This window comes from Homo sapiens, chromosome 3 (genome assembly GCF_000001405.40).
Source record: "Homo sapiens chromosome 3, GRCh38.p14 Primary Assembly".
Classification (NCBI taxonomy): domain Eukaryota; kingdom Metazoa; phylum Chordata; class Mammalia; order Primates; family Hominidae; genus Homo; species Homo sapiens.
Genome location: NC_000003.12, coordinates 53,964,190 through 54,108,368, shown reverse-complemented (window position 1 = coordinate 54,108,368; position 144,179 = coordinate 53,964,190). Strand labels below are relative to the sequence as shown.

The 144,179-nt window shown below is 43.0% G+C and overlaps 2 long non-coding RNA genes and 1 pseudogene across 5 annotated transcripts in view, besides 3 other annotated features; all 3 read left to right on the top strand.

Moving 5' to 3' along the window:
* The window catches only part of LOC124909381 (uncharacterized), a 65,088-nt gene extending 15,074 nt beyond the window's left edge, over positions 1–50,014 (top strand). The window contains exon 2 of the long non-coding RNA XR_007095914.1: positions 49,813–50,014. This is a non-coding gene — a long non-coding RNA (uncharacterized LOC124909381). The remainder of the gene's footprint in view (positions 1–49,812) is intronic.
* Positions 19,971–20,493: an enhancer, noted in NCBI's record as "OCT4-NANOG-H3K27ac-H3K4me1 hESC enhancer chr3:54121903-54122425 (GRCh37/hg19 assembly coordinates)". NCBI's record gives its function as "activates a minimal SCP1, AML or CMV promoter by ChIP-STARR-seq in naive H9 embryonic stem cells {active_cell/tissue: H9 hESC(naive)}" and the evidence as "EXISTENCE:reporter gene assay evidence [ECO:0000049][PMID:30033119]".
* Positions 20,494–21,017: an enhancer, noted in NCBI's record as "OCT4-NANOG-H3K27ac-H3K4me1 hESC enhancer chr3:54121379-54121902 (GRCh37/hg19 assembly coordinates)". NCBI's record gives its function as "activates a minimal SCP1, AML or CMV promoter by ChIP-STARR-seq in naive H9 embryonic stem cells {active_cell/tissue: H9 hESC(naive)}" and the evidence as "EXISTENCE:reporter gene assay evidence [ECO:0000049][PMID:30033119]".
* CABYRP1 (calcium binding tyrosine phosphorylation regulated pseudogene 1) lies at positions 59,504–60,709 on the top strand (annotated as a pseudogene).
* Positions 73,149–122,104, top strand: LOC105377095 (uncharacterized). Of its 4 annotated transcripts, none has more exons than XR_940848.3 (6): positions 73,637–74,620; positions 76,899–76,985; positions 80,183–80,378; positions 99,114–99,186; positions 120,631–120,757; positions 121,995–122,104. It is a non-coding gene; the product is annotated as an uncharacterized LOC105377095 (long non-coding RNA). The 4 variants fall into 4 exon arrangements; XR_940849.3 differs by lacking the exons at positions 120,631–120,757; positions 121,995–122,104 and adding exons at positions 99,293–99,486; positions 99,901–100,230; XR_001740708.2 differs by lacking the exons at positions 76,899–76,985; positions 120,631–120,757; positions 121,995–122,104 and adding exons at positions 99,293–99,486; positions 99,901–100,230 and having other exon boundaries at positions 73,149–74,620.
* Positions 127,235–127,813: an enhancer, noted in NCBI's record as "NANOG hESC enhancer chr3:54014583-54015161 (GRCh37/hg19 assembly coordinates)". NCBI's record gives its function as "activates a minimal SCP1, AML or CMV promoter by ChIP-STARR-seq in naive H9 embryonic stem cells {active_cell/tissue: H9 hESC(naive)}" and the evidence as "EXISTENCE:reporter gene assay evidence [ECO:0000049][PMID:30033119]".

Below are 144,179 nucleotides of genomic sequence, written 5' to 3'. Positions count from 1 at the left end.
AAGAATATAGAAGTTCTAAATAACACTATTAATGAGGTAGATCTGATTGATATATTTTTAATACTCTGCCCCCAAAATAGAGAAAATTTATTCTTTTCAAATGCTTGTGTAACACTCACAGAAACTGACTATAAAGAAAACTTCAATAAAGTTCCAAAAATGAACACTATAGACAATATTTTCTGATCATAATGCAAAACAGAAATTGCAAGATTCCTAGGGAATAAAAATATTTTAAGTACTAAATAAAAGGTTATGGGGATGTAGCTAAGGCAGTACTCAGAGGAAAATTCATATCTTTAAATGTTTATAGCAATAAAAATGATAAAAGACAACCAATGAATAGACATTTGACCCTGAAATTTAGAAAAATGGCAATATAGGAAAGCTCAGTGAAGGAGTAGGTGAAGTTAAAGGCAGAAACTAATGATTAGAAACATTATAAAAAATTATAAAGGAAGCACACATACGCCTACACACAAAACAAAAAACTATAGACCCATCTCACTTATGGTGCTGCAAATCCCCAAATTATATATTAACAAATAGAATCTAGCAACATATTGAAAGAATAACTTATCATGACCAAGTAAGATTGATTCAAAAATTCAAGAATGGTTCAATAGTAGGAAATCTTTTAATATAATTTATCCTGAAATATTATTAATAATTAACTAAGAAAACTAATAAGATTATCTCCATAAATGCTGAAGAGACAGTTGTCAAAATTCAGCAACTATTCTTTTTAAATTTTTGTTATTGTTTGGTTTTTGCTTTTGCAAGTTTATATTTTTGCATATATATTTATAAATATATATACATACACTGAGTTATGTGATGATTACAACCTAGAATACACAACACGACCGAAATTATACATTGAAATTGCATATCTATAATTCATATGATGATGCACATTAATCTTAAATGGCACACTGAATGACAACATTTATCACATCTTCTTTATTAACCACCACGATTTTCTCGTTATATCTTAATAGACTATAATACATTTAAATTAAACAATGCGACTTATTATGTTATGAAAATAAACAGTATGATGTTTAAATTTTAAAATAATAATTATTATAATAAAACGGAAAGGTCTTACGAGCCTAAGTGGACGGGCAGTTAAAGATTAAATAAGCTTCAACAAATGTAAAATCATAGTTATAAGGAAAGTAATCTATATTACCTTCCCAAGGCATAACTCTCAATTATGATTTGTGACCCAGCAAGGAGATCTTGGATTCTCATTAGTCCCTTAAAGTGTGTCATATTCCCTTCAACCAGGGAGCAACTATTCTTGATTCAAAAAAATACATGATCATATAGGATTCAAAAAAATACTTCCTTAACATAATAGCATGAATGTATCTCAGCTTGAAATGCTTAATGAGGAAACCCCAGAAGCATTCTGATCAAAACTAGTGCAAGATAAGGATGCCAACTAGCTCTTCATCATTTAACATAAAATAACATGCTTACTTGATGTACCTACTTAATGTACTAGTCAATGTAATTTGATAGCAGGAAAAAATAAAGAAAACTAAAGTCATAAAATTGGAAAGAGGAGATAAAACTATCATTATTTGAAGATGGTCTAACTGTGTACCTAGAAAATCAAAATGAATCAACTGAAAAACCAGTGTGAGAATTTTAAAAAATACCGTGGTGCTAACTGAATATGTAGAAGTTAATAGCTTTCATGTATACATATATATACCACAACTAGTTAGAAGATGTAATGGAAAAAAATACCTTATATACTGTACTAGTAACAAGAAAGACAAAATGCCTAGAGGCAAACTTAAAAGAAATGTGTAAGAAAAATTTTAAACACCTTTAAAAGACAGAAAAGATGCCCTGAATGAAAGATATCATTATCTTAGATAATATATATATAATATCAGTGATCTCCAAATTAATTTAAACATTTAATATGGTTTAATAAAAATTATCAATAACTGTGCTTTAGAACACACGACTCTAAAGTTCACATGGAAAAAACAACTAACATACTTGGGGAAATCCTGAAAAAGAAATATAACAGTGGAAGACTAAGCCTACTATAGGTTCCCCAGTGAACCCCACGCAACTCCCCACAGCACACATTCACTTTCCTTCTGTGTCCTGATCTAGAAACAGAGTGCCTTGACCACTCTGTGACCTAGCCAGCTGCATGTTCCCTGCAGGCTTGAGCCCAACCAGGTGCCTTGAACATTCTCAGGCACTGATAAAGCTGCTTAGGTTGTTGCTCAAAAACATTGAGAATGTAACTCTTTTGCTAAACATGTAGAAATTAGCCTCAGTCCTGAACCAAATTCCTTAAACGCTCATATAAAACCCCAAACCTGACCCCCTCAAGGCATATGTACCTAGGTAGAACATCCCTTGTCTCACTGTCTGACTCGAGGATTTGCAGCAGACTCCTCTATATGGAAGCTCCCCTAATGAACGCTCTACACTGATCATCCTAGTATTCCGTCCTTCTTTCTTTGAAATCCCAACTGGCCCCATCTCAGGCAGTCCCTTGTAGAAATTCCCCTGCTACAGCTTTTAGGGTGACTACAGCTATGGATTTGACTTGACAGCACACCTAACAAATATTAAAATATAAAGCCTCAATAATTTAACCATGTGATACTGGATCATGAACAAATAATTGGACCAAAAAACAAAAACAAACAGACAACCAGAAGCAGCACAGAAAATCCTGAAATAAACCCAATAAATACTATACAGGCCTTTAATATATGATTAAAGGAGGATCTCAATGAAAATGGAAAAGAACTGTACTTGGTGTTGAGACAATTAGATATCTATTTGGAAAAGTTAAATTTGGGTTTATACCACACCCACATCAGGGTAAATTTCATTTGGATATAAGATTTAAATATAAAGAAACAATTCCCCTTCCCTAATACACATACCAAAAATACACTAAAAGAAAACATGAGAGAATTTCTTTTAAAACTTGGAATGAGAAACACCTACCTAACTGTGACCTCAAATCTAGAAGTCATAAAAAAGTTAAATGACATAGAGAAGTTTAAATCACATAGAGTACGGTTAATGAAAAATATTTTAAGCAAAGTCAAATGACAACAGACTTCCAGTTATTATTTCAAAAGACTATCACTGTCACTGTAAAAATGGAAACAGGCAGATGTGGTGGCTGACATCAGTAATCCCAGCACTTTTGGGAGGCTGAGACAGGAGGATCCCTTGAGCCCAGGAGTTCAAGGCCTGCCTGGGTAACATAGGGAGACCACATCTCTACAAAAAAATTAAAAATTAGCCATGTGTCGCAGCGCATCCGTGTGGTGGCACATGCTTGTGGTTCTGGCTACTTGGAAGGCTGACATGGGAGGATGGCTTGAGCCTGGGAGGTCAAAGCTGCAGTGAGCCGTGATCATACCACTGCACTCCAACCTGGGCAACAGCGAAGACTCTGTTTCAAAAAAAGAGAGAGAGAGAACAAGTTGGAAACCTACGAAACCTTTAGTGGAGAAGCAGGTACAAAAGAAATCCATTCATCATAGATAGAGATAAAAAGAAACTACCTGAACTTTTGATGGCTGCATGAGAACCGGCATGATAGATTAGAATTCTGAGTACACCCATTCATAGAGCAATAGAGCAAGTCTCCGCTCACCTGCTGACTGTCTCCCACAGTCTGCACTGAACACATGGCAGTGGTATGCTAAAGGCTGGGGATAAGGCAAAGTTGTTGACAAACATCCCTCTATTGCAAACAGGGTCTTCCTCTATGTGCAAAGCAGAGACTTTCCCCAACTACAAGGCAGCAGTCCACCAAAGGCTGGTGTCAGGGCAGATAACTCTGAGAAATACCTTTAAAGCAGCGGCCCCCAACATTTTTGGCACCAGGGACCGGTTTCACGGAAGACAATTTTTTCACGGACCTGTGGGTGGTGGAGTGGTTTTGGGATGAATCTTTTCCACCTCAGATCATCAGGCATTAGTTCGATTTTCATAAGGAGCACATAACCTAGATCCCTCGCATGTGCAGTTCACAATAGGCCTCACACTCCTACGAGAATCTAACGCCACCGCCGATCTGACAGGAGGTGGAGCTCAGGCGGTAATACTCTCTCGCCTGCCACTCACCTCCTGCTGTGTGGCCTGGTTCCTAACAGGCCATGGACTGGGACTAGTCCATGGCCTGGGGGTTGGAGACCCCTACTTTAAAGGACTCCAGGCCTTCATCATGAAAACTTTAGCTACTCTCCTAAGTCTAAAGGTAGGGTAGAAGTTCTGAGAGAGCTGAGAGAAATCCCTATGAAGCCTATAGACATTAAAAGAATGGTAATTGGGCTGAGCACAGTGGCTCACGCCTGTAATCACAGCACTTTGGGAGGCCAAGGCAGGCAGATCACTAGGTCAGGAGTTCGAGGCCAGCCTGGCCAACATAGTGAAACCCTGTCTCTACTAAAAATAAAAAAAAAAAAAGCCCGGCCTGGTGGCGGGTGCCTGTAATCCTAGCTACTTGGGAGGCTGAGGCAGGAGAATCACTTGAACCTGGGAGGTGGAGGTTGCAGTGATCTGAGATCATGCCACTGCACTCCAGCCTGGACGACAGTGTGAGACTCTGTCTCAAAAAAAACAAAAACAAAAAAAAAAAAAAACGGTAAGTGGATATTATGAAAAACTTTATGCCACCAAATTTGACAATGTAAATTAAATGGACAAATTCCTTGAAAAACACAACTTCGGCCAGGCGCGGTAGCTCACACCTGTAATCCCAGCACTTTGGTAGGCCAAGGCAGGCAGATCACAAGGTCAGGAGCTCGAGACCAGCCTGACCAACATGGTGAAACCCCGTCTCTACTAAAAATACAAAAATTAGCCGGCTGTGGTGGTGTGCGCCTGTAATCCCAGCTACTCAAGAGGCTGAGGCAGGATAATCGCTTGAACCCGGGAGGCAGAGGTTGCAGTGAGCCGAGATTGCGCCACTGCACTCCATCCTAGGCAACAGAGTGAGACTCTGTCTCAAAAAAAAAAAAAAAGAAAGAAAGAAAAACACAACTTCATACAAAATAGAAACAAGAAGAAAAAGAAAATATAAAAACCCTGTATCTATAAAATACATTAAATTTTAATAAAACAAATAAAAACCTCTAGGTTCATGTAGCTTCGCAGTAAATGCTATAAAGATTCAAGAAATAAATAATTATAGACACAAACACTTTAAGAAAATAGAGGAGGAAGAAACAATTCCAGCCTCATTTGATGAGACCAGCATAACTCTGATACAAAAACCTGACAAGATCATTAAAATAAAAAAAATTACAGATAAATATCCCTTATGAACACAAATGCAAAAACCCTGAACAAAATATTAGCAAGTTGAATCAGCAATATATAAAAAATGGTAATATGATCAAGAGTGATTTTATCTTTTGAAAAATAATAGAAACATAAATTGTTTCATCCTGTGAAAAATCAATGTAATTCACCACATTAACAGAATAAAGGAGAGAGGGAAAAAAAAGTGCACTCCTCTTAATATATGCAAAATAAAATCGAAAAATTCAATGCAAATTTAAGATTTTTAAAAATAGCTTAAAACTAGGAATAGAAGCGAACTTCCTCAGTTTGATAAAGATCATCTGCCAAAAGCACCTACAGATAGCATCATATTAATGGTGAAACACTGAATAATTTCCCCCTACAACTGGGAATAAGGCAATATGCCCACTTGTATTTAACTCTGGACTGGAAATCTTAACTAGTTCAATATGGCAAGGAAAAGATTGGAAAGGAAGAAATATAATTTTCATTATTTGCTGACATGATTATGTACATAGAAAATCATGATGACATGATTGTGTACATAGAAAAACTCTGCAGAATCTACAAAAAAAATGTATATTTTAAAAAATCTACTAGAACTAATAAGTGAACTTAGCGAGGTCACAGATACAAAGTCAATATATAAAAAGCAACTGAACTTCTATATATTTGTAACAAACAAAGTGTATTAGTCCGTTCTCACATTGCTATAAAAAGCTACCTGAGGCCGGGCCTGGTGGCTCATGCCTGTAATCCCAGCACTTTGGGCGGCCGAGGCGGGCGGATCACGAGGTCAGGAGATCGAGACCATCTTGGCTAACATGGTGAAACCCTGTCTCTACTAAAAATACAAAAAATTAGCCGGGCGTGGTGGCATGCGCATGTAGTCCCAGCTACTCGGGAGGCTGAGGCAGGAGAATGGCGTGAACCCGAGAAGTGGAGCTTTCAGTGAGCCGAGATGGCGCCACTGCACTCCAGCCTGGACGACAGAGCGAGATTCCGTCTCAAAAAAAAGAAAAGGTACCTGAAACTGGGTAATTTATAAAGAAAAGAGATTTAATTGACTCACAGTTCTGCAGGATACACAGGAAACATGGCTGGGAAGGCCTCAAGAAACTTAGAATCATGGCAGAGGGCAAAGGGCAAGCAGACATGTGTTATACGGCCAGAGAAGGCAGAGAATAGCAAAAGGAGAGGTGCTACACACTTTTAAATAACCAGATCTCATGAGAATTCACTCACTATCATGAGAACAGCATGGGGGAAATAGACCCCCACGATCCAATCACCTCCCGCCCAACCCATCCTCCAACACTGAGGATTACAATTCAACATGAGATTTGGACATAGATACAAATCCAAATCATATTAAAAAGTGAAATTTAAAAATAGCGTAATATTAGCAACAGACACCAAACAGGTAGGAATAAATCTAAGATGTACAAAACTTTTATACTGAAAACAACAAAACATTCTTGGGATAAATTAAGTAAGTCCTAATAAATAGAGATATATCATCAATATTGTTAAGATGTCCATTTTCCCAATTTAATTCAACATAAGCCCAAGCAAAATCCCAGGAGTCATTTTTGTGTAAGTTGACAAGGTGATTCTAAAATGCATAGGGAAATATAAAGAACCTAGAGTAGACAAAATGATCTTGAAAAAGAACAAAGTTGGAAGACACATGATTCAACTCTAAAACATATTATAATGCTACAATCATCAAGATAATGTATTGATTTAGGCATAGACATAAAGATAAATAAAATGAATGGAGATCCCAGAAACAGACCCATACTTACCTGGTCAATTGATTTTGAACAAAGAGTCCAAGGTAATTCAACGAAGAAAGAATAATCTTTGTACAATTGTATATCTGTATAAAAAAAAATGAACCTCAACCCTTGCATGAGACTGTCCACAGAAAGTAAATGAAATGGATTATAGATATTAGCTTAAAAGCTGAAGCTATAAAACTTTTAGAAGAAAACATGAGAGAAATATCTTCATCACCCTAGTATAGGCAAAGATTTCTCAGACTAGATATGATAAAAACTAACCAAAAAAAAGATACTGATAATTTGCACTTTATCAAAATTAAAAACATCTGTTCTTTGAAAAACACTGTAAGAAAATAAAAATAAAACAATATTTAATAAAAGACTTGTATCTAGAACATATTAAGAACTCCTACAACTCAATAGTAAGAAAATACACGATTTACAAATGGACAAAAGATTGAACAAACACTTCACAAATGAAAATCTATGGCAAAAAAACAAAAGTGCATGAAATGATTCTCATCATCATTACTTAAGAGGAAAATATGAATTTAAATCCACAATGAGTTATCACTACACACCCCTAGAATAGTTAAAATTAAAAAGCTGGACAATACCAAGTGTTGTGAGGATGTGGAGCAATTAGAACTCTCATGTACCACCAATGGGAGTGTAAAAGAGTACAACCATCTTGAGGAACACTAGAGCAATTTCTTATACTCATATACCTACCCTATAATCCAGAAATTCCTAGGTATTTACTCAGGAAAAATGAAAACACATGCCTACAAGTTATACACAAATGCTCCTAGTCCCTAACTGAAGACAATCCAACTGTCCATTAACAAGTCTTTGGATAAACATATAGTGGTATATTCATGTAATAGAATACTATTCAGCACTGAAAATGAACTGTTAACACATGAATGAATCCAACAAACAACATGAATGAATCTCAAAAACATTATGCTTGAATGAAAGAAGCAGGGTACAAAACAGTATATACTATAATGATTCTAAAATATGTGAAGTCCAGAAACAAACAAAAACTAATGGTGGCAAATTAGAAAATGCTTGCCCAGTTGAGAGGCATTGGGTAACTGACTAGAAAGGGCACTTTCTGGGGTTATACAAATGTTCCAAATTTTGGTTTAGGTGGTTTTTGCACAAGTGAATACCCCTGCCAAAATTGTAAAAACTGAATACTTTAGACATGTGCATTTTATTATGTGAAAATTATGCCTTGATTTTTTAAAGTTATGATTAGATTTATCTCTATATATTTGTGCCCAGCAATAATAATATCATTTTCAAGAGGTGCTGATCGATTCCTTTGCATTGTGATAATTGTCTTATTATAACTATCTGTAATTATATGAAGCCTTCATAAATGTGACCACGTGCAATAATAAAGTTGTAAAACACTTAAAATAGTAACTGGCAGACTGGGGAATATATTTGCAACTCAGCTCTCAAAGGGCTAATGACCCTCATATATAAGAGATCTTAAAAATATATATTTAAAATACCATAAATTCAACATCCCTTCATAATAAAAACTCTCAACAAATTAGGAAGAAAGCAGTATGGCAGTTCCTCAAAAAATTAAAAATAACAGCAGGGCACAGTGGCATGGGCCTGTAATTCTAGCTACTCAGCCGGCTGAGGCAGGAGGACAGCTTGAGCCTAGGACAGCTAGTGCCTGTGAATAGCCACTGCACTCCAGCCTGGGTGACAGAGTAGGACTATATCTCTAAGAAAAAAAAAAATTAAAAATAGAACTACCATATGATCCAGCAATCCCACTACAGGGTATACATCCAAAAGAAATGTAATCAGTATATTGAACAGGTATCTGAACTCCTTTGTTCATTGCAGCACTATTCACACTAGCTGATATATGGAATCTACTTAAATGTCCATCAACAGAAGCATAGATAAAGAAACTATGGTACGTTTATATACATATTATAGTTTACACACACACACACACACAATGGAATACTATTCAGCTATAATAACAAAATGAAATCCTGTCATTTGTGGCAACATGGATGAACCTGGAAAACATTTTTAAACTAAATAAGCTAGGCATAGAAAAATAAGTCCCACAAGGTCTCACTTATACGTGGAGTCTAAAAAGTTGTTCTTATAGAAGTGGAAAGCAGAATAGTGGTTAGCAGAGGATGGGGGGATGGGGAGAAGCCGGGGAAGGTGAGAGATTGGTCAGTGGGTACAAAGCTATAGCTACATAGGAGGAATAAGTTCTGGTGGTCTGTTGCATAGAAAGATCACTAGAGTTAACAACATTGTATTGTGCATTTCAAAATAGCTAGAAAAGAGGTTTTTGAATGTTCTTATCACAAAGAAATAATACATGTTTAAGACAACAGATGTTAAACTGTCATCATTACACAATTATACATGTATCAAAACATCACATTGTACCCCATAAATATGTACAATTATTATGTGTCAATCATAAATTAAAAAATAAAAATGAAAGTCATAGGACTGTTAAAAGAAAACATAAATTACCAAAGTAAAGACTGCTTTACTCTGGGAGTGGAGTGCTTTCATCACAAGTGGATTTCACTCTTAGGTGTAGCCACTTTTTCCTATTTCTGGTTTTATTTTCACATTTAATGGTGGTGTGAAAAAAGGGAACAAAGAAAGAAGGGAGAGAGGAGGAAAAAAGAGAGATGCACACCTATGCTCAAAGAAAGTACTGGACAGAACTATACAAACATATTAATAACAGGGTGGAATTATGGGCCTTTTTTTCTCCTAATGGATTATCTGTATTTTTTTTTACAATGGACACGTAACTTCTGCTCATTTATAGGAAATGCTATCATGCAAATGAGAACTATTTCTGGCGAAACTATTATATCTAGAAGTACTTTAAATAATTTTCATGAAGTTCAATTTATGAGTCAAAATTTTATTCCTTCAACAGGCAATGCTTTTATTATTCTTTTATACCCACCCACAGAACATGGGTGGGGATAAATGAATTAAGAAAGCTTCATGAACTTTTTACATATAAATGCTGCATCATTTTATATTCTAGTAGCTGATAATATTTTTTAAAGCTCATTTAAATCTACCTAACTTATATTTGGAGTTTTCTTCCACAGTTTTCATCAGACATTGTGCCCATATTGGTTCCTTAAAATAGATGTAGAAGCTGGGGAGGTGGTGCATGCCTGTAATCCCAGTTACTTCAGTGGCTAAGGCAGGAGGATTGCTTGAGCCCAGGAGTTCAAGTTCAGCCTGGACAACATAGCAAGGCTCTGCCTCTAAAAAATAAAAAATAAAAAAAAAACAAAAAGTAAACAGACGTAGTAAAGAAATCCACTGGCAATTTCTATGTCCTTCTCAAAAAGCCTTTGTATTATAAAATCTTCAAATGTGCATAGAAATAGAAGATTGTCTATTTAACTCTGTATAACCATCATGTAGACTTACATTTTGTCATATTTGCTTAGTCTTTAAAAAAAATACAGATTATAACATTTCATCCCTAAATACTTTAGCAAGCATTTCTAAAATATAAGGATATCTTATAGCCACAAAATCATTTTTACACCTAACAAAATTAACAACAATTTCTTAATATCACCTAATTCTTAGACCATATTCAAATTTCCCCCATTTCTGCCCAAAATGTATTTTATAGTTATTTGTTTGAACTAGGATCCATATAAAGTCCGACTGACCATTTCATTTCTAAAATCTAGTCTTTTTAAAATCTAGAATAGTTTCCATCATCACCACTACTTTTTTCTTTCTTCTTCTTCTTTTGCTTTTTAATGTTATTGACTTGTACTTGGTTAACTGTTTCATAAAGTGTTTCCTGGAAATTTAAAGAATGATTTGACAACACCGCCAGAGAACTCACTGTAAAAATAATCATCTCAAAAAAGAAAATCAGACTCATTTTTTAATATCAAAATCTTGCAAATCTCCATCTTGAACATCAATACTATAGTGTGGAGGGGCGGGGCAAGTAGGAATATTAGAAAAATTCCATAAAACTAGCATATTTTAAGAGCTAGGTACAGTGGCTCATGCCTGTAATCCCACCTCCTCTGGAGGCTGAGGCAAGAGAATCACTTGAACCCAGGAATTTGAGTCTGCAGCGAGCTATGATTATACCACTGCACTCCAGCCTGGGTGACAGAGGGTGACCCCGTTGAAAGAAACAAAAAACGAAAGAAAGAAAGAGAGAGAGAGAAAGAAAAAGAAAGAAAGAAAGAGAAAGAAAGAAAGAAAGAAGAGAAAGAAGGAAGGAAGGAAAGAGAGAGAGAAAGAAGGAAGGAAGAGAAAGAAGGAAGGAGAGAGAGAAAGAAGGAAGGAAGGAATGAAAGGGTAAAGGAAAGGAAGAAAAAAGAAAGAAAAAGGAAAGAAAGAAAGAGAGAGAAAGAAAGAAAGAAAGAAAGAAAGAAAGAAAGAAAGAAAGAAAGAAAGAAAGAAAGAAAGAAAGAAAGAAAGAAAGGAAGGCAGGCCCTGATTTTAGAAAGCCGCCTTCCCTTTGGAGCCTCTCAACCTGGAAGAGACATCACAATTTCCCTTCTGGCCTGGAGGAACAAAAGCTTAATGTAGCTTGCAGGAAGCCTGACTTCAGCTGGCTTTAACACCCCCAGGAGGAGTTAAAATGTGAAAGAACAGCACTTTGCCTTTTAGGAGGCTCATCTTATCACAGACAACAGAGGTAAGAGAAAACATTTTAAGCTAATGACATTTACTGCTAACCAGATCTGGTTGAAGCAATCCATTGGACTCCAGTTTGCAGGTCTCATTTGTTAGAAGATTCATTTAACTTAGAATGCTCAACCAAAAGCACCCCACCTTCACATTTCTCTGAGTATTATGCTAGACAATGAATTATTCTCCCAGCTGATTAACTATCTTTAACCCCCCAGGCTGCTACAATATTGTGTGTATGTTAATTCGACTGCATTGCAAATTATCTGACGTTGAACAACAATAATAAAAGAAAGAAATATTAAGCCTAATGGAAGGAATGTTGCTAGGGAGATTTTTATAAGATGGAACCAAGAAAGTCCTTCATGTATAGAAGGAAAATTTCTGAAATCATCCAACATGCAATAATTGAGCATCTGCCAACTGGGTCAGCTGCTGACCCATTTCTGTACTGGTCAGTGGGGTCTAGAAAGGGTGAGGCTTTCATTGGCAGGTTTGGGCCACATTCCCACTCCTAAGGTCAGAGGCGAAGTCAACTTCATCCAACTTAAATCTAAGAGTCATGAACAAAGCCTTCCCCATGGAAAAGCAAAAGCAGCTACCAGCAGAAGGGGGAATGAATCCTGGGCAGCAAAACCAATAGATAAATGGGTATCCATAGAGCCAGAGATAAGTGAAGTCAGAAATATCGAAAAGGGGCCATGAGTGTGTGTCCCCTCTGTCTATTAGAATGCTTGGGTCACTAATACTTTTTACTAGCTTTGGTCCTTCCCCAATGGTATCCCAGTCTCTCAGGTCTCTGGGTCCATTGGGTTTGTTGGCCTATTGGGGAAGCTTCCTAATATATTTCCTCTCTTGTGCGGGAAAGCCTTGTCTCCAACTAAATGCATTTTTCTAAAGCCCTTAATGGAATGACCTTAATGGAAAGAGTGTTTTAGTCCCAATCCCTGGAAACACATCATAGTTCAGCTATGTCAGCTGTTGAGTCCAGCCTTAGTGGGAGAAATCATGCATTTCTTGATTTTGTTCTTCTAGATGTCAAAAGGCAACATAAAAAACAGTCCTTTAATTTTTCAGTGAAAGATGAAATGAAGGCAGGGAGATTTCAAATCACTAAGCAGATTCACCTTTCTAGTAAAAAGAGATTCCTCTCAGGGCTTTCCTAGCCCAGCGAGGTTGCTTGGTCCTGCCTTGTGGTTCTTGCCTTCTCCTCCCCTCCTGCAAGCAGCTCAGAAACAGAGGGAAAACTTTGTAAATATGGGCACAAGACAACACCAATCTTCCTCTGGCCCTGCTAGAATCACTTATCAGAGCCTTCCGGAGAGGGACACGTGTGCTGAAAAAGATGCAAGGCAAATATTATGGATAATACTTAAAAAATAAAAGGGAAATGAGTCATGTTGGCAAGTGAATTTATGTTTATACAAAATATTTGTGGAAACATGCTTTCCACTTTGGAGATTCTCCTGATCCATCACCATGACACTAATGTTGCAAGAAGCAAATCCGTCAGACAGTGACCATTACTTTTTAATAGACCACTCCATTTTCAGCAATCATACTAACAAAATCAGGACATAGCCCAGTCTGCTTGCAGGAGATGAAAAATACTTGCAAACACTTCACAAATGCTCCCCTGCACAATGAGGAAGCTTGCTCACAGGTAGTCCAGATGCAGAACAGGACAGGAGTGTCCAGGGAACTCTGCTATGCGGATTCTTCTAGGGCCTGGCCAACATGTGTGTGGTGCCTACACACCCGGCGCCAAGTTTGTTTTTCAGAAAGCTGTTCTCATTTTGTACAGAAAGGCTCTGCTTGAGGGCTAGGTGTATGGCCTTTGCTTTCAGATTATATAAGATGTAAAAACACATGATCTGGATCACATAGGCCAAAGTATGATTTTTTTAAAGTGCTTACCAAAGACACGAAGAAAGAGCCTTAAAAATAAAAACCTATCTGATATATTTGTGACTACACCAGAACACAATTCATTCATTCACTCTTTTGACAATTACCTCCTAAATGGTGGGAACTGTGTGTGGTGTTATGAAATATGAATATTTATAAGTCACGGTCCCTGCTCTCAAATGAAAGGGAAAGACACAATTGGCCATGCTAAATATCAGAACTAATTAAGTACAAATAAGAAGCTATAGGAGCATAAAGGAATAAGTGATTTATGAAACTTCATGTGAATTGAGAAAAACTTCAGGGAGGAAATTTTTGGATGCTGACCTTGAAGGATAGCTAGCAATTATTCTTTTATGATGTTGATGATGATGACTTTCTTTTGTTGCCTTATTTAAAAAGCAATATATTCGTATCATAGAAAATATACATAAGCTCCCTACTTAAATATAACTACTATTGGTATTCCCAATTTTTTCTAGCAATATGCACTTTTTACAAAAATTCATTCATATTTCATGAGTAGGCTTGTAGCCTGCTTCACCCAGCATGCTTGTGTGTATGAGTGTGCAGGCACCTATCTAATGTTGTAACAGAAGCTCTCTTATCTGATAGAACTGGATGCACTAGGTCAGTAAAAAAAAATTCAGTCAATGCAAGGAATCATCAGATAGGATAAAAAAACAACACCTGAAATACCTTATTTTAATTTAAAGCCAAGTCCTATGCTTTCACTCTTCTGCTTTCGAGCCAGCACTTTTTCTCTGGGCACAGCACTGCTGGGAGGTTGTCCTGGCAGCAGTCTTGAGTAAGCCATCTTCCCCATGCACTATGTGTAAAGTTTAGTTTTTAAGTCTTTAACATAAAGGAAGAATTGAGAGTGGCTGGCAGAGTAATGTGACTCCAAAAACCTTCTAAACCTTTACAGTTCTTCTCTGCTCTTTAGTTGCCTCACTCACCTAATTCCATGGCATTTTTCAGTGATTACTGTTCAGTGTTTCCAAAGCATTCAGCTCTTGTAGAAAGATCAGCTCTCTTCATGTTCACTGTCTTATGTCCCCTGTTGACATAGTACCAAAATACATATAAATGGATAATTATAATAAGCAATAGAATTAGTGGCCGGGCACGGTGGCTCACGCCTGTAATCCCAGCACTTTGGGAAGCCGAGGCGGGCAGATCACGAGGTCAGGAGATGGAGACCATCCTGGCTAACACGGTGAAACCCCGTCTCTACTAAAAATACAAAAAATTAGCTGGGCGTGGTGGTGGGCGCCTCTAGTCCCAGCTACTCGGGGGGCTGAGGCAGGAGAATGGCATGAACCCGGGAGGCGGAGCTTGCAGTGAGCAGAGATTGTGCCGCTGCACTCTAGCCTGGGCGACAGAGCAAGACTCCGTCCCAAAAAAAAAAAAAAAAAGAATTAGCACCAGCAGGTTTGGGAGCATACAACTCAGCCCACCAAAGCAGAGAGGACAGGAGTATGAGTCCCTGGCAACCAAAGCATTCAGGCTGCCATGGGCTTCAGTCAGCAATGGTTACATGTCAACTCTCTCAAGTCCAGCAAGTTGGCTAAAATTAATGTTTATTATATAAGACAAAGCTCTATGTCATTGTATCTGTTTTCTGTTGTTACTCTAACAAATTACCACCAATTTAGCAGCTTAAAACAACATCCTCGTTTACTTCACAGTTGTGTGAGTCAGAAGTCCAGGTGGTCTCAGCTGGGTTCTCTGCATAAGATCTCACAAGGCCTAAAACAAGATGTTGGCCATCTCAGCTCTTACCTGAAAGCTCCAGGGAAGAATCTGCTTCCACGCTCATTCAGGTTGCTGACTGATTGCAGCTGCAGGTCTGAGGTCACTGTTTCCTTGCTGGCTGTCAGGTGGGGCTACTCGCAGCTCCTGAAGGATGCCCACACTCCTTGACATGTGGCTGCCTCCATCTTTGAGCCAGCAGTGGCATGCCAAATCCCTCCAAGGGCTTCAAATCTATGACTTCCCCTCTGCAATCAGAAAAGAAAACTCTCAGCTTTTAAAAGAACTCATATGATTAGGTCAAGCCCACCCAGATAAGCCTATCTTTTTTTTTCTTTTTTTGAGACAGTCTCGCTCTGTCGCCAGACTGGAGTGCAGTGGCACGATCTCAGCTCACTGCAACCTCCACCTCCCAGGTTCAAGTGATTCTCCTGCCTCAGCCGCGCACTACCACGCCCAGCTAATTTTTGTATTTTTAGTAGAGATGGGGTTTCACCATGTTGGCCAGGATGGTCTCAATCTCTTGACCTTGTGATCCCCCCGCCTCAGCCTCCCAAAGTGCTGGGATTACAGGTGTGAGTCATCGCACCTGGCCTAAGCCTATCTTGAAGTCAACTATGCCATATAACAAAACATAATCATGGGAGTGATAGCTTATCAATCAGTGAGTTCTGGGGAGTAGAGCTTGGAATCTTGGTTGTAGAATTCTGCCTACCACAGTCATTAAAATGGGGACAAAAGGAAAGGGTCTTCCAGGCTAAATGGAGGGCATAAGCAAAGACATAGGGAATGACAGGGCATTGGGTGAACAATTTGGGGAACAGTAGCACTGTATCCCCCTTTAATCCCTGCTGGGACCCCTTCTGCTTCTAACACCCCAACTAAAAACAGATAAAAGAAAGTGAGAAGATGAGAAAATAGAAATTAAATCATGCTAAGATTTCTAAATAATATTTCCCTTGGTTGTATCCTAATCATTAGTTTATGAAATGATGACTTAAGGATCTAAAGAAGTGCCATCACATTCTTTCCCAAGAGAGCAAGAGATAACATTCATTGGTCTACTGACAATGATATAATGATGTCAAAATATAGCCACTTTCTAGCTGTTCAAGTGGAAAAAAATTTAAATGGGAATTCCCAATGCTAACAGATAAAACTGATATTGTCAAAAATTGCAGCGTAAACAAGTACAACTCATTAAGAATATAATGTTGTAATATGCTAAAAAGAATAAAAATATTCATAGCCTTTGACCTCACTTTGAGGACATTATACCAAGGAGATAACCCAAAAGAATTTTTTGAATTATGCAATAAAAATACACTTTGCAGCAACATTTATATACCGTGGTTTTTTTGTTTGTTTGTTTTTTGTTTTGTTTGTTTGTTTGTTTGTTTTTTGAGACAGAGTCTTGCTCTGTTGCCCAGGCTGGAGTGCAGTGGTGCGATCTGGGCTCACTGCAAGCTCCGCCTCCCGGGTTCATGCCATTCTCCTGCCTCAGCCTCCCAAGTAGCTGGGACTACAGGTGCCCACCACCACGCCTGGCTAATTTTTTGTATTTTTTTTTGTAGTAGAGACGGGGTTTCACCGCGTTAGCCAGGATGGTCTCCATCTCCTGATCTTGTGATCCGCCCGCCTCGGCCTCCCAAAGTGCTGGAATTACAGGTGTGAGCCACTGCACCGGTCCTATATACTATGTTTTTAATCTAAATGTTCATAAATGAAAAATGGTTAAATTAGAGTCTCACCATTTAATGAAATAAGCATTTTAATTGTGAAGACTATAATGTAATACTGAAAAATGTGGATAATATTTTACATTTAAAAGTAAAATACAAAATCTTATCTATCCTACAATTACAACTGTGTAAAAAATTCTTCTGTCCATAAACAAGATTTGGGAGGAAACTTGAAAAATGAAAACAATTTGATTAAGATTGTGGATGAACTTTCCCTTTCACTTTGATTTATATTAATAGTGCCTTATGGTTGTTTGTGCAATAAGTAATAATGGTAGTAAGCTTTAGAAAAGTCATATATGAACTCCTAAAGACTCCGACTACTGTGAATGTCACTGCACTCTCACCAGTTTTAAAAGGACCAGGGACAGTTAATCAAACAAAATATAGATTACAAGTCAAGGCCGCTGTAAAATGAGCCCTCAATCTCTGAGCTCAGTTCTTGAAGCAGCCCTACAAAAGAGAATTACAAGTACATTTTCCTTCTATGCTGTTTTCATCTTATCTTAAGTAAATAAGCACCCGGTGGTATTGAAAATTGTATCCTCTGCCACCTGAAGCAATGAGGAATGTGAAAAGGTAAAGAGAATTGCAACAATTCACAATTCCTGCAAAGAGAAAAAAGTGGTTATTTGCAAGAGTGTGTCACAACGAAGAGAGTAAAACTCCTTAATCAAGCCTATTATCCAGAGAGTTATTAATTAAAAGGGGCTTTGTTTTTCGCTCATCGTTTGGTAATTCTGATTAAAAATATCTCTAAAAAGAATTCACATTCTAAACCTGAACTGGGCAGATATCATATTCAACTGCTGGAAAGTGACTTAAAAAGCAAACAAACCAAAAATCACAGCATTTAGCCAAAAGAGGAGATGAACTAAGCTGTCCCTCCTATTGTGTAGATTTCATTATTTGCAAATACACAACAGCATCTACCTCTTCTAAGATGAAAATTGTTTTAATTCTGTTTCACTGAGAATTGGCTCATTTTTATAATGAAACTTGCATTGCAGTGCCCTGAATCTCAAGTCCAGAAATCCACTAGAGGACCTGTTACGGTGGAGAGAAGATCAGTCTCCATTAAGGTTGGCGATTGATCAGGTAGCGTTGACCTGCCTCACCTCTGTGGGCTTCTAATTCCCTCTGGTTCCATTTTCATCAAAGAAGCAAACATTGTGAGGAAGTAGTTCTATTACCATACTTAAAATTCCTATACTAGTCAGCAGTACTCAGAAAAAAATCATGTCTCCTCCAGCTCTAGGGGATCTACTGCAAATCCTTTAAATTGTCATATTATCCTCTCATTTGCTTCTATTTTAGCAAAGCAAATGATTAAAAATTAAACTTTCATTTAGAAGCATAATTATTTTAAAGGGTGTCAGGGCTTCATGTTAAACAAATTTACCTCAGCAAATAGAATGAGGCTTTGGAATTTCGCTTGGAGAGTTAATGAAATAACCGTAATTTGGTTAGGTGAATCAACCTACATCATCTTATTTGAAGAGATTTCTCTCCTTATTTATTCAGTTGTCATGTATGTAGTTGTTACTTATTCTTTCAGTAAATATCTTAGCTGTGATTCTGACTGAATCAGAGAAACATTTTTGTTTCAAATCAGGAAGATAATTTTCTAGATACATGAAAACAAAAATTAATGTGATTTCCCTCAAAGAGAGTGGGAATTTATAAGTTTAAGAAGTAGTAATAGTACTAATCTGAATTTCTAAATCCTTAAAAATTCCCCATGGAACATAAAATTTTGTTCTGAATACTTGAGATAAATTAGTTTAGTGTTATGAGTTGGAAAAGGCCAATGCCTGGCCCAGTGCCTGAAAATCTTTAGGCTGAATGAATGAATGAATGAATGAACAAATGAACTGTCAACCTAAATAACAGAGAGAGGCTCTCTAAAAGAAAATGATATTTATTCAAGAACAAGTATTTGGGAATAGAGGGGCTTTTAGAGAATCTCTCTGTTTGTTACTTAGATTGACAATATGCTAATCTAGTCAACTGTCTAAGCAGTTGGGTACCACGGAGCTCATGGAGTCCAGGAGCTGGTGCAGAGGGAGGCCACTGGACATAGGTGTGATAAATACGCAATGGAAGTGCCACCTCTTTGTTTCTTCTACCTTAAGATTGTACCCCCACCACCAGCACAATAGGCCTACTCGATTTCATTGTGGGGAGGGAAAGATAAGGGAATGGTGGTGAGTAAGTCTACCCCTAAATGTATGGGTATGGACCAACAGTGTAGATGGAAGCCCATATATGTTATTTACAAGTGATAACCAAGCTACAGGAAGGTACGTGTTTTCACTGAGAGCTCTCCACTCACCCGCACAGCCCTCTTCCTACATGCCAAAGGAGTCCACTCTGTGCTCCAGCGCCAGCCCTTTGTCCTGTGAGCCCTGGCGGGAACAAGGGTACGCTGGGGCAGGGCAGGTGGGAGCCAGGCTGACTCCTCAGTTGTTCCTAGACTGGCCCAACAAGGGAACAATCTAGTCAACCTCTCCAGGCAGCTGGCAATAACTCTTATGCTGAAAGACCAGCCAACTGACGGCTGTCCCACCTTCCTCTCAGGGAGAGAACCATGCAACACCGCCAGCAGTCCTCGGCTGAGAAAGGCAGGTTAGAGAAGCTCAGCTCACCATGCAATCACCATGCAGCCACCATCAGAATGAGGTCCTCCCATCCAAACTGCATGGCTTGGAGTAAGGGAAGCAAAGTCCCGAGGGAAAAATCCAAGGGATGATCTCTGGGGAAGCGACAAGCACCCCACAACATTAGGTGTGCAACCGGGGCTACTCTTGACCTCCTGAGCCTCGGCCTCTTCACTCTGACCCCAGGGGCCGATGCCCTCACCTCTAAGAGGTTTGGGGAGGACTCCATGAGACGCCTTCAAGTCAGCACTCCAAGCCAGCACAGAGTGAGAGCTCCACAACCCTGAGCCTGGCGCGCTGTCGTGCTTGGGAAGAATGGGTTCTGTCCCAGAAGGCAAGAATAGTTAGTTTGAGGCTGGCTGAGGTCCCCTGGCGGAAGCCACCGACGTGGGGGTAGCCGTGGGGACGCTCAAAGGAAGGCTCCACGCTGCCGCCCAGGGGCCCGGGTGCGTCAGGGCTCCTCGGACCTCGGGCGAGCTCAGGCGGGCGGCGGCCTGGCCCGTGCCCGCTCCCCCACGCATCTGAACATGCCGGGCTCTGCTGGCTGGCCAGGATGGCAGAGAGAGCCGGCTGGTGCCCTCGGGGAGGGGCGGGACTCTCCCCGCAGGGTCCCAGATGGCTCGGGAAGAAAAGCCATCAACCAGGAAATGAAGAAAACAGCAGGTCAATTAGCGGCGGGCCTGTGATGCGAGGGGCCCCCGCGGCGGCGGGGACTGCGTGGGGCCACCCACCCTCAGCGTGCGGCCCGTAGGGTGTGCCGCTAGTCCTGCGATCCCAGGACCCCAGCCCCATGTCCCGGGGACTGGGAGCCGCCCGCGGACACACTGACTCTGGGCTGCTAAGACGCGCCTCTTCTCTGAGCTGCCTGCCAGGAGGTCACGGGCAGAGCGGCTGCGGATCTGGCTCCTTTTTATTTTTTAAGAACTCAGCGGTCTGGAGCTGGTCAGCCTGGTGCACGGCTCTTTTTCCCTTTCTTCTCAATGTTTTTCTCACTGTGGCCTCGTTTACCCCTGCCCCCACCGCTAAGTGCTTTTAGTCGGAGGAAAAATTGACCCGCAGAAATCACTGCATTTTGTACCCAAGACAGTATTTGAACTTCCTAATAGCCCTTCGAATCCCCTCAGGGCTCTGCTTCTAATAAACCAAACCTTCAAAGTGGAATAAAACAGTTTTCTCACCCTACCAACCTTCTTCATAATTAGCCTCAGCTAGAGGGTCCCACTTGGACTGTCTGGCTGACGGCTGTGCCGCCCAGGCCTGGAAACTGGGCCCTCAAGGACTGGTAGCAGAGAGAACAAAGGCGGAAACCGGCTGCCCCCACTGACCCTGGGCTGGGTGTTCTATAAAGCCATCCTGTGCCTATGGACTATTAAACCCATTTTACAGGAAGGGAAGTGAAGATCATGGGGACGGGTGATTCTCCCGAGGCCCTCTCCTTTGTAAGCTATAGAGTTAGGTCTGGAATCCTGGTCTATGGGTCTCTAAATGTTCTTATACCTCTTCCTGTGCCACATAAGATTCTCACTGGGTTATCAGCTATTTTAATCACTGCTGGATTTAGTGAAATCAGCTACAGAGCGTCTATGATTTTCACTCAGGGGCTATGTTAATCATTCACCCTTTATAGGCCACTTGTAGGCACTTACAGTTTCTGAAAGGCCACTGTAAGAATCATACTTCATTTAGTTGGCTCTCTGTGGTAGACTATGGCACTGGTAAATTTTCCTCAGACTAATACATCTGGGTGCTCTCTGGCATTCAAGGGGGTGCAACTTTCCATAGAAATGTATCTGTCCACCCTGACATCACACTGCTTTTAGCATCATAAAAGCATGTTTCCTTGCCTGTATTTTCTAGTGCAGATTTTCTCCTTTTCAGTGTCCTTGGGTTTAAAGCCTTCATAGAGCATAGTAATCTAAAGTCACAATGAAAATGTATATTTCCTTTTCAAATGTGAGAAATGAGAAAAGCCCTAATCATAGATTAATACTATAGAGTTTAAACTGGAGCGCTCTGTCCGAGTGAATTTACAGCAACATCTTTACCAATGCTCCAGTCTTCCCCCTGAAGAAAATGTTTTATTTTCCCAAGACCTGCTTATTATGTCAGACAAAAAATTCGCTTATTTCTTGAGCCACATTTCTCCTTTGTTTTGCCTTGATGGTGTGTGTAAAAACGAAATGTACTAATAAACAAATACCAAGAAATACCATAGAAGCAAGAAAAAAAAAAAGACTGACAATCCAAAGCTAAAAATTAAATTAAATTAAGACCCGTAACTTCTAGGCTGTAAGGAACAGGGCTTTCACCTCCCCAATGTTTAACAAGCATTTCTCACGTGCCAGGCCCTGTGCTAGGCACTGGTGAACAAACCACTGTCTGTGACGTCGCAAATCACAGAGTAGTGGGGAAGACATGCCTGAAGCCAATAGTTACAAGGTATTAATTAAGCCTTACAGAGAACTGTGAGGACATGTAACAGGAGGCTCTAAGCTAGCCTGGGGTGAAGGAAGTTTCCGGAAGGAAGACAGAGTCTTTGCTGAGTTGAAAAGGAGATTGCCAGTTAAGACAGGTGTTTTAGTCTGTTTTATGTTGCTTATAACAGAATGCCTGAAACTGAGTAATTTATAAAGAAAAGGAATTTATTTCTCACAGTTACAAAGCCTGAGAAGTCCTAGGTATAGGGGCTGCATCTGGTGAGGGTCTTCTTGCTGGCAGAGACTGCAGCGTCTCGAGGCAGTGCAGGGCATCACATGGTGAGGGGGCTAACTGTGCTAGCTGAAGTATCTTTTCCTTCTCTTATAAAGCCACTAGTCCTACTCCCAGGATAACTCATTAATCCACTAACCCATTAATCCATTCATTATGAGTGGATTAATTCATTTATGAGGGCACAGCCCTTATAAACCAATCACCTCTTAAAGTTCCCACCCCGAAATACTGCCATCTTGGGGATTAAATTTTAACATGAGTTTTGGAGGGGACAAACATTCAAACCAAACTGCTGGGCACAGTGGCTCGCACCTATAATCCCAGCACTTTGGGAGGCTGAGGTGGGAGGATCACTGGAGCCCAGGAGCTCGAGACCAGCCTGAGCAACATGGCAAAACACCGTCTCTACAAAAAATACAAAATTAGCTGGGCGTGGTGGTGCACACCTGTGGCCCCAGCTACTCAGGGGGCTAAGGTGGGAGGATCACCTGAATGCTAGGAGGTCAAAGCTACAGTGAGCCATGATCATGCCACTGCACTCCAGCCTGGGTGACAGAGCAAGATCCTATCTCAACCATAGCAGAGGGGCAAAGAGCTCTCAAGCAATGAAGAGTATGTGGGAGTATGTGGGCAGCAGGAGAGCCTGGCAGGCTGGAAGAACTGAAAAGATTCCAGAATGACCGATGAAAAAATATAGAGAACAGAGTGGTGCAAGGTGAGTTTGGAGAGGTCCCAGCCTATCAGTGGACATGACCTTTGCCTCAGAAACCTAGTCCAGTTGTGTAGACCACAGAGGCTAAGCTCCATGAGAACAAGGACCAAGCCTGCTTTTACTTGTTGTACTTGGCATACTTGCTAGCCCAGCACTAGTACATGGTAGGTTCTCATTAAACAGTGGCTATTTCTGCATTATTGTCACAAGTCTTTATTCATTTCTCCCACTTTCTCTCTATTTCTGTCCCTACCCTCTAACTAAATGTTGCACCTGTTTCTCTCACTGTCCTTTCCCTGGTTTAAAAGTCATGGATTAATCAGGTTTTTCTCTTCCTTCCATGTTCTTCCCTGTTCTTTCTTCCCATTTTGCCATATACTGTATTTAACAATTCCTTGCAATGCCACAGAGAAGGGAGAAATCATTAAGCCAGATCACTAAGGGGGAAAATAAACAAGGACACTCTTGCATCTTAAATCTTAATCCATTCACTCTAGGGTGGATCAAATCTGCACAGGGCTTTTGGGTATTTACACAACCAACTAACAAAGTGAGGAGGACTTTCTGCTTTAAATGGCAGGTAATTTATACCCAAAGAGTGTATTTTAATTCATCATTAAGCTCCTTTTCATTGATTATGATGCCAAAGCTTGAGGTGGCACATGGCAAATATGTGCCCTGAGTGCCAAATTGGTCCCTCTGGGACTGGAAAAGCATTTTAGAAACCATGCCTGAGGCTGATGTACGTATAATTTTGAGTCGTCAGAGCTTATCTCTCTACTGTGGCAGAATCACCAATAGTCTCGGCTTCTGAAAAAAAAAATTGGCATTCTTAACTCTCCAGACACTCATGCATATGTTGTATTTTGTTTTGTTTTGTTTCCAAGTAGTTTGGATACCGAGAGACCTTCCTAGAAACCTAATTAATAAGCAAATCATCCTGAGGGTTTATTTCAATTTGTTTATTTGCATTCCTCAGCCTTCTGGGACAGTCACCCTCTGCTTCAATACCCAACTAAAATGACTCACCTCATTGTCCCACAGTTGTTCCCAAGAGGTAAAGATGCAAGCTCCTGTTCCCTCTTGCTTTGAGTTTGTGCTCAGAGCTCGTCTCCAGCCCTTTCTCCTTAAGCATGAGCAAAGCCTCCCCCGTTTCCTTTCCCAAGCACCACCAATCCAAGGTTGTGTGTATAAAAGACCTTTACAAAATCTGGAGTAAACAGAGGGTAATTACAGCTCAGGGCTGTTGGGGGGAAACTTCAAGCTTAAAGCTTGACACGAATAGTTACTGAAAATTCATCACCTATCCTCTGACCAAGAGTGACTGTTGTAGTCTCCTTGGGCCCTTGGGTCACCAGCCCTATTTCTCTCCATTTCTAAGAGATTTTCTCCCTCTCTCTTGTTGTCCAGATCAGTTCTGCTATTCTCCTATAATTTACTAAGCAATGATAGACACTTTATATTCTCAAATATAAAGAAATAATTATTTCTTCCCTGTTGCACTTTTACTGGAGATGCTTCAAGAAGAAGAGCCTGTCGGCTGGGCACAGTGGCTTATGCCTATAATCCCAGAACTTTGGGAGGCCGAGGTGGGCAGATCACCTGAGGTCAGGAGTTCGAGACCAGCCTGGTCAAGACCAGCCTGGCCAACATGGTAAAACCCCATCTCTACTAAAAATACAAAGAAATTAGCCAGGCATGGTGGTGGGCGTCTGTAATCCCAGCTACTTGGGAGGCTGAGGCAGGAGAATCACTTAAACCAGGGACACTAGTTTGCAGTGAGCCGAGATTGTGCCTCTGCATTCCAGTCTGGGCAACAGAGCAAGGCTCTGTCTCAAAAAAAAAAAAAAAGAAGAAGAAGATGAGCCTGTCTCTAAAAGTCAAAACTACTATGTGTTCAGAAATTCATCTCCTCAGAGTCTTCCTGCCTCTCACCCAGACTGAAGTGCAATGGTGCGATCATAGCTCACTGCAATCTTGACCTCCTGGGCTCAAGTGATCCCCCCACCCTAGCCTCCCAAGTAGCTGGGACTACAGGTATGCACCACCTAAGTAATTTTTTTTGGTAGAGATGGGATCTCACTATGTTGCCCAGGCTGGTCTTGAACTCCTGGGCTCAAGCTATCCTCCTGCCTTGACCTCACAAAGTGCTGGGATGACAGGCATGAGCGACCACACCTGGCTGATACTTCTAACATAAAGAAATAGCCCTAAAACTACCATTTTATGAGCACTGTCTAGGTACCAGCTACGTAACAAGCCTTATTTCATTTAATCTTTATAACACCTGTATATGATTAGCATTATTCTCTTCATTTTACAGATTATCATCATCACAGAGCTAAAATTTATTGAGTGCTCACTATGCATCAAGCTCTATGTGAAGCACTTTTTATGGTCACCCTGCTGAATCCTCACAATTCTATGTAAAGTTACTGTTGCCATGCTGTTTCACAGAGGAAGAAACTGAGGCCGAGAGGAGAAATGATGGGTTAGCGTCATTCAGGCAATAATGGAGCCCAGGTCGCATGATTCCAAGGCCTGTGATTTTTCACACACCATAGAACTTCAACATGACTGAGCTCCTGGAATTTTAGGAACATCCCCTCAGAAGAAAGACCATGAGCAATGGTCTTTACGAACTATCTCTGAGCTAACCCAGGGCCTGTCTCAGAGAAGGACCTCGGTAATTAGGTGTTGAATGAACGAGGGATACTGGTTCTGGATTCTTCTGTAGAGACTTTCAGGAGCACCACTCCGGGTTGAGGTAGCTTGTTCCTCTCACTGGGTCTTCTCTTTGTTGTCATTCTGCATCCCCTGTGATGGTTCAGTTGAGGAAGTGCCCATCAATTAAGGAAAAGCATCCTTGCTGAGAGTGCAGCATTAAACTTTAATGGGGAGAAAGAGGGAAGAATAGTAATTGTGGCAAGAATAAAACTAGGCTTTTTTCTAACAAAACCCCTGCCAGTATCATCCATGATTGCCTAGGACTGTGGCTTGATGAAATGACCCTACTATCATTGAGAGACTTAGGAGCTCCCATTCCTTTCTCAAGTCAGCTGACAGGACCAGCAGTTTGATTCTCTCTCTGTTTCTCCACTATGTCAAGAACCTGGTGTCCTAAGCACTCAGAGGAACACTGGCCTGGGACTAAAGGGAAAAGGAGGTAATTCTCCTGAAACATGAGACTGGCAAAGTGATGTTCCTAGCCCCTCCAAACTTAGAGGCTAGGTTCATAGAGGGGGTACCTGCTATTCTGCTCTGATCCATGTCCAGGAGAAAGGTTTCTTTGTCAGGGAGTCTCTCTGGAAAGGGAACAGGAGAAATCAACATGACCCCTCACCTGACACTCCTATGCAAGTCTATATATCCCCATCCTTCAGATAGCAAAAAAAAAAAAAAAAAAAGGAAAAAGAAAAGAAAAATGATAACACCCAGTATTGGGGAGAGTAAATAGCAAAAGTCAGTCTGGCCACGTGTGCCACAGAGCTTTAGAAACGTGCATCTCATTTGACCCAGCAATTGCACTTCTAGGAATTTATCTGAAGGAAATGATTTCAAATGTGGACTATTTTAGCTATAAGGAGGTTCGTTCACAGCAGTGGTTTTATAATAGCATAAAACTGGAATAACCCTAAATGCCCAACAACAGAAAATTGGTTCCATTAATTTTACTTCATCACTACAATAACATATTCAGCACTCATTAAAACAATAATATACATCTCTATTTGTTGACATGGAAAGACATGGCATAATGTTAAAGTGGATTAACTTAAACATCAGAATTTTTCCATTTTTGTGTATGCGTGTGTGTGTGTGTGTGTGTGCATGCTCCTTAGAAGTGGTTATTTCTTGGTTATATGATTATGAGAGCTTGTTTCTTCTTTATACTTGAATGCATTCCATGAAAATTGTGTAAGCGTAGAAAACTTATAATCAGAAAAAAATTAACGATCATATTTCTGTTTCTTCAAAAAGGACTATTTATCAAGAAAATCAAAGACAAAGACAGATCCTAGGAGGTTCTCATTTAACCAAATGGATAGAAATCAGATCACTGTTGAACATCTAGTTGGAACTGACTTTGCCGCTCTACTCAAATGGTGAAGGCTTCCTTCTTCCAACAGACTGTGTGGCAGCATGAATTATGGGCAGGGATCTGTGACTGCTCAACTTTTCTCTGGAGGCCCTGCTCAGGGGTTCAGCTGTCCTGTTCCTCAGTGTCACATCTTCCACAAAGCCATTCACCCTTTAAGGATTCACTGAGCACTCATCCTGTGTCAGGTGCTGAGCTGAGCACCTGGGATTTGGAGGACAGGAAGACACAGTCCCACAATCAGAAGAGAAGCCTTTCCCTAGCCTTCTCTCAGAGCACTCCCCCAGAATCCCTTAGCCTATGATCTGCATCTCCTGGGCACCTTTCCTTTCCACCTTCTTTTACCTTTGTCTTCTACTTCCAGTCCTCTTACCACCAGGCCATCTGTCCCTTGAGGGCTGCCTCAGAATCTCCCACAGCATGTAACAGAATGAGTGGCACACAGCAGAAGCTCAATAAATATTTATGGAATGACTGGCTAAATGTAATTACTACCAGAGAAGCATATTTCCTTTATTTAGATTGACGTGAGTGTGATGTCTGATATCTTGCATCAGTTAGAACTCTTTTCAGATGTAAGTGACATAAAATGCAACCTTAACCATCTTAAGCAAAAAGGAGGATTTACTGTCTTCCATAACTGTGAAGTTTATAAGCAAGCTTCAATGGATCCAGGGGCTTAAACAATGCAGAACTTGGTCTCTCTCTATCTCTCAGCTTGACTTCTCTGTGCTGGCTCCATTCTCAGGCTCTTTCCTTGTGTAACCAAGATGGCTCATGACAGCTTGGGGCTTTCACAGACCCAAGTCTAGCAAGGGGAAGTGAGGGAGAGAAGGAGGAGTGGAGCGCATCTCTTTTGAAATCCAAGCGATGATCCCCAGATTGGCAAATTGGACCTGACTTCTTGGCGTGGGTTTTGTGAGCATCCTGAACCAATCACAGAGCCAGGAGCTACTGTGCCCTGACTGGCCAGGGTTGAGTTATGCGCCTAAGTCTGCAGCAGTTGGTGCACTCATAGTGAGGGAGGAGAGAAGGCTGGCTGCCCCAGACACAATCAGTGTGCTGTTACCAGAGAGACAGTGGGGATCCGGGGATATTGAGCTTCCCTGAACAGTCATTTCCCTGACAGAAAGCACATCTTGCCTAAGTTTCTTGGGCTAAAACTCAACCAATTTCCTTTAAGCATAAACATCTTGGTTTCTCCCCCTACCTAAGCCGCGGAACTGCACCCAAGCCCGCGTGGGGAAGATAGAACTGTCTCAGACTAAACCTCCCCAACTTTAGCCAAGTGTGGCCCGTGGATGTGTGTTTGCATCTCCCAGGGAAGTCATTCTCCACCAACCCCAGCTGCACACGGAGATCACTTGGAAGGAAGAGGGCATTTTAAAAGTAGATGCCTGGGTGTGCCTCCCCCATTCTTATTCAAATGTCAGTCTAGGTAGGACACCCCAGGTCACACAATCACCTCTGCTGTGAATTGTGGAGCAGCAAGGGGAACACAGCCTTGTTTTGCATTCAGAAAGAGCTGAGAGCAGAACCCTGATCTACCAGCTATTAACCCTACAACAGTGGGCAAGTTAGCTGTCTCGCTGAGACTAACTTTCCTGTCTATTAAATGGAAGTGATACGCTCTAGGTTGCAGGGATGCTATGATGATTAGAAATAAAGCAGGCAAAATTCTGGTCCCAGTAGGTGCTTAAAGATTCATAGATGCAGGTTCCAAACAAGACTGCCAAGGGGCTATCACTTCTCCCTGCAGAAGCAAAGCTTGCTTTGTTCTTGGCTAACTTGTTTTTCAAATGCCAGCCACTCATTCTACGCTTCACCAAGGAAGAACAGTTTGTCAGGATACTTAAATTAAGACATTCCTCTTAATATTTTCATAATGTGAAAGAATATTTTTTAAAATGTTAGTGTGTGCTATGCTCAGATAGCATGAAGTACAAAAGAGACATGCATATGCAAATTAACCTTATTAAAAAGGTTCTCTGAAGACACTTCCTGAATAATGAACATGAATAATGGCGAGAATGGTGGTTATCCAAGCACCAAAACCTGTCTCAGAAACTTCAAACATTTGTTTTCTATATTGTTGACATTATATGAAAGAAAAGGTCACAGGTGAAATGTAAAGAGATTTTACTATTTGAAACCGTATTGCAAGAACAGCCTCCCCCTAGGGTAGGAATATCTAGAAGGGGTTAAATGTCACTAACAGTCTCAAAATTATTGCAGTAGATTTGCAGAAAAAAGAGATATAAAGGGTCTTTTTCATTAAAAATGTTCTTTGATTTTCAGTTGTAGCTTTGGCGGCATTATTGGCAAGGGAGCGATTGTAGAGAACGTGGCTCAGATGGTGGCAGGGGCCAAGTTGAGAAGGCACTTGGGGCAGTTTACACATAAAAGGAGTTTCCCCTCAAAGAGAAAGTGCAGACCAGCCAGCTGAGCTCACAAGAAGTCATTTCATTAATTTCCAGAAAGAAAGGAGATTGAGAAGAATACACTGGAGCACTCTCCCGTGCAAGGAAACCAGCTTCAAAACCATCCACATCAGGACTGCAGACTCCAGTCTGCTCATTCATCCCACACACATTGAGGGATGCTTGTGTGGGTCACAGTCAGGCTGGGCTCAGGGATTACCAGCAGGGGATGAGCCAGAGCCCTGTGCGATCTCAAAGTCTGGAGGGGTCTATGAGGCCACAGGATAAGCCTCACAGACCCTCAACTACAGAAAGAGTAAAGGACTCAGGAAACCCATCCTGGCGTTTGCACTGAGTTCACTCCTTCTGCAGGCAGCACCAGCCAACTCAGTCCAGCAGGAGTATTGTTAATGCAGGCCCATTCCAAGGAAACCCTGGGAGTCTTCTGTTGCTATTGCTGCTGTTGTTTAAAAGGCACGGTCTCCCTGTGTTGCCCAGGCTGGCCTCAAGCGATCCTCCTGTGATGGCCTGTTTTGACTTGAAGTCTCTCCTACGGCATGGGGGTCTAAGGGCTTCCACTCAGCCTTCCTTCCCTCTCCTTCACTGGCATTGTGTTCTGACATGTCTCCTGGTCTACCCCACTTTACTGCCCATGTTTTCTCACTGGTGTTTCCCCTGATAAAATCCCATCTCAACATCTATTTCTTGGAAAACCTGGACCAGCACAGGGCCCCACAATCCAGAAACATGATAGAGAAAGTAAAGAAGAAAACACAAGTGTAAGGAAAGCTTTCAGTGTTCCAAGCACTGTTGAGTGCCCTGCGGCAACCCCCAGAGTTAACGTTCCCCATGCCCTCTAAAGTGGGTTCTGCTGCCATTTCTGTTTGATTCAGGAGAAACAACAAGGTACAGGGAGGGCAAGTTACTGCCCAGTTGGTAAGCAGTGGCACCAAAGTTTGCCTGTATGGTTAGCTAGTACACCTGGCAAAGCCTTCAGGAGCACTGCACAGCCACTGCCTCCTGCAGCTCTGCCATCTCCAATGTGTCCCTGAGGAAACAGGGCACAAGTCCTCACTGACACACAACAAAGAATAACAAGGACACTACTCTTGAGATGCCAGCAGGAGGGGGAGGTTCCCAGCTGCCTAGGCAGGGTGGACAAAGGTAGTGCTTATGCCTGGGGCCAACCCTGAAGCCAAAAGCCAAACCAAAGTCCCCTGATCAAAGAACAACAGATGGAAAGCCCAGGAGGCTCTGGGAATTGATGAGAGACAACAGGCACCATGCACTGTTACTCCTGACTTTCTGGGCTTGCCTGTGCAGTGGATGCTGCCGTGTTTTCACCTGTTTATCCTTCTACTGCTAGTAATTCCTCAGCTTCCCTCTGGCAACTCTCTCGTCTCCCACTGCAGCCCACATGATTTTGGGTGGAGTTCAGTCAACCACTGATCAGGCAAGCCTGGCATCAAATTCTCCTTGGAGGGATGATTGGTGCAGGAACGAGCTTGGGACCCGATCAAGAGATGTGGTGGGACTGGCCAGGCATGGTGGCTCACATCTGTAATCCCGGCACTTTGGGAGGCCAAAGCAGGCAGATCACTTGAGGTCAGGAGTTTGAGACCAGCCTGGCCAACATGGTGAAACCCCATCTCTACTAATAATACAAAAACTAGCCAGGTGTGGCGGCACACGCCTGTAATCGCAGCTACTCAGCAGGCTGATACAGGAGACTCGCTTGAACCCTGGAGGCAAAGGCTGCAGTAAGCCGAGATAGTGCCACTGCAATCCAGCCAGGGTGACAGAGCGAGACTCTGTCTCAAAAAAAAAAACAGAGAGAGGAAGGGAAGTGGGCCCTTCTTTCCCATTGGGCTTGAACCTACCAGGGTGTAGCCGTGGAGCCATGGGCCATCAGTCATCTTCCCTGAGAAGGAAACTAACCCACGTAACAGAACTGAGAATTGGTGACATTGATTGAACCCCTGCATTCAACTGAGCCTGAAATCAGCATGTGTCTGGATTTTTCAGTTACCTATGCATTAGAAACAAATTTTCGGTGTTGCAAAGTTAACCCAGCACTCAGGCAAAAGTTCTTTCAGCAAGGCAATTTACTTTTATAGAAGGGCACTTTCTGTATGCAAGGCAGAGGCAAGAGGGAGCACATAAAACAAAGGAGAGCAGGAGTTTTTTGTCCCTAATGCAGACCCTGTTCCTGTGTCCTCCCCCTGTGGGCTGGGGTAGGACCACACAATCTAGGCTAATTCTGATTGGTTACTATTGACATCGTCAAAGGAGGCGAGGGTGGGTGTTTGACAGGAAGGACAGGTATGGTACATCTTGGGGTGTTTGGGCACAGCAGAGAGAGGGAGGGCTGATAGATGAATGGGTATGATTACCTTTTAGCATAGAACAAAGAACCAGGAACCAAAACCCTTTGGAGAAGAACTGTTTGGTCTTAATAACAATTTCCCCCTCTTGAATTTATACATTTTCTTTTTCAAACTTATCGAACATGATTCGGCTTTGTTGTTCTTCTAGGACAAATAATTTATTAGTATAAGATTGGAAAGAACTGGGGAAGGTTTTGGTAACAGCTGTTTTTATAAGTTTTTGGACTAGTCCACAAATGTAGAGCATGATGCAGCATCTAACAAGAATAAGCACAGCTATTGTGATTGCAAGAGAAGTAACAATAGAGGCCATGAGTCCTTTCTAATTACCAAACCATTTCTCTAACCATCCTGTGAATGGGTTGCTTATCCCAGAATTTGTGGCTAATTCATTTGATAAGGAGGTAAGACCTTGTAAAGCTTTTGTAATTGTTTTATCAGGGGCTGTATTGTTGGGAATGAAGGTACAGCATTGGGTTCCTGTCATAACACAAACTTCACCTTTTTCTGCTAATATCATATCTAGGGCCATTCTGTTTTCCCAAGCCATTTGGCTAGTAGGCCCTAATTGTTCGGCTATTTCTTTAATAGCATCCCTAGTGTAATTAATAAATCACTGCTGGTTATAATAGATGCAATTTATCTAATCTACATTTTTATTAATAGTTACCCATGGAAATAATGATTCGAATCTTGCAGCTATTTGGTCTCGGGCTTTGAATCTATCAGGTACCCCCCTTGGGACTCCAGTTGCATCTATATTGACATGAGAGTTGAAGGATCCACGAGGGGCCTCTCTTGTTTTATGGCATTGTGGTTTCCCTTTTTTTGGTTGATGAAATGCCGTGGTGAAAGGGATGGCCAATTGAGTTAGAGCACAAGTGCCACTCCAGTTACTTGGCAGAGTGTCCAGTAGGGGTCCACCACAATACCACTATACATCAGCTGGGGGATGAACAAGGGCAGACTGATTGGTAAGCTCTTGGAAAGACTTAAGCTCACTGCATCCCTTTAGGTCTCCAAGAAATGCCAAATTTTCTCCCTGTCATGAGAGACACGAAGTAAAATTCACGTCTGGAGATGGAGGCTAGATGGCCCTCAGGGGCTGACCCGCAGAGTGTTGAACTTCAGGGAATAGCAGAGAGAGAATTCGACAGAATTCATTACCCCAAGCTGTGGGGTCTTGGAAAAGAGCCACCATACAGCTCAAGTCTGGTTGGTCAGAAGACCATCCAAGTGAAAAGGGGATGACCTGGGCCTCTGGCCTACTGTGCACACAAGCCTAAGAGTCACTTTTGTTTAGAGTCCATCTAGGCATTTGCAACTTGGTGTCCTGTTTTAATTGCCAGTGTTTGTTTTAAATTTTTAACCTCTACAATAGCTACTTTGGTTTTGTCATTAGGTGGAGAAGAGACAGTGGTCTGGTCAGCAGGTTTAGAAGAGGATAGAGGTGGAGATGTGAGGGATGAGGATGTGATGAAGTGCAACTCAAAAAATCCTACGAGGTCTTTTTCTGTTATATTTGCTCTCATATCATAGAAATGGTTTAGGGTAGGGGAGGAATCTTGAAGAGTCGGGATGGTGATGGAAATTTGCACCGGGTCATATTGGTTATATTGACAATTGAGAGGGGCACTTTTTTTAGTAAAATGGATATAGGGCTTTAGAACTGTTAGTGGGAAATCTTCTGAGGGGACCCAGTCTTGAGTGGTCCAAACGACATATTTTTAAGTATGACAAAACGGGTACCTAAACAATTTACAAGCATTTGCTGTGGAGGGGCAGAAATATTTTTCTGCTGCTGTAAACTGTCGCTGGCTTTGGAGATCTTCACAAGGCATAACTAAACAAGCATCGAAGGTAATGGTCTGGGGTGAGTCTGATCTAGTTACATTAATAACGAAGTGGCTAGTAACAGAACAAGGAAAGAAGAACGAGTAATAGAATAGATGACAGAGAGTTAAACTTCCCTTGGCTTTAGTTTGGTAGGATTTTCCCCTGGGACTATGGCCCATGACGCTGGAGGGCGCAGCACTTTTTTGACTCGGGTGTGATGGGTCCATCCTTTTTTAGTGGTTTGGACTGCAGTTTCAGTTGTTAGGAGCACCAGATGTGGTCCCTGCCAGGACGGTTCAACTTTCTCTTTTTTTTAGCTCTTAATGAGGACGTAGTCTCCAGGCCGGTGCTGATAGACTGGAAACTCAAGAGGCGGAGTTTGCGCTAAGAGACTTTTAGTCCTAAGGGAAGACAAGGTAGAAAACAGACCAGGTATATATAGTTCCTAAGGAATTGATCTTTGGTCTCAAAAGTGGGAATGTCACTAGTGGAACTTAAGTATGGTAACCCGTAGAGCATTTCTTAAGGAGATAGGCCAACGTCTTTTCGAGGGGCAGTTCGGATTCTGAGTAGAGCAATGGGGAGACACTTAGTCCAAGGTGATTGAGTTTTAAAGATTAACTTAGTTAGATGATTTTTTAAAGTCTGATTCATCCTTTCTATTCTTTCTGATGAGGATGGATGCCAGGGGGTATGATACTCCCATTTGATTCCTAAAGCTTGAGTAAGTCCTTTAATGATATTTATAGTAAAATGAGTCCCATTATCTCAGTCAATGTTTTCTACTAGCCCGAACCGAGGTATTATCTTCTCTAGTAATACTTTAACCACATTATTAGCTGTTGCACTGGGGAGAGGAATGGCTTCAACTCAATGAGTGAGGTGGTCTACTACTACTACTAGGTATTCAAGGTAACCTAGTGGGGGTATTTTAGTATAGTCAACTGGAATGCTTTGAAATGGCCTTAATCTTGGGTTTCTCCCCCCAGATTCTTAGGGCCTGTTTATTAGTTTTCTTACATATTAGGCAACTGTCCACAGCTTGTTTTGCTAAGGTATAAGTTCTTATACATCCATAGACTCTGAGAACTGCATCACATATAGCTTAAGGTCCCCAGTGAGTCCCTTGATGTAGTTGGGACAGGATTTCTCTCATAAGTGGTTTGGAAAGCATTTCCCTTTGGTCTGGTAACACCCACTTCCCTTCTGAGTTTTCCTTAGCCCCTAAGTTTCTCTAACTTTTCTTTTTCAGCAGGAGAGAAGATAGGGATTGTAACTGGGAGAGAGAGACAGGGAGTCAGGTGGAAAATAGATGCTTTTTGAGAGATGGCAGCTTGCTTTGCGATTTTATCAGCAAGGTTATTTCCTCGGCTTTCAAAGGTAGAACAGTTTCTTTTTTCTTCCCCCACTCAGGGCATTTTCTTTTGAAGTGGCCTGCTCTTTCACATTTGAAGCACCTATCCTGTGCTTTCTCTCCCTCAGTTCTAGGATTATTTGACCCTGCTCCCCTGTACTCTCTAGAGGGCCTGGTACCTGAGGGTCTGGGTCCCCAGGTCGGAGGCTTGGCTCCTCTAAGCAGGGGTTTGGACCCTTTATAATTCCTGGCCCCCTGAAGCCTCTGTGTAGAAGCCTATGGGCTGGAAGTCATCTGGTGGAAGGTGGATAGCATAAGTTTCGTTTTTTGTTTTTGCTTTTTTTCATCTCTCCTCACATAGAATTTTTGGGCTTCTCCTAGGAGTTTCTCTATGGACAGGTTTTTCCAGTTTTCTAGTTTTTGCAACTGCTTTGTTATGTCTGACCAGCTGTTTGTGACAACATGTAGCTTTAACATTTCTTGCCCGAGAGAGTCTTCTGGATCTAAATCTGCATATTTTTTTGTTTGTTCCCTTGGTCTTTTTAGAAATTTCATGGGGCCTTCATCTTTTTCCTGTTGTACGTCAAATGCTCGGGAAAGATTCTGAGTGTGGGGCACTGACTCCCGAATTCCTTTAATTATCATTTCCCTAAGATCTTTATCTTTGGGGTTTAGATTCCTAGTTAGGAAAGCAGTAGGGTTAAGGGCATTGTCAGTGGTGCATCTTTTTTTGTTTGTTTGTTTGTTTTTGAGACGGAGTCTCGCTTTGTCGCCCAGGCTGGAGTGCAGTGGCGCGATCTCGGCTCACTGCAACCTCCGCCTCCCAGGTTCACGCCATTCTCCTGCCTCAGTCTCCCAAGTAGCTGGGACTACAGGTGCCCGCCACCACACCTGACTAATTTTTTTTTTTTTTTTTTTTTTTTTTAGTAGAGACGGGGTTTCACCGTGTTAGCCAGGATGGTCTCGATCTCCCGACCTCGTGATCTGCCTGCCTTGGCCTCCCAAAGTGCTAGGATTACAGGCGTGAGCCACTGCGCCCAGCAACATCTTTTTTTTTAATAGAATGGTTTCATATCATGTTTTTCCGGTGGACTGCATTGTTATTATCCCATTGAGGATCTTGGACTGGGAATTTCTGGCCTGCTGCCGGAATGTTTTGGCCAGAAGGATGTTCACGTTCCCAAATTGTCATAGCAGCCCTATGATTCATCCCCCTTTCTTCCCCTGAGAAAAGGATACCCAGGAGGGACATTCTCTTCCTTCCTGGGGCACCTCTCTCAAAGGAAAGAGAGTTGGGGCTGATTCCTTAGAGGTAGAGGGGGAAGGAAGATTTTGAGTCCTTTTAGGGAAGGATACTTAGGCTGACCCATGGGGTGGTGGTAAGTGTGAAATCTGATCCTTCCCCTGCATTTTTTAGGGGAAAGAAGATAACAGGTCTTTTTTCTCCAGCAGAGAGCATAGTCTATTTCTTTCTGTGAGACCAGACTTTTGTCATTCACATGCTGAATTAAAAGATGACAGACCCAATCCTCATCTCATCCATATTTTGGCCAGAAGACATCAGGTTTGAGGATGGGTTTCTTGGCCCAAATAAAACTATATTCTATCATCTGTTGCTTTTTTTGGTGTCTGGTCGTCTCATTTTCCTTCTAATAATTTTAGCATGAGACCTAAAGGACTATCGGAGGGGATCTGACTATCCCTATCCTTACCTTTCCCTGTTGTACTAGGAGTGTTTCCCATCTTGGAGGTTTTGGATGCTCCCTTGAGTGTGTGTGTGTGTGGCCTAACCTCTCTTATTAAAGCCTTCCCTTTTATCTAGAGGCTCAAACCCCCTTACTGGAGTTTTCTTGCACTCCTTTCCATTTGCTTTGTCCTATCTGGCTGCTTCCCTCATGGGAAATTAGGTCCCTTTTAGCATTGGCATGCCAGTATAAGCCCCATGGCAGGATCCGTTCTAAGACATATGAGTTGACCACAGAACCACATAAAGGACCCACTCACTCCACACAGCAGTAGTGCTTATCACTATTCACACAAGCAGCACCGCAAGCAGTAGTGCTTGTGATTATTCACACACACTTTCAACATCCAAGATATCCTGACCACCAAGGAAATACTTCGCTGCCCCCATGGCTTTTCTTACTTTGGTCTGTGCACAAAGTTACCTGGTCGCCATTGTGTTTGTAGGCAAGCCTTTCCTTCCAACATTGCTGAGAGTCTGGGTTTATTTGTCATAGTCGGTGGGGTCTCGATCTCTAGCCCCTGAGGCCACCACAGTGACGCAGTGGGATGCATCTCCCCCTGGGAGATGACCAGAGACCCCTTCCCCGGAGGAGAATGGGACTCCTGGACGAGCCCCCAGATTGTTAGAAACCAATTTTCAGTGCCGCAAAGTGAACCCAGCACTCAGGCAAAAGTTCTTTCAGCAAGGCAATTTACTTCTACAGAAAGGCGCTTCCTGTATGCAAGACAGAGGCAAGGGAGACCGCGCAAAACAAAGGAGAGCAGGAGTTTTTTATCCCTGAAGCAGACCCTGTTCCTGTGCCCTCACCCTGAGTGTTGGGGTCGGACCACACAATCTAGGCTAATTCCGATTAGCTACTGTTGACATCATCAAAGGAGGCGAGGGTGGATGTTTGATGGGAAGGATAGGTAAGGTACATCTTGGGGCGTCTGAGCACAGCAGAGAGAGGGAGGGCTGATAGATGAATGGGTATGATTTCCTTTTAGAATAGAACAAAGAACCAGGAACTGAAACCCTTTGAAGAGGAACTATTTGTTCTTAATAACATAAGTAAGGCAGTAACAGCCCATTTATGCTTCAGGCAGGTTCAGAAGGGTTTGCTGTAACTTGCAATGGAAAGCCTTTTACCTGTCTAAGCCTGCCCTCTCACACTTTATCTCTGCTTCAAACTTTCCTGCTGCACAGAACTCCTACAGCTCCCTTTTTGTCCTCCTGTAGTCCTGCATGTTTGACTGCAGGTAACCAGAGTCAGGACCAGCTTCAGCTCTAGAACCTGCCTGCTGACCACCTTCCAGGAACTGGGAGCACTGGAGGCATTGGCCATCCCGCCAAAGGGCTCAGATTCAGCACCAAGCCCAGAGGTTCCTACCAGGACCACTTGCAGGGGTTCCCCTGCTGAGGAGTGGTCTCCTTCTGTAGAAATCCCCCTTAGTACTGGGTTTGAGAAATGCAAACCTAAGGCTAGAATAGCAGGCTGTATGCAGGGCCTCAAGATTGTGAGCTTGTCACCATTGAGGGGCACTTCAGAGCAATGACCATATGCCTGACACGGGGCTGAGCCCTTATCCTCACAAACACCTCAGGATGTTGGTGCCATTATTACCCCATTTTATAAAAGAAGACATGACACTTAGAAGGAAGATTTGTGGACTTTTCTTGTCCTTTTCCCAATCCATTAAAACTGTCTGTGAACACTGTTACTTTTCTCACCTTTAAAAAAATAGGTAGAAAGTTAAACATTGCATGTTCTCACTCATATAAGAAAGCAAAAAACTTGATCTCATAGAAGTAAAAAGTAGAAGCTCGGACATGATGGCTTATGCCTGTAATCCCAGCACTTTGGGAGACTGAGGCGAGTTTGAGACCAGCCTGGCCAACATAGCGAAACCCTGTCTCTACTAAAAATACAAAAAAAAAAAAAAAAATTAGGTGGGCAAGGTGGTGGGTGCCTGTAATCCCAGCTACTCAGGAGACTGAGGCAGGACAATTGCTTGACCCAGGAGGCAGAGGTCGCAAAAAAAAAGAAGTAAAAAGTAGAGCCAAGGGTACTAGAGGCTGGGAAGAGAGGAGACTTGGGGAGAGATTTGTTAAAGGATACAAAATGACAGCTAGATAGAAGGGTAAATTCTAGTGCTCTATACACTATAGGATGACTGGTTAACAATATTATATACTAATAGTTTCAAACAGCTAGAAGGAGGATATTGAATGTTCCCAACACAAAGGAAGATGCATGTTTGAGATGATGAATGTTTGAGATGATGCATGATGATGCATGTTTGAGATGATGAATGCTAATGACCCTGATCTGATCACCATACATTATATGTACGAAAACATCACTGTGTACCCCATGAATAGGTATAATTATTATTTGTCATTTAAAAAGGTACTGACTTTTTAAATTAAAATTTTTAAAACAGGTGATACAGACACTTTATCTAAAAATTTCAAGCTGGGTGTGGTGGCTCATGCCTGTAATCCCAGCACTTTGAGAGGCCAAGCTGGGAAGATCACTTGAGCCCAGGAGTCCGAGAGCAGCCCTGGCAACATAGAGAGACCTGTCCCTAAGAAAAAATTTTAAAAAATTATCTGGATATGGTGGTGCATGCCTGTAGTCTCAGCTACTCAGGAGGCTGAGGTGGGAGGATCACTTGTGCCAGGGAGGTCAAGCCTGCAGTGAGCTATGAATGTGCCATTGCATTCCATCCTGAGCTATAGAGTGAGATCCTGTCTGCAAAGAATAATAATAATAATAAAATAAATAAAATAAAATTTCAAGCAGTATAACAAAGCTTAGAGAGAAATGTCTCTCTCCCATTCCTGTCCTGGAGCTCCAGGATTTATTGAGTGTTTGCTAGATGCCAGGCCCTGTGCTAAACTTTTTACATTCTTCATGTAATTCTCAAAGGGACTCTATGTGACAAGTGTTATCGTTATTAGCCCCTGTTTAAGATGATGGAATTTAGGCAGAGTGAGACATTAAAGACAGAGCTGGGATGCCAGCTCCACTGTCAGGCCCCAAAGCCTATGCCCTTGATGTCACCTGCACACTGGAGCCCCTCCCATTTGGGCCAGGACTTTTGTATCACAGATCGTTTCCAAAAGGCACTCTCAAGCCTCAAGGTCACTTGAGGGTTTATTTCAGAAATAAAAGCAAATTGTTTCCCACTGCATCAGGAAGATCCCTGTGTATCTCATGTCATTCCCAGCTCTTTAGTCCAAGCCATGTCTGCCTCTTTCCCCGACCCAGCTCAGGGCCATGGACCAGCAGCAGCATTCTGAGGCTCCCCTTGTTCATTCCTCGTGAGATACAAGGGTCTGCAATGACAACCGGCATCTTATTTTAAGGCTGCTGGGCACTTTGCTCTCTCTACCCACTCTGCAGTACAGATATGCATCTGGGAGATTGGAATAGGCCAGCTCCTTAACATCCCCCATGACATGGGGTATAATTCCATCCCCTCCCTCTGGGCAGAGGGGGCCAGGAGGTGGAATCCTGCCACCCCTCCACTTCACAGTTGGTGGCGCAGAGAAGGGACCTGGGCACTGTCTTCTCAGTGAGGTGAAAAGAAGCATGGAATTGCTTCCCCACAAAGCCCAGTTTGGTCCATGTGCCACCTGCACTTAGCAGCAAGTGGCCCGGGCACTGAAGACTTCTCTAGGCTCTGCCTAGACAGTGCCACAGGCAAGTGAGAAGAGAGGGAGGAAGGAGTATCCTGGCTGTTCTGTATTCATTACATTGTAGAGTCAAATGAGAATCCAGTGATGATAATAGGCCTGTGGGTGGTGGATCAAGAGTATCTGCCTCCTTAAGGAACAGCCTGGGAAACCTTTGCTGTGAGGAAATTATATTAATAAATGGGTGACAAATACAGAACAGTTTCCAGCCTTTAGCCGTGCTGACTTGCTGGTGGAATTGAGCAAGGCATGCTGTTCTCCAAAACGCACATTCAGGAAGCTCGGCTTCCCCCAGTGCCTAAGGGCAGGGTTGTGCTGGTAAATGTGTAATCACCAGCTTTCAGAGGGAAGGGAAGGCCGTGGTTTGTAACATTCGCCGATTTCTGAGATGTAAATACTCCTACCATGCCTGATTCAGAGCTATCTACATGAAGTCACTAAAGCTTCTAGCACAGCATTATATACACAAAATAGATGTAAATAATCCCCAAAGCATAGAGAAGAGTAAAATGTAAAAAATAACTAGGAGGAGATGAGTTTCAAGTATTTACTCCCTTTGGATGTGAAGGTGATCTGGCTGTGACATGTGTCACCTCATTGATCACCAGGGTTGATTCAGCTGACCTTGCTTGCAAGGCGGGTGTCCCTTTCTTCCCTCACCACTCAATGTCCTTCCCGAAGCTGCTAGAACCTCCAAACAAGCTCTCAAGTATTCACTACCTTTGTTTTTAATATAATTTACTTAATTGCAGGCATATATATATATAATTTAATGTGTAGTAATGGCTGTTCTTAACAACCACCTCACAGAATTCTCCAGAATCTCACAATTAATACCTGTGAGCCAGTGTGAGCCAGTCTGGCTCATCACTAACTGGTCAGGAAAGGCTATTGTATTTGAGTTGTTACAATTTTTAAAAGAGTCAGACATGGATTATCCTGGTGATGGGAGTTGAGCATAATGATGTGCTAGGAAGTGAGGGTGCCCCAGACACTACCTCATCAGCTACAGGCTTGTTGGGGTTTCTAGCGCCATCAGGCCTGGTGTAGGATTGCAGCAATCAGCCTGGCATGGTTGTGCGGACAACCTGAGCTCTCATAGCCCAGCTCTGAACCTCTGACATCAAAGGTCACCCCTGTTGGAAAGCTGTGCACCAAGACACCTCAGGGATGAGCTGGCCTCCCGCAGGAGCAGCCTGCATCAGATGCTCACAGATCAGGCCCCAGTCACTGGTCCAATAGATCATGCCTGGAATCACAGTGGGGGGGTCCCCAAGTACACACACAGCCTGAGTGCTAACAATTGGAAGCAGAGAGAGCCTCTTGGGGCCCCTTTCCTCAGAACGTGCTGTGCGCATGGCAGGCCCTTGGAGCATCACAAATCCTTTCTGCAGTGAGGCTCCTTCATTTCATCTCCCTTGGGAAGAGCTATGGGGCCACTGAAGGATTCTGGTTTGTCTGCTTTCAGAACTAAGTCCTTCTTTATTGCTGAGTAAATTGCAAGCCAGTTGCTGCTAGACAGACTACACCTTGAAGCTCAAGATGCATGGAAGTGAATATGCTGTTTCGTCTCCATATTCATTATATGAATAGTAGTGACTGTTTCCAGTCACTATGCTGCTGTGTTTAGGAAAGAAATGTACCATCTTTCAAGTAGAAAGCTGAAGCTGCTACTTCTCATGCTGTCACTGCTGCTTGGAATGTTGCCCTCTCCGTCTCTCCTTTCCCTGCTTGCCTCCACAGACTCCTATTCTCTTTCAGGGTACTTTGCTAAAGTTGAAAAACAAGTGACAACATGCTATGCAAACCAAGATTTCGATATTGGACATGTACTCACACATACCAGGCATAGGACGAGAAGAACATACATGCACCAAAGTGGGATTTTTTTCTATGCACTTTTCTACATTTTGCATATTTCTTCCACTGAACATATATTAATTTTATGAACATGGAAGAGAGCACCCCTCATTTCCTCCATGAAGGCTTCTCCCACCCCCACAGCCAGCAAATCAGTCCATCTTCTGACCTCTAACTTGTGCATGCACCCCAGTAGGTTGTAATTGGCTTTGTATTTCTTCCTATTTTCTCACTAGACATGAGTCGTCGCTCAAAGGGGTTTGGCTTGTCCTCTCCCAGGCACACTCACCCTCAGCTTCTGACCCCACGCCTGGGACAAACAGGCCCTCAGTGAATGATTTATGAAACTAAACTAGGTCACTGCAAAGCCCAACCTGAAGACTGCTTCAACCTGAATGGAAGGAAATGGTAAACTCTCACCTTCCAGGAATATCCCTGCTGGAATATAAATTACACAATCCTGTCATGGACAGACCTCATTAATTTCAACCATTTCGTCTGTTCAACCATTGTAGAGATGAGAAAACTGAGGCCTAGAGAGGTCTAGGGATTTTCCCAAATCACACATCAAGTAAGCGGTGGAGCCAAAGAGGAATCCAGGTTCTTCAAGTCTTAATATTTTCCCTCTCACCAGGTAAGAGTACAACAGAGAAAGTATAAGGTGCCAAAGAATGATAGTAAGAGTTAGCATTTACTGAATTGAGAACTTTCAGTGTGCCAACCCCTTTTCTAGGCCTTTCTTGCATATTACCTCATTTAAGCTATTTAACATGTACTGTCATCATTCTCATTTTACTAGTGGCAAAACTGAGGTTCAGAGAGGTTGGGTAACTCTTTCAAGGTTGCAAGGCTAGTCCAGCCTCAATAATCCCTAGCCCAAGTCCCTGTGCTATTAGCGGCTAATGAAACCCAAGGGCCAGAGCTGAGCAACGTGGAAGTTCTGCCTGCAAGGACCGCACCGGGCCTCGAGGCTATGTTAGGATTAGGCTGATAACAATCAGATCCAGGGATAGTTGGAGAGCAAAAGGCTGTGGCACCAAAACAGATGGGTCAGAATCACATGTTTGTCTGACAGAAAAAAGGCTGAGGGGAGCCAATTAAAGCTCAGCCACATCTCACACGCCTTTCTTCTTGGTGTCTGTCTCTGTTTCGTTATTTTGCTTACCTTTCCTTACAGCTTCTTCGTTGGCTTCTCTCCTCCTCTCCCACTAATGCCACAGCAGGTCCTGAGATCTGCTGGACTCTTCTTGCTTCTGTGCTAGGACAGTGGCCTCTTGTATAGTGTACCTTCCTAGGGATGAGGCTCTTCTGCCCTTCCATCTCTCACTTCTTTGCTTAGCCACAATTCCTTTGTTCTTTTTCTGCTTCTGACTTAAATCCTCATCTGAGGATGCATTACATCACCCCTCGGTATATCCAAGCTCAACCTCTTTGATGGCACCTCCCAAGCCCTTCTCTCTTTTGCTAAAATGACCCTCTGTTTTTATCTGTATCACTGGGAGTTCAGGATTCCAACAGCCCTTCTCCTCTTGCCTTCAAATCCTTACCATTTAGGAATCTTTGTGATTTGATACGATGGTCAAAACAGAAGCATGTCTAATCTTCCATATACTAAAGTTACTCCAATTTTACTAAAGTTTTAAGAGGGAGAACTATCCCCAGAGATATTTCTTAGCGCACACACACACACACACACACACACACACACACACAAACACTTTTCTGTAATTAGGAACTTGTTCAGATCTTGTGTCCTGGATAGAGCAGTCCCTACCCAATGAGGCAGCATGGTGGACTGGCCATCTGACAGACCTGGTTCAAGACCTGGTTCTGCTGCTTTCCAGGTGTGTGACCTTAAAAAAAAGAAACAGCTTCTCTGTGCTGTAATTTCCTTGTCTATGCAGTGGGGACAATCATGGCTACTCTCTATTTGAGGACTTGAGACAATGCCTGGTACACACACAGTGGGTACTTAAGAAGAGCTGCTCTTGGAATATTCTTTTTTTTTTTTTTGAGATGGAGTCTCTCTCTGTCGCCAGGCTGGAGTGCAGTGGTGCGATCTTGGCTCACTGCAACCTCCATCTCCTGGGTTCAAGTGATTCTGCTACCTCAACCTCCCAAGTAGCTGGGACTACAGGCACGTGCCACCATGCCCAGCTAATTTTTGTATTTTTAGTAGAGACAGGGTTTCACCATGTTGGCCAGGATGGTCTCAGTCTCTTGACCTTGTGATCCGCCTGCCTTGGCCTCCCAAAGTGCTGGGATTACAGGCGTGAGCCACCACGCCTGGCCTAGTCAACCAGAGGCTTATGCTGAGGGTACTGTTTTGTGTTTATAGAGCATCTTCAATTCTACTATCTAAAGTAGGCCCGTAAGAGTTCAGTTGTAAAATATAGAATATACTCTAACAACTTTAAGCAGAAGGGGCTTATTTCAGAGTAATAGATAGGTAGCTTCCAGAATTATCAGAGACTTGAAGAAAATGACTCTACCTTAAGTTTTCTAGAATGGCAGAAATGGACCACCAAAGACTGCTGCTTCTCCTATGACAAGGAAGCACTGCCTGATCTGGAAACTTGCATTATAACTGTTGACCTCAAAGCCATGCAACCACTACCATGATCAGAGAGTCACCACGGTCAGAAAGTCTCCAGGACTGCTGCCAACTGTGAGACCTCACTGCCATTATTCTCTATTTAACGCATTCCAGTCAGAGTGAATTCCATTGAATCCACTCTTGTCAAAGTCACCAGTGATCTCCCCCTTAATAAATCCGAAGATCCATTAGCTCCACTCATCCGACCTGTTCTAGACATGGAATGCCTACCCCTACCCCATCCCAAACAGTAACTTTCCTGCGCTGGAGGATGCTGCCCTCACTGCCTAACCTCAGGAATGCCATTTTCTCCTAAAGACATTTCAGAATTAATGGACTATTCCAGCCCATTGAGTCACATACACTCACACTCACAAGCTCCAGTGGACTCCAGTCCCTTCAGGAATCCCCTGTAGTAGGGATGGAGAGAGAGGAGAAAAGTAAGTTCACACTCTCTGGGGGCCTTCCTACCAGAGGCACATTACCAAGACAAATGTCCCTTTTTTGGCACAGCCACAAAACTATGGATTTTAGAGAGTGGAAACTTCAGCAGCTTCCAGGACTAGAAGCCTAAGGACCATCCAATCTAGCTCTTTCATCTTGCAGAGAAGGCACATAAGGCTCTAAAGTGTATCCAGAGTCATAGAGACAAGGCAAGGCAACACTGCTTCAATGGGAAGGATTCCTTCAGCAAATCAGACAACATACCAGAAATTAACTTGGCATAGTGTTTATCTTCGGTCAGGCTCCCTAGAAGTAGAGCAGGAGAGGGGATTTGTCACTTACTAAGGGAGTGATCTCAGGGGAAATGGCATGGGGGGGGAAAGTAGGCTAGGGAAAAAGAAATTAGGCAAGGATGTAGTTTAGGTGACATGTGGCCACAGTGTGATCCTGCAGGGAGCTCTAGAACCACACTGTATCACAGAACTTGAGCCACCTTAAACAAGGGAGCTGGGCTTTTTTGCTTCTGCACCATCTGTTTATTAGCTTTGTGCTGCTCCAGGATAGAGGTTGACTGTTACCCCTAGGCACTTCCAGGTAAAGTTGCTCTAATCTCTGAAGGGCAACAGAAAAGGTTTCAGGTGTGAGCTATTAACAGCAACACCTCTAGCAGTTGGGGGATGGGCACACTGAATGGTAAAAGGGGTCCTTCCTAGATCTGCTATCTAGGTGGGGCACCAGCAGTGTCTGCTACAGTGGCTAAGAGAAATCTCTGGATCCTAACATAACAACTGGGAATCCATATCAGCTGTGTGACCTTGGACAAGTCACTTAATCTCTCTAAGCTTCAGTTCCCAAATCTGAAAATCATGAAAGTACAGCCGGGCACAGTGGTTCACGGCTGTAATCCCAGTACTTTGGGAGGCTGAAGTGGGCGGATCACTTGAGGTCAGGAGTTCAAGACCAGCCTGGCCAACATGGTGAAACCCCATCTCTACTAAAAATACAAAAATTAGCCGGGCATGGTGGCACAGACTCCTGTAATCCCAGCCACTCGGGAGGCTGAGGCAGGAGAATTGCTCGAACCCAGGAGGTGGAGGTTACAATGAGCCAAGATCGCGCCATTGCACTCCAACCTGGGTGACAGAGTGAGACTCCGTCTCAGAAAAAACCACAAAAAAACAAAAAGAAAATCATGAAAGTAATACTGCCTCTTAGGGTCATTGTGGGCATCCAGTGAGCTAATGCATGGGAGGTGCTTAGCCCAATGACTGCATTCAGTAAGTATTATTGTAATTATTAGTGGTTATTATGAATAATTATATTACTTTATTATTATAAGTAATTATAATGATGATAAAAATTGATGATCCAAAAACTGGAGCTATCTGAAATCATTATCCATCTCTTACTATCCAAAGGAACTGGATGCGCATTGTCCACATCTTGACAGCCGAAATTAGGATCATCCAAGAAGTGGCAGTATTTTTATCCACAATGTGGATGTAAGTGTTTGCCTTTGGTGCTCCCAGCTCACCACTGAGATAATTAACCAGAAGCAATTATAGTGCACTTGGCAAATTGCAGCTTTGCCCTCTTTGCAAGGCACATGTTTTAGTTATACTTGCTCCCTTGTGGCTTGCTGATTGATCACATTCCAAGTCTAATATTTAAAGGTGAGCTGCTGACATGGACTTCACCTGGGTTCCCCTCAGAGTTCTCACACTCTGGGGTCTAAGCAAGAAACTTGCCCACGAATGCAGCCATCTCTCTGACAATCTGCATGTCTGGGCAGATCACAATGCCCACATCCCTGGCACACCTGCAGAGTGCCCCTTATCGTGGGTGAGCCAGTGCAGTGCCCTGAGCTGAACACCTCATCTCCTCTGCCTAGTCTTCTCCAATTTCAGAATCGCGATAAGCCAACACATTTTTCAAATACTGAATGCACAGAAGGCTTTTGAGGCTGGACGTTAAAAGTGGACATCCCAGTAATTCTATTTCTGGAAATCTGTCCAGAGGACATAACCTGGAATGAGGATTTATGCTGAAATTTATGTGTGAGATGGTCACCTAAGCATTATTCATAGTAGCAAGAGGTGGGGAGAATGAAATGTCAATTTCAGGTTAGACAGAGCATGCTCAGACAATGAGATAGTAGGCAGACATTAACATAATATAAACAAAGACTGTTTTCTACATCCTTAGACTTAAGGGTATAGGAAAATGTATACCTATTGTAAATGACGAGTTAACGGGTGCAGCACACCAACATGGCACATGTATACATACGTAACAAACCTGCACATTGTGCACATGTACCCTAGAACTTAAAGTATAATAATAATAATAAAAAGAAATCCAAAAGAAAAAAAAATACTAACCAATGGTTTTTCTGTACAAAATTGATCTTCTCTATATTCCCCCTCCATGACCATTTGTATTAGTATCTTTTTTTTTTTTTTTTTTTGAGACGGAGTCTTATCACACAGGCTGGAGTGCAGTGGCACAATCAGCTCACTGCAACCTCTGCCTCCCGGGTTCAAGTGATTCTCCTGCCTCAGTCTCCCAAGTATCTGGGATTACAGGCACGTGCCACCACATCTGGCTAATTTTTGCATTTTTAGTAGAGATGAGGTTTCACCATGTTGGCCAGGCTGGTCTCGAACTCCTTACCTTAAGTGATCTGCCTACCTCGGCCTCCCAAAGTGCTGGGATTACAGGCGTGAGCCACTGTGCCTGGCCTGTATTAATATCTTTATAGGTAGAAGTTTAATATCAATTCTGCAAAGCCTCATGAGTTATTAGCATTTTAACAATATTCTTCAATAAATCTTCAAAATGTGGAAGGTTTAAAATATATAAACTATTTGATTTCTTAACAGAATGTCTATATTTTCTCATTAAATGAAACAAAAATATTACCCAGGAGAAACTTCACACCTTGACTATATTCTCATTTCTCTCATAATTCGCATCCAAAATTATCCCTTTCTCACTGAGAAAAAGGGGATTCACCTTCTTAAGGTGACAAAATAAGAAAAGGAGGGGGGCACCAGGCTATTATTTGCCCCTATAAACAAGCAATCAATCCCATGAGATCTGGCACAATAGGGTGGTAAGTTACCACCTAACCACATGGTATGGCAAACTTACAATTACCACATACTCGTCTCCCCTGGTCTCCACATTCTCAGGGCCTCCCTAATAGAGTCAGCTTTGAAATGCCATCCCTGTTCCCCTATAGGATAATACTCGAAATAAACAAGGGTAAATACTAAATTTAGATTTTGAACATTAAATTTCATCTTTTTATGCTGGCGGCTAACTTCTGCTTAAAATTAATTTCAGTCATATTTTATTCACAAGTTATGTGTTGTGCACCTTACATATTTCAGGCACTGTGTTAGGCACAGGAAATAAAATGGTGAGGTAATTTCCACCCTAAGGGAGGCTAGAATTAGCGGAAAACAAAGAAACCTTAGTCAAGAAAGACGCAATTAAGTAAGGACTGAACACTACCAAGTGCCAGAAAGGAAGAGGAATAAGAGATTTGACCTCATCAGGGGACAGGGGAGCTCAGCTAACATTTGAAGGATGGGTAGGAATTAACTAGGAAATGAGAGGAGAGGAGGCAAGAGCATCCCAGGAAGAGGGAGCAGCATGGACAAGAGGGCCTGAGGTTGAGAACATAACCTGTAGAAGCTGGAGCCAAAGAGGTGGGGGACCACAGTGCAAGGTGAGACTGGAGAAGTGGAGAGGGTAGGCAGGAGAGACATTGTAAGGGGCCCTTTTGCTGGATGATGTTGGATACCCATTCAGCATCACATCCATTCCCACCAAAAGAATTCCAACTTTGTGGAGGTAGTCAGCCCTTCCCCATACAGCTTTGTGATGCAGGAAAAGATGGCACCATCCTCAGCTCCAGGGAGGGTTCCAATAGATTGAGGCCAGTCCTTCTGGATCCCAGGTTTAAGCACTGCACAAGACAACTGCTAATGGTGCCCAGGCAGGAATGTAACCTAAACTGGACCAATGGGACCCCCAAGTGACAGGAGGACTTTCATGCTGTACTTTTCTGTTTCCCTCTAGGCATCCATAAGGAAGCCCATTGACCTAATTGCTGCCATCAACCCAGGGACAAAGCCAATCGGGTGGACAGCGGAGAGGCAATATGGGAAGGACCTTGGTCCTTGAAGATATTGTGCCACTATATCAAGCAACCGCTGAAGCCTGAATTACCTCTGGATGCCTAATAACGTGGAACAATAAATTTCCTTATTGTTTAATTTGAGTCAGGATTTATGATACTTGCTTCCAATAGCATCCCATAGGGCACGTCCTTGTGGGTAAGGGTTGTTGTTGCTTTTATTCCAAGAAGAACAGTCTTCTGAAATTTGGGAGGAAGTTGCATAATTCTAAGAAAAAGGTTATAAAACAGGGCCTGGTACATTCCTCATCACCACCACCACCCAAAAAATGTTAAATGAAAAATGTAGAAAATGAAATTCCCTGCATATGATCCCAACTGTACACACACACACACACACACACACACACACACACACATACACACACACACATTTTTAAAAAGACTGGTAAGAAAAACACTAAGTTAAGTGATTGCTCTTAGGTAGTAAGATTATTACTAGTTATTATTTTTTAACCTCTGCTTTATTTGGTTTGGTTCTTTATATTCTTCAGTACTTCCTGATTTTCCTACAGTGAACATGCTTTACTTTTTTAATAGATATCAAAGACAATAATTGTTTTCTATCTAAATTTATACTACCTATCACAAAGGAAGTCACTTTGACTTTTTAAAAACATAATGGCCAAATGAAAGCAAAAAAGTAGCATATTTGGTGCAATCTATTGGTGAAAGAAAAACATTTCCAGTTTTTATGTACTGTATCCAGAGACTTAAAGATTTATGATTGGTCATGTAGTAGAATAAAATATCTTGAGAGAATGAGTATGTCTAATTTTCATTTTAAATCCTCAATTTATAAAAGTTACTATGGCTCATTTTTTAAAGTTTTGTCATATAAAATAGAGGTACTTGCAAATATTGAGACCCTCAGGAGTTGTCATTTAGCATCTCTGGAAAACATAACATTTAATTATCATAGCATGAGGTACTTTTAATGCACATTTCAACATCGCGATTGAGGACTGATTTCTGAGAGGCAAATTCAGTGATATTTCCACTCACGTGCCTTATTTAAATACAAACTACATGCACAATTATCCTTGATCCCACTGCCACTTAAAATATAGAAGTGAAAATACAAGATACTCATAGGTTTTTTTCCTCAATAACTACAGTCACCAAAAGAGTAATAATTACCAAATACCCCTAAAAGGTTTGGAGGCCCTGTTTGCTAACCAATATCCACCATGGGATTCAAATTCCAAAGCTAACCTTTTTGCTATCAGAGCCGTTTCAGATGAGTTTTACTCCAGGAAGGAAGATAATATTATTTTTATTAATTACCTCTAAACACAAAATTTGTGATTTTTATTCAACCTTTGCTCAACTACATACTTCTTCCTTTTGTTTTCTAAAAGGAATAAATATAACTTCTTATTTTGTATTACCCATTTGCTCTCTAAGATGGCAGGAGTATTTTTAAAGAGGTAAGGCAGGCAGACAACCCAACAGAGACATCGGAGGCAGTACCTTTCCCTGAGAGTCCCGCTATTGTACCAAGTGAGGGAGGATTAAGGAAGGGCTGGTGGGCACTTGGGCTCTTCACAAATACTTACAGTTCTCCCCTCTGTGAGCACATGGTGGGATTGTACTTCTCTCTTTTGAAATTAGGGTGGCCATATAACTGATAACTGTCTGTGACCGATGGTTTGTGTATAGAAGGTTGAACTTTAGAGAGCCAAGCCATGAGTCATCACACCTTCTTCACTTGCCAGGGAGATGGTGGGAGCACATGTCAAGGCTTCCATCAGCTTGAGTCAGTCCTCAGGTGACCACAGGAGCAGAGGCCCTGTCCCAACCAACAGTGGAGAAATATACTTTTATTAGGTTAAGACACTAGGATTCGAGGGTTATTTGTTACTGCAGTGTAACTAAGGCCATACTGATTGTATAGAAAAAAAAAAAGGGAAAAGAGATTTTGAATTCCTTCAAAGCCTTTTATATTCCTGTTGAAACATCCATTCCATTTGGTAAATTATAACTAAGTTAAATGGACTCCTTAGAAAAAAGTACAAAATCATCCTTACAACATGTAAAGGTCACTGTGTTATAATCAAAACATTTTCATTATAAGCTTCAGTTCAATCGTTTAACTCTAAATCCATATTTACTATGTTACTGGGATGAGTTTACAGGTACCTGTGAGCTCTCTAAGGAGAATTTTTAATTTGACGTTTTCATGTTGATGATAAACTAAATTGATGTAAGCATATTCTGTACCACCTGGATGGCCAACCTACACAAGGCAAAGCCCAAGTTTGCATTTGTGTTTACTTTATGTTGGTGCCAATGGTACCACTTTGTCAAAGGCTAGTGAGTGAAGAACTGAGTTGGCCATAACTCTGACATACTGCATTTGTACCAAAGGAGTTCACAAAAAGCCAAGATGGCCAGCATCTTGTTTCAAGCAGTGATTTACTTCCAAAAAACAATATCTTTCACAAACCATGTCTTTCTAAAGTTAATGCAGTTAACTTTAATTGCATTTGTTTTATTGTTTGACTTTAACCTATAAATTAGTTTTCTGTTTTACGGTTTTATAAGAACTACAAACATAAGAAGTTTATATCCACTTTTCTGCAATATGCATTTAAGTAATATCATAATTCAAATAGCAGAAGTCCACATGGTGGTGGTGGTAGGGTGTGGTTCTGGGATGATTTTTCTTTTAAAAGGCCGGAAACATTGTTCATTTCAGGCAAGTCTCAAAGTAGCTCTGTCTCTTTAAATGAGTAAATTGTCAAGTTACATGAATTTATTCATTCAAGTTTATCTAAAAGAGTTACCTGAAAACCAAAGAACTGGCTCGAGGGCTCCACGAATCTCCACTTCATGCTTGTGATAGAGGATGCCAGAGAGAGAAAGAAGAGAGATCAAATGCTCTGAAAACCAAGAGTCAGAAATGATTAAAAAAAAAAAACAACAACAGGCATTTATGGCTCTTTTTGAAGCCAGGACCTGTTGCAGCAAAATATCTCTTTATTTGTATTGATATCAGTAAGATGAAAAGGCTTCTCTAACCATTCTCATATGCACAGTTCTTTGTTATTTTGTTAAGACTAATAAGGAAGTCATGTGATATTTAAGAACTGGCGCATTCTTCACTAAGAACACTGGCCAAAATAGGGTCAAAGCAGAGTACTTTACATTACTGAAAGCAATGCAACTTTGCTTTTAGTCCCTTTTTCTTTGTTTGAATTATTGATTTTTGCCTAATGATTTAACAAATTTCTCTTTTACTATAATAAATACTAGCTTATGTTTCCTCACTGCACCTAAAGCCGCCTATTCCTAAAGATGTGCCTGGAGAATCAGGAGAACAAGCAGAACCAGTAGCAGGTGCCCAAGAAGAGGGGCTGATGCTGATGCTGACTACAAGGAAAATCCTAACCCGGTCAGCCGGAGAGCACAAGTGTATACCGCCACAGAATCATACCCGTGAAAGCACTTAGAAATCAGCACAACACTATCCCGAGGGAAAATGAAATCAACAAAGGGGAAGAAAAAGATGATGAAGATAATGAAGGTTGATGATGAAGGAAAATGATAAAAATGATGACAAAGGTGAATATGATGGTGATAATGATGGTGATGAAGATGACAGTCTGGATTCTTTCATGGGTTCAGCATCATTTAGCATCTCATGCCATGCACAATGCCCTCTAAAAGAAGAAAAAGACCAAAAGAGTTAAAACAAGTAGCTGGGCGCAGTGTCTCATGCCTGTAATCCCAGCACTTTTTGAGGCCGAGGCGGGTGGATCACCTGAGGTCAAGAGTTCGAGAGCAGCCTGACCAACATGGTGAAACCTTGTCTCTACTAAAATACAAAAATTAGCTGGGCATGATGGCACATGTCTGTAATCCCAGCTGCATGGGAGGCTGAGGCAGGAGAATCGCTTCCACCTGGGAGGCAGAGATTGCAGTGAGCCGAGATTGCACCTCTGCACTCCAGCCTGGGCAACAGAGCAAGACTCTGTCTCAAAAAAAGGGAAGAGTTAAGATGAGGACTCTGCCCTCAGTGAGCTTCCAGGCCAGGACAGGAGGCAAAGCAAGAAAATACATACAACATAAGAAAAGACTGTCGAAAAGACAGGGTTTTCTCCTGCTCAAAACAAAGGTTCTTAGCCTTTGGTTTTCTGGTCTAGTTTGACAGATTTCATCCAGAGTCAAGCCCCTTGGTCACGCTTTGCCACTATGTGACAGGTTCATTCATTCATTCATTTATGGAACAACGATTTGTTGTTGTCTAGCCCCATGTGGGGCCATGGGCTCCAAGTGCTAGGAGAAAACCTGGGCTTCCACCTTTGTGGAGTTTCCAGCAGAGCTGCTGTATGGGCCTGCTTCCTACCTGGCCACACTCTCTTATGTGCTCATGAAGCAAAGTGTTTGCACATTTCCCAAATTATGAAATCTTTCTTTGGTGCCAGCTTACTATTAAATTATGCCTTTTACCTCCTTGTAGCAGACGGTGACAGTGCCGCTCAGCATCACATTCTGTCTGCTCAGTGCTATGTTGGGAGTGTCCTCAGTGTAAAACAAATTAACTTTATGCATTCATCAAAATGTGACAGGTCACCTCTGAAGGACTGAGGCCACACACACCAGTTGATAAATACTGTCCTGAAGTATAGGAAGGCAAATTCGGTCCATACTTTTAGTGTACTAACTACCTCCCAGTATTCTGGATTTGAAAAGCACTTTCACAAAAACACTTCCCCATCATCTTAAATTCATTAAACTTTGTATTTTAAAGAGGAAATATAATTCATTGTATCCTGATTTGTTTGCACTTATTACAGCATTGTTTTGAAAAAGCTGATATGCAAAAAGCCTTTTTCATCAGCTTATTCAAGAGCTTTTCTCTTCAAAGGGAAGAAAAGAATCGGACAGTGTTTATCAAGGGTAAACAAACCAAGGCCTAAAATAAAAATCCAAGTGCATTTCTAAAGCCTGAACTCACCAGGAGCCAAGGAGGTTTGAAACTTAAGGTCCCTCCTCCCTCTCTTGGAAAAGGAGTGAGACTCAGAATCAACTGCCCTGCCTTCCCTGGGGAAGCTAGTGAGGCTTGCTCTCATGCTGTCATTGAGCAAACCTTACCGCGTGCTCTGGAGCTGGGATGTGTGTTTGCAGCAGCCAATAAACACTCCTAATGATGCGCTCAACAAAAGCCCATATTTTGAGCCTTGTCTTCGCTTTTCATGTTGTTTTGCTCAGTGAAAGGATCAAAGCAATGAGGCTACTTTTCCTTCGCTCAATCAGACAGGAGTTCTTTGAAGTAAATGTGTTATTTTGCTTTTGCTTTTTTCCTTTTCTCCTTAAGGAAGAACCTTGATAATCAGAGGCTGACTTTGTAGATTTCCTTAATGCTACTCCCTTAGCAGGTGCACGTGTCTCAGGAAGACGAGTCTGTAATATCTTTTTGCTCGGATTTCCCCTTCTTCTTTTCCACTTGATGAGAGCCATCGGGTGGGTTTTCACGTGCCCAGGATGGTTGAGAACATCTAAAGACAACATTATCCATTCATCAAGAACATCTGAAAATAAAGATACAAGAGTTCAGATGAACAGAAAAATAAATCAGGGGATTTTGAAAAGGCATTTGTAGTTACAGCTCAAGGCTGTCTTGTTTTTAAAAAAAAAGTATCAAAATAACTCCATTAATGATTATCTCAAAAGCAAAATGACGCTGAAAGCTTGTTACTATGGTTCCTGCTTCCACAGGGAATTCAAAATATCTTATAAAAAAATAATGGGATGGTGAATAAAAAAAGATGAAGAAGTCAAGCTGAGCATGATGTCTTCAGGAGCCTTTCAGTGGCATATACTGTACAAAACCAGAGTTTCTCAAAGAATGGGTATTTTTCTAATGGGTGATAATAATAACAGCAGCTAATGTGTATTGAACACTTACTATGAGCTAGTCATTGTACTGTTTTCATGTACTATCTCTTTTAATCTTTATATGAACCCTGTCAAGTGCTAGCATGCTATCAGTCCCATTTTGCGGAAGAGAAAACTGAACCTCAGAATGCCCAAGTGACAAAGAAAGAACCCAACCCAGATCAATATGATGCCAAAGCCCAGACTCTTGAGCACTGCAAATGTGGTTTATCAGAAACCTGTTATGTATATTCATTCTATTCAAAGGCTGAAGTCACATCTGTCCTGGTTAAGCAAACTGAAGCAATAATCTGACTTGGACAAAATTCTTTTTTCACTGTTAATTAGCTCAAAGAAAGAGAAATTGTTTTAGAGACGTTTCCAGGCATTCCTTCAACAACCCCTTTTGTATAGTGGTAGTATAGACTTACTTCCCTGTACATTTTCCCTATCAAAGCTTGAGTAAGATTGTCAAAACCTATTAAACTATACACCTAAAATGCCAGGATTTTCTCATATGTAAATTAGACCTCAGAAAGTTTTTCCAAAATAAAGATCCCAGAAATTCAACAGGAGATGTTCCCAATATGTTTTCAGCTTCACCATTTCCTAGATTTTATGTCAAATTTTTATTAAGTCAAACTATGTGAAATTGCCATTTGTGTATGCCTATGTCAGTTCCATACAGATTTCTTTTAAGTATTTTGTTTGTTTGTTTTTGAGACAGAGTCTTACTCTGTCACCCAGGACAGAATGCAGTGGAGTAATCTCAGCTCACTGCAGCCCTGGGATTACAGGTTTGCGCCACCATGCCCGGCAAATTTTTGTTTTTTTGGTGGAGACGGGGTTTCACTATGTTGGCCAGGTTGGACTCGAACTCCTGGCCTCACGTGATCCACCTGCCTTGGCTTCCCAAAGTGCTGGTATTACAGGCATGAGCCACCGTACCTGGCCTTTTTTTAAGTTTTAAATAGTGTTAACACACTTGTGCAATGTAATCTGCAGCTATTCTCACCTATTGTCTTAGTAATACATTTTGATTTAGAAAAACATTTTCTTTGCCAGCAAATGCACCAGGGGAATGGAATTTCTTTAATTGTGTTCCTTTCTTTTTCTTTTTTTAAATTTAATTTTATTTATTTATTTTTTTGAGGTGGAGTCTCACTCTGTGAAGTTGCTCAATCCCTGCTCACTGCAACTTCAGCCTCCCAGGTTCAAGTGATTCTCCTGCCTCAGCCTCCTGAGTAGCTGGAATTATAGGCACATGCCACCACGCCCAACTAATTTTGTATTTTTAATAGAGACAGGGTTTGACCATGTTAGCCAGGCTGGTCTTGAACTTCCATCAGGTGATCTGCCCTCCTCAGCCTCCCAAGTGCTGAGATTACAGGCATGAGCCACCGCGCCTGGCTGATTGTGTTCCTTTCTCACAGATTTTGTTTCTGTTTTTGTTTTCCTGAACACTCAGCTGGACTGCATTTCCCAGCTTCCCTTGCAGTTAAGTCACAAGTAGCGCTGTGACTGGGTTCTGCCCGGTAGAAGGTAAGCAGAAGTGATGTGTATCACTTCTATGTGTGGCCTCCCAAAACCTCCTAAAGGTTATGTTCCCCTCTTTTTCCCCATCTATGGCCTGGAAAGTGAAATATTATGGAGCCTTTGGCTGAGACACAAGACAGAAGAAACCCGGGTCTCAGAATCAGAGTGTGAAAAACCTGACAGACCAGCACGTGAGAGAACAGAATTAAACTTCTGTTGTGTTAAGCCACTGAAATATGAGAACTTGCTAGTGAAACTAGTGTTACTTTTACCAACAGTCTTTCTTTCTTTACCTTCCTTCCTTTCAATAACATTTACTGCAGATTTTCTATGACCTTTAGAGACCATTCAATGTATCAAAATGAAGCAAATGGCTCTTCAAAGAGTTGCTATCGAAATACATTCAAGGTTACTGCAGCAAATACACTTCCTGTTTGTAGAAGACATCTTGTTATCTGCTGCCCATCATTGATTCACCCTCTTCCTGGGAACAATCTCCCCATATTTCCTTTGGGAAACCATCCCTCCTCCCTACCTAACCATGTGATTTAGGTGAGGTTGAAACCCCCAACAATGTGTAGGCCCTGATCAGCTTTAGCCAACCAGTATCTCCCGACCCTCTGGCTCTAGGGATTGGCCAGTGACACACGAGGGGATGAGGGGGCGTCACTGAATCCTTCCAGCAAGGAAAGATTTCTCATCCTCTGCAAAAACTAGTGCAAGAAGACCCTCTCTCTAAACCTGGAGAATGTGTTGCAATGATGTTACAGCCTGGAACTCTGCAGCCATCTTGTTGCTGCTAAAGATAAGCTGGTCTGCCAGGACTATGTGAAGCCTGCAGATGAAGACGCTGCTCCATGAAGAAAATCTGAGGGTCATGGAGGACCTCATCTCACTATCTGGGTCTGACTTCTGGTCTTCCGGACTTCTCAACTTCATGGGGCTATTACTCTCTTATTGTTCAACCAACTAGAATTGGGTTTTTGGTTGTAAATTATGTAACTTTGTTATTCATTCATTTATTCATTCAATCATTCATTCTGAATTTGGCTGAGTAAAGAAGGATGCCAATTTGTATGAACTAAGGAAAACTCAATATTGAAATGCACATACTATTTTCTGTTTTATGAAGGTTGTTTTTCTTCTCTTAACAATTACTAAAGCTTCCAAACTGAGCCTAACTATAATAGCACAATGATTCCTGCAATGATAATTGAGCCTCAGCATTCAGGAAGAATTCAAGCTAGACCACTGCTGATTGTCAAAGAAATCCATCAAGTACTTTATGAGTATTGCATTTATTTGTACATCCCATACTGTGATACATACTCATTATGTAAGTTAGAGTTGTAATAATTTGTTCTAATACATCATGTTTTCAAATATTATATAGAAAATAACATGTAACTGTAGATCAGGTGATGTTGTACCCCAAAGACCTTTCACCAGCTACTCTTGTATTTTGGCTGAAGCATAGCTCACTCTCCTCATGGCACTGGCCTTCATGGCCTTTATTCATTCACTCATTCTGAAATTTGGTGGATAAAAATTGATGACTTATAAAAAATAGAAAATTGACTCCAAAAGGAGCTCATGATACTGAGCATGCCATTGAACCTGCAGCTACTTTCGTTTTGTTTTTATTCAAACCTTCCTCATCTTTACTGCCTATGTAAGTTAATACCCTTTTGGCAACAAGTGACAAAAGGAAAAAAAAACAACCCAAAATGACTTAATCAAAAATAAGAGAGAATTTATTTGCTCTGGTGACTGAAATATCCGGGGTAGATCTGGCTTCCAGTGTGATTGAACCTAGGGGCTTACACAATGCCAGCAGATTATTCCAATCTCACTTTCTGTCTCTTGTCTGTTCTCTTCTGCGGCCACCCTTAGGCAGGCTCTCTTCATGTGGTGGTGCCCAGCAGCTGCATTCTTCATCATAGCTTCAAAGCCAGTAGAACAGAGCCTTCCCCAAAGGCCCTGCTTGGCTCAAATGCCCATTGCTAAGCCAATCTCTGTGGCTAAGGGTGGGGGACATGCAATGCTCTGATTGGCCAGGCTCATAGTACTCATACAGTCAGCCCTCCATATCCGCAGTTCTGCATAGATGGATTCAATCAACTGCAGATCTAAAATATTTGTTTAAAAAATATTCCAGCAAGGGGGCAACAAGGAAGCTCTTAAGAGCACAGCTGGAAAGAAGCTGAGTTACAGATATCCTGCCAAAATAATTTCTTCAAAGCCCAGACTTGCCGTACCCTATGGCCTCAAGACTCTGCTCAGGAAAATTAGCAAAGCCGTTCTCAAAACCAACCCACCGAACATGACCCAGTTTGCAGCAGTTTATTTTAAAGAACTTATTATGTATAGAGAAGGGACTACTTCTCTGGATGAAGTGGTCAGAGGGAACAGAATCTAAAGTGCCTACACAGATGGAAAAATCTACAAAGACAATGTAACCGGAACAGGATGTAGTGACAAAACCACCCAGTTTCCATCCATTTATGCTGAGCTAGGCACTGAGCAAACTGAAGCAGTTCGTGATCTTTCTTCCAAACCAGCCACCCCTAAGACTACTACCCCACCCTCATAACCATCTCCAACAGCTGTTTCACCAGAGTTTGCCTATGTCCCAGCTGACACAGCTCGGTTTGCTTCTCAGATATTAGCAATGGCAGCAAGTGAAGCAGGACAACCACGACGATATTCTAACATGTGGACCCCTTATTGTCTAACTGATAAGAATCAACAAAGTCACCCATCACTGCCACCTGCACCTGGGCCTTTTCCCCAAGCAACTCTGTCTATCTAATCCTAAGGATCCACAGTTTCTGCAGCATCCACCAACTTACAAGATGATCTCCAACTTACAAGATGATCGAAGATAGTAAGACCAGTGCCCCACCTTTTATCTTAGTAGGCTCAAATGCTCAGAAAGCAAAGGAATGGAAACCTCTTTCTGGACATGCTGTTGTTTCAAAGTCAGAAGTTTTGAAGAGATATGCTGCAGTATAAGTGCCCATTGCTGTTCCTGCAGATGAGAAATTCCAGAAACTTACCTTAAGCCCCCAGAATGCTCATCTTGCTACAAGTGGACAAGATGTCCCCAGGCCAGAAAGCCTTGTTTTTCTTTCTGTTGCTTTCTTAGTAGAAGGGGTAGCTTTAAAAAGTTCAGGATCTGGTGACAAATGTGCTCCCTTTGGAAGTTACAGTATTGCTTGGGAGATAACTGTGACTCATGCTCACAAAGTTCGCAAAGCAGAAACTTAAAACTGATCCAGAAATGACGCTGTTTGGGTCAACAAACGTTCAGGGAGGAGTCTGCCACCAAGTGTAACATATCAATAAACTTCACACAAGTACAAAAAATATATATATTCTACAAAGGTTCAAAAAGCAAAACTTGAATTTGCCGCGCAACAAGTACTAGAATGAATCCACACAAATGAAGTGATGTGTAGGCATTGTGTTAGGTATTATAAATAATCTAGAAATGATTTAAAGTATATGGGAGGATGTGCGTAGGTTATGTGCAAATACTACACCAGGTTATATCAGGGAGTTGAGCACCCACGGATTTTGGCATTTGTGGGGGTCCTGGAACAAATCCCCCATGGATACTGAGAGATGATTGTAAATCCTCTGGAGCATATGGACTGAAAATGATGCTGTTTCTTTCAGAAAAAGGAATGAGGGAATGGACACTGGATGCCTGTATTAGGGCGCTTAACATTAGCTACTATAACAAGCAATCCCACGTATCCATAGCGTGACTCAACAATCAGTTGTATTTTTCACTCGTGCAAAGTCAAATGCAGAGATGTTCTGGTTGGGCAGTTCCCTTGGCAGCTCTCCACCAGCACTGACTCAGGAAACCAAGCCTCTTCCATCTTGGGAATGCTATTACCCACATCACATAGTCTCCAAGGTTGTTGTGGAAGGGGCAAAGTGAACTGGATGAAGCATAACTGCTCTCAGCTGCCTTGGCCTTGAAATGACCCAGCAATCTGCCCTTGCATTCACTGGTGAGAACTTAGTCACAAGGCCCACACAGATGCAAGGGGGCTGGGAAATACAATTTAGCCATGTGCCTAGGAAGAGGAAACAGATTTGTGGCCACCTGGCTTATCTCTGATACAAAGGCAAACACAATCCATTTCAAATACACAGCCAGAATTGCCCACTGGCTCTACTCTGGTCAAACATTGAGTCAGGGCCAGCAGTGTCCTGAGAGGTGATCTGGTTCCACTCTCTAATTGAACAGATGCAAAAGTAAGAAAAAAAGGGCCTTTCCCAGATCACTTGACACTGATGTAAAGCATATGGATTTAACTAAAAGTCTCAAAAAGGAATGAAGAGGCATTCCCTCTCTGCAGATGCCAGAAACTCCTTCCAACTACCAGCTTACGGAATCTTGCTCTTATCAAGCATGGAATAGTAGAAATGTGGCGGGTTTTATAGCCAGATAGCCCTGAGTTCAAATCCTAGTTCTATCTCCTTCTAGATTGAACAAAGAATTAAGCTCTCTGAGCCTCAATTTACTCCTCTCCCCAACCACAATATTCAACAAGCATTCAATTCCTACTCTCTTCTTATTTCCTACCGTAATACCAGTGATACCTAGAGTTTTCCAGGAGTGACTGATAGTTACTCTTGGGCCCAAGAGTATAATATATTTTCCCAACTTTTTTATGGTCAGGGCACTAAACCCAAAAATACTTCTACAGAAATCTGTAGAAGCTCTGAGGGTGAGGAAGTATCTCTTTGCAGAGGTGAATTAACCTTTGTATAGTAAACATTTTACCCCCAGAATGTACTTTGCTGATTCGATTATCACAGTTCCTGCTAGAACTTGGCTAGCTAAGCTGAAAATTGAGATATACTAGCTTCTCTCCAGGTCTTAAACAAGAATAATCACTTCTTCATAGGAGGAAGTGTCTCCATTCTTGGAGGTGACCAAATTCTAGGTCCTTTGCAAGCCTGTGCCTGGTAGACTACCATCTAGCAGGAGACCTCAACTCGCCATTTGAATAAGACACAAACTCTCAGTCCTCAGGCCAAAAGTGCATACCATGACTAAAGTGTTAAACAAACTGTCCGACTCCATGTTTCCAGGTCCTTTCTAAGGAAAGCAAGCTGTTTGCAAAGTCAAGGACTTCACCTGTCTCAGCAGGACCAGACCAGGAGACTAGCTTGGTTTCCAACACCAATAGCCACCCCAGGGCTGTGCGCAGCAGAAGCTTCCCCACCCCAGACAGCCCCCCAAATTTGGGATGGTCCTTCCCTTCCTTAACTCATCAAAACTTCACTTTGTTGCATGACTCATTGCCTCAGATCTTTGCCAAGCTCTCAATCAGCCAACCAACTTGATAATGTGATTCAAGGCTGCCAGTGATAGCATTTCCCAAAGAGCAAACATTCCTTTAAACAGAGGCCTCTTTGAGACAAACCACCTGCTTCAACCCCAGAAAAGTACATCTGAAAAGTAAGTTTGGTTGAGAAGGCATTTCTGTGTCCTGGGAATTCTATCAGTTTAGCTTTGTCTAAAAGTATGCTATATCACAAAAATTGGCCTCAGGTCTTGAGGCATTCAGTGATTCCTCAAGGAACATGGCCACGGATACTGTCTGAATTCCCTCCACATTGAATTAAGCTTCTGGGCAAGGGGCATTATAAGTGTAACACATTCATCATGTTTTGCATTTGCTTTTGCCAGGCTACACAAAAGGTCATTATAAAGTTTTTAAAATCTCATTTGGATATTTCTTAGAGGAGGTCTGCATTGTATCTATCCACACTTTCAGGAACATTATGGTTTCCTCTTCATAATACCAGCTTTTTAAAAGGCGTGTCTTTATTTCCTTCTGTTTCCTTTTGCTGGCCTTCAGAAACTGAGCCATAAAAGTGTGCCTGAAGTGTGGAAAGTGAAAACTGAGAAACAAACATATATTCATTCCACTTTGGGTTGGTTACTTTACAACTGACTCCTGCTTTTAAAAGGTACCTCATGGTATTACTGGGATGACAGAGATTTCTGTTCAGGATCCTGTCTGATAGGCTATAATTCAGGGCTTACTGAGAAAACAGTTACGGGAACACTTCCTGGAGGAGCTCACCACCCTCCCACGGGCCCTAAACCTTGATGATTTGCACCCCAACATAGATCCACACACATACCTCACTCCTGCCTCATTTCAATTCCAGTCACACCTGGATCTTACTTGCATTTCATAAGCACTCAAATACTGGGGACCGTTCTTAGTAACAGACGTGCTTAAATTTCTATTAGGCAGACAAGACACTGAGAGCTGAGGCCACTAACTCAGAGAACTGACCTCTAAATAGAAAGAGTCCTTGTTTTCATCTGGGTTAGGAGGGATGGAATCAATGTCTGTTCAACGCTCTGCCTCCCTGCACAGCTCATATAGCAGAGACAGCCCTGGCTGGGGAGTCAGGAGACCTAGGACTCTGCCAAGAACGAGATGTGGTGTGACCTTCTGTAACCTACTTTCACAGCCTCAGTTTCCTTTCTTGCAAAATGAGGTGGAGTGGGGAGAATTTGGTCTAGGTCAAACTCAAACTTTCTGTTGCTGGGAGGTGGTGTGGGGGAGGTTTTCCCTTCCAGGAAACAGAAGAGAGGTTGGATCCTCTCCCTAAGAAAACATGCAGAGACCCAAATGTCACATAAATGGATGGCTTGGGAGTATTAGCTTAATAACCTTCAAGGAAGGTATTCTTAAAACCCTCTCTAGTAAAATGACAACAAAATAGTTGATTCTTCTTTTCAAAAACCTGATGGTCATCCTTGAGTGTTTTTACTCTCACCTCTCCCCACCCCAATATCGAATCCACGTCGATTTCCCCACTGTGCTATCGACACAAGACAGACCCAAAGGCCCAGACACCCCCGTCCATGCTGCCACAGCATCTCTCACACAGACGCCTCTCCCTCTGATCTCCTACAGTCCATCAGTGGATTATCCCTGCCCCCATAGCTGGAGAGCTGCTCTGCCTGGTGGCTTTCTATGGCCCTGCATGGTGAGGCTCTGGCTTGGTCTCCCACCAGATTGCCACCCAGCCTCACCCTTCTGCTTTCTGTTTCTTGTATTTGCCAAACTTGTTCCTACTTCAAGGTCCCTCTGCCTGGACCACTCTGTCCCCAGAGCTTCACATGGCTTTAAGGTCTCCATTCAAATGCCCCCTTCTGGGAGAAGGCCACCTACAGTTACTGGCTTACCCATCTTCCTGCCATGGTGTTGTCACAGCACATATCACTGACTGGAATGATCCCATTTGAACAGCCTCTCCTCATTTATCCTGCCTGCCTCTCTTCCCTCCTTCTTCCACCCCTGCCACCAAAATGTAAGTTCTGCCAGAGGAGGGTCCTCACCTGTCTTGTTCACTCTGTAGTCTGGCTATGGTAGCTGTATAGTATATATTTGCTAAACTAATTAAATAAATTATAGTCAAATCATTCCTTTCACATCGTGTAATAAAACTAGTAGACTGGCTCCTGTTTTTAAAAATATTTTAATTGATTTTCATGAAGACATCAGTAGAATGCCATTAATATCGCCCCTAGGATTTATTTCTCCAGATTAAATTTCTCTTATTCCTCTAATCTTTCTCACCAGCCTCACTCTTATCCTCTTAATCACTTTCCAGGGCCTTCCCTGGAGGCTCTCCAATTTCTCCTTGTCCTCCTGAGAAGCTGAATAACCTTGTTCTTACGGGGACCCACAGTGAACCTACAGAGGGGGTGAGGCAAAAATTCTGCATGGCAGAGGGCTTAAAAATGGAGGTTTTCTAAGCTGGCATAGATTCAGATACAACCACTTTCTAGCTCAATGACCTTGAGTGTGTCACTTCCTCAGCCTTGGTTTCCTCCTCTGTAAAACGGGGCTGACAAAAATATCTCAAAGAGCAGTCTGTGGTGAAGCTTCCAGGAGCTTTTTCCAACAAAGCGCTTAGCATAAGGCCTGCTGCACACCAACACCTCAGTAAATTACAACTACTTACTAATAAATAGGCTAAAACTATAACCACTTTAACTAAACAGGGGAGCCGTGCAAGGATGCTGAGCTGTATGCAGGCAACATTCTACGTGGTTTCAGATATTGTAGGTGAAAAGAAAAGGTAAGCGAGAAGAAAGATTATTTATGAAAACCCTGAATAAAGCAAAGGGGGCATGAAAGACCGTCTAAAGCCTGTTCCTGGAGTGGCAGGCACGAAACAGACTTCACTAATTGTAGTGTGCACAGTGAAAGAGCCAACTGAGTGTGCAATAGAAGCAAATGTACAGGGCAAAAGTCTCACCTGCCTGAAGGCAAAGAACACCTCCTTTTCATTCCTGGAAGATGAGCTCATACAGGGATATCATCCAGGGTATCACACACCCGCCTTTTCAAATGCAGAGCACTCCTCAGCCCTGGAAGGAGTGGCAGAGGCTTGACTCCACTTCCTTCCTTTGGAGGCCCCAGGACCTGCTCAGAGATTCTTGTTAATGGAAGCCTTGCGGCCCCAGTTGGCAGACATTCACTGAGAGATACACAAGCACCAAACTCAGAAAGACTATTTTTAGGAGGTTTATGTTTAGAGCACACACTTCCACAATGACCCAGCACAATGGGGCAATTCTGAGGGTCCACCAGAACTGATGCACTGCAAAAGCAGTGGGTAGGCCTCAGAGTGCTTAGAGATCAGGATCCATCAGGCCACCCAAGCAGTGGAGTCATAAGCGGCTACTAAACAGAATGGATTGGATCCCTATGCTCTGACATAGAAAGATGTCCAAATATATTTGGTCTAGTGACAGAAGTAAGGTGCAAAACTCTCTGTAGGATAAGGGTCAGGGAGAATTCTCTCCTCTCCAGGAGGAGACTTGCAGCAAAGCCCCACACCTCCTTCCATTCCTCACTCAGCCTCCCCAGGAGAGCTGGCCTTGCCCTGCACCATGTGTCCTAGAGGGCAGGGAGGTGGGGGAAGTGCACGAGGCCTCCTAGGTCTCACGTTGCCTATTCCAGGCATAGCAGGGGCTCACACCATCTCTCAGTCCCTTTCCTGGGCTTCTCTTCTCCAGCAGGAAAGTAGGCAAGAGGAGATAAGCAGACCCATGCTTTCTCCCTTAGGCCCAGCTTCTCCTCTGACATCAGGGTGGGTGGGTCAGGCCAACTGTGCCCTGTGAGCCTGGCTGTCTCCAGTTCAAGGTGCCATGTGGTGGTCCCCTTACCAGAGAGCTGTCAAAACCGTAAAAGCTGGGTGGGTGCAGTGGTTCACGCCTGTAATCCCAGCACTTTGGGAGTCTGAGGCAGGAGGATCTCTTGAGGCCAGGAATTCAAGACCAGCCTGGGCAACATAGAAAGACCCCTGTCTCTACAAAAGATAAAATAGATTAGCTGGATGCAGTGGTTCACACCCATAATCCCAGCACTTTAGGAGGTCAAGGCAGGAGGATTGCTTGAGCCCAGGAGTTTGAGGTTGCAGTGAGCTCTTACGGTGCAACTGCACTCCAGCCTGGGCAACAGAGTGAGACCCTGTCTCTAAAAAGCATAAAAGTTAAAAGGATAAGCAGGGGTGTGCTGAACAGATCCCAAGAATGATGTTCAATGTGCCCTGGCCCATTCGTGTGTAATTTCCTCCCCTGACTGTGGGCTGGCCTAGTGACTTGCTTTTAACCTACAGAACATGGCAAAGTGGTGGGATAGCACAGTGTGATTGGTTCCTTCAGACAGAGTTTGCATCTTGCTGGCACACTCTGTCCCTAGCTGGCTGGGAGGAAGCAAGTTACTGTGTGCAGAGCTGCCCTATGAAGTGTCCCACATAAAAAGAAATGGAGGGTGGCCTCTAACTGACAGTCATAAGGAACTGAGGTCTTCAGTTTAAGAGCCCAGAAGAAACCAAATCCCACCAACAACTGTGTGAGTTTGGAAGTGAATCCTTCCTCAATGGGGTCTCAGATGAGTCTCCAGCCTTGGCTGATTCCTTGATTACTGACCTATGAAATACCCTGAAGCAAAGGATGCAGCTAAGTGGTGTCTGGCCCCTGTAAGATAACAGATGTGTATGAGTTTGTCAGTAAGTTCATGGTAATTCATTACATAGCAATAGGCAACAAATAAGGGAGCATTACTTGCCAATACTTTCAATGGCAAAAACTGCAATTACTTTTGCAGCAGCCTAATAAAATGAGAGTTCGTATAGCATGGCGGTTAAGAGCCCAGGCTTAGAGCCTGACTGCTTGGATTCAAATCCTGTCTCCCCCTTCAACCTCTTTGTGTCTAAGTTTCCTTATCCTTAGATGGAGGGTGGTACTCGTCCCACACCATGGCCTGATAGTAAGGATTAAAGGAATTAATTCCGCTAGAGTGCTTTGAACAACGTGTGGCCCCTGGTCAGAGCCCAGGAAAGGCTGGTTCATGCCTGTTTGTGTTCACTCATTGCTCTCACCCCTAAACTATCGAGAGCTATTTTCTCTAAGGAGGATTATTGTGGCAATTTTCACGTCCTAAGACATACATTTTTATGCTCTTTTTTTTCGTAGCAATGAGCATTTTTATCATTTTGTATGTGGAAAAAACAATACAGTTCTTTTTAAAATTCATATTAACTTCCTGTTAGGCCCTTATAAGGATGAGCTCTCTCTCAAGTTCCTATAAAAAAACAAAATTCCATGCAAGCCAGCTTAAACAAAATAGGGTGGCCTTGCAGGGTGGACTCTGAGGTATGGCACAGAATAGAAAGTTAGGAAATGTTCAGGGGTCTTGGAGGAAGCTGGGCGCAGGGACTGATAGCGTGGCTGGATGCAGGTGGACAAGGCCTTTGGCTCTCTCTTTGGCCACATGGTCTCTTTTTGCACCTCTCCTTTAGGTTTCTCTGAGCCCGTGGTAGAAGGTGGCAACCCACACTGTTTAGAATGACCAGACACCCAGCAGAAACTGATTAGCTCCTCCATGTCCCAACTCCAAATTCCCTGAGGAAAGAATCTGATGGGTCAGATGAACACTTCTGGTCCCACCTGCAATCACTGTGAGTAGGGCATAGGGTTTTCTAATACAAACTGAACTGCTGTGACTACACAGGTAGTAGCAGTGTAGAAAGAGGAGAGGAAAGCGAATGGCCAAACGGTGTCTGTTCCAAGTCCTTTCCTTCTTTTTACTAAGTGACGGTAGGAAATTAAGAATTTTGTCCAAGAAGCTTTCAGAGACTTTAGATGAGAGATCATGTTTGCCATAAACACTAGAACCCATGAGAAATTTCTCATTTGGAGAGAAATAGAGCAATTTCTTTTAATCAGCTGTATTCACCCTTCTCTCCTTGATACCCTGATCCACACAGGGTTGCTGCTATCCTACCGGGCATAAAACATCAGGGGTGTAAGAGGAGGTTCTGCCTAGCTGATGCTCTGTCTCAGTGTGGCAAGCCTAAGAAGATTCATGGGACCCCTGAAATCAGTACTTAATATACCAGTTAGTGGGCCATATTCATGTCACCCATAACCTACCTCAGGGAAGAATGTGTTCCTCCTCGCTCTGTCCTTGTAAAAATCACAGTTATAAACAAAGTACAGTATAGGCCCAAGTCCACAGCAAACTCTGCATCTCATACAATGATGCTAAAGATAAAAAATACTGTTCAACTTGAAATTATACCTCACTCAGTAGAAATTTATCTCAATTAGCATATTTATCTAATGAACATTCAAAGGGGAAAAACTAATTACTAGAATCATGGGCTCTCCTGGTTGGAAGGAAACTCACAGGTCAGTGTAAAAGCCTGTTCTCTCCCCTGTCTCTCCTACTCCCCAACAGGTACAGGAATTCCTTTTACTATGTCCCTGCCAGGTGGGTGCTAATTCTGCTTCACATCTCCATTTCTGGATAACTGTGGTTATCAGAAAATCTTGACTACAGTGGAACCAAAAACTGGCTTCCTTGTAACCTACCAATTGGCACATTTGCCCAAATTTTGCTTCTGAAACATCATAAACAAACCTTCTGCTTACCTCCAGACATCTTGTTTTATGAGATAATCAGGTTTTTGTCACCTAACCACTGCTAGTTGAGCTCTCCGTAAATTGTAATGAATCATGTTTTAGCCAATGACAGTTCACCAGAGCTCCGGGTGTCTAGCCTCCCACTCTAAGATTCATGTGACATTTCAAGACCCTACGTCAGTCCCACCTTTCTGACCTCTCTCCTCAATTCCATCCCTGTTTGTCAAATGTGTTGAAGAAAACTCAACACAAGCCCCCAGTGAAAGCTAACACAACAGAGCTCTAATCACCACCCCAAATTTCACGTTCTTGGCAGCCATCTCCCACCTGAAGGCTGCAGTTTACCGCAGCACCTGAATCTCTCTCCCAGACTCAGGCTGAGGCCCTTACCTGCCATCGTTGTGTAACTTGTCTGGACCCAAGGGCTGGACTTTGCATTTCTCTGTTATGCTCCAGGTTGCCTAACTTGACCTGGCTTTGCAGACTGTCGGCATTGCTCTGGCTCATTCTTCTTTCATCCAGTCTATTAGCTCTACTTCTGCCTCATGGTGGCCTGGAAATGTGATCAGCATGCCATCCATGTGCTCACCCACACAGCTAAAAAAAATATAAAAAATTAAAAAACTGAATAAGACAGCAGCCAGAGATGAAACGCAACACAATACTAGCAGTTGGCCTGACAATGATAACAGCCCTACCAGTGTCTCCAAAAATATACCACTTGATACCCATTTGGATTGAACTTTTTCTGGTATTAATGCCAGCAGAAGATGAAGGCAAGATTCATCCCACAGGCGCTAAAATGCTGAGGACAGAATGGTGAAGGGAGGTCAACACATCCCATGGGTCATTATTATAGCTGTTATCAGTCTCTCCATTCTGGGTATCCTATAACTGCAGCTTGCTAGGTCATGTGCAGCAACACGCAAGTTGAAAAGAACTCCTGGAGATTTAACAGCCTTGCTCTGAAAAGACTGCATTTTTATAGAATAAAGGTATTTGTTCCATAACAATAGAACATACTCATGATTTATAAAGCAAAGCAAAGATGTATGGCCTGCCATTCTAATAATATATATTTTTATTCTAGACACAATAAGCAGATCCAAAGGAAAGAGAACTCCTGGATGAAAGCAGGTATCTGTGATATCAAAAATGTAAGGGACAAAGACAGAGAAAAAAAAAACAAGGAAAAGAAAAATAAATGCCAGAAAAGCAACCAGAATAACTGCTTTGCATTTCCTAAAATCTGGATTTTGATCTTACCTACCATTTCCACTTCATCTCCAACATTCACCACTCTTCCACACTGCCACTACTACCATCACCACCAACCCCTCTACTGCCACTACTACCACCAGCAAAAATTCTATCTGTGCCACTACTACCACCAAGAACCCCACCACTGCCACAATCACCACCATTAATACCATGACTACAAATGACTACAATTACTCTGTTATAGCCACTAATACCACCAACATCATCATCACTGCCATATCACCATCAACAATATCACTATTACCAGTGATGACACCATCATTATTGCCACTGCTGTCAACACCATCACTACACTGAACCACCATCAAAACTTATCTTCCCTGAGCATTGCTCCAGATATCTAGAGGAAAAGGAGACCTGGGCTATAGTTCTGACTCTGCTAATTAGCTGGTGACCCTGAGCAAGTTACTTTACTCCTTTGTATGTCAGATCAATAAACAAGTTGAATGACTGGAAGAATTAATATTATATTACATCTGCTCTTAAGGTCAACAAAAATATAAAGCGTCAATAGAAATACAAAAAGTGCTGTAGAGACAAGTCAATCTAAGCATTTGGTCTCCACCTCCAGGACACACAGCTGCAGCTGAGCTGGAACACTCATTTCTCCATGTCTCTTTATTCCTCTAGGATCAGAGTTTCGTGTGTGTGTGTGTGTGTGTGTGTGTGTGTGTGTGTTTTCTTAGAGACAGGGTCTCACTCTGTTGCCTAGGCTGGAGTGCAGTGGTGCAATCATAAATCACTGCAGTCTTGAACTCCTGGGCTCAAGCAATCCTTCCACCTCAGCCTCCCAAGTAGCTGGGACTACAGCCATACACCATCACACCCAGCTAATTTTTAAATTTTTTTTTGTAGAGACAGGGTCTCGCTATATTGCTGAGGCTGGTCTTGAACTCCTGGCCTCAAGCAATCTTCCTGCCATGGCCTTCCAAAGTGCTGGGATTATAGATGTAAGCCACTGTGCCCAGCCTAGGATCAGAGTTCTTAACCACAAACCATGAAGTCCTCTAAAGCTGTATGCAGAAAAGGGTGTGTCTCAGCAAAGAACACTCATAACTTAGTATGTTCTCAAAGCGGTCCCTGTCCCTAAAAACATTAAGAGCCACTTTGCATTGCTAACCTTATTATTAAAAGACCTGGAAGTCAGAAGGAAAAGTCAGAATGGGGTAAAGAAGTTTGATTTTTGAGTGACTAGTCTGAGGTTAGAGGACCATCTAGGTCAAAGACAGATGTCTTGAGTCAGGTATCTGCTGACTCAAAGGTAGTCAGAAATCTTCATTTCCTTCATGGCACTTGATATGTTGAAGTTGTTTTTCATTTACTTGTTTAATATCTGTCTTCCCCAATTAGCATGAAGCTCCCTGAAGATGATGCTTGTTTTTGAGTGCTTTTTGTTTGTTTGTTTGTTTGTTGAGACAAGGTCTCTCTCTGTCGCCAGGCTGGAGTGGCGCCATCTCAGCTCACTGCAACCTCCGCCTCCCAGGTTCAGGCGATTCTCCTGCCTCAGCCTCCCGAGTAGCTGGGACTACAGGTGCACACCACAATGCCCAGCTAATTTTTGTATTTTTAATAGAGACTGGGTTTCACCATGTTGGCCAGGATGATCTCAATCTCTTGACGTTGTGATCCACCTGCCTTGGCCTCCCAAAGTGCTGGGATTACAGGTGTGAGCCACCATGCCCAGCCATTTTTGACTGTTTTTTTCACCCCTGTAGGTCACCAGGCCCTTGCACAGTTACTCACAGAAGGAAAAGGAAGATCTTAATATGAATCAACATCAACATTATGTGTAATGCTCAGGGTCTTGGTGTTAGTTTTTGACACTGCTTGAAGGTAAAATAAAAATAAATTGTTATTAGTCTCAGATACAACTAGAAACAAACTTTTAAATGATGATAAAATTGAGTGTAGGCAGGCATTTTGGTAAACTGGCCTTTCCAGCACCAGGGACACAGTGGGTGAAGCCTGGTGCTGATGTACTTGCCCAGGGAACACCCCAGATCCAGCTGTTCCTCTTGGGCAAGGGCCCTTGCTGCATGGATGGGCTACTTCACCTGCTTTCATTCTCTCAACCACAAGACAGGGAAGCTGGACTTGGTGCACCTCTAGCTTGGTGTCTGAGAACCTGGCTACACCAGCCAAACACCTTGGATAAGCCACCGCCCTTCGTGGCCTTGGCATCCTGCTCTGCTGATAGGGAGCTGATGAACCCTCTGAGGTCCTTTGCCTCAAAGGAAGGCCAAATTAGCTTCCAACTACCCCTCCTCTCTCTGTTGGGTATCAATGTCAAGGTTTATCCCAGTGGACTTTACTGCTTATATCACAGAAGTCAAGTGAAAAAGTCAAATTTTGCCTCAAGCAGTGGCCTTCCTTATTCAGGCCTCAAAATGCACTCTTAGGGGGAAAAATTCCTTCTAAACAAGGTTGGTGAAGGTTTCAGTGCCACTCTCATTGGACACTGATGACTTCACATAGTCTTTACCTAAACTACTCATTCTATTTGAACTAAAGTGTTAATGGTCCTAGGTTTCTGGAAGACCTGAGTCACCGGTGGACTGTCAGAGAGAGGAAACCACCCACCTTCCTGGCTCCCACGGAAGCAGGATTCAGCCAGCAGGGAGAGCCAGCTTCCAGCCTGCTGCCCAGGTTCACTGCTGAAGGTGGGTTAGCCAACTTCACCTCCCCCAAACCAGTGACTCTTTCTTGGGACTTCCGGACCAAGGAACCACCTCTTACCATTTCACACGGCAACTTGGATTCTATGTCTGCAGAAATGATCATCTCCTTCGAGCTGCTCTCATCCCTCTGTCTTTTCTCTCCATTAACCTGATTTCCTACCAGGCTTTTCTCAGTTATGTGGGAGGATGCAGAATTTAATCCTTATTCATTGTTCCTTGAGGATTTACCACATGACAGACACTGTTCTGAGCATTCTGCATGTATTAAGCCCATTTAACATGAGGTAGGTAGGGATTGTTATCATGCCTATTTGTGTTTGAGGAAACTGAGGCCCAGCAAGGGCAGGGAGTCAATCGTCTGTGCTCTATAAACACAGCGAACAGCCCTGAAGGAGTCCCCCTACTCTTGAGAAGCCAATGTTTCTAGAGTGGGGAGACAGAAAGTGAAGAAGAGAACAAATGAGGTAATTTCAGGAATAAATTAGAAGGACGTTTATGAAGGAGACTGGCCCAATCTCATTCTAGGTCACACAGTAGCTACTAAGGGGGGGCACTGGGCCCAGAACCCAGGCTATCTGACGCCAAGGGCAACCTAACATTGCACCCCACATCATTCTTCTTAAAGGGGCTTATCTGGCATTTCCTATATGGATTATGAATTATTACATATAGGCATTTCCTATGTGGATTATGAATTATTACATATAGAACAATGTAGCAAAGAAGAAGGTATTAAAAAGTTTCTTTTAAAAAATTCAGCAAATAATAACAACCAGATGAAGGAAACTTCTCTAGGTCATTTGCTTCAGATCCACACTTCGGATGAAAATGGCTGAAAAGGAGGCAGAGATGGCAGAAGACTAAAGGAAAGCGCCGAGCTGTGACTTGACGCCCATTCCAAGGGCAGTGTGGCTCTTGTGAGACCAAAAGAAGAGTAGGAATGAACGCGTGGGTCCTGTGAGCAGCGGGTGGCTTTGCTGAGCTTGGTGCTCTTAGAAGACCAGCCACTTTTGTCCCTGCAGCCCGGGGCCACAGAGCCAGACACCAGACCCACAGCAGCCCGGGAAGTAACGGTCGCTCTGTCTCGTCTGGGAAGATCTCCGTTGCCAGGGCTTGCTGGACCCGCCCCCGCACAGCTTCCCAGCAGTCCCGATTCCGCCTGAGGCTCCAGAAGGCGAAGCTGTACAGGAGGCCACTTTTCTTCTCAGCCTAGAACTCGAGAGACCTGAAAGGAAGGACGACTGGCCACAGGAGATGTTTCACAGAGCCGCTGAATGAACAACACAGTCAATTCTGATCAACTTTCCAGTGCTATCTGGGGTATGTGGGCGTGTACATCACATTATATAATCTGGAATGCTGAGTATATTTAATATATCTGCATATAATACAGGTTGCTAGATATATATATTAAGATCCAGCCGGACGCGGTGGCTCACGCCTGTAATCCCAGCAGTTTGGGAGGCCGAGGTGGGCGGATCACGAGGTCAGGAAATCGAGATCATCCTGACCAACATGGTGAAACCCCATCTCTACTAAAAATACAAAAATTAGCCAGGCATGGTGGCGGGCGCCTGTAGTCCCAGCTACTCAAGAGGCTGAGGCAGGAGAATCGCTTGAGCCTGGGAGGCAGAGGTTGCAGTGAGCGGAGATCGCGCCACTGCACTCCAGCCTGGGCGACAGAGCCAGACTCCATCTCAAAAAAAAAAAAAAAAAAAAATCCATACTTCCTTAAGATACAATCCTCCTAGGTTTGTAACTCCTAGGTTTCTGGTTCAAAGATCATAGAAAAAAAATTCCCTTTAAAAAAAAAGAAAAAGTTATCCAAAAGACATTCTTTTTACTAACTGTTCAATTATTCTTCATAGAGATTATACCAATGCAAACTTCTGCCAGCACTACTGACAACACTATTAATCATTGATATACATCTTAGACAATTGGGTAGGAGAAAAATGGCATCTTGTTGTGGACTTAATTTGCATTTCTTTGATTATTAATAGAGTTTTTAAAAATCCATATTTTACGTAATGTTTTTCTGACTTTAACAGGGGATTTGTAAACTCGGCGAGGAGAGCATTTGTAAAAGGGTTAAGTACCCCAGTTTTCTAACTGAATTACTACACCATTAAAATGAGCTCCGCACAACATGGCAGCAAATAGGCTTCTGTCTGAGAGACAGAGAAGGGTGTATATGGCTTCTTTACCAAATCGGAGAGCTGAAAACCCAAGCAGAGTCACGTCCTAGGAGTAGGCACTGACCGCCACAGTCACCTGCCCGTCCTGTCAAGCAACTTTTCCCAGCTAACCTGAGTTCCCATCCTAATTCTTTAAAGCACTGAAAAGTTTTTGAAAAGAAAGACACAAGAAATATTTCTCCAGTTTTTTCTATGACTAATTTAAGTTGTAGTAACACAATAGTACTTTTCACTTGAATAGTCTCTAAGATTCATTTTGAAAACAGCAGTAGCCACCTTGAGACATATTTATCGTGAGTTTTCAGCACTACACCAGTAGGGGTACAAAGAAAAATTCTAAAATAACTACTTATAAAGCTTAAATGAATTTAATTAGACTGCTAAAAATGAAAAAAAAAAATGCTAAATTATAACCACCCTAGACATGATTAATTACATTTACATTATGCAGAAAGCACAGGAATGAAACCACCCCACGGCTTTTTCTTCCCAGATTCAGAGGTATATACTGTTGCCAGCAAGACAGCTCCTGGCAGAGGCAGACCTAGACCCAGTGTCTGCAGTCAAAACAGTGAGGGTTTGAACAGAAAGGGTCTCTGCCTGCCTCCACAGCCTCATGATCACTGAGCCACCTCTGCAACTTGGGCCCATTTCCTGAAATCCCTTCCTGCCTCTTCCTCAGTGAGAATACATGGAGCGCCCCCCCATGCCAGATCCAGCCATCCATCATCCCTTGCCCCAGCCCCCCTGGGCCTAGGACACATCATCATTTTTTTGGTTTTTTGTTTTTTGTTTTTGGAGACAGCATTTTGCCCTGTCACCCAGGCTAGAGTGCAATGGCACCATCATGGCTTGCTGCAGCCTCGACCTCCTGAACTCAACCAATCCTCCTACCACATCCTCCCGAGTAGCTGGGACTACAGGCACATGTCACCACACCCAGCTAATTTTTTTTTTTAGACATGGGGTCTCACTATGTTGCCCAGGCTGATCTCAACCTCCTGGGCTCAAGCAATCTTCCTGCCTTGGCCTCCCAAAGTGCTGGGATTACAGGTGTGAGCCACCATTCCCAGCCTACACCACAGTTTTTGATCTGTCTTGCCAATTGTCATTACAGTAGGTACCCAGGAAACAAGTGCAGAATGAATGAATAGAGATTGGCAAAGTCAGCACTCCCCATGGGAGACTAAGAAGGACAGATAAGTCAAGTGGTCCATGGCACATTAAGTGGAAAAAACTAGGTATCAAACAGTGTATAGAGAGGACAATCCCATTTTAATTTTATCAAATGGTGTGTACATGAAAAGAAAAAAATCCTGGAAAGACATCAGCATTCAAAGGTGGGAAGCACTGGGTAGATATAGACAAGACACTAACAGAGAGGTTCTCTCTCCTCCTAGGCTTCTTTCCTCATCAGGGAAGTAAACATTTTACCAGAAACTCCCTGGCAGCCTTTTCCTGAACTGTCCTAAGGGCTATGGCTGAAGGTAAACTAAGAAAATGAGGGCCTGGGTTTTTCAGTCTCTATTATGGCCAGTGAGGACAGAAGGAGGGAGCTGGGAATAATTAACAGTGTTTACCCCATGTAGTCTCAATCTTGTGTGTCTTTAGCATATATTTACTGAGTATGTGCTATATGCCAGGCCCTATTCTGAGTAAGGAGATAAAGCAGTGATGAAGACAGAAAGTCCTGGATCTCATAGGGTTACATTCTAGATATGTCTATTCATGTCTACTGGAGGTAGCTGCACAATACATGTTATAAAATAGTAAATCATATGGTATACCAGGCAGCAAGGAGGGCTGTGGGTAAAGCAATACAGGGGCAATGTAGTCAGGAATGCCTGGTGGAGCCAGGACTGTAATCCTAAATAGAGTGGCAGGGGAAGGTCCATAAGGAGGTGACTTGTCAGGCAGAAGGGAGCCAGCAGGAGGGTGCCTAAGGATGGAGCTTCTCTAGCAGTGGGAGCAGACAGGGCAAAGACCCAGTAATGGAATGTGCCTGGCACACCTCTGGCACAGTGGGGAAGCCATTGTGGCTGGGGCAGATGTGCATATGGTCAGGGATGGAACTGGATGCCAAGATGGCCTGGGGCCTGGTAGAGCATCATGAGGATTTGAGTCTCACTCTAAGAAAATCGAGGAGCCACTGGAGGGTTGAGAGCAAAAGAGTGACAGGATTTAACTTCCATTTTTTAAACAGCTTTATTGAGATATAATTAACCTACCACACAATTCACCCATTTAAAGTATACAACGCAGCCGTGCACAGTGGCTCACACCTGTAATCCCAGCACTTTGGGAGGCCAAGGCAGGAGGATGACTTGAGGTCAGGAGTTTGAGACCAGCCTGGGCAACATGGCGAAACAATGTCTCTACAAAAAATACAACAATTAGCCAGGTGTGGTGGCATGTGCCTTTGGTCCCAGCTACTCAGGAGGCTGGGGTGGAAGGATCACTTAAGCCCTGGAGGTGGAGGTTGTGGTGAGCCAAGATTGGGTCACAGCACTCCAGCCTGGGTGATAGAGCAAGACCCTGTCTCAAAAATAAATAAATAAATACATAAAATACAGTGTACAAGTCAATGGGCTTTAGTATATTAACTGTGTTGTGCAACCATCTCCACAGTCTAGTTTTAGAACAGTTTTAGTCCCCCTCCCCTACAGAAAGTACACACACCCCTTAGCCACTCCCCACTTCCCCACCCCAGTCCCCGGGCAACCACTAATCTGCTTTCCATCTCTATAGAATTGCCTATTCAGGACATTTTATATAAATTGGATTATACAATACATGGTCTTTCATGACTGGTTTCTTTCACTTAGCAGAGTGTTCTCAAGGCTCATCTATGTTGTGACATATATCAGTACTTCATCCTTTTTATTGTTAAATAGTATTCCATTGTATGGACGTACCCCATTTTGTTTATCTATTCATCAGTTGATGGATATTTGGGTTGTTTCCACTTTGGGGCTATTATGAGTCATACTGCTATAAGTATTATATACAAGATTTTGTATAGGTGTATGTTCTCAATTCATTTTGAGAAACTGCCAAACTGTTATCCATGATGGTTATACCATTTGACATTCCCACTAGAGGTGTCTGAGGGTTCCGGTTTCTCCACTGCAATGCTTGTATTGCCTGCATTTTTATTACAGCTGTCCTAGAGGGTGGGAAGTAGTGGTCTGGATTGTGAACTCAACTGAATTTGACCACAAGGGTCAAATTTACAGTTTTCTAATGACTAATAATGCTGAGCATCTTTTCATATACTTACTAGCCATTTCCATGTCTTCTTTGAAGAAATGTCAATTCAAACCCTTGCCCATTTAAAAACTTGGTTTATTTGTCTTTTTCTGACTTTTTTCTTCCTTTTTTTTTTCTTTTTGTGGAGATGAGGTCTTGCTATGTTCTCCAGGCTGGTCTCAAAAACACCTGGGCTCAAGCAATCCTTCTGCCTCTGTCTCCCTAAATGCTGGGATTACAGGCATGAGCCACCATGCCTGGCACGACATATTTTAAAAGGCTTATTCTGACTGCTTTGTTGAGATTTCGTATACAGGGAACAAATATTACTTTTATAAACATAAGAAAAACTAAAAACTGTTTTTAAAAATTTAGTGGTCTTAGAATGGAAGGAATTGAACACAAGCTCCGGCCCTCACCATGCCTCACAGTCCATCTTTGACCAGATGTAGATCTGTCACCAGGTGTGGGGCCCAGAAAACCAGATCCTCTCAAGCCTCAGTGTCCAAATCTCTAAGTAGAAATACAGGGCCTCAGTTAGGACATGTGTAGAAGGCTCAAAACGAGGCAACTGGGATGGCTGGGCCTTGCCCATCACAAGACGACACAAGGGCAAGGTGTCAGGCCTAGACATAGAGAGAGACAGCTGCGTTACTCAACAATCTTTCCTCAGACATACCTGATGGTACTGTGGGAACTGGGTTCTTCCCACTGAGTGCCTGAGATCTAAGATCTTCTCAAATCAAAGTAGAGGGATGGAATGGCTGGTTTGTAGTTTGATCATCGTTTTCAGTTGATATTGTTCTGGAATTAGATGGTGAGTCTGGACTCACCTATCCTGAAAGATAATCATGAAATATGAGGGAAAGCACAAATATAAATCGTCTGCAACTTAGGATTTTTCAAATTTATGATGGTGCAAAAGTGACATGCAGTGAATAGAAACCATACTTTGAATTTTGAATTTTGATCTCTTCCCAGGCTAACAATATGCAGTCCAGTGCTCTCCATGCAGGAGAGTGGCAGTAAGTGGCAGCTCCCAGTCAGCCACGTGACCACGAGGGTCAACAACCAGCACTATGCAGTGCACTGTGTTGTGAGATGATTTTGCCCAACTGTAAGCTAACGTCAGTGTTCTGAGCACATTTACCATAGGCTAGGCTAAGCTATGATGTTCCATATGTTAGGTGTAGTAAATGCATTTTTGATTTATGATATTTTCAACTTATGATGGGCTTATCCGGCTGTAACCCCATACTAAGTCAAGGAACATTTGCACCTAATGGGGTAATGGGTGAAAAATGACTGTACACATATTCATAGGGAAGAAAACTAGAAGAAAATATACTGCAATAGTTAGGGAAAGCTACTGAAGCAAAAGAATGCACCAATACTTTGGGGAAAAAAAGACTTTCCTTTCTCTCCCACATAACAGTGTAAGTGAGTGGCCCTGGAGGTGGGTGCCTCTCCCCGGCGCAGTTTTTCCTTCCATCACAAGCATGGCTGAAGCTGGGTGGTGGTGCATACAGATTCCAGCCAGCAAGGAGGGGAAAGAGAGTTCAGAGGACTCACCTCCACTGTCCCCGACCCAGGCCTGTAGCATCTATATTGGCTCCTCTCAGGTTCCACAGGTAAGAACCACATCACCTGTTTACACCTAGCTGCCAGGGAGGCTGGGAAAGGCTGGTTAGCTGGATGCTCATAGCCTGACTATAACTCTATTTCTGTGGAAGGAAGAAGAGTGGCTGCTGTTAAACAGCCTGGGGTCTCTGCACTGTACACCAAAATGCTCAAGTCTGTGACTATGGGGTAGGCTTGTGGGTATTTTTATTTTCTGCTTTACATAGATATCTGGATTTTTCTGAAGTTTTCATATTGCCCTGAGGAGATGTACAGAATAATAGTCGTGGCTATAGTCATGAGTTCTGGAGTCAGACTGCTAGATGCAAATTAGCCTTACTAACTAGGTGACCTTGGACTGATGACTCTTCCTTGCTGACCCTTTGTTTTCCTCTTCTGTGTCATGGGAACAATACTAGAACCTACCTTCCTGGGCAGTTGTGAGAATCACAGGAGTGAAGGCCTACCACATGCTTAGCATAGAGCCTGGTGCACAGTAAGAGAGTGCTGAATAGGATTGGGTGTTATCAGCATTACCATGATTTGGGTGGTGGTTATTAGCACAAAGCCACCTAATATACAGGCCCTAGTTGTGTTTGGAGTATCACTTGTGATGCTGCCTCCTTTTTCTTTTCTCTCCTTCCTTCTCCTCAACTCCGTCAACAAGTTCATTTATTCATTAAACCCTCAAGGCCCGTCTGTCTCATCTCTCCCACTGTCTTTATCCTGTCTCTCTATCATACCTTCTTCTTCATCTCCCTGCAGATGTCCCAGGTTTGGCGGCACCTGTGGTTCCTGCTTCGAGGTAGAAGTGAGGACAGCCTTTCAGGTCCCTGTAGTTATTTAGATCTGATATCAAGGGTAGAACCTCACTCCCATTAGCACCCCTGGGGCATTCTGGAGAGGAGCTGGCCCTTAGGTTGGTCCCCTGCCTGCGTCCCAGTTAGCAGAACTGATCCCACCTCTCCTATCTACTCCTCATCCTCCTCTCTTCTTCCTTTTCTTTCCTCTCTGTACCCAAACACATAACACGTGCAAGCTTGGATGGGCACAAGTTGAGGAGCCTTTTAAACAGCTCATTAAAACTATTAAAAGCTGGAAACTGACCTTGGGAAATGACTGTGCAATAGCTTTATTAGATTGCTTAGGGGGGAAAAAAGAAAGTCTGGCTGATTTCTCAGGGCTCTCCGTACAAGCTTCTAAATTTGGATCTCAGGAATTATTGAGCTTCTACTGGAAAAAAGAAAAAAAATTCTGAAGTCTTGCCAAAGCCCAGAGTAATTCTCCAGCTCTTTCTCCCAGAGCCCTTGGAAAGGGAAGAGGCCAGGCTTTTAGATTGAGGGAGGGAGGATGGTTGTTGTTGTTGTTGTTGTTAAGTTCTTGTAGGGGAAGAAGTACGTGGAGGGATTGAGGATTTGCTACCAACTGACCTCTCTCTCTTTACAACCCTGTGCTGAATTTTCGCAGGCATTTATGATTGATGGGAAGTAGGAGGTAGACAAAACACCAAAAACCCACCTAGTAAAGAAAAGCAATCGATTCAAAACATATTTCAAAGACAAAGGCACAGAAGCAGTTACTTGTTCTGTTTTCAAAAGGGGTTATGTGTAGGGGGCTGGGCACTCGTGGAAAGGAAATGGGAGCGAACTGAGAACGTACAAGTACAGAAGCCCAGGTGTGTTTGTGGGGCTGAGTGCTGACCTGGTCCGGTGTGGCAGGGAGGGCCTAACTGGGGGTCCAAAGGCTAGGTTCCAGGGCCAGCCCTGCCCCAAATCGAAGCAAGTCCCTCCTCCCCACCAGCTTCTCCCACAGATGATGAGAAGAATGAATACTGACCTCCAAGGTCCCTTTGTAACCACATCACACCAATCTGGTTCAACTTTTATGTAACAAATGGTGAGTTGTTTTTCAGTGGCCATGGACCCCCAGGTTAAAAGTCACATAATCTGAGCATTACCAGGTGAACCAAGTGTGCAACCCACAGGGGGAACCTAAGGGCTTGGACTGAGGAGGAGGGACTAAATTAAGAAGTGGACACTGCACAGCAGGATCCAGGATCCAATCAGATCGAGCTCTGGCATCATCCCATGGCAGGATCCAATCAGATTATGCACCCTGGCATCACCTCATTGCAAGATCCAATCTGATCACACCTCATTACCCTGTTCTTATAAAACCTGACCCAAACCCCAGCTTGGGGATAGAGATTTGAGTGTTTTCTCCTGTCTTCTTGCCAGTCAACTACAATAAAGCTTTTCTTTTCTCAAAAGCTGGTGCCATGGTATTGGCTTCCATGCACATCAGGCAGTAAGCCCATTGATTGCTCGGTGATAATTTCAGCTCCTAGCACTCCACGGAGTTTACTGGATCAGAGTCAATCCATGTGTCCTGGGCATCTACTGCATGCCAGGCACTGCACTGACCATGTCATCAGGCCCTTCTACACTCATGTCATGTAATCATCACAGCATCCCATGACAGGATCATTGGCCCCATTTTTCAGAGGAGATGACTGAGACTTAAGGGGAGAAAGTGACCTGTTCCACACCACACAGCTATCCAGTGATGATGCCAGAGCTCACACCCACCTTCTCTGAGGCCCGGCCAAACATGCTTGCATTGTGCAGCCTGGGCATGCATGTGCACACAAACAAGTTGACAGGAGGGAGTTCAGTCACATGACTCCCTCTCCCCCTTCCTCAGCACCTTGAGGGCCAGCCCTGTGCATTAATCCCTATGAGATCCCGAGTAGCCAGCCCAGGGCTGAGAAGCGAAGAAGACAGAGATGAAAAAACATGGAGTTCCTGCTCTCAAGGTGCTAAGGAAAGCAAGTAACAGGCTTTTTTTCTCTGATATTCAAGTTTGACCAAGTCCATCTTATAGAGGATCCTGACTAACCTTCCCTAAAGGGACTGGACCAGCTGCAGTCTTGGTCTGGACCTCTTCCTTGGGAGGCATGGGGCCTCGGAGAGCCTCTGAAATGGCCCATGACTCAGTGTCCTCCTCTGAAGAATGGCCAGAATGACAGTTGTCACACTCCTTAGAGTAATGTTGCAAGGCTAAAACCAGATCTTTTTTTGTGGATAATAAAATGTGCAAAGCAATATCTCAGTAATCAAAAGGTGTTTGACAGAAGGACGTTCATTTAGAAGTCTGGGTTTGACAGGTTTGTGTTTCTCAGTTGGTTCCTTTTTTCTAAAGTCCATTCTTATTGTATTTTCATATCTTTCTCAAAGAAAACAAAAGGAAGGAAAACGATGTTTTTCTAACATTATAAAAATAGGGCACTAGCTCTGTATGCAGGTGAATTTCACCATGCATTCAGGCAAAATCCAGCCCATGCTCCTTGGCCCAAGCCCTCCTGCAAGGAAAGTCCTGGGATGTCCCTCCCTTTGCCCTGCAAACTACTAAGACAGATGATCGACATTGCCAGGAGTTCAAGAAATTGGCTCCAAGTAGGAAAGAAGGAAGGGATCTAGGAGATACTCACGGCCTAGGAGCTCAACACCAGCCTGGGCAACATGGTGAAACCTCATCTCTCCAAAAACACAAAAATGAGCCAGGCATGGTGGTGCATGCCTGTGGTCCCAGATACTTGGGAGGCTGAGGTAGAAGGATCACCGGAGCCCAGGAGGTCGAGACTACAGTGAGCCGTGATAGCACCACTTCACTCCAGCCTGGGTGACAGAATGAGACCGTGTCTCAAAAAATAAAAAAAAAAAATTTTAAAAAGGTGATATGACACTACATTCCTTGATAATATACGTGCCAGATGGTAATTGGTAATATTATTATTTCTATGCAAATTGTTCTTTTCCTCTACAGACTCAGAATTCTTCCTGAGTCTATTTTCTTTTGAAATTTAATTTAAAGATATGAAAATGAGATACCCCTTCTCATCCGTCAGATAGGCAAAAATCCAAAAATTTGACAACATAGTCTGTTGGTGAAGCTGTGGGGAAATGGGCACTCTCGCCCACTGCCAATGGGAATGAGGAATACTACAACCCTGTGGAGGGAAATTTGATAGCATCTAGCAAAATTACACATGCCCTTATCCTTCGACCCAACAAAGTCACTCAAAGTCCTTCAACCCAACAGAGATACACAGGCAAAAATGCACAAAAGACATAAGAGACATATCAATCAATTACAATGCATGGACCTTATTTGAGTCCAGATTTGAAGAAATAAAATGAAATTTTAAGACAGAGAAATATGAACACTGATTGGGTGTTTGAAATCCTAAGGAATTTTAAATACTTTTAGTTGTTATCATGGTATTGTGATAATGTTTTTCTTAAAGTTTCCTTATCTGTTAGTGAGACTTACTGAAATATTTATGAATGGAATACAATGTCTGGGATGTACTTAAAAATAATCCAGGAGGAGGGAGTGTGTGGGTGACAGTACTTGGGGGTTTATTACAGTGTCCTATTTTTGTACGTTTGGAAGTTTCCGTAATCTAAGTAAGACATTACAGATAAAGCTGAATCCCCCTTGACACCATCTTAACCCCAGGACTCTTTCCTCTCCCCAGGTAACCACTGCTTTCAGTTTGCTCTGAAGCCTTCTACACATTTCTCTGGGCATTTAAGTGTCATATATGTACTCACAAGGGGTGAGGGATAGTATTTTTTTGAGGACTGCTTTTTTTTCCATTTACAGCAATGATATCATCCTGACGTATTATCCTGCCTCGTGTTTTCTGCCTAGCCATATGTCTTGGAGAGCTTCCATGTCAGCACACAGAGCAATGAAAGAATTCTGTTCTTCCATTGCCACACATGTGTCATGGAAAGGGTGTGACATCGATTATTTACAAATTCTCATAATGATGGGCATTGATGTTGTTCCCAATTTTTAGACTACAATTATTGCTGCAATGAACATCTTTGGATGGATTGCCTCATGAATGAAAGTGATTCTATAGTGTAGATAGTAAGAAATTGAATTGTTAAGCCCTAAGTTATTTTTGATGCTGTTTGAATAGATCCTAACCCTCACCCTGTCTCTCCTTTGACCTGTCTTCTATCAGTAAGGTCTCAGTCAAATGGGGCACTCAACAAATGGGAGATGCTATTTTTCATTGTTGTTACCACCTGATATGGTTTGGCTGTGTGTCCCTACCTAAATCTCACGTCCCTACCTAAATCTCACGTCAAATCATAATCCTCAGTGTTGGAGGAGGAGCCTGCAGGAGGTGATTGAATCATGCGGGCAGTTTCTAATGGTTTAGCACCATGCCCCTAGTGCTGTTTGTTTAAAAGTGTGTAGCACTTCTCCCTTCTCTCTCTCTGTCTCCTTCTGGCCATGAGAAGATGTGCTTCCTTCCCCTTTGCCTTCCACCATGATTGTAAGTTTCCTGAGGCCCTCCCAGAAGCAGAAGCCTGTACAGCCCATAGAACCATGAGCCAATTAAACCTCTTTTCATTATAAATTACCCAGTCTCTGGTAGTTCTTTATAGCAGTGTGAGAATGGACTAATACAACAGCATTCCTATCATTTCATAATTTCATCTCCTATCCCTCCTCTATCTCTTAGAGTTATTGCTCTAGGCTCACACTTCTATCCCCTGCTTTCTGATACAATCTGCTCAGCAATCCCTCATCTCACCACCTCTCCACCATGTGCCTCTGGAGGAGCCCTCACCATGGACCTTCCCACCTCGCCAGCCTCATCATATTTCTTCATGCTCCCCCTGATTTCTGCTCTTTAACCACATGGGCCTGTCTCTCTTTGGATGTACCCTGACTCCTCCAAAGCATTGCACTCCCTGTTCCCTCTGTCTATCCTGCCCCATCTAGTGACCCTGACTCTTCCTTCTGTTCTCAGCTTCATTGTCATTTTCCCAAGGCAGGCATCCCTAACATCCTGCCCTGGAAGTGCTGAGTATCTTTCATGAAAGCATATAGAGTAGTTCTTATAACACACTTTTTAAAAAAGTTTTTTTAGATGGAGTTTTGCTCTGTCACCCAGGCTGGAGTGAAATGGTGCCATCTCAACTCACTACAACCTCTGCCTCTTGGGTTCAAGCAATTCTCGTGCCTCTGCCTCCGAGTAGCTGGAATTACAAGTGTGCACCAACACGCCCAGCTAATTTTTTGTATTTTTAGTAGAGACAGAGTTTTGCCATATTGGCCAGGCTGGTCTCAAACTCCTGACCTCAGGTGGTCTGCCTGCCTTGGCCTCCCAAACTGCTGGGATTACAGGCATAAGCCACCATACCTGGCCAATAACACACCTTTTTTTCTGGGTTTTTTTTTTTTTTGGAGGCAGAGTTTTACTCTTGTTGCCCAGGCTGGAGTGCAATGCCAGGATCTTGGCTCACTGCAACCTCCACCTCCCGGGTTCAAGCGATTCTCCTGTCTCAGCCTCCCAAGTAGCTGGGATTACAGGTATGCACCATCACACCTGGCTAATTTCGTATTTTTCGTAGAGACGGGGTTTCACCATGTTGGTCAGGCTGGTCTCGAACTCCTGACCTCAGGTGATCCACCTGCCTTGGCCTCCCAAAATGCTGGGATTACAGGAGTGAGCCACCATGCCTGGTCTATAACGCACTTTTAAAATAAATCTGACTGATATCTGTCTTTGCCATTATATTTCAAGTGCTCAAAGGGCAGAAACTGAGGGCATTTTTGCTCACCCAAGATCTCCCACAGAGCCAAGTACACAATGGGGCCTCGATAAATATTCACCAAATAAATGAAGGAACTATGGAATGCCTATTCACATATGGCACTCCCTTCATTTGCATATTTTACTTGACCCCTGCTTCACCACGAGGCCCAGTAGTAGAAGAAAGTCAAGCATCTCCAGGGGCCATTGGCCAGAATTCCCTTAGATGCCCTTTTGTGATGTGAACTTACATGTTTTTATAAAACAGTAGCCCTTTCATGAAACATTCCTCTGGGTAGAAGAGATGGTTCACAGTTGTCTCCCAATTCCTATAGCACGTCTCAAAGCACGTTGAGTGTTTAATCCGGTGTGACATCATGCACAGCCCTGCTTCCTTGGCTGCTGGACTGGTGGCCAAGTCTGGATCCTAGTGGTCTTGCCTCCACTGGGCCTGGTAGCTGCACTTCTAGAAAGTGTTCCACAAAGATTACTGAGTGAGACAGTGAGTGCATGCATGCAGGAATAATTATGTGGCACTTAAATGGTAATTCCCTTCTAACTGTGGGGTCCCAGGTGAATGCTGTTTCACAAGCTAGAAAACACACCAAAGTGCTTTCAAGAAAAAAATCCTGGCCCCGCTGCTTCCTCTCTGCAGCTCAGCCCTTGCGGCTAGTAGGAAGGCCATCCTGGAAAGGCTTTTTATTCCCACAATGCCGTGCAAGCCCAGCTCCTTGCTGCTTGCCTGCCTTTGCCAGCAGGTCAGAGTCCCTGAAGGTGATCTGTTGAGCATCTTCTCCCCACACAGTCCATCCTTTAATTTTGCTGCCAGAATGTTGAATGCCAAGTTTTTCTGGGCAAGCTGGCAACTTTTGTGGCTGGCATGTCTGTTTTCCTCCACTTAGTCACCATTTTTTTCTCTTTGAAAACCTTTATTTTATAAATTTTACTGTATAAATTATTTTGATATGTTGCTTCAAATTCAACTGAAGGAGAAAAAAAGAACCTGATAAGTATCCTGAATAAAATTTTACATCGGAAGCTTCCAATTTCTGGTTCTACTCCACGAATTTGGAAAGAATCTCAAGATTGAGATGACTTCAGGCAACATATGCACCTTCAGAAAATTGCACCCTCCTTGGGAGAAATGGCTGAGTCCAGGGCTGGGGCACAGAAAGTACAAGATGAACTTGGAACATCTTGCTGTGCCAGAAAATAAGAAAAGGCTCACAGAATGATGGGGACATGTCAAATTTGAGGCAGGTTTAAAGGGGCCAAATCTGAGACAATTTTAACATCAAAATAAATAATGATACTAAAATAGTATAGCCTATAGAGTAAAATAGGAATGAATAAGCCTATATACTCAATTAATTAGTTAATTAATTAGAGGAGAAGTTGTCTTTCTTGCAGTAGAAAGATAGACAATGAATGTAAAAGGAATGACAGAAAATCACCACTGGGCAATCACCAGATCTATAATTTTCAGGCAAGAATCACAATGGATAAAAACACTAGGGGGTGAAAAGGTTGAGGACTAAAAGAATATTTACACAGTCTCCAAGCATCTCCCCATAGGATGCATATAAATTACAAAGGAATAAAAGAGAAACATTACAATGGGAAAAAAAAGATGAAAGTTAATATCAATGGTAAGGGAACAATTAAATAGTGTGTATTTCCTGCTATGATGCACTGAGAAAAATGCAACATTCCTCCTGTATATTTATACTAAAGAATCGCAGACTGACTCTAATCATGTGGAAACAGCAGATAGTCAAAGTGGGGCCATTCTATAACATAACTGGCCAGACAACTGTACATCTAAATAAGATGAATTTTACTGAATGTGGATTATACCTCAATACACCTGATTTAAAAAACAAAAACTGGCCTGGATGCTTCAAAAATATCAACGTCATGGAAAACAAAGAAAGGCTAAGGACTGTTCCAAATTAAAGGACATTAAATAGACAAAACAAGTGAATGCAACATGTGATACAAGATTTTCTTTTTGCTATAAAGAAATTAGTGAAATAATGAGGAAAATCTGAATAAGATTTGTAGATTAGACAATAATATATAAATGTTAATTTTCTGATTTTGATGACTCTACTATGGTTATGTAAGACAATGATCTTGTTTTTGGGAAATAGACTCTTAAGTATTTAATAGCTGTCTTAGTCAGTTTGGGCTGCTATAACAAAAATATCGTAGACTGGATTAAACAATAGAAATTTATTTCTCACAGTTCTGGAGCCTGAAAGTCCAAGGTCAGGATGCCAGCATGGTTGGGTCTGGTTAGGGCCCTCTTCCTGGTTCACAGAGGGCCGTCTTCTCCTTGTATCCTCATGTGACTGCTAACAAAGAGGAAGCAAGTTCTCCCATGTCTTTTTATAAGGGCACTAATTCCATTCATGAGGGCCCCACCCACGTGACCTAATTACTCCTAAAGGCTACACTTCTTTTTTTTTTTCTTCAACTTTTATTTTAAGTTCAGGGATAATATGGTTTGGTTGTGTCCCTACCCAATCTCACCTTGAATTGTGGCTCCCATAATCCCCACGTGTTGTGGGAGGGACCCAGTGGGAGGTAATTGAATCGTGGAAGTGGGTTTTTCCTATGCCGTTCTCATGATAGTGAATAAGTCTCATGAGATCTGATGGTTTTATAAAAGGCAGCTCCCCTGCATACAGGCTCTTGCCTGCCTCCATGTGCAACATGCGTTTGCTCCTCCTTCACCTTGCGACATGATTGTGAGGCCTCTCCAGCACTGTGGAACTGTGAGTCCATTAAACCTCTTTTTCTTTATGAATTACCCAGTCTCAGTATTTCTTCATAGCAGTATGAAAACGGACTAATACAAGGGTTACATGTGCAGGATGTGCAGATTTGTTACATAGGTAAATGTGTGCCATGGTGGTTTTCTGCACAGATCATCCCATCACCTCGGTATTAAGCCAGGCATCCATTAGCTATTCTTCCTGATACTCTCCCCTCTCCCACCCCCACTCCCGAAGGCCCTCAGTGTGTGTGGTTCCCCCAACATGCATCCATGCATTCTCATTGTTCAGCTCCCACTTATAAGCAAGAACATGTGGTGTTTGGTTTTCTGTTCCTGCATTAGTTTGCTGAGGATAAGGGATTCCAGCTCCATCCATGCCGCTGCAAAGGACATGATCTTGTTCATCTTTATGACTGCGTGGTATTCCATGGTGTATATGTACCACATTTTCTTAATCCAGTCTATGACTGATGGGCATTTAGGTTGATTCCATGTTTTTGCTATTGTGAACAGTGCTGCAATGAACATAATCTTTATAATAGAATGATTTACATTCCTTTGGGTACATACCCAGTAATGAGATTGCTGGATCAAATGGTATCTCTCCCTCTAGGTCTTTGAGGAATTGCCACACTGTCTTCCACAGTGGTTGAACTAATTTACACTCCCACCAACAGTGTAAAAGCATTTTTTTGTTTTGTTTTGTTTTGTTTTGTTTTTTCCTCCGCAACCTCACCAGCATCTGTTGTTTTTTCATTTTTTAGTAATAGGCATTCTGACTGGCATGAGATTGTATCTCATTGTGGTTTTGATTTGCATATCTCTAATGATCACTGATGTTGAGCTTTTTTTGATGTTTTTTGGCCACATAAATGTCTTCTGAGAAGTATCCGTTGATGTCCGTTGCCTGCTTTTTAATGGGGTTGTTTTTTTCTCTTGTAAATTTTCTTGTACAACTTTTCCTGTAAATTTTTCTTGTGAATTTAAGTTCCGTGGAGGCTCTGGATATTAGACCTTTGTTAGATGGACAGACTACGGAAATTTTCTCCCATTCTGTAGGTTGTCTGTTCACTCTGATGATAGTTTATTTTGCTGTGCAGAAGCTCTTTACTTTAATTAGATCCCATTTGTCAATTTTTGCTTTTGTCACAATTGCTTTTGGCATTTTCATCATGAAATCTTTGCCCATAAAGATCCACATCTTATTAAATCACATTCAGGGTTAGGATTTCAACATAGGAATGGGTGGGGGAGGGGCACAAATGTTCAGTTCATAGCAGCAGTAAAGGGGCATTATATCATGTCTGCAATTAAGATCAAACGGTAGGTAGGTAGGTAGATAGATACACAGATACACATAGGATAACATGGTAAAATGTTACATCTGAGAAATCTGGATAAAGGGTATGTGGGAATATTCTCTCAACTTTTCTGTAAGTCTGCAGTTATCAAAGTTAAAAAAAAAAAAAAACTCAGAGGGAGGAAGGAAGGGAGAGAGAGAAAGATTTGCACCAAAGCACTTTCCTTGACAGGTGGATATCCCATTCTTTACAACCTTGAGGGGGAAATTTTGCCATTCTCTCTCAGAAATCTCGTTAGTCTCCCGTGGTACTAACTTTTGATAACGAACGCCCACAATAATTTAAATCCCTTTTACTATGATTTCGCTCCACCTCCACTATTCTGAATATAGTCAGGTCAAGCCATAGAGCTGTAAAATGATGGCCTATCTTCTCTCCTGGCATTACATACCTCTACCTCTCCTTATGGTACAGATCACAGTTGTAATTCTCCATTTATTTGCATCATGCTTGGGTTTCTGTCTGTCTCTCCCACTGCACCATAAGATTCAGGAAAGCGGGGATTGGGTCTGGCTTTGCTGAACATTGTGCCTTTAATGCAAGACCCAGTACAACATGAAAATGTGGGGCTCCTGATTCAAGAACAAGTACAAGATCGCAACAGCAGAGCATTAAACCAAGAGCAAGGTCCTTCTGAGCACAGGGGATGTGCATGCCCATGGGTTGCACCCAAGGAAGCCAGCCATGGCCAGCTCAGCACCTGGTGCAGAGGAGGAGCTGGTAAATGTGTGCTACATGAATGAATGAATGAAAATTTTAAAACACATTTCCAGGCTGTATATAATGGTGACATGTCCAGTAGTCAAAACTTTTATATTGATAATTGATGTGGGCCTTCCCAAATCAACTCCAAATGGATTCTGGACTGCAGGGGGTGCCAATTCCCATTATGCATCAGGAACAACGTTGAGCTCCAGCACTCCACACCTACCTCCCCACAGCCACAAGCGGGGACAGACCATTCTGAATCTCCATGCAGGACAGCTCCTGCCAGCCTCCCCTCACCGTTTTCTTACCTTCTGCTTTCCCCCTTCTCCCCTCCCCTGCCCACACATCTCCTCTTTGGACTCAGTCCTAGAACAGAACATTCTAACCAAGGAGTGTGAGCCCCTCTGGAGCCTGCAGTATTAATAATCCCAGCTATGCCAAACTGGGCACTGAAGCAATGCCACCAGACCCCTTTTCACTCGTGACCTACATTGTCATTGGTTCCATGGACTGTTCATTCTGCAACTCGAAGAGGAAAATGTTACTATGACAACAGCTTCTAGAGTTACAGGGATGTAAAACACCTACTTTAAAAAAAAGTTCACTTACCCATATGGCAAATGGACTTCATTAGTTGTTTCTAAATCAAATATCCAAACAAGGTGGGCTGAAAAGAGAATATTTTTAAGGAGCTAATTTAGATTATAGCACCAGAACTACCCGTTTAGATACTGGAGAGTGAAGAGAGAGTACCATAGTTTTTTTAGTTTTGTTTTTAAAGACTGATATTATTAGAAATTATCTGTGTGCTCACTGTCTAATATGAATTTGCCCATATGAGAAGGAAATAGACATCTGATTCTCTCTTCTTTGTTGGTTTCTATTACATTGTCCTCTTAGCTGTCTCTTTCTAGCTCTTCCCACTCCACCATCCAGCAAATGCTGCATGTGATAGAAAGAGAGTAAGGCTCTTAGTTCTAAAGTTTAGCTTTGCTGTCTCTGAGTCCCATGACCTCAAGCAAGTTATTTCTTCTCTGAGTCCCAGTTTCTTCACTGGAGACATTCATTTATTCATTCACCCAAACATTCACAGAAGTTTCTTGAGCAATTACTATATGCCTGAAGTCACAATACCTCCCTCAGGGAGTTGTGTGGCCTGAGACCAACATCAGGTTGAAATCAATGTAGAAATCATAATCACTCGTTATCTCTGCTTCCTTTCCCTGACCCATGCTCCAGTCAAAGTTAGTAACAGCCTCCTCTGACTCTCATGGCCCCAGCCTCCCTTCGCAGCTGATTTGACTGTGTTGCATTATTGACTATGTCTATGTCACCCACTTAGACTCTGAGTGGGTTCCCCAAGGGCAAGGATTGGCTTCCAACCCACATGGTCTCTCCAGGATCTGGCACCAAATCAGGCACATCACCAGTGTCTATAAGTGGTATTGCACGTTTTCTTGTGTTCCTTGTACAATCAATGAACTCAAATCATAACCACCTTCCAGCTGTGGCTCCAGAATCCCTACATGGGAATTCTTAAGAGGGGCGCCCAGGGCCAGGTGAGGTGGCTCACACCTATAATCCCAGCACATTCGGAGGCCAAGGCCAAAGGATTTCTTGAGGCCAGGGGTTTGAGACTAGCCTGGGCAGTATAGCAAGACCCTATCACTAAAAAAAAAAAAAAAAAAAAAAAAAAAAAAAAAGCTGTTTTTAATTAGCTGGGAGTGGTAGTACACACCCACACCTGTAGTCCCAGCTACTTGGGAGGCTGAATTAGGAGGATCACTTGAGCCCAGGAGCTTGAGGCTGCAGTGAGATATGGTCGTACCCCCTTTGCTTTAGCCTGGGCAACAGAGCAAGACTCCATCTCTAAAGGAAAAAAAAAGAGGGGCACCTGTTTAAAGGCTACAGAGATTGTACCGGCATGTCTGTTTGGGTACCTTGAAGCTGTATTTGCATGACAAGCAGTCTGTTTTTGCTTGGATTATTTGTACATGGGGTGACTTGGGCAGTGTGTGCATGGCAATTATAAATGAGTTTAACCCCCACCCCTTTAGAGCCCCCAGTCCTCATAACCTCCCAGTGGAGCACCTCTTTTCTGATCCCTTGCCTCCCAGAAGTGGCCTGTGACATTCTTCACTACTTCCTCCAGAAGGACATCTCTCTTTCATTTCCTTTTTTAGCCAAAAGCCTAGTCCCAAGGGAGTGCTACAGAGAAGAAAAAATCATCACAAAACAGGGCATTAAAACTCTGGGGACACGAATCTGAAACCACCACATCACCCCTCCTTAATTTCAGAGTCTCCCTCCCCAGCCAGGCTTGGAGGGAAATGTGGAACATCACTCTGGGAATCCCTTCCGGACACCATTATGTTCTAGTTACTGCCTACGAGGACCTACTTGGTATTTCTCATCTTACCCTGATTGCATTCAAAACTTGATTAGATTCTATTGATCCTGTCATAAAAAAATAAAGCTGGTCTGCTTTTCCCCTGTAGTCTCTCATGTGCTTAATGTAAAAATCCCACCTGTGCCTCATAGGCTTAAGCCTACATTTCTTTGCTTTGCTCCACTTCCAGTTCTTTCTCTTTCCCTTCTTGGAGCTGACATCTCTCTTCAGTCTTGCAAACTGGCTTTAGTTTTTATTGCTGTTATTTGCTGGTCTCTATTAGGGCTATTTGCTCTCTCAGCTACCAGAGGGGAAAGCAGAAATATTTCTCTAACTCCCAGATAATATCATTGGCCAAACTGTTTTTCATTGAATTCATTTATATTTATTGCTTCCAAGTGTTATTTTTTCCTGTTCTGAGTAACTTACCTTATGATGAGTGGAAGGCTCACTGTGACCTAAAGTTGGGGGTTGGCCTCCTGGAAGGGTCTCTGTTCCCACAGATGATAGGCATGAGCCACTGCACCCAGCCTATCCCTCCTTTCTTCCCTTCTAATCTTACGAAATGTTTGCCTTTCCTCTCTTTTCATAGTGTTCCTAACAGGCCCCTTAAACTAGAGGGGGAAAAAGGAAAACAAAAACAAATAAACAAAAACCACTCATGGGGAATCTATGCAGACGGTACTCCCCAGGAAAACCAAGCTTCATATGATGAGATGTTTTAGGAGGTGGACAATGCCTCCACTGCAACAATGCCCACTACGAGACCCAAATATGGGAAAAATCCAGACTCCCAGCAATAGGGTTTTGGTTTCACAAGCCATGGAACACCAACACAATAGAATTCTATGCAGTCATTACATTTCAGGAAAAATGTAACTGACATAGATATTTACACAGTAGAAGCAATTCAAGTAATCTAGTATGGCTATGCAGAGTAAATATGACCTAGGACTTAATTCAGTCAGCTTTCACGGAACATTGCATTACTTTCTTGAGTTATAGAAAATAAGGTGCTGGGTACAGTGGCTCACAACTGTAATCCCAACACTTTGGGAGGCCAAGGAGGGAAGATCACTTGGGGCCAGGAGTTCAAGACCTGGGGCAACATAGCAAGACTCCATCTCTACAAAAAATTTAAAAAATTATCTGGGCATGGTGGCATGCACTTGTAGCCCCAGCTACTTGGGAGGCTGAGGTGTAGAGGAATCCTTAGTCCTAGGAGATCGAGGGCTGTGGTCAGCTATGATCACACCACTGCACTCCAGCCTGGGTGACAGAGAGGGACCCTATCTCAAAAAAAAAAAAAAAGAGGAAAGAAAAGAAAAAATAAGAATTTAATGCTCAAGTATGTTGGAAAAACTCTAGATTAATGAGAGTGAAATGAGCTTCTTGTCTCTTAAATTTCTCAAATCTTTTAATATGCCAGTGTACACCATGAATCTCCAAGAGGAGGTGCTAGGGTGCCTCATTTCTAAACTTACTTAACCCTGAGACCAGTGTTCTGGGGACCACCCTTTAGAAAAGACAGAGAAATGGATGACTGAATGCATATCTTGATAGAGCAATACAGAAGTCTAGAAGGCAAGCACAAAATGTCAACAGTGACTCGAGTTGGCTATTATGGGTGATTTTTATGACTTTATTATTATTATCATGTTGCCGATTCTTCCACAATGAACATTTCTGCCTATGTAATTAAAAATAATAAAGCTTTTGTTGTTTTCTTTTTTAAGATGACTGAAGAGAGGTTGGAGATGGGGAAGGGAGTTCTTGAACCCAGCTGTGTGACTGCCTTGTAAACCTTGCCAATGTTGATCATTGCCCTTAGACAGCAGTGAGGCCAGTTCCCTGGAGGACTTTCCCATTGTTCCTATTGGCAATCACAGAAAGCACTCTGTCTTCTACTAGAGTCTAGTCGTTACTATCTCATTGTATTAGTAATTTATAAAGAAAAAGAGGTTTAATGGACTCATAGTTCCATGTGGCTGGGAAGGCCTCACAATCATGGCAGAAGGTGAAAGGCACGTCTCACATGGTGGCAGACAAGAGAGAATAAGAGCCAAGCGAAAGAGCTTTCCCCTTATAAAACCATCAGATCCCATGACACTTATTCACTACCATGAGAATAGTATGGGGGAACCACCCCCATGATTCAGTTGTTTCCCACCGGATCCCTCCCATAACACATGGGAATTATGGGAGCTACACTTCAAGATGAGATTTGGGTGGGGACACAACCAAATCATATCAGTCATCATCATCAAAGTCAGTTGATCACTGATAGGCTTTGTTTTCAAAAATTTGTGTTGAAGCAAAATTAACCTTACTTAAATTAGCCATTTTAACGTGAGGCATTTAGTACATTCAAAATGTTATGCACCTTCCCTGGCCCCCCGCTATCTAGTTTCAACTGATAGGTGTTTGATGAGGATGTCCAGGGCTGTGCCTTGAATTTTTGCCCCCCTCCCCATGAACTTTTTCCAGAAATAATTGAGGCAGGCTGTCAAAGGAATAGATACATACTAAGGTTGTAAAGCAGAAAATCAGGGCCATAAAAGGAGAAAGAGACAAATAAACCAACCATGAGTTTAAAATGATGCTTATGATTGAGCATAAAGAGTATCCCTGAGTTTCCTGGCAGTCGGGGCAAAATGGGAAACACAAGAATAAGTGGCTATTATCAGAAAGGAGAGGGCTTGGTGTAACTCAAGTGAGCTAAAGCATTTTTATGGAACTTAATTCTAAAAGAAATTTTTCACACGGACTTTATACATAGAACATTGATATACATAATAGGCAATGCCCTTGACTATGATTTTATAACAAATGCACTTAGAAAGATATTCATATGATTGTTTTTCAACACATATTTACTGGACGAATTAATAAATGAATACATGAATGAATAAAGGATAAATCACGACCGGCTCAGTTGCATTCACATCACACAAACCCTTCATAAAGTTATGTCTGTATAACAGAACTCAATGCCCAAGGAAGACTGCAATCACTCCTAAACTAATAAAGACATTCTTTCTAAATGAACTTCATTAAATATTTGAACCAAATGAAAATATTAGGAATGTCTGGATTATCTCCTGATACCACTGACATTGCAGGAAAACCATAAGTCTTTGAGTACCGAATTGTTTTATAATTTTATAGAGCTTTTGTGATGACATGGTCTTTATTTTTTGTTCCAGATATGCATAAGGTGTTTGAAAGCTCAATTTTTTAGTTAAAGAAGATTTTCAAGTGTTCTTGGAATATGTCGACTCTCCAAAGCCATTGAAGTGTGAGAATTAGAACAGCCGCTAGGGCACAAGGTTTCCCTTTAGCCCGCCTAATTCTGTCAGTGGGATCAGTGCATTCCATTCAAAACTCCAATTCCTGTCATTCTTATCTCAGGTTTCACAAGAGAAAATTCTTCCAGCCAACAGTAATTTCATGACTTTTCTAGGCTCTAGACTCCAGATTAAGGTTTAAGAATAAGTGGAGGTGGCCAGGTGCGGTGGCTCACGCCTGTAATCCCAGCACTTTGGGAGGATGAGGTGGGCGGATCACTTAAGGTCAGGAGTTCAAGACCAGCCTGGCCAACATGGTGAAACCCCATCTCTACTAAAAATACAAAAATGAGCCAGGCATAATGGCACACGTCTGTAATCCCGGCTACTTCAGGAGGCAGAGGCAGGAGAATCGCTCAAACCCAGGAGAAAGAGGTTGCAGTGAGCCAAGATCGTGCCACTGCTCTCCAGCCTAGGCAACAGAGCAAGGCTCCATCTCGAAAAAAAAAGTGGAAGCAAGTGAGAGAAAATGCCTTGGAAGACATGTAACATTCTGGAAGACATGTCCAAAGGGTTGACAGTGGTTTGTCTTGGGGGTGAACATTATGGGCTATTTTTTATTTTAAAGTTTTTTCCTTCTCAGTAGTCTCTATTTTTTCTTACGCTTAGATTGCTGGTTCATGAAAAGCTGTTTTGTTTTGTTTATTTAAATTTTTTTTTTTTTCAGATGGAGTCTTGCTCTGTCACCCAGACTGGAGTGCAGTGGCGCGATCTCGGCTCACTGCAACCTCCATCACCCGGGTTCAAGCGATTCTCCTACTTCAGTCTCCCGAGTAGCTGGGATTACAGGCGCACACCACCAAGTGCAGCTAGGTTTTGTATTTTTAATAGAGACATGGTTTCCCCTGGTTGGCCAGGCTGGTCTCGAACTCCTGGTCTCGGGTGATTCACCCGCCTCAGCCTCCCAAAGTGTTGGGATTACAGGCGTGAGCTACTGCGCCCAGCCTGGTTTTGTTTTAATAACCAAGCAGCAATGGTTGAGTATAGGTTTAGAGGGGAGGAATCTTGGTGTTGTGGAAGGCCCCTAGTGGTTGTGACACTTTGGGTGACTACTCTCTCATCCATAACCAGAGGTGAACGTCCCCACCTCACAGTCATGCTGGAAGATTAAATGAGATAATGCAGAGATCAAGGACTCAGAATGAGTATGTGTTTATCATATTATTAATATGATACCATACATGATAACTACTAATATAATTGATGTTTGTATTTTACATAATAGCAGTGATATTAACATAACAATAGTAAAAGGAAGAATAAAGTTGTCTATAATCCCATTTCTCCAACAAATAAAGCTATTTTCTTAGTCTATAGCTATTCTATCCTGACCCACATGCTTCCTACATAGTTATTGTCATATTGTAAATGCAATTTTGCGTTCTGACTTTTTTCCTCCAACATTATGTGATACACATTTTCTGCTACATAGGAAACATTAACTGATGATTTTTTAAAGCTATGCGTATTTAGGGACAATAAGATGCAGTGACCCATTCTATAGCATTCACAGTTGCCTTCATATTTTCTAAATTAGAATTCCTCAAGATGACTGAGGTTGGTCCCTGAAGAAACCAAATTCAGTGTAAGAAAACCAACATCACAAAGAGGTAAGCAAATCAGGGCACTTTGGGTGGCAATGGAACATTAACCTTCTATAAGCTAATGGGTTTCATTTTGCTGCAACATACAATGTACCTTGGAATGTGATCCCAGGACTGTGCTACCTTTCTGCATGTGAGTGCAGAGACTGACCTTCAGAACTCAGCTGAGAGTATTAGAAGCCTGCCTGTGGAGGAAGGCCCACCCAGGCTGCATGCGCTTCCCTCCCCCAGGGGCAGAAGCCTGAGCAGGCAGAGGTGGGGGAAGGACAGAGCCATGGAATGGCCAGAGCCGGACAGAGCCAGGAGGTAAGAGGGCACAGACAGAGTGCATTCAGGCAGGGACATCAGCTGTGGGTAGGGAAGTAGCAGGGAAAATATGTTGTCAAATTTGGCCTGCAAAATGGAACACCTTGAATTCTGCTAAGGAGCTTGAATGTAATTGTGTGAGAATGGGGAAACCCCTGGCAGTTGTTGAATCAGTGAGGGGAGCAGCCAAGGTGCTGAGTTGGAAAGAGATGAGAGCAAAGTGGTTCGGGGAGACAAAGGTGAAAACAGCTCTGACAGGGGTGCAGAAGAGAAGGGAATTGCAACGTAGAGGTGGCCGGTGGGTCCTAAGGGCTGTGTTCCAGGCTCTGTTCCATGTACTTTGTGCATATTCACTAATTCAGCCCTTAGAACAATCCTCTGATTTGGGTCCTACTTGTAATTCCTATTTGCCAGATGAAAAATCAAGGTCCGGAATTATTAGGTGACTTGGGCAACTTGCCACAGTCCCAAATGGTAAGTCCTAAATGCCTCAAGACGGAAATCCAGGCAGGCTGGCCCCTGAGGCTGAGGATCCAGCTCCACACAGGACTGCCTGTCCAGAAGCGTGAGATCTTTGCCTGTAGGCTGAGTGAGACTCCACCAGATGAGTGGGCAGGCATTCCAGGCAGGGGTGATGACACATGCAAAGGCATAGAGATGATAAAACATGCTACTTACGGGAGAAGACAAAAGTGCCAAGGAAGAGAGATACGTGGTAAAGGGTGAAGATGGACAGGCCAGAGAAGGAAATCTCTGCTCTTCAGATGTCTGTGACTTGCGGGGTGGAGAGACAAAGTCTGAGAAGATCCTGCGTCCCTTCTTTTTCCCTGAGAGAGTTGTCCTGAGCAACCTACACGAGAGCTGGGTTTCATGTACTATATGGTTTACAGTGGGTGAGGATTCTCTTGGTCGAGGGTGCCTCTACTCTGGCTGGTCTCAATACAGTCATTCATTTAGCTAACAAACATTGATTGTGTGCTTCTCAATAAAGAACACCAGCTATACAGAGATTAACAAAATTGGCACGGTCCTTACAAGAACCAATACCTGAACTGAACTTCCTTCCACCAGTTCAGAACAGCCTTGTCAAAGGGTCTCCCTGAACTGCACAGCAAACTCTTGTTCTTTCTTGGGAAAAGCTCATTCTGCAGAGCAATGAGCTTGCATTGCTGGAGCTCCAGCTTCCTGCTGGAGAAGATCAGGTTTTACTCACTTGTCACTGATAAAATAAACAGGATAAGTAATTTCACCTTGATTATAGCTGCACAGAAACCAGTGATCCAACCTGATGTTTTTCTTGTTACACTCAGCGTATTCAGCCCAACGCATATCTAGGAAGCCAGCCTCCTGGCCCACCCAGGTCCCTGAGCTATGGGCCACTAACGGTGGTTGCAGCATGAGCTCTGAAGAGGGAGATGCTGGACACCAGGCTCCTGTCTCAAGGGTGTTTACTCTGGGAGAACTTGGGCCTTCTCCCAATGGACTCTAACAGGGTGGACTGTGGACTTTAACGGGGCAAAGATTCAGAACTCAATAGGTTCCCTGAAGTTGGACCATCCATTCATGCACAACTTGAAAACAACTTCTCTGAACCTGTTTTGTTCCCTCTTCCCAATGTCCCGTGTTGTAAACACCCACCTATCCATTTCTCAAAACCACGGTTCAGTTACAACTTGGCTTAAAACTTGGCCGGGCGTGGTGGCTCACCCCTGTAATCCCAGCACTTTGGGAGGCCGAGGCGGGCGGATCACGAGGTCAGGAGATCAAGACCATCCTGGCTAACATGGTGAAACCCCGTCTCTATTAAAAATACAAAAAGTTAGCCGGGCGAGGTGGTGGGCGCCTGTAGTTCCAGCTAGGCGGGAGGCTGAGGCAGGAGAATGGCGTGAACCCCGGGGGGCGGAGCCTGCAGTGAGCCGAGATCGCGCCACTGCACTCCAGCCTGGGCAACAGCCAGACTCCGTTTCAAAAAAAAAAAACTCTTCAGATGGCAGGCCAAACAAGGTGGCTCACGCCCATAATCTCAGCAATTTGGGAGGTCACAGTGGAAGGATTACTTGAGCCCAAGAGTTTGAGACCAGCCTGGGCAACATAGCGAGACCCCATCCCTACAAAAAATAAAAAAATTAGCCAGGCATGGTAGTCTCAGCAAGTCTGGAGGCTGAGGGGGGAGGTCGAGGCTGCAGTGAGCCATGATCGCACCAATGCACTCCAGCCTGGGTGACAGAGAGAGACCTTGTCTCAAAAAAAAAAAAAAAAAAAAGAGAAAAAGCTGGCTGGGTGCAGTGGCTCTTGCCTGTAATCCCAAGGCGGGCAGATCCCTTGAGGCCAGGAGTTTGAGACCAACCTGACCAACATGGTGAAAACCTGTCTCTACTAAAAATACAAAAATTAGCCAGGCATGGTAGCAGACACCTGTAATCCCAGCTACTCAGAAGGCTGAGGCAGGAGAATTGCTTCAACCTGGGAGGCGGAGATTGCAGTGAGCTGAGATCATGCCACTGCACTCCAGCCTGGGTGACACAACTAGGCTCCATCTCAAAACAAACAAACAAAAAAAAAAGGCCAACAACTCAAACAATTCTTCAGATGGCAGCATCACGACTGGGATGAACTTACCCTGAGTGAGGGGAAGGTTGAGCAGGCAAATGGCCCAGTTAGAACTCGACACACTAAGGAGCAATTCTCATGGAAATAGAGGGGTGTTTAGAAAAGCAGCAGCAGCAAAGATTTGTCTAGCACAGGTTTGCAAAAGGACCTACATCTCCACTCAAGAAAGACTGCCTTTTATGCAATTAAAATGAATCCTCCATCTGTCTAAAAACCACTTACATAAAGCGCCCCCTTCTCCCCCGCCTCCACAGGTTCCTCATCTGTGGGCCAGGCCATGCTTTTTGGCCAGCATACCCCAGGCCAACGGCGAATGTGTGCATAGCCGTGTTCTTCCCAGAGCTAACTGCTAAGGAGAGAAGCCCCTTAGCGGATAGGTTGCTTTAAACATACTTAGGAGCAATCCTTATGTGGGTAGCACGCTTCCCCCACACCCATTAGCATACAGTTCCATCTGCACCCCCCCATGAGCTGCTTGGAAGTATGATAAAGTCTGAAAATATTACATATGTGTGTCTTTACACACACTCACCCAGAGCATGTCTCTGGGCAGAATGAATGAAGAGGTGACTTTCCTGGAAAGGACTCAAATCCTCCCTCTCGCTACCTACACAGAGACACACACTCATTTGTCCCTTTCAAAGATGAGAATACTGAGAGGTTGTTTACCAAGATGGACTTTCAGACTCCACAATAATGTTGGTGGCCTGTTTGCCACCCACATCCCAGAGGCTCAAAGTAGCAAAGCAAACTGGCCAGCAGGGGCAGAAGGGCACGTGTCTCTCACAGGGAGCAGCAGAGATGCCATCCCCAGCTTCTGATGGTCCACCTCTAGGTTGACCTCAGGCTCCCACAATCCTCTAGCTTCTCTGCTCTTCTGTCTGTGAGAGGCCACAGACAAGGGTGTGAGTGACAGTGGAGCTACCAACAGCCCGGGCCTGGGCATCAGGCAGATGTGAACTCAGTCCTGGCGCTGCCACTTATGAGCTATTTGACCTCCAGAGAGCTCACTTAATCTCTCCAAACCTCATTTGCAAAGCAGGGATGACGATGCCTACCTAATGGTTCGTTTGTGGGCATTAAGTGAGGTGATGTATGCAGGAAGCTTCATTCAGGAAGTACACGCCACAAATGGCAGCTCTCGCAGCATTTGGCAGGCTTTGTTGTTAGCTGCTTCATTATCTCTTACTAGAATGTAAGTGCTTTGAAGGCAGGGTTGACAGCACGTTAACTGCTATACTCTGATGGATAAACATAGTGCCAGGTACAAGTAGGCACTCAATAAATATTTGTTGAATTAATAATTAATTATAGAGCTGAGCCCATAGTACTTGTGTTGATTAATTTTGTGCATCAACTTGGCTGGGCCACGGTGCCCAGATATTTGATCAAACATTATTCTGGATGTTTGTGTGAGGGTGTTGGATGAAATTAACATTTAAATAGGTCAATTTTGAGTAAAGCAGATTGCCCTCCATAATATGAGTGGGCCTCATCCAATCAGTTAAAGGTCTATTAATAATGAAGATTGACCTCTACTGAGCAAAAAGGAATTCCGCCAGGAATTCTGCCTTTGAACTTGAATTGCAACTCTTCCATAGTCGCCTGCTGGCCTGCCCCATGGGATTTTGGACCCACCAATCACATGAGCCAATTTCTTAAAATAAATTTCTCATATAGATATACACCCTGTTGATTCTGTTTCCCTGGAGAACCGTGACTAATACAGTATCTAATCTTCAAATGAAGAAACCAACCAAAGGGGTATCCATTTACTTCCCTTAGCCTGGAAACGTGGTTAATATCAGTTTCACAGCAATTTTGTAAGCTTAAACAACCATGAATCATACCCGTCTAATCAAATTCTCTTATTTGATCCTCACACACACTTGATGGCTAGAGATCAGGAGACCTTTTCCAAGAGAAGGGAAAAGTGGGGCTCAAAGAGTTCAGTTAACTTTCCCAAGCCCACACAGTATAATAGATTACAAAAATGACCCCAATTCTTCACTCCTCCATGTTTCCAAGCTCTTTCTCATGTAATGTGTACATCCACTTCAACTCTGGGTTTGGCCATGTGACTTGCTTTGGTCACTGAGATGTTAGCAAATGTGCTGCAAACAGGCTTAAAAAGTATTTATGTGGCTGGGCCTATATTCACTTGAGAGCATGCTCAGGCTAGCCTGCTGGAGGATGAGCTATGTAGCCCAGAGTCCAGACACCCCATCACCCCCAGATATGTGAGGAAGCTCACTCAAGATCAACAGAGCTGCCTAGACACCCCTGAAGTGTGAATAACAAATGCTGTGTATGCCATGGAGGTGCTGGTGAGTTTTATTCCACAGCATCATGTTCACAATAGATAACCGATACACAGAACTAATGCATCTCCTAACCAAGCCTGTTTAACTCCACAGTCAGGGCTCTTCCCCAATACAACAGAGAGTCTTGGGTGTCCCCTGAAGGCAGGTCTCCTGATTGGGATGAAACTTATAAAAAGTTGAGAAAGCTTCCTCTACAGTTTAGCCATGAGAAGAAAGCAGCCTGCCTGCTGGTCACTGGGCTACCCAATAAATAGGCTAAGCACAGGTGCCAGGCATATCCTAGAAAAGCAGGGGCAGCAACACAAAAATGAGAAACTTTTTTAAAAACTTGGTATTTCAAAAAATAAGCACTGAAGTAGTCATCATAACTTTTTTAGAATCCCTTATGCTATTTTATGGTTTAGGTTTTTTTTTTTTTATGAGAGTTACATCTTGGGAGGTGGGTGTGTCCCCAGGATCTGTTGCAGGTGGAGGGCCTCTAAAGGGCCCATGTGCCCTGCTGCTCCACAGGGTTGCTGCCTGGGGGAGTCCTGAGGGCCGCATTTAGCCCCGGTAGCCGCTGGAGGGCATGCAGGGGGCAGCAGATGAAGCAGCTTGGGGGTGGTGGGGGACACCCAAGTAAGAGGAGCTGGGCTTCTGCAATCTGTTTCTAACCACTCCTGCCTATGAATCATCCACATCCACACTCCCTCACAACCCGCATATTACATAAATAATGTACAAAAAGAGCAAAATCGAGCCACCACCACGGATGAGCTCGACCTTGAATTATCATGGAGGAGTTAAAAGATAGGCGTGCTTTAGAGAGTCGTGGGGACCTCTCCTGAAGGGCGAGTTTTGCTTGGCTTCTCTATATCACTAATAGCTTTTAAAACATCAGTCACCTTCAAGGCCCAAGTCCATAGGAAACTGTCTTCGATGTCAGTTTCTCACCCAGCCCAGTTAAATCTCTTAAAAGGAAAACAAAAGTGGTTTGCATGCCAAGAAGTAAAAGGAGCACAGAGCAATCCCAGAGGACTTGAAATGCTGGTGAAATTCAACTTACGGTGAGAGTGGGTATAGGAAGGGGATAGTCATTAATTAAATGAGCAAAATTGTAAGTAGCAGACTCTTGTAAAATCACGAGATGAGAATCTTTATGTATTTCCTTTCTGAACAGTCAAAGGCATGCAAAGATGTTACTGCCAGGTTGAGCTGAACAGTGGCCTACAGAAAGTTCCCCAGTCATTCCCAGACTCTAATTTGCTTCCTGGAGATCAGCTGTGGAAATGAGCAAGAGCAATCGCCAATTCCCAGATTAATTAGCAGGAGGGAAAAGAGGAGGAACAGGAAGGAAAGGAAGGGAAGGAGGTGGGGAGGAGAAATCCTTACTGAGCACTTACTTTGTGCCAAGCATTATCTTATTCAATCTTTCCAACAACTCTATGAAGAAGTCATTATTATTATTCCCATTATATAGATGAGAAAACTCAGAGAGCTTCCATTTCTTAGTCAAGACCACTCAGCCAGTGTGTGCCAGAGCTGGGTTTGGAGCCCAGGTTCTCTAACTTAAATCCCGCGGGATAACTCATGGGTCTATGCTGACTCCTAGCAAACAGCTTAGTTACCTTGACACATATTTACATGTTTCCCATTTTGAGTTATGCCTCTAGAGTGGCAAATCACTTTATTCTGTCTCAACATAGGAAAAGGTTTATTCTCAAAGCACAACATTTATTTTTGAAGTAAACTTTATTTAACTGAGTCTTCTTTAGCATGCCTTAAATGAATACCATATGAATTTATTTCGGAAGAAGAGGCCTCCTTCTTCACCTTGGAAACGCTGTTAACTTATATGATCCTTCCTTCATTCACTCATCTTCTATTCATTCATTCATTCAATAAATATTTATTGAGCACCTGCTAAGTGCCAGGCACTGTGCTGATTCCTAGGACTTAGCAGATGAGGTCTCTGGCCTAAAAGGGCTCACAGACTATATCTGGAGTTCTACAGGACAAGTCATTCCAGAACTTGCAATCTATTTACATGTCAAAAACAGATTCACAGCACAAGAAGATAATAAATAGATTCTCTAGATCTGAGATTTTAATAACTGAATGTAGCTGTTCTAAATGACCAAGCGATTATCAGACCTCCAACCAAGTTACCCACACTCAAAAAAATTAAAAATTAAAAAATAGCATTGTGCTCACAAATCACTCCTTCCTTATTTGATTCTACCAGTACAGCATGCTCCTAAAATAAAACAAAAAGAGTCAAATATATCAGCTTTCCAAAACTGGACCAAAGCCAGCACACTGGGCTTCTGCTGTAGCATAACCAAGACCCTTTCTGTAAACCTATAAATAAATTTCAGCAGATGCTTGGACTCAGAGGGTCTAAATGGAAAACCAACCCACTGGTCCTCAGAATCATGTGTGCACTCTCCCTTCCTGACTCCTCTCCAGCTTTAAGAAAGCTATGCTGGCCGGGCGCGGTGGCTCACGCCTGTAATCCCAGCACTTTGGGAGGCTGAGGCGGGCAGATCACGAGGTCAGGAGATCGAGACCATCCTGGCTAACACAGTGAAACCCCGTCTCTACTAAAAATACAAAAAATTAGACTGGCGAGGTGGCAGGCGCCTGTAGTCCCAGCTATTCAGGAGGCTGAGGCAGGAGAATGGCGTGAACCCCGGGGGGCAGAGCCTGCAGTGAGCCGAGATCGCGCCAATGCACTCCAGCCTGGGTGACAGTGAGACTCCGTCTCAAAAAAAAGAAAGAAAGAAAGAAAGAAAGCTATGCTTTGAGAAGCTACTCATGCAGAAAATGGTATTTCCAAACTGATGCGTTACTCCAGCACCTATGAGGATAGGTAACCCATAGAGAAGTGAGTAATCTCTGTGTCCTGGTTCCATAAGGACTCTGCTATTCTGAAGTTCCCAGGGCCACTCAACAGGCCCCTTTCAAGGACCTGTGATGAGCTCCATGCTGAGCTGCTCCACCTGTGCCACCAACCACTCAGAATGCCAAATTACAAACTGTGAATGCCAACCTCACTCTCCTGCAGGACTCTAGTGGACATTGAGCCATCGTTTCCAGCTCTGTCTCTGCAACATTACAGGGAAGACCACACATTCAAAAGGTGGCACAGAATTTTCAAAACCAATTAATTTTACTCATTCAATTTGAAAAGGTAAGGAGCCAGCAGCACTTTTAGGAGCCCAAAGACAGCCTAAAGTGAGAGTGCTAAACAACCATAATAATTAGAATAAACCAGAACATAAGCTTCTCAAGGGCAGGAACTTTCTCCATCGTGTTCTTTGCTGAAGCTGCAATGCCTGAACGTTTTGGTGCTTAATCCATGCCTACTGAGTTAATAAATGGATGATTCTAACGGAGTGTTCCCCCACATCTTCTGTGCTAAACACTTCTTCTTCGTTCTCTCATTTAAAACCCTTAACTAAGAATCAGAGATCTGTATCAAGCCCAGTCTGCCATGAGGAAACTGACATTCAGAACATGCACATCACTTCTTCAGGGTCATGTAGCTGTAGGGCAGAACCAGGTTTTGTGGGGCTTAAAACTTATACAATTTCAAGATGCCTGCTTTAAGGAAAAGAATATAAAACTACAAGTACAAATTTAGATATGTAAGTGATTATTTACAGTGGGGAAAGAAATTGCAACAAATTACAAATGTAAAAGTATTACAAATATCATAAAATCTGGAAAAATGACAGTGATAACAGTGATTTTCATCATCTACCTGACATATATCTATCATATTTTTTCTTACATTTGTTGGCTGCGTACTTTTTCTACAAAGAAAACAGAATAAGAATTTCTTTCCCATAGTGTGATTGATCAAATTTTGTCTTTATTATTTTCAGCTTCGTGACTCATTACAGATGACAGTAGATAAATCCTTAGGGTTGTTGTCAAATTTGGGGAAAGCTCTATCAAGTTTCTTTCATATCTGAGCTGCAAGATTTCAGGGCATTTCAAGCTTACCTGTCAATGATGAACCTTAAATCAATATTGCTGAGTTGACAACATTCATTAAGCTGTTTGTTGTGAACAGACCTCCTCATTATAATGACTTAATATGAATTTCATGTTACCTTTGTCTTGCGTCAAATAAGCAAGAAATTTGTTTTTTCCCAGTGTGTTCATGTGATTCACTCCTCATCACTAGCTGGATTATTAAAACTCCAGGAGCGTCTTCATCATTTTTAGTCACTATTTTCTCTGGCTGCAAATGAATGGATAAAATTTACCTTTCTGTTAATGATTGAGTGAGTTTGATATGATCTGAAAAGTGTTTGTTCGAAGCCTCCTCGGTGTCTAGCGATTTTATTGCTCACCTCCGTCATTTCTATTTCATGTTTCTATCTTTATATGAATTTTCTGTCAGTTCTTTAATAAGTTTAAAGGTGACCATTTAAAATGTACCATTCACCTATGTTCAAATCAGAAGCTGTAATGTTTTCACTTGTTTTATTGACACATTTCAGAATGACTTTCCGAATTGCAGTTAGAGCCACATATTCCCCACTCAACTGCTCCCTAGCCAGATCCTCAAAATGCCTTTGGGCATTCCAGTGCCACCCTACACAAGGCAGAGAGAGACCAAGAAGAAGTCAGAGTAGAAAGAGAGAGTAGTCACAATTCCCCGACTGCATTGGTCACAGGGCTAGGGTCCCTCCCAGAGCCTTGGAAGGAGCCTATGAAGGGAGAAACCCTGGAGTTTAATTGTCATCAGCTTCATGGGAAACTGGCCTCTCCCACAGCTAGTGTGTGACAGGGCCCTACTCCAAAACTGGTCTGGCTCCAGGCCCTGAGCAGCTGACCTGTGCTTTATATGCTCCCTGTCTAAGGAATTGACAAAACAAATGTGCAACTTCAAAAAAGTTAGGTATCTCTTCTGCAGCAATGGTCTTCCATGAAATGCCAATGAAATGCCCGTAATTCTTTATGTAAAGTCATGTACAAAATAAAATTTTCACAGACTGTTTGGGTCCAAAAGGGCTAAGCTAAAAACCAAGTTGAAGGGTCCTCAGACAAATTCAAATTCATCTAATACCAAAATAAATACAGAAAGGAAATAGGGACCATCTCTGCATCCCCTTGTGCTCCTATTTCCGGAAGTGCATCAGAAAGGTCCCGCTGGTCAACGAAGGCCACAGCCGAACCTTCCTTCTCCAAAGTGGTTCCAGCCTCTAAGCACCAGCAGACCCCTGCCACCAAGCTCATCCCCTGAGATCCATGATCCCCAGCCCTCTGGGAATTGCAAACCTTTGACTCAGTGCTGGAACTGGAGACACATCTGTTCCCCTCCCACAAGGGCACAGTGGGATGACCCTCCACCCCTTTCAAGGGTGTGTGTGTGTGTGTGTGTGTGTGTGTGTGTGTGTGCGTGTCTTTAAATCTTACATATGCCTCCAGGAACAGTAAACAAATATAATGAACTAAGAAAACCATTTCATGGATAAAATATCCATCTTTTCCTCCTACAAATTATTGAAGATATAGATGAGCCTGTATTCTCCATCTCAGAATCATCAAACCATGCAGTCTGTGTGAAAATTCTTATTATAAAATTATTTTAAAACTCTGTTTTAAAAATCATATTCTTAAAATAAGAATTCCACCTACTCATGCCACTGGGGAATTCACTGTTGATAAAGCATATGCAAGTATGTGTCTACTCCCAGTAAATTCACAACTGAGCAGGGGAGTGAAGATATGGACACAAATACCAATAACATCATGTAGTAAGTGAGGAATGGCCAAAGAATAAACCTGACATAGAACTACGGGGTTCAGATGGAACATGTTTTTAAAAAGGAAATACTAGGAGTTGAAAGACATTTAAAGAACTATCAATCTTCTAAATCAGAAATGTATTAAAAACAAAAACCAAATGAAATGAATACAAGAGAACTTGAAAATAGCCTGAAAACTAGAAAGGAAAAGGAAAGATGACAAAGCATCATCTTTTTTCCCCTCATCTGCGGGTGATTTTTACACAAGAATCAATATTGTATTTATTCCGTGTAATCGTGCTTCACTAATCAGAGATCCTGTTCTACCATCCTCTCGATTATCTTGTTTTCCTGCTTCATTTGCTTTCTGCTTCCAAACTCTGGCAGTATTATCCTACAACATTATCGCAAAGTAAATTTTAACTGAATTTGCAATTTGAAATCATTGATTTTTTTTTTCAAGTTTAAACAAACAGAAGTAACTGCCAGATATTTCATAAGGAAAGTCTTCTGAAAGGGAGTGTCAGATTGTTTCGTGGAATTCCAGTCTGGAAGGAGAGATGCTAAAGATAGGAAATGAAATGTTTAAGTGGATGTGAAGAATGAACACCAAGCAGAGGGATATGCATTAGGAAATTGTCCCATAGCTGGAGGAATTTGAGAGGACCCTCTTTTATAGTCAGTGGAAAGAGAACTTTTTCATGACACACTTTGCAAAGCCGTTCACATGCAACCCTCCTTGGCAGTAACTTGTTCTTAAGTTGTTTAAGTGGGAAGGCGGAAAGCAGATTAGGGAGCAAAAGATATTTTAAGGAACCAAAGAAAAGTTTAACTCTGATGGGAAGAGGGCACCCTACCCTGGCAGGGTGGGTTGGGCACCAAGATCTACAATGATAAGAGAAGCACCAACATCAGTGTGAGAAATTGGAGTTGGTGCCAGTGGAAAAGGAGACGGTGGAATCTTAACAGCAACATCAAACAGTGTAGAAGGCAGGGGAACTGCAGTGAGAAAGACAGAGCAGCCCTGGAAGGGCAGGCAGGAAACTTTAGTGACACTCGGAGAGAATTTAAGAGCCCCGGGAAGGGGAGGGAAGGGCAGGGAAGGGCAGAGCTTGAGGGTATTGGATTCCAAAGATGACAGTGGCTGAGACTCAAAGCCAGAGACTGCTACCATTGCCACTGTCCCCCACATTTATTGGTTGCTCTTCCCTGAGTTGAGAAAGGAAGAGAATTCCAAATAGCCCCCGCTTCCGCAGGCACTCTGCAAGTGATATTAATAGGACCCCAAATTCACTGGCTCTTGTTCCACTGAAAGTCCTATCCAGTCACTGCTGAGGGACGCTGGGGTGGCTTACTTGCATCACAAACAGCCCTCTGATGCTCTTTTACTCAGGCCCCTAGTTGATGTCACCTCTCTACAAAGTCCAGTGAGGACTGGGACTCATCCCTAGCCCTGGCAACCTCCATGGGAATGCTGTGGCCACACCTGGGGCGTTGGCTACAGACATTCCTAGGGAGCTACTCTTCTGGGTAGCAAGGCAGGGCTAGGTTCCCTGGAGTCTCTGCTGCAACAGTGCAGCTCTCTGAGGCACTCCTCTGTCCAGCTCTGCTGCCCTGAGTCTTCTAGGCCCTGGGGCACTGCCTGCGCTGCCACAGGCCACAGTCCTGATGAAAACTACTGTTCAGCTTGGGCTTGTAGCCCTCTCCAAGGGACTCAGATGAATTCCAAGGACCTGCTGTGAGGGCTCACAGTTGAAGCATACGACATGGTATTTTCCTGTTGCCCCCTGTCTGCATGTCTTCCTGGGTGCACAACTTCCTCTTGGAGCAAGGCTCACTTCCTCATGTAAATTACCTCCTGCAGAGAGACACAGGCCAGACATTGCCACCACTAACTCATCAGACACACCCTGAATTGTCAGAATCCTATCCACAGGCCCAGCCCGGGACTTCCAGTTCTCAGTTAACAACCATCAACGTTAACTGAGGGGAGAGTGTTTCAGAGACCCCTCTCTGAAATGCAGCGTGAAGTTGAACTCTGGACTGTTTCTAAGAGCTGTTTACTTTCCATATCCCAAAGCTAGAGGGGCTAGGGACAGAGAGTCTTAGTCCATCTGGGCTGCTATATCAAATGTCATAGACTGGTTGGCTTATAAACAACAGAAATTTATTTCTCACAGGTCTAGACACTGGGAAGTCCAAGATCAAGGTACCAGCAGATTTCGTGAGGGGGCCACTTTCTGGTTTGTATCATAGATGACACCTTGTTGCTGTGTCTTCCCATGGTGGAAGGGGCAAGGCATCTCTGAGGCCTCTTTTGGACGAGCACTAATCCTATTCCTGAGGGCTCTACTTTCATAACCTTGTCACCCCAAGGGCCCTACCTGTTAGTACCATCACACTGGAAATTAGGTTTCAAGTTACAAATTTTGAGGAGACACCAACATTCCAACCATAGCAGAGGGCTTAGAGTCAAGATGAACTCAACAAACTAAACTCCTTGGGCATTCCAAAAAGATAAAGAAGCCAGTGCAAATTTTGCCAATGCCAAAATAATTTTTGTTCATTCTAAATTTGTTGATAAATTTTGGGGTCAAATCTCTGTTTCCCAGCATGTGCCACAACCTACCCACTTGACACACAAACGTGCATTATATGAACTTACTGGAGAGTAAACAAAAGCGCTAGATCAGTGAATTCCAGAGATGAAATTATTAAAGTTATGTGGCTTGTAAACTCATGGAACCTGCCAGGCCCAGATGAATAATTGGTAATTGATGTTTATAAACAATATCCTCCACAGCTGAGGGAACATGGCTGGCACGTGGTGAGTCGCCTGCTCCTAGCAGGTCTCACTTCCATGCTCCCTCCATGCTCATCTCTTCAGTAAGAGCCCTGTGAAAGGTTTTCCTGAGTCCCACGGCTATTGAACAGCCCATCTGCTTGAAAGCCGAAGGGGATGTTGGGGCCTGAGCCACTCACCACGTGTTCCTGTTCCACTCGGTATCACCCAGATTCTGTTGATGCTTGTCAAAATCTTAATTCACAGGAACACCCTGTACCAGATTCTTTGGAGTTCTCAGAGATCTGGGATGGAGAGTGAGCTCTGCTGCCAAGACCTCAGAAATAGCACAGACTGAAATCTGCCAGCTTGAGGCTTAAAGAAGTCAGATCACCTTTTGCAAGACAAATTAGCACATAGCAAATGAAAATCGCTAATGTTCCTATTCAGCTGGCATATTATTCCCTTGGATATAAAATGGCTCTTCTCCAGGCCACAACTAATGATCATCTTGACCTCTAATGCTCAAGCTTGTGAGCGACTAACCATGTCGGGTCATCAGCTCTGAAGGACTTGGAGGGCAGGCTGGGGAGCCTGGAGCAGCCACCCTGGTTTCAGCTCGACCACTGACTGCACTATTTTACCCAAGTCCTTTCTTTCTTTCTCCAGGCCTGAGTTTCACCAGGTCCAGCACAAGCATAAATGAAAACTCCTCATCCTTCCCTCTGCAAGGATCTTAAGATGCTATACAGTCTAAGACAGCTGAACAAATTCTAGGTTCTTAAAAAGCAAGAGAAGGAATCGAACGATGTGGGGCTGCTTGCTGGCTCCAGGACTTGTAGCTATATGGCTGTGTAGGTAGTACCTATTAGCCAAGCTCCCCCATGCCCCTTCTCCTCACATTAACTGAAATATTTCAGTTTAAACAAAATCTATCAAAGGTTTTGGAGTTTATTTTGAGGGTGGAGAGAGGGTATTCTAGAACGTGTAACACTGGCCTCCATGCTGAAGGGCAGGAGCAGAGATGGCCAAGGGGGCACTGTCCTATATAGTACCCTAATATTTGAACATGTAACTACCAAACAGAAAAAATAGGGGGTGATTATTTGCATTGTAAAGGGATTCTTAGCACAAAAGAAACTATCAGACACCATACACTTAAACTCTTGTTTCTGGGCAGATTGGAGAAACATCTGCTGGTTGCCTCCATCTCCATGAGCTAATTATGGTGCTAGGTGCTTTCATGGTTATTATTTCCTTTAATCCTGCAAATCAACAAGACAAACTGAGGCCCATCCAGGTCATGTAGGTGACCTAAAGTCCCATAAGTAATACATGTTGGTAGGGTTTAGCTCAGGTTGTTTCACCTCAAGACTCATGTTTGTCTCACGATTCCACATTGCTCTACAAAGACAGGGAAGCTCGATTTGAATTAATAAATATTTTGGAGTCTGGTTTGTGAAAAATCTCCCTAAAGTTAGACATAATGTAAATTAAAGGAAAACAGGATTCTAGGCTTTGTGCAGCATCTCACATCTGTAGTTTCAATGCTTTGGGAGGCCAAGGCAGGAGGATTGCTTGAGGCCAGGAGTTTGAGACTAGCCTGGTCAACACAGCAAGACCTCATCTCTACGAAAAATAAATAAAATAATAAAAAGATAATAAGGATAACAAGAAAATAGAATTCTAGAAAAACAAATACTTCCTTTCCATACCAATTGTCAGAAACCTGTTGCAGAAAATGATGCTCACCTGTCCTGTTTTATTGTTGAAACATGCTGATTTTATCCCCTCAGATAATCAGCACAAAGCTTTGTGTTATGAGAAAAGAAGGGAGATTACTTCTTCAACAAACTGCCTGTTTTACTATGGCTGGCTCTCAACACTAAGACTTTAATTCCAAAGGCAACATAGAACTTTTAAATTTTCACCTAGAAAATAAAAATATATATATTTTTCTTTTAAGTGTTAGCATTTACACCAAAGGGAAAGCCTTGAAAGGAAAAGACAGATTTGAGTGCATAAAGTTTAAAATTTTTGCATGACAAAAACACTGTAGAAAAGAAAGTGTGAACTTGAAAAAATATTAGAACAGGGCAGGTGCAGTGGCTCACGCCTGTAATCCCAGCACTTTGGGAGGCCGAGATGGGCAGATCACGAGGTCAGGAGATTGAGACCATCCTGGCTAACACGGTGAAACGCCATCTCTACTAAAAATACAAAAAGAATTAGCCAGGCGTGGTGGCGGACACCTGTAGTCCCAGCTACTCGGGAGGCTGAGGCAGGAGAATGGCGTGAACCCAGGAGGCAGAGCTTGCAGTGAGCTGAGATTGTGCCATTGCACTCTAGCCTGGGTGACTGAGCAAGAATCCGTCTCAAAAAAAAAAAAAAAAAATTAGAACATATGGCGGTCATCAGGTAAATATAAAATATAGGCCAGGTGCAGGGGCTCACACCTGTAATCCCAGCACTTTGGGAGGCCGAGCGGATGGATCACTTGAGGTCTGTTATCCCAGCTACTCAGGAGGCTGAGGCAGGAGAATCGGTTGAGCCTAGGAGGTGGGGGTTGCAGTGAGTTGAGACTGCGTCACTGCATTCCAGCCTGGGCGACAGAGTGAGACTTTTCAAAAAAAGGAATTAAAAAAAAAAGTATATATATACATATAAATTATTTTTAAAACGTACCCCAATAGAAAAATGGGAAAGGACCTCAACAGACAACTAGTGAGTATTCAAAGAAACACAAATTAATATTTTTTTAACTTATCAGACTGGTTAATAAGGCAACAGAGCAAAAGGGAATGGTAAGAATATAGTATAACTGACACCTTCGTACACTACTGAATAACATGAATTGGCACAACATTTCAGAGTGGCAAAATGTATTTTTCAAGTTTATAGGTCTACTATGTTTGAACTGTTTTCAATAAGCATACATTGCTTTTTCAATAGCAAAAAAATAGATAATATTTTAGGTGTTCTCACCCTTGACCTGGCACAATTTACTGCCTCAGCATAAATGATAAGGAAATAATCATGAATGTGTAAAAAGATTTAGCTAGAAGAGATACATGATAGCATTGATTATAAGGGGAAAGATTGGTGTGGCAGAAACCACTAGTTGCTACACAATAGCCATTTTTTTTTTTTTCCTTAGCAAAAGAACTCTTTTGACATCCCTTTTACCCTCCTTTGCAGCTGAGTTTGGCCAACTATAGGTAAGCAGAAGTGTTGCATGGGACTTCCAGGGAAGCTACTTAAAAGCAGCTGATTTGGCTGGGGAGGAACGCTTTGGACCCTTTATTACGTTCTCCTCTGCATTATCTGGAACTTGGATGTGATGTCCAGCTCTTTTTGAGCCAAGAAGTGACCCTGGGGATTGAAGCTGCCATGATTTGTTTAGTCCCTGGCAAAACTCATGTTGAAATTTGATCCCCAATGTGGCAGTGTTGGGAGGTGCAGCGTAGTGGGAGATGTCTGGGTCTTGAGAGTGGATCCATCGTGAATAGATTAATGCCCTCCCTCAGTGGTGGGCAAGTTCTCACTCTCATGGGAATAAATTCATTCTCAAGAGAGTATGTTGTTATGAAGAGCCTGGCTTCCTTGGTTTCTCTCTCTTGATTCCTTTCTCACCATGTGATCTGTTTACACACATCCACTCCTCTTCCACTTTCTGCCATGAGTTGAAACAGCTTGAGGACCTCACCAGATGCACCTGTCCAGACTTGAACCTGCCAGCCACCAGAATCACCAGTGAAATAAACCTCTTTTCTTTATAAACCACCCAACCTAAGATATACTGTTACAGCAAGACAAAGTAAACTAAAACAGAAGCTATCCCGAAAAATGATAGAACAAAAAGGTAGAAGAATCCTCAGTCCTTGATGGCTGCCATAGCAACCCTAGACTGCCCACCTCTGGGCTATCTTATGTTCAAGGGAAATAAATATTCATCTTGTTTAAGCCTATTCTTTGGAGTTTTCTATGAATAAAGCTGAACCTAATTCTAGCTGATGAGTCATCAGGTCAACAATCTAAAAGTTAAACAGTGGAGGCCAGCCTGGCCAACATGGCAAAACACAATCCCAAATTACTAAAAACACAAAAATTAGCCAGGCATGGTGGCACATGCCTATAATCCCAACTACTCGGGAGGCTGAGGCATGAGAATTGCCTCAACCTGGGAGGTGGAGGTTGCAGTGAGCTGAGACTGGGCCACTACACCACAGCCTGGATGACAGAGTGGGATGCTGTCTCAAAAAATATAAGAAGGCCGGGTGCGGTGGCTCACGCCTGTAATCCCAGCACTTTGGCTGAGGTGGGTGGATCACCTGAGGTCAGAAGTTCTAGACCAGCCTTCAACGTGGTGAAACCCCCTCTCTACTAAAAATACAAAAATTAGCTGGGTGTGGTGGTAGGCGCCTGTAACCCCAGCTATGTGGGAGGCTGAGGCAAGAGAATTGCTTGAACCCGGGAGGCAGAGGTTGCCGTGAGCCAAGATTGTGCCATTGCACTCCAGCCTGGGCTACAAGAGCAAAACTTCTTCTCAAAAAAATAAATAAATAAAAATAAAAAATGAAATAAAATGAAAAGTCAAACAATTGCAAAACTAGTTAAATATTATAAATTATTTGGAATCCAGATGGTAAGTCCTAAGCAGCCATTTAACATATTATATGGAATGATGTTCACAATATATTGGTATTTGATAAAGGCAAGTTTTAAAACTATATACCATATGATCCCATTTTTACAAAAAAAAAAGAAAATTGATATTCACGCATTGAAATAAGTCTGAAGAGTTCTATGCCAAAATATAACAACAATTATCTGTGAATGGTTGTACTCTCATGATTAGTCTGCTTTCTCATACAAAGCATCTAATTAATTTCAGCAAGTATGATGCATGTGATATGTGTGAGACACTAAGTGCCACCTGAAAACCCATTTACTTCCAGTTCCACAGGAAATTAAGAAAAGGAAAATTTAGCCACTATTCAAGGCAGTACTTTCCCATGACACACAGGTGACAGGAAGGGCTAAGGCTTACTTTTAGAGGCGTGTTCGCTCTTGCAGTTCATGGGGGAACCACTAAATAAATTAAAGCTAAGCTCCACCAAATAGTTTCTTTAAAGACCCGAGGGTTAAATACAAACTCGCATTATTTTTCAGTGGCCAGATGTGTCTCAAGCAAAGGAAGTAGCCTGCAGCGATGCTTCCAAATGTTCAAAGGACAAGTTTCCAGGTCTACAGCTGTGCTTTATTAGGGGGCTGCAGCCAAAGCCCGTAAGAATTTGGCATAGCTTATTTGAGAAAATATTCACGTGTGTTGAAAGCAGATTCAATATACATCGGGTGGGAGAGTTGATCATCTGCTCTACGGAGCACAGAAATCAAACAGTCTACTACATGTATTTAAATGTCTTCTGTGGGTCTCTTGAAACTTGGTAGATATCTTCCAATTCTTTTAACACAGAACTCCACTTCCTGATACACGAGGCAATGGATGACTCTACTCAGCTGAAGGGAATTGTCTGAGAGCCCTGTAATTAGCATGTCACCTCAGCAATGCCATAATTAAAGGCCTCTAAAGAGGCTTCTATTACAAGCCTCCTATTTTCAAGGCTTATGAGTTTTTGCTCTAATATCTCTTCTTTTCCCAAATAGGAACCATGAACTGGCAGCAAGAACACATCACTGCTCCTCTGTAATGTGCTCAAATCATTTTTCAGTCATGTGAAAATCAACAAGAAAAGACCGTTGGGGTTTCAAACAGCTTTATGCTCCCATCTGGAGTCCAAAAAAGGCTCATTTAACTTAACACAGCCACGTTTTTCAAACACCTGGTTCCTCAATGGCATTCCGTTGAAAAAAATTCTTCCAAAACAAGAGCAAAATCTCAGTTATTGTTTAAGCAGTCGTCAATGTGTGTGAGGAGTCATACTCTCTGTGTGTTTAAACCTTCCTGGTGTGGGCTTTCAAACTAACAAGAATAATAACTTACTACCACTACTAATGTCTCCACCACCAGCACCATATAGTGAGTGCTTATATTTTGTGCTCAGTACTGGCTAGACAATTTGTGCCCTACAGCAACTTAGTGAACTAGGCATCATCATCTCCATTTTTAAAACGAGAAAACAGATTAAGAGATGCTAAGTTACTTGCCCAATTTATACAGGTGGTAGGAGTCACATCCAGGTGTGTTTGACTCTTTGCATCATGCCAGGCTTTTAAATAAATTGTGGTAAAATATATACAACACAAAGCTCACCGTTTCAACCATTTTTAAGTGTACAATCTAGTGGCATTGGCCTTCACAACACTGTGTAACCATTACCACTATCTATTCCCAAAAGTTTTTCATCATCCAAGACAGAAACTTCCCCATTTCCCCTCCCCCAACCCCTGGTAACCTCTATTCTAGTTTGTATCTCTATGAATATGCCTGTTCTAGGTACCTCATATAAGTGAAATCATGCAGTATTTGTCTTTTTGTGTCTGGATTGTTTCACTGAGCATAATGTTTGCAAAGTTCATCCATGTGGTAGCATAATCAGAACTTCTTTTTTATGGCTATAATATTCCATTGCATATATATGTCACACTTTGTTTATCCATTCATCAGTTGATAGACGCTTGAGTTGTTTCCACCTTTGGCCACTGTGAATAATGCTGCAGTGAACATTGGTGTACAAGTATCTGAGTCCCTGTTTTGAATTCTTTGGGGTATATACCTAGGAGAGAAATTGGTGCATCATATGGTAATTCTGTTTAACTTTTATGGAACCCAGACTTTCTCCATATATAAAGTATGGTCCCAATTTCATGCAGATATAAATACAGACCTCTCTCTTTCTCTCTCTGTCTTTCTCACACACAAACACACTCACACACACACACACACACACACACACACACCAGTCTCTTGTTGATTCAGAGCAAAAAGAGAATGAATCAGACAGACCTGGGTTTAAACCCTGGCTATATCATTTAAATAGTGGCGGGCAAGTCACTTCACCTCTCTGAGTTTTTGTTTCCTCATATGTAAGATGGAAATAATAAAATCTGCCATGAGAATGTGAAGATTTGAGTTCAAATGGGCAAAATCACTACTAGCACATGCCTGGCCAGAATGGGCAATGGATCAATAGTAACTACTTTCCTCAGTTTTAGGAAACAGAAGGAGATGCCTGTATTTTTGATGTGTAAAACGTAATGCCTCCTTGGGTCCAATTCCCAGGTGATGAGCAAAAGCAAAGCCACATCAGGACAAGTCTGGGGACTTTAGAGGCCTCTGGGAGAGGAGACCCATAGCCCACCGGTCTCTGCCCAGGGCTTGATGAGTGGAAGACACACACTCAGACCATCATTAGCTCTCCCTTGTGCCTCTTCTACGGCCAAGGGACTATAAATCAATAAACAGGTTATCCAATAAAGCTCCCTGAATGCACATGGCTCAAAGCACTAAACAATTAAATTCAATTTGCCTGGAACACAAGGACATGCTACATCTCCCAGATAAGAATAAAAGCCCTTCAATACAGAAATTACTTTTTAATATATCTTGTGGGTCCAAGTTGGTTGGAGTCAGTGGAGCCACTGATATCTTGAGCAACATAAACGCAGTAAGTGGAATCCATGGATCCAAGGATCCCTCTTCTCTTTCCTTCTCTCCCTCCAGTCCCAACCAAGGTCCAGAGCAGCTTCCTATTCTGAGTCTGTTGCCCTTGAAGAGATGAACGGCCAGCATCCAAAAGCAGTGATAAATTGCACCCAGAGGGCACTTCAAGAAATGTGACTTGATGAGGGTGATTAACTCTTCTGATCGATTTTGCTTTGGGCTCATATGCATATAATAGTTTTTTATTCCATTTAATAATGATAAGGCTGCTTAACACCATTGACTTGTTCCTCAAAGTCAATTTTGTAATTTTGATCTTGCTTTGTCAGTGTCTTTTGAATTTCCTGGAAGAGACGCTGCTATAGATGGGTCTTCACTTTCTTTTTCTTTTCTTTTTTTTTTTTTTTTTTTTTTTTTTGAGATGGAGTCTCGCTCTTTCTCCCAGGCTAGAGTGCAGTGGTGCGATCTTAGCTCGCTGCAACCTCTGCCTCCTGGGTTCAAGCAATTCTCCTGCCTCAACCTCCTGAGTAGCTGGGACTACAGGCACACGCCACCACGCCTGGCTAATTTTTGTATTTTTAGTAGAGGTGGATTTTCACCATATTGGCCAGGATGGTCTCAATCTCCTGACTTTGTGATCTACCCGCCTCAGCCTCCCAAAGTGTTGGGATTACAGGCGTGAGCCGCCGTGCCCAGACGAGTCTTCACTTTCTTTTGGTAAAACATGAATGCATATTGAGAGATGAAAAATATACTTGGGGCCAGGCACGGTGGCTCATGCCTGTAATCCCAGCACTTTGGGAGGCTGAGGCAGGCAGATCACCTGAGGTCGGGAGTTCGAGACCAGCCTGACCAACATGGAGAAACCCTGTCTCTACTGAAAGTACAAAAAATTAGCCGGGTGTGGTGGCACATGCCTGTAATCCCAGCTACTTGGGAGGCTGAGGCAGGAGAATCACTTGAACCTGGGAGGCAGAGGTTGCAGTGAGCCAAGAACGTGCCATTGCATACCCCAGCCTGGGCAACAAGAACAAAACTCTGTCTCAAAAAAAAAAAAAAAAAAGAAAGAAAGAAAGAAAAGAAAAATATACTTGAGATATAAAATTGACTCAATCCAAGAATATCCAATTCACTACACTAACTACAGCCACAGAGAGGAACCATCTTTGAAGAGTGCAATTCTCACCTGAAATCTAAAAGGTTTTTTGTTGTTGTTTACATTTGAAATTATAGCACTAATCAGACACTCTGATTGTTAATTGCTTCAGTAACTTCCTTCATACTCAGAATCCCTATCTTGCCTGCTCCTCATCAGTGGGGCCAAGACAGGGATGCAGGCATGCTAACAGAAGCTAGATCCCCATATTTTGGGTACCATAACAAGGTTCATTGCATCACGTTTTGTCTTCTTTGCTTTCCACTAGGTCTAAAGATGAAGGCTGACATTTAGAGCTTGTGAATACAACTTCCACCTCCATCTGTAAGCAGAAAATAGTTCATTAAATAAAAGTCTGTCGGTAGTACAGCTTGAAAATAAAGTCTGGTGTTTTATTTGGCCCTGAAGTTTTTTAAAATGATAATGAGCTGGTTCATGAGCACCCTCATTATGTTAATCCAGATTCCTTCAGGAGCAACTAGGATAAAAGCTGAAGCTGATAGAACCTATTGGTGGATGAACGGGAGTCCCTGCCCTCACATGTCTGAAACGTATGTTCGTGTGACCGAAATGCTTTGTTCCTAATCTTCTGAGCTGTTCCTTCATTAGACATGTAAAGCTTGCCCTGTCTTAATTTGGCTGGAAACAGCATGCAGAGTGTTTGTATTTTAGGAAGGGCAATGAGCACCCACAAAAGTGACTGAAATGTTATTGCTGGGCTTCTTAGAAAAGTTACAGAGCTGCCGCCTGTGTCTGTGTATTAGTTCATTCTTACATTGCTATAAAGAAATACTTGAGACTGGGTAAGTTATCTTAAAAAGAGGTGTGTTTGGCTCATGGTTCTGCAGGCTATACAGGAAGCATGGCAGCACCTACTTCTGGGGAGGCCTCAGGGAGCTTTGACTCATGGTGGAAGGCAAAGTGGGAGCAGGCATCTTACATGGCAGGCGCAGGCCCAAGAGAGAGAAAGGGGAGGTGCCACACGCTTTTAAATGACCAGAAGTCACGAAAACCCACTCACTATCACCAGAACAGTACCAAGCTGGAAATCCGGCCCCACGATCTAATCGCCTCCTACGAGGACCATGCTCCAACACTGGGGATTACAATTCGACATGAGATTTGGTGGGGGACACAGACCCAAACCATATTAGTCTGCTTAGGGCATTATTACATGGTGATCGCTCTCATGCTAGATGCACCAGGCAGCTGGTAAGCATGAAGAAGAGGACTGGAGCATTTCCAGCACCTCGATCGTAATGTCCCTACCCAAATAGGCTTTTAAGTACAATGCCAAGTAAATATTGTTATTCTGGCAGGCATTGAACACTGAAGTTCTATAAAAAATACAACATTTTGGGCTGGGTGCAGTGGCTCACGCCTGTAATCCTAGCACTTTGGGAGACCAAGGCAGGCAGATCACGAGGTCAGGAGATCGAGACCATCCTGGCTAACATGGTGAAACCCCGTCTCTACTAAAAATACAAAAAATTAGCCAGGCGTGGTGGCGGGTGCCTGTAGTCCCAGCTACTTGGGAGGCTGAGGCAGAAGAATGGCGTGAACCCAGGAGGTAGAGCTTGCAGTGAGCCTTGGCACCACTGCACTCCAGCCTGGGCGACAGAGAGAGACTCTGTCTCAAAAAAAAAAAAAAAAAAAAAAAAAAAAAAAAAAAAAAATATATATATATATATATATATATATATATATATATATATATATATAACATTTTCAAGTTCCGCAATTTGAGAATTTTATTCTGCAAGTAGGTGAAACCAAACTAATATGTGAGGCCTTTTCATTCATACATTCATTCAGTAAATAATATTTCACTTCAAAAATTATAAACACTTAAGATGTAGCAGGCACCATACTGGGTTCTAAGAATAAAACAATAAGAAGGTCACATCCACTAGCTACAGAGCAATTACAGTTTTGTGGGTGGGAAAGATAAGTAAACACCTACAATAGTCACAAGCACTGTGACAGAGGGGTGTACACACAGAAGGTAATGAGTCTCAGAAGATGCACTAACCCAGCGTGTGAACTGAGAGACAGAAGCGGAGGTAGGGAAAGGCCAAAAAAGGCTTCCAGAATTGGGTGAAAGCTACACTGAATCTTGAGGGAAGAGCAGGCTTGGCTCTGCACTCTGCAGGGCTGGCAGAGGAAAACTTGAGAGAGAAGGATATAAGCAGGACCTCAAGTCCTGTGGGCCACAGTGGGTGGCGCACAAGGCCAGAGATACAGGAAGATGCCTTGACACCTTGCTAGGGACTTGGCCTTCATCATGAAGACTCAGGACATTCACTGACAAGATCAGCATTTTGGAGAGAGTATCTTGACCATTCTGGGGAGAATAGCTAAAACTAAAATCTAAGTTTCTGGGCAGCCAAACTATTAATAGATGCCATAAAGTCTATGCAATAATGTTTATCCATTACACCTTAGGAGAGCTCCTGGGGAGTCTTACTTCAGTCTAACTTGCATGGCAATGCAATTTTCTAGTCCATAGACTATTTTTGATAGAGAAGAGGAGGAAAGGTCAAGCCTCCCGCAGGAGTGGCAATAATAGCTACCACATATGGAACAGCGATGGTGTATTCACTACACGATCCTTTAGTGCTCACAACAATCACATGGGGTAGGTATTATTATTCTCCCCATCAGAGAGATGAACAAACTGAATTTCTGAGAGGTGAAGTAATTTGTCCAAGGTCAAACAGCTGGCAAGGGACATCAGTGGGGCTGGAATCCAACAGCTACAACCTCAACTATTATGTTACCTGGTTGAAGGGAATGTACAGTTGGCAATCTGAGAACAATAGGAAGCAGACACCAGGTACTGGGGGACGACGGCAGACTGACATCTAATTTTGTTCCCTCCTGAAACTCCACTAAAATTACTATAAAAAGGCGTAAATCCACTAGGGTGGGAGAGGAGGCAATCATGCATAATTTTGGTAGCTACAAGGACAGATGACTTAGCCTGGAAAATGCTAATTTCTAAGTCAGCAGAGGGGAAAGCAGAGAACCAAATCCATTGACTCAGAGGACCCTTACATAAGAGACCAATCCAGCAGGTCAACTTATAGACAATAGTACTTCCAGGAAGAGAACATGAAAGACTGAGAATGAAGAAAATTATTTAAGAACATTTCTGAGAATTAAAAGTTCCCAGAATAAAGGATGAAAAAGAAATCTACATGATGTGAAATATAGAATACCAATGTTCATGGAAAAACCTTGTAAGATTCCAAAAATAAAGATAAGTTCTGGAACCAGAATGGTCTTAGACTTCTCAACAGCAACACTGGAAGCCAGAAGACAATCAAACATTCTGAAGAAAAGTTAGTTCCAACCAAGAATTCTATATTCAGGCAAATAAGCAGACAAGAGAGTAAAATAAAAATATTTTCTTTTTTTGACATTCAAAACATTTATTTTCCACATACACTTTTCTAGGAAGCCACTGGAGGATGTGCCCATGCATAAGAAGGGTTAACTTGTGAATGAGGAAGGCACAGGATCGAGGAACCAGAATAAGAAAGCAAAGAGAAGCCCAAGGCTGAAGGAAAAGGAGAATCTGACCCATGAAACAGACATGCACTTGGTTTATTGAAGGCAACCAATCCATATTGTCACATCAAAAGGCTCCAGAGAGGCTTCCTCAAAAAGCCAAAACCGAGAGAACACCCAGTGTGTTTAGATGCATTGAAAGAAGACTTGAACAGTGCTACACCAAGTGTGGCCAGACAACTGGTGCTGTGAACAGTTTGTTCTAGAAGTATATTTTTATTGTATTTTATAAAAGTATCTGCCTGTAACAAAGTAGCAATTTTAAAAACTAGTTCTTTATCACAGATAGTCTGAGAAGCACTGATTTAGACAATTGGTTGAATCAGAACTAAATACACAGAACATCAAAGCAAATTGAAAAAATAATCTAACAAACAAAACAATTATTAACTTGAGAAAAAAACCCAAAAAATTACGCAGAAAAAAAAGTAATTAGAGTTTTATACATGGCTGATCTCTCACTAGTATATAGAGTCATAATAATGTAAACACTGGATATTGATTTAATTAAAAAGATAAACTGGGGGGCCTGGCTTGGTGACTCACGCCTGTAATCCCAGCACTTTGGGAAGCTGAGGCGGGCGAATTACGAGGTCAGGAGTTTGAGACCACCTGGCCAACATGGTGAAACCCGTCTCTACTAAAAAATACAACAACAACAACAAATTAGCTGGGTGTGGTGGCAGGTGCCTGTAATCTCAGCTACTCAGGAGGCTGAGGCAGGAGAATTGCTTGAACCCTGGAGGTGGAGGTTGCAGTGAACCGAGATTGCGCCCCTGCACTCCAGCTCGTGCAACAGTACGAGACTCCGTCTCAAAAAAAAAAAAAGATAAATTATCTTGGGAGGATGGGAAGTGAGTGCATGGTAGGGATGGGATAAGGCAAGAGTTAAATTCTCATCTTCCATAGTGGGATTCAATAGATAGAGTCTAAAAGAGGAAAGTAAAAAAGTAGCAATACAACCATGGGATTTAAGATATGGAAGGTAATTTTTAATCAGCTAAAAATATATATATATAAGTGGTTCATCCCAGCACTTTGGGAGGCCGAGACGAGTGGATCACGACGTCAGGAGATCGAGACCATCCTGGCTAACATGGTGAAACCCCGTCTGTACTAAAAAATACAAAACATTAGCCGGGCGGGCGTGGTGGCAGGCGCCTGTAGTCCCAGCTACTCTGGAGGCTGAGGCAGGAGAATGGCGTGAACCCAGGAGGCGGAGCTTGCAGTGAGCCGAGATCGTGCCACTGCACTCCAGTCTGGGCGACAGAGCGAGACTGTCTCAAAAAAAAAAAAAAGTGGTTCCCTGTAGGGGAAGGGAAATAGGTGCAAGGCAGCCTGGGACTTGTTTTTTTTAACAAACCCACAAGATCTGGTTGTCTCTTTGAACTATGCGCCTGGATAACTCCAACAAAAATCAAAATCTGTAGACTGGGGCTAAGTAGTGTTGAAGCAAACAATTCTACATCTACTTCAATAGGAATAAGATTACCTAGCCCTAAAAGTTGTTAAAGACTACCGCATACCACAATGTAATAATCAATGCCCATAAGGGAACGTTATGTTCCAGATCATCTGTTTCAGAGGGCAGTGAAGTGTACAGCACATTTCAGAAATTTCTTTCTCCAAAATGGTTAAAGAAAAAAGAAAAGATTTTGTTCAAGGGGTAAATCCTCAGTCAACCAGAAAACATCTCTAACCAAACCAAATCTTTCCATCAGGGTTCCAGGTAGTATACAGAAAGCTAACCTTGAAGATCAGGTTACTGTTCTGAATAAAGGGTTTTAATAACAGAAGGTCTAGTGATTCATCTTGATAACTTTGAATAATTCTTGAAAAAAAATATATATATATTCACTGTGAGACATGGATTCTTAGAGATAAACTCCTGGGGGATGTTTAATTAATCCTGTATTGCACCATAGAAGCAAAAGTTCCCTTTTACACTCCCTTAAATGATGTCCATCTACTGTTTCGTACAGATTGTTAAAATATTATTAATCTATCCTAAGCTTACCAAGGTTTACAGATGGCATTATACCCTAATCCATATTATTATAATTAGGTGTTGTTAAGCATCCAACTGCATTCCAGCCACTGAAACAAGGACAGAGACAGCCTTTGCCCTGAGGGACTCCTCTTTAAATAGATAGCGGGGGTAATTCAAAGGGAAAAGAAAGAACACAGCAACTAACAAAGGCATCATCATTTTTATGTTGTTTCTTTGGAAAAGGTAAGGAGATTTTAAATGCTGAAGAGGACATGTAACAACATGAAAGAGCTTTGAAGTCCATCTAATCCATGAGTGTTGGGGGTGAGAGGAGGAAGGAATGAACCCGGAGAAAGCGTATGTAAATATTCCCTGCATTTTCCCAGGGAGAGGGTGCTTGGTGTTCATCAAATTATCAGAGAAGCTTGTGCAACTTTGCTTAATCCAACCCTCTCATTTGACAGTTTTATGCATTTTAGAGTTAACAGAACTCAGGCTTTAGGCAGATGTTCTTATTTACAAGAGAGGGAAGCCCACAGAGCACACAGGATTTATCCCAAGGGCAACTAGAAAGTCAGTGGCAAAGCTGGGAAAGGTTCCCTGACTCCCAATCCTTGGTCACTTGACCCCATTGCCTCTAGTAGGTTGTATCTGTCTGTTTACAAATTACCATTTGTTTGGCTAATTAAATCAGTTTCATGTAAGTACTTAGTTTTCAATAAATGATCAGTGATTTTTATGTAAAACACATTTCTACCCAGTTGTCTAATGCAGAAATCTGGGCAGCTTCTCTGACTCTTTCTTCTTCCCTCAACATCCTCTTCTCCAGCATCTAATCAGTCACTAAATCTTATTTGATCCCTGCCCTAAGAAGCTCTGGGGTCATCTCCACCCCCACATCCAGGTGACCACCACATCTGCCTCTGACTATAACAGCCTCCTAACCTGACTCCTTAGACAGGTTGCACAGCAAAATATGTGAGGAATTCAGAATTCAATTAGATGGTAAAGAGATTCATGTAATCCAATCAAGTGGTGATGGAATCAGCCACAACACAGGTGAGGGCTGAAACAAGTTAAGGGAAACAATGGTTAATGGTGAAAGACTCCCAAAAGAAATGGAATGCACTGAGCTGCAGTAAACCCCAGTGGAAGGTATGAAGATGGAGGTTACCCATCGACAATGGAAGACAGAACCTGGCTCTAGAAAAAGACCCAAGTCCACAGTGGCTCATGCCTGTAATTTTAGCACCTTGGGAAGACAAGGCAGGAGGATCACTTGAGCCCAGGAGTTCAAGACCAGCCTGGGCAACATAGCAAGACCCCATCTTTATTTTTTTTAAAGAGAGGGGGAGAGAGAGAGAGAGAGAGAGAGAGAGAGAGAGAGAAGAGAAGGGAAGGAAAGAGAAGAGAAGGGAAGGAAAGAGAAGAGAAGGGTAGGAAAGAGAAAAGAAGGGAAGGGAAGGGGATGGGAAGAGAAGGGAGGGGAGGGGAGGGGAGGGGAGGGAAGGAAAGGGAAGGGAAGGGAAGGGAAGGGAAGGGAAGGGAAGGGAAGGGAAGGGAAGGGAAGGGAAGGGAGAAAAGGACCCAGAGTTCTCCAGGGACTTGAGTAGAATCATCCAGGAAGTATGTAGTACCAGGTCCCACCCAAGGTCACAGTCTCAAATATCTGACTGAAAAGTAACAATATTGTAGTTCTAATTTTATGACTCAGTAACCTTGCCTGATGTGCAAAAACTGCTTCTTTTACTTGGATAAGTGACTTTACAAACAGGTTTAAAAATGAATACACTAAACCTATAATTTATTTATTTTTTAAATCTATAATTTAATACCACTAACTAGAGGACTAGGATTTGTAATCTTCAGAACAATCTGTGTACCACTGTTATTTAAAATGCAGTGATTAGGCCAGGCATGGTGGCTCATGCCTGTAATCCCAGCACTTTGAGAGGCCGAGGTAGTAGGATTGCTTGAGCCCAGGAGTTCAAGACCAGCCTGGGCAACATAGAGAGACCTTCTTTTTCCAAAAAAAAAAAAAATCAAAAACTTAGCTGGGCGTGGCATGTGCCTGTAGTCCCAGCTACTCAGGAGGCTGAGAAGATCACTTAAACCGAGGAAGTAGAGGCTGCAGTGAGCTGAGATCGCACCACTGTACTCCAGCCTGGGCGACGGGAATGAGACCCTGTATATTACTCCATTTTCACACTGCTATAAAGAAATACCTGAGACTGGGTAATTTATAAAGGAAAGAGGCTTAATTGACTCAGTTCTGCATGGCTGAGGAGGCCTCAGAAAACTTACAATTGTGGCGGAAGGGGAAACAGACACCTTGTTCACAAGGCAGCAGGAGAGACAGAAAAGCCCAGGGAAAACTGCCGTTTATAAAACATCAGATCTTGTGAGAACTCACTCACTATCAAGAGAACAGCATGATTCCCCACCCCCATGTTCAAATCACCTCCTACCAGGTCCCTCCCTCCCCTTAAGCCCCTGGGGATTATGGGGCTTACAATTCAAGATGAGGTTCGGGTCAGGGCACAGCCAAACCATATGACCCTATCTAAACATAATAATAATAGAATACATGTGAAGATTTGTGGGGAAAAGCAAGAGAGATCAGATTGTTACTGTGTCTGTGTAGAAAGAAGTAGACATAGGAGACTCCATTTTGTTATGTACTAAGAAAAATTCTTCTGCCTTGAGATTCTGATAATCTATAACCTTAACCCCAACCCCGTGCTCTCTGAAACATGTGCTGTGTCAACTCAGAGTTAAATGGATTAAGGGCGGTGCAAGATGTGCTTTGTTAAACAGATGCTTGAAGGCAGCATGCTCCTTGAGAGTCATCACCGCTCCCTAATCTCAAGTACCCAGGGACACAAAAACTGCGGAAGGCTGCAGGGACCTCTGCCTAGGAAAGCCAGGTATTGTCCAAGGTTTCTCCCCATGTGATAGTCTGAAATATGGCCTCGTGGGAAGGGAAAGACCTGACCATCCCCCAGCCTGACACCCGTAAAGGGTCTGTGCTGAGGAGGATTAGTAAAAGAGGAAGGAATGCCTCTTGCAGTTGAGACAAGAGGAAGGCATCTGTCTCCTGCCTGTCCCTGGGCAATGGAATGTCCCGATATAAAACCCGATTGTATGCTCCATCTACTGAGATAGGGAAAAACCGCCTTAGGGCTGGAGGTGGGACCTGTGGGCAGCAATACTGCTTTGTAAAGCATTGAGATGTTTATGTGTATGCATATCTAAAAGCACAGCACTTAATCCTTTACATTGTCTATGATGCAAAGACCTTTGTTCACATGTTTGTCTGCTGACCCTCTCCCCACAATTGTCTTGTGACCCTGACACATCCCCCTCTTCGATAAACACCCACGAATGATCAATAAATACTAAGGGAACTCAGAGGCTGGCGGGATCCTCCATATGCTGAACGCTGGTTCCCCGGGTCCCCTTATTTCTTTCTCTATACTTTGTCTCTGTGTCTTTTTCTTTCCCAAGTCTCTCGTTCCACCTTACGAGAAACACCCATAGGTGTGGAGGGGCAACCCACCCCTACAAAGATTAAATAATTCTTATTCTAATTCTTATTAGTGAGACCCTGTCTCAAAAAAATACAGTGATTAATATGGCATATTGGTAAAGCTATGTGATTTTCAGATTTGGGATTTTTTTTTAAGTTGTTAAAGATATACTAATATTTGATCAGGTTGATAAAGATTTTTGGAATATTTAAAATAATATGCTTTGAAACATTTAAAATTTTGATTTACGCTTGAACCCAGGAGGCAGAGGTTGCTGTGAGCGAAGATCGCACCACTGCACTCCAGCCTGGGCAACAGAGCAAGACTCCATCTCAAAAAAATTTTTATTTATTTATTATAGTTACAAGAAATATTTCAATGCTTAGAAAACTGTTGCCTTTTAGGGTTGTAAATCTTCCCAATCAGGCACATGGAGTACTTGAAAAAAGCCAAATATAATAAGTAGATAAATAAACACAGTACAATATGTTTAAGATAATTTAATTGGTTAACTTCATGATTAGGAATAATTTTTAAGGATATTTAATGTGCATTAATGAAAGTAATTGCTCTTATTTGTAACACTAATTTAAATATCTGTAACTATAAATAAATAATTCTCATTAATGATAATGGGAGCCCGAATATCCAGACAAACAATGGCCAGATCCTATATAAACACAGAACTCTGGTTCACACCTGCAGCAGCAGCCTGCCCAGGAAACCAACCCCTTATCCACAATAACCAGCACAGGAAGCCAACCTGCTCCAAGTCAGACTTAGAGGAAGTCAAGCTGCTATCTCTAGTCACAATGCAAGAAGCCAAACAATAACTTCTGTGACAATCAACCCAAGATGGCCAGGACTTCATGAATAACTGACAGCTTTCCTAGTTTTTGTCTCTGCTTCCAACTCAGAACCAACCACAGTAAACCAAATGTGCTCCCCTAAGCAATGCCATAGGGTGCCCGCTTCCATTTAGCTCACCTGCAGCTTCCCCAGGCCAACAGCCTCCAGTCAGAGCATAACTGAAGCCTTCTCTTTTTCCACTCTAAAACTTCCCCACTCCTCTGCCTGCCTTTGAGTCTCTGCCAAAACTCAAATGACAGAGATTGAGTCCCTTGCTAGAGCAAGCTCTGAATAAACAGCCTTTGCTTGTTCTCATTTGGTTGGTCTTTTTGTTTATTTCCACAATAAAATGCTTCCTTGGACATTAAAAATCCAAACTCCAAGTGTTAGTCTCTCCAATACATCCTCCATACTGCCGCCAGAGCCACCATGCGCACTTTCCCTCATCTTCCCTCAGGATCCACTCCACACTCTTCCACACAGGCAACACGGCCTCTCCCAGCCTGCCCTGGCCAACCTCCACCACTTGTCTCTTCCCTCTCAGTGCCTTCCTCTCTGTGCTCTGGCTATGCCAAATTGCCTTCTATTCCTTGCACATGGAATGTCTTTGCCATTCCTACTGCATGGCCAGCTCCTCTTTGTCCTTCAGTAAACATTATTTCCCCTCTGCCTGTGCACCCTCTCCCCAATCTTACCCACCATTGTTGTCTATTTCTTATTTCTCTGCCATGCCCCTTCGCTGCAAGCTTCACAGGTGCAGAAATCTGATTGCCTCACTCACTGTATCTCCAGCTATAGCTCAGTGCTTGACACATGATAGGCATTCAATAAATGAACCCCTCAGCAGAAAGCCAGAGTTCCTACAGATGGCCTATGACTGGGAACATTAAATAATAGTTTTAGTGGTCTATCCCAATAAGAAGCCTTCTACAAGTACAAAAATCTACACTACTCTCTAAGAGGAAAAATCATACTTACCTAGTTCAATTCAAAAAACATTTTCTTGTGTTCCTGAATGACAGTCCCTAAGGTAGGTGCTAAGGGTAGAAAGAAAATAAGACACAAATCTTGCTGTCAATGACCCTGCTGGGTATTGAAGAGACAAAGGCGATCAAGATATACTACTCCCTGCCAGGATGAGACTCACACTGTAATGGTAAAAACAGACATGAAAACAAGTGATCACAACACATAAATTATGATAGATTGAATCACAGAAATACATACAAGGTTTAGAAGCAGCAGGTACATTGCGCCCACACAAATCACATCCATCTACCTTCCTCCCTGCACATTATATTTATCTGAAAGGTTGTGTGCAAATTAAGTGTTTATAAATCAAATCATTTGAAATGCCTCCAAGGTACCTCTCTGTTTAAAGAACCGTTGTTATGATTCTTTTTTAAATCAATTCCTAATTTAATTCTTTTGTAAATTTGACACATAGAGTAATCTTTTTGTGAAAAGAAGATCGCAGTTGTATTACATTCTGAGGAGCCAGAATGGCCATGTGGGAGGAACACAGCAAACTTTAACAGGAGGAATTTTCCTTCTGGAGCTTCTTTATCTGTATTTTATTATATCCCATTAGAAGAGGTGTGTGTGTGTGTGTCTGTGTCTGTGTGTGTGTGTGTGTGTGTGTGTGTGTGTGTGCGTAGGAAGGGTAGGACCCAGTCTGCAGGCTCAGCGCCTGCCCTCATGATGCCCATTCCAGCCCTGACTCATTAAGTCACCTTGGGCAAAGCACTTGCCTGACATCTCCCTCCTTCCCTCGGCTGCTAGGAACACCTCAATGCCTGTGAGTGAGCTCCAAAAGCACAAGGGAATGCTCCCATTACACCTTCCAGGTAGAATTAAAATTCAAAAGCTGTTTTCAAGAGCAGGTGAGACCCTTCCTGGCATCTTAAGGTCCATTGGCCAAAATCCAAATGGTCTTAGTGTCCAGATTTCTGACATTTTAAATCTCACTGGGACATCTCACAGGAGAAAAGAACAGGGCTGGAGGTAAGTTGCCTCTGAGATGTAAGCTCCAGGGGCCAGACACAAGCAAGGAAGCTGTGCTCCTAGTTCAGTTAAGAGACTACTGGTAGGATTCCTCCTGTTAGGAGTGGCTATAAATCAAGACAGCTGCTCTCTAAGAGAGGCCAGATGGGAGGGGGTTAAGTTTGTGTGTGTGTATCATGTGAGATAACGACAGAAAGTGAAACCAAAATGCATGAACAGAAGAAATTTATTACTCACAGGTCCCAGAAAGGTTAGGAGTGCTGACAGAAGTCCAGAGATGGCATGGAGCTCAACCATTGGGGGGCAGCGGGGACAGGACCTGTGGGACTTTATTAAGATTCATGGGCATCATTCCTTAGGCTTTCCCTTGGGGGTTGTGGATTGGCTAGTGCAAAGAAAACATACACAAAGTGGGAAACGTATTTACGTGACTGGTGTTGACCCTTAGGTTTGATCGTGGTGAGCAGCTGTGGGCTGTGTTGAGTTTTGGGTCAGTAAGATGAAAAATGAGCAGGCTATATCAAAAACAACCACAAAGGGAGGGGAAGTTGTAACCAGGCCAAAGATGACAGGATACATCGGGTTTCAAATAACTTAGATTAGGCCTAAACATGGATGCTGAGGCAGCAACTATGCTAAACAAATGTGTGACAAGTGGGCAGAATGAGGAGAGCAACTCCTAGTGCCTGGTTTGATGCAGTGCCTTTTGGAGTAGGTGCTCACATTTCCACTGCCCAGTGCCCTGGGCTTCATTCCACTAGTATGCAGAGCATAAGAAATAAAGCAAAAGCAAAGCCCTCCTCTAACATACAATAAACTCAGGGGCTCTGTGGGGGAATATGAATGGCTTCCATTCCCTCCCTTCCTTCTGGCGGACATTTTAGAGCAGGCCCTGGCAAACTTCTTTAATGTTATGTAGCATTATAAATAGAAGGTACATTTTAACTTTCCAGCATCCACAGATGGGCATGAAAGACACTTCATCCATCCATCCATCCATCCATTCATCCATCCATCCATCTATTCATCCCTCCATCTATTCATCCATCCATTCATCCATCCATCCATCTATTCATCCATCCATCTATTCATCTATCCATGCATCCATCTATCCATCCATCCATCCATCCATCCATCCATCTATTCATCCATCCATTCATCCATTCATCCATCCATCTATTCATCCATCCATCTATTCATCTATCCATGCGTCCATCTATCCATCCATCCATCCATCCATCCATCCATCCATCGATTCATCCATCCATCCATCCATTCATCCATCCACCTATTCATCCATCCACCTATCCATCCATCCATCCATCCATCCATTCTTTCAATAAAACCCTTTGAGCACCTGCTGTGTACCAGACTCTGCAAGGTGGGTGCTCTGCAGATGGAATGGAACAGACAGACACAGTCACCCCATCCTGGACCTTATATTCTAGAGTGGAAGGCAGACTAAAAATAGGAAGCAAATAAACCATTACCTAATTTAGTCCTGTGATAAAGAATAAGAAGGAAGCTGGGCACGGTGGTTCACTCCTGTAATCCCAGCACTTTGGGAGGCTGAGGTGGGCGGACCACCTAAGGCTGGGAGTTCAAGACCAGCCTGGCCAAAATGATGAAACCCTTTCTCTACTAAAAATACAAAAATTAGCCAGGCATGGTGGCGGGCCCCTATAACCCCAGTTACTCAGGAAGCTGAGGCAGGAGAATCACTTGAACTCAGGAGGAGGAGGTTGCAGTGAGTTGAGATCGCACCATTGCGTTCCAGCCTGGGCAACCACAACAACAAAAAAGAATAAGAGGGAAGACCTATATTGGGTAGGGTGTTCCAGAAAGGCCTCTCTGAGGAAGTCACTCTCAAGAGGGTTCCTGGAGGGTGAGAAGGAGCCAGCCTTATGAAAAACTGGGGGAAAGGCATTTCAGCAGTAGAAAGTTCTGAGGCTGGAAAGGCCCAGCAAGCCATAGAAGCTGACCTGAGGCCAACGTGGCAGATGGGAAAGGAGCCAGGGCACTCCTGGGATTCAGATGGGGGTTAGAGAACTGGCAGGAGCCAGATCAGGCAGGGCCTCACGGACCATGGAGGAGAATCTGAGTTCCCAGGAAGCTGCTGACGAACCTTATCCAGGGGAATGACATGTGACAATTCACATATCAAAAGGGCCACTGTGGCTGCAGGAGATAGGAGGGATTAGAGGGTGGGATGGCAGGGAGGGCTAATGGTGCTGCAGGGTCCTGGCTCTCCTCTTCCTTCTGCATGTGCAGTTAGACTACATTTCCCAAACTCTTTCAAAGTTAGGTGTGGCCTTTTAACCTGTCTTGCCAAAATAATATGAGAAGAAGTGATCCAAGAAATCTGGGGTCCATTTGTTAAAGCATTGAGGGTTACCAAGACAACACCAGTCAGGGCAAGTGTGAAAGTAGAAAGACCAATTAAGCACTAAGACTAATTAAACCAAATAGAAAGACCAGAATCAAACTTGACTCTTTTGGAGACAAGCAACCAAAAACTTAAATTGACTTAAACAAAAAGAGAATATATTGGCCCACTTATATGAAAAGTCTAGAGATAGGTCTAACTTCAAGCAAAGCTTAATCCAGGATTCAAGTAATGTGTATTAGTCTGTTCTCACACTGCTAATAAAGACATAACAGAGACTGGGTAATTTATAAAGGAAAGAGGTTTAATTGACTCACGGTTCCACATGGCTGGGGAAGCCTCACAATAATGGTGGAAGGTGAATGAGGAGCAAAGTCACGTCTTACATGGTGGCAGGCAAGAAAGAATGTGCAGGGGAACTCCCCTTTATAAAACCATCAGATACCATTAGACTTATTTGCTATTATGAGAACAGCACAGGAAAGAATTGCCTGCATGATTCAATTGCCTCCCACCAGGACCCTCCCACAACACATGGGAATTATGGGAGATACAATTCAAGATGAGATTTGGGTGGGGACACAGTGAACCATACCATAAGGTCACCAGGACAAACTGTCCCCTCCAGATGGCTGCCAACAGCTCCAGCTTCACAACCTCCCATTGTTGAGTCCAGGATTCATTCTGACTGGTCATATGCCCACTCCTGAAATATACTTACGGCCAGTGGAGTGCATTGCTCTGATTAATTCAGGCCTAAGTCCCAGGTTCCAGCCACAGAGCCTCAGCTCCCCTGAGAGGACATGAAGGGGACAGTAACAGTTAGGATAGGATTAGCTGCATATGTCAGAAAACCCCAAATAAAAGTGAATAAACAAAAGTTTATTTTTCTTTCGTTTAAGACAAGTGCAAAGGTAGAAAGCCCAAGGCTGATATGACAGCTTTAACAGTTCAGTCATCAGGGAAACAAGGACCTTTAAACTTCCTGCTCTACTATTCCAGTAGGTGTTTTCCATCCAAAATAGCTGCTAGAGCTCCAGCCATCACATCTGTACTCCAGGCAGAAAGATGAAGGGGGAAAGAGTGAAGAGAAGTTGACTTTTCAGCTCAGTCAGCTTCTTTAGGTTGTCCTTCTGGAGTGTCACACAATACATCCACTTATATCACATTGACCAAAACTTAGTCATATGGCCTTTCCTAGCTGCAAAGGAAGCTAGAAAAATATAGTCTTTGTCCCAAAGACAAAGCACTCAGATAAAAATCAGGATTGTGTTACTAAGTAAGAAAGGAAGAACAGGTACTGGAAGGACATTTGGAGTCCCTAAAGCAGATGTGCCTCGGAATAAAAAGGGGAAATGGATGCTGGGAAGGGACTACCAATGTATACTCCAGTCCCTTAGGCTCCTGATTTCCTGAATGACACTGCGATGTAGGGAGCAGTTTTCAGCACCCCTAGAGTGGACAGAGCTAAAGGTAACAGCATCTGGGCCATGGCAACCTCAAAGTGAGAAGGGCTCAAAACGGCCTGCCCTTGGGCCTAATCTTCTCCCTAAAATGGGCTCAATGACATCCTCCCCTAACCCAGCTAGTTCCCTGTGTAACAACCCTGAGCTCCACACCTATACTGTGCAGCAGGGTTTTATTTGAGATGGAATATTAAAACTCCAAATTTGACAAAGAATGTGAGAAAGAAATGTTCATATGCCCTTTCTCCTGTGTCACATGTCTACCATCTACACTGCTAGTCTCCAGTGATTTCCATAAGACATTGCTTGTGCCTCAGTCCGCAATTCAGAATCCCACATGGCCCATAATGAAACCTTTAATGGAAAGAAGGGCAATCACAGATTGTGTACAGCGTGACCTAACCACCAAGGCTAAGATTTGTGCACCTTGCAATGCCAAGGAAAATCTATGTTTATCAGCAACTTATCTTAATAATTAGACAATATTTGACAATTGCTAATAAAGGGACAAGACAAGTGTCTTGTGTTACAGGAGTCTGGAAGAGGGAGAGATGTCTGTGGCTGGACTGCTCCAGGGAAGATGGGCTAATGCCTGAGCCAGGCCTTAAATGTTTTAATTCACCTTGAAGTTTCAAGTTTAATGAGGAAAGGGGGATGGCATGGGGGCCCATTTGACTCCGAGGTCCCTTTGTTTATTATTGTCCTTTGTTTGATATGCTATATAAGCTGGTACCCAAAGTCACCATTTTGACAGATGCTTTTGAACTGAGATTTCTCTGTGTAATGGATGTTAAAAATAAAAATACTTGCTTTTCTCTTGTTAATCTATTTTTTTTTGAGACAAGGTCTGGCTCTATTGCCCAGGCTGGAGTGCAGTGCTGCAATCTCAACTTACTGCAACCTTTGCCTCCCAGGCTCAAGCCATCCTCCAACCTCCACCTCCTGAGTAGCTAGGACTACAGGCACGTGCCACCACACTTGACTAATTTTTGTATTTTTAGTAGAGACAAGGTTTCAACATGTTGCCCAGGCTGGTTTCAAACTCCTGACCTCAAGTGATCTGCCTGCCTCAGCCTCCCAAAGTGCTGGGATTACAGGCGCAAACCACTGCATCCGGCCTGTCTTTTGTTGCAGAGGTGTCCCAGCTAATAACTTATGAGAGTTGACAGAATAAATTATTTTTTCCCCTTCACTTTTCACCAAATATTCCCAGTTGTCCCCCTTCTGAGCACATGGTAACTGCTATGGTCTGAGTGTTTGTGACTCCCAAAATTCCTATGTTGAAATCCTAACCCCCAAGGTGATAGTATTAGGAGGTGGGGCCTTTGGGAGGCAATTAGATGAAGAAGGTGGAGCTCTCATGAATGGGATTAGTGCCCTTATGAAAGAGGCCTGAGAGCGACGCTTTGCCCCTTCCAGCTGTGAGGACACAGCAAGAAGGCACCATCTATGAACCAGATGAATCAGAAAGCCAGCGCTCACCAGACACCAAATCTGCTGGTGCCTTTATCTCAGACTTCCCAGCCTGCAGAACTACGAGAAATACATTTCTGTTGTTTATAAGCCACCTGGTTTGTGGTATTTTGTCACAGCAGCGCAAACGGACTAAGTCAGTAAGATTGTACTTCCTGGTCCCCTGCAGTGGGGTTGAAGCACATGACCAGTTCTGGCCAATGAGCTGTAAGCAGAAATGATGCGTGTCACTTTCAGGCCAAGCATTTAGCTGCTGGTGTGAGATCCACCAGAGGGTTCCCTACCAGCAAAGTCCCATCAGCTTGGGTGTCAGAGCAAGGCTGGTGGCCACATGGAGCAGAGTACCTAGTCTACCAACTACAGACATGTAGTATAAGGGAGAGGAACATCTTGTTTTAAGTCACTGATATTTTTGGGTGGTAATATCAGAGAAAAGGGAACAAGAGAGCAACTAATGGAAAATCCCAAATCAAATGTCACTTAATACTTTTTCTTATGCCGAAGGCAATATTAGCTGCTCTGTATACAGATTGCCTACTGTGGTGCCAGAAGCTGTCCTGGCATCTCAATATATATGATCTTATTTAATCTCCCTACAAAGAGAGTGTCATTATCCCTACTTTACAGGGAAGATTCATAGTTCACAAAAGCTTAACACTTACCTAGCATATTGTTGTTTTTAATGGAAAGACCAGAGTACAAATTCAAGGCTATCTGATACCAAATCCCTCATTCCTTCCTCTGTGCCCTCGCACTGTGCATCAAACTTGTTCAGCCTTCTCCCATCTCAGACCAATTCAAGCCTGGAAAATGGATGAAGGCAGAAGTAGTCCACATACTGAAGCAAGAATTCTTTTAACTTCGGCCTGAAATATTCAGAAGTTTAGTGCAACTTAAAGATAATACTAGGTGTGGACTCAAAGACATAACCAGACAACTGGCAGGTTGGTTGGTTCTTAGGGACATTTGTGAAACTGTCTCCCCTCTTTTCCAGCCATGACAAATCAAGTGTCTCACCAACTGTTCACTAGAAGGTACTTGATGCTGTACTGAGCCCCAGTCAGAGCCAGGCACTCTGCTGAGGCCAGGAAGATGGTGGGAACAGCCAAAGCCTTTACCTTCAGGACAAGACAAAAAATGGGTTGACAACATATAAGGAAGCACAAAGATATTTAAAATGATTACAAATATAGAGAAGGGCTAGAAAGATATAGCAAAGCTGCCTCAGTCTGGGTGCAGTGGCTCACGACTGTAATCCCAGCACTTTGGGAGGCCGAGGAGGGCAGATCACCTGAAGAGTTCAAGACCAGCCTGGCCAACATGGTGAAACCCTGGCTCTACTAAAAATACAAAAATTAGCCAGGTGTGGTGGTGGATGCCTGTAATCCCAGCTACTCAGGAGGCTGAGGCAGGAGAATAGCTTGAACCTGGGAGGGGGAGGTTGCAGTGAGCCAAGATGGTGCCATTGCACTCCAGCCTGGGCAAAAGAGTAAGACTCCATCTAAAAAAAAAAGAAAGATACAGCAAAGCTGCCTCATCAATTCTTTTTCAAGTTCCTTTTGGGAATATCAGCAGTTTTTGGTGGTCAAAAGTAGGTGTGGGGTTTGCATACCCACACTGCTACAGTCTTGCTGCCAGGTCACTGTGTAATCTCTCTATGGGTTCATCTTGCGCTCTGCCCAGAAAAGTCAATGCACTGAGAACTGCTGGGTTTTGCAGTAGAAAAAAAGAATTTAATAAATGCAGAGCTGCTAAATGGAAGACCAGAGTTTTCTTACTCAAATCTGTTTCCCCAAGGCTCAGACGTTAGAGATTTTCAAGGGGAGCTTGCTGGACAGGGGACTAGGGAATGGGTACTGCTGATTGGTTGGGGATGCAATCATTGGGGTGTGGAAAACAGTCCTCATGCACTGAGTCTGCCTCTGGGTGGGAGGCCACAGGACCAGTTGAGTGATGAGTCATCAGTCCATGTGGGATCAGTCAGTTGCCAGAAGGTACAAGTCTGAAAACATCTCAAAGACCAATCTTTTTTTTTTTTTTTTTTTTTTAGAGAATCTCTGTCACCCAGGCTGGAGTGCAGTGGTGCAATCTTGGCTCACTGCAACCTCCACCTCCCAGGTTCAAGCGATACTCCTGCCTCAGTCTCCAGAGCGGCTGGGACTACAGGCGCCTGCCACCACACCCAGCTAATTTTTGTATTTTTAGTAGAAGTGGGGTTTCACCATCTTGGTCAGGCTGGTCTCAAACTCCTGACCTCAAATGATCCACTCACCTCAGCCTCCCAAATTGCTGGGATTACAGGCATGAGCCACAGTGCCCAGTGATAATCTTAGGTTCTACAATAGTGATGTTATGTATAAGAACAATTGGGGAAGTAACAAATCTTGTGACCTCTGGCCATATGACTCCTGAGCAGTAAAGGATTATAGAAATTATGCCTGCATTTTAGCAGAATTCAGGCCTCTCCCATAATCCTAATCACATGGTTATCAATTACTTTTACAAAAGCAGTTTCAGTCCCTAAACAAAGAGGGGATCAGTTTTAGGCAGGGAATACTATCTTCCTTGCTTTAAAGTTGAACTAGAAACTAAATTCTTCCCATATTTAACTTGCCCTACATCCAGGCATGAGCAAGGACAGCCAGCCTGTGAAGCTAGAAGCAGGATGGAGTACAATAGAAGCAAGCATGGCTATGATAGATCTCTCTCATAGTCATAATCTTTGCAAAGGTAGTTTCCCAATCACGCACATCAGAGCCAGCTTCTCAGGCTTCCTGCAACCACTGCCACACACAGAGAAGGGCTCACACTTAAGGCTTAATGTTCTGCAGTCACCAAATCAAAATTCTTAATAATTTTATCTTTGAATTTGTGTTTTGTAAGTGAAGTCCAAGGGACAATGGAGTATGTGCTGGAGGTGTGGAGCCACATTCCAGCCTCCAGCCTCCTGGGCAGGTTCTAGTTTTCTGCTCTATCAGCCCCTGGCATTCTGGACCCCACCAGGACTCCCCATCCCCACCCTGTGCCACCCATTACTGCTGTCACCCTTCACCCCCATTGGAATCAGGGCATAGGCGTGGCGATTGCTGTGGTCTCTGCAGGTTGCTGCACTGTTTTGGGAAAATCGTGGTCTCAGGGAAGGGACTCAGGGAAGGGGATATCCTGGACCTTGCCGGAAGAAAAAACCAAGGTCTCTGAGGTTCAAAGTCACAGGTGCCTAGTAAGGCCTGGAGTGGCCATAACCAAACCTGAAGGCTAGTGAGGGACAGTGAGATTACAATCAACTTAACTCTGAAGGCCTACAGAACCAGGTCCAGGGGGCTGGTACTTGGGCCATGAGCAGAGTGGGCATAGAGTCAGACTACTCTGCCCTGCCCTGGTTCTACTGGAGATGAAAAGCTCATTGCCTGGGACATGACTGTCTCACCAGGGAACTGTAACCCGGCTAGCATCTGCTGGGCCTACAGTGCCCACCTCTGAAGGACCCCTGGGAAGGGAGAAGCAAGGCATGCTCCTTTCCCCCAAACCCTGAGAAAATAGGCAAGACCAGAAACAGCCATTTGCACCTCAACCTCCACAATGTCCATTGCACTGATTGGGGACTGCCTGAGACTGTCAGACTCCCTTTTTTCTGTTGTGACACCAAAGACAATGACAGTAGCAGACAGAAGAAAGTAATTAACACTGGCCCCTTTGGACTGAGTCAGCCCTGGGGTTCTTGGGGTTATTGAAACAGGGGTCCCTTGGGGAGAAGAATACCAGACTTCCTCCCAATGTAGGATGGTGGGGACGGGGCCCCTGACTGTAATCATCTGTGTCATTACTTTGGGCCACTTTTAGGGCCTCTAATTGTAAAGTAGATGACCCAAATTTCACAAGTCAGCATATTACTGTCCTACCTGAGGATTTTCAGAAATAGAACCACACTGCTTGTGATAGTGAATTATATCTCTCCAATTTCATAAGTCAATTACACATCATGTCTATTCATTCCTTCTTTTCTATCCAGACAATCTGGTAGGTGATTGCCTTCTTACTATTATACACTCACACCAATACACACACAAAAAATGACTTGTGAAGAGACACTCCAAAGACATAGCCAGCTGATAAAGACAGGGAAAATTCATTCACCACCCACCTCCTTGGACTCAGAGGCAGGTGCCAGATGTGAGATGGAGCTGCAATGCCAGTACTAACAGCAGTACATTAGCCCTCTGCCCCATAAAGTACTAATAACAAGTCTTTAATCAGAAGGCCTCACCATACAAGAGGGGGCTCATGCCTTCATGGGCACCTGTGATTATGGAAGCTCTCTGCTCATAATGAATGCCTCTGTCTGTGAAGGGAGTCGGTGCTTTTTAGAGGGGTTTGGCTGGCAGCAGTGATAAGGAAAGCTTATCTGCCTGCTGCCTCTCTCTCCCCAACTCTTTCACAGTGTAGGGGAAGGGCTTCGAGGGGATGAATTGTCTATGTGACCCACTTCCTCCTCCAGCCAAGCACTAACTGCTCTTACTCATGGGGCAATCCCTGCACCAAGGTGCCAGGCATGGTGCTGGGAAAAAGGGGTACAATAGTAGCAATACTCTCACCTTCTTTCTCATGGAGCTCAGAGTCTAGTTGAATCACAGGAAGTTACAATTAGCTGTTTTAGGGGCTTGTATGCCCACTAAAATGTGTGTTCCTCCTTCTGTATTATAACCTTATCATTGGACAGCTGTCCCTAGCAACTAGTGGGTACCATGTTGGTGCCAATGGAACAGGAGTGGAAGGAACATGGGATGCCTCTGTGTCAGGGCAGTGAGGGGCAGATGTACTTTGCGGCCCCTCCCTTCTGCTCCAGCTGGATGCTATGCACTCTGAGGCCCTAGAGGATGGCAGAGCTACAAGATGGAAAGAACTTGGGGCCTTGATTCACCCTGTGGAGAAACTCACCTAACAGTCAGGAGCACCTGCAGAAGATGGTTAGATGAGTGACAAATAAAATTCTATTGCATGGAGCCATGGAAATGATGGGCCTTGTCTCTGCAGATGACATTTTCCTAACTAATACAAGGCCATAGTTGGAGAAAACAAAGGATACTATGGGGCACCTAGCAGAGGACCTCTCCTCTTGTCTGAGGGTCCAGGACCACGCCCCAGAGGATTAATTTCTGGCCTATACTTGAAATGTACATAGGCA